The 132,987-nt window shown below is 39.5% G+C and overlaps 1 protein-coding gene across 3 annotated transcripts; it reads right to left on the bottom strand.

Moving 5' to 3' along the window:
• Window positions 1-33,305: 33,305 nt before the first annotated feature.
• ADGRL4 (adhesion G protein-coupled receptor L4) lies at window positions 33,306-109,892 on the bottom strand. 3 transcript variants are annotated; one of them, XM_050900955.1, is made up of 17 exons: window positions 109,851-109,892; window positions 109,268-109,328; window positions 107,602-107,751; window positions 69,963-70,115; window positions 63,480-63,635; window positions 62,884-62,954; window positions 60,989-61,162; window positions 60,712-60,895; window positions 58,351-58,467; window positions 57,043-57,236; window positions 55,599-55,769; window positions 53,892-54,095; window positions 52,638-52,858; window positions 52,477-52,543; window positions 37,053-37,144; window positions 35,309-35,477; window positions 33,306-34,781 (listed from the first exon to the last, which is right to left on the bottom strand). In XM_050900955.1, exons 1-17 carry the CDS (start codon window positions 109,890-109,892, stop codon window positions 34,719-34,721), a joined length of 2,289 nt encoding a protein of 762 aa, XP_050756912.1. In that variant the 3' UTR covers window positions 33,306-34,718. The 3 variants fall into 3 exon arrangements, with proteins under 3 accessions (XP_050756912.1, XP_050756914.1, XP_050756915.1); XM_050900957.1 differs by lacking the exon at window positions 109,851-109,892 and having other exon boundaries at window positions 109,268-109,593; XM_050900958.1 differs by lacking the exons at window positions 63,480-63,635; window positions 109,851-109,892 and having other exon boundaries at window positions 109,268-109,593.
• Window positions 109,893-132,987: the final 23,095 nt, after the last annotated feature.

Raw genomic sequence — 132,987 nt, 5'->3', positions numbered from 1 at the left:
ACTAAGTCAGGAGGGAGTTTGCTTCCTAACCTTAGTTATACATATTTTTTGCAAGTGTTTAACATTGACTTTGAATTTAAGCTTGTCTTTTGGTCAAATAGTAAATTAAATATCACATAAAAAAACACCTGGGTACAAGGGTTACTGAGGGGGCAAGAAGGAGAGCTCAGGAATGTATATCTGGTATTTTCTTGAGGCTGTGAAAGGTACAACATACTTGCAAATAACGCACATATAGTCAGGCAGCTAGACTCTGTCCTCCAGGAGGAGGCCAAGGCTTTCTCAGGTGTTGCTATTCACCAGGGAGGAGAAGGGTGAAACCTGAGCATGGGTCCTAAGGCCTCCACCACCGGGCCTGAGAATATATTTACTGCAGGCCCCATCAAACAGTCCCTTTACACAATTACTTCATTTACTTGGAGTGATGCCACCTGACGGAGGAATAATGAAGTTTATTATTGTGGTGCCAGTGCACCTGAGCTGGAGTCAGGGATGCAGCCGCGTGGCCCCTCCGCTCTGCCACTGCTCCCCGCAGCTGGGCCGGCCAGACAAACAGGGGAAAGCCAGAAGTCAAATGAGGGCTGTCTTGTTTGGGCACCTTCGCTACCGATACCTCCAGAAATCTTGAGAATTTTAATATCTCAGCTTTCTTTCATAAAGGGCACTTGCACCATAAATGAAACATGAATACAGCCTAATTAACCTGATTAGAGCTATTGCTTCTACACTGCAATTGTCCTTACATAACACATTCTGCTTGAGTAACAGAGTCTTATTATCTGCTGTTGTACTGCCGCCGATAGCTCTGCACTCTCCTTGTTCTGTATTCACTTTGCTGAATTATGGTGCAGTGATGCCATTTCCATCCTGCTAATATATAGCCTAACGACAAAGCAGGGATTAGCAAAACAGCTCCCAAGCAACCGTAGCAGGTTAAAATAGATATAATCAGTTGGCTAAGCTAAGTGATTTTTAGCCTTCAGTTTTCCTCATTTCTAAAGATGAAGAAACCTTACTTAAAAAATTGTAAAAAAAAAATTCACACCGATTTCATATTTAATATTCACTCCTTGAATTTTTTTCTCAAAATATTCAGCATTTGCTATTGTAGCATAGCCTCCAAGATAATGTTTGATATTCTCTCCAGAGACTCTGGACATTGTCTAATGAATAAGAATGTGTTCTGGATTGGGCTAAATTGCCATATGCTGATTCTAGTACATTCACAAAGGGATTTTGTTACATTAGCTTGCTTTAAAAGGTGCTTTTTGTTTTTTTGACTTCCATTCCTTTTACTAGAAAGAAACCAACAGGCCCAATTCCCTGTTGTTATCCCAGTTTGATGCTGGCACACCACCAGTGGAGTGATAACTGTGGGAATTGCATACAAGGTTTGCAAAATGAGAGAGATAGAAATGCTATGTGTATTTTGTCTAGCTTTTGGAGCATGCATGGTTTGAAAGATGCTGTTGGTCTAGATTTATAGTATAGCTGTAGAGTTTTGTTTTGATAAATTTATTTTTTGTTAATATATGCTGTTAAGCCAAAGCCACGTCTCTGTGCATTTCAATGAAGTAGTCAGTGGGACTGTTCCTGACGCCTAGCATGGATTTGCCTGTCTTTTCCAGAGAAAAGAATGAAATTAAGAAAAAGAAGAGTGTGGAATCCAACTCTGACATTCTCAGTCTGAAAACATATTGTTTTGATACAACTTAGCTTTACTAAGATGTTCAAAGGGTTTTATTTTCATTCAGATATGGAAAACACAGTAGCCTAACAGTCCACCATCGTCGCTATCATCATTGGCTCATCAGCCAGCATACTGATTAAGTGGCTTCAGGATTTTCCCCTCTTTTCAGTGTATACTATTTCCCAAGTCATTCAGTAGGGTTAAATGTTAGACAACTTGCCATCTGAGATATGCCATATTTGAGGACTGGTGTTTGCTATGTAATTCTATTGCACTAGAAGATAACTTCTGCAAGTTTATCTTAACCCTAACTTAGACTTCATGGTCACAGAGTGATTAGCTGCTGTGGCATTGGTACCGACGGGAAATCAGGTAGCCCTGAAATTTAGTCTTGTCATGTCTCCACCTCAGTCACTTTGGGGATGAAATGGTGACTGCACATATAGGACAACAGAGAGCTCTGTGTGCTGTATTAAATGTTGTTCTCCTATAGGTTGAAGTACTGCTTGTAATTGCATGCTTGGTTAGAGCTATCATGGCTAGTAACTTATCCAGAGGGAAAAATACGTGTAATGTTTATTCCGATGTACTCTGACTGTATAAAATGTGGGCGCTGCAGCAGGGAGGTGAGGAGATCCCAGGCCATCCCATGTGCCTTAGGATGGACAGCAGGAAGAGGGACCATACCTGGTTTAGCAGACTCAGCATCAACAACCCTTTTGCAGGAGGCGCTGTGAGCACATAAAAAAAGTTGCCACTTCAGAAAAAGACCCATGATCCTCTGTAATGCTGTGTGAGGATACTTTTCTATTCTCAGAGGAACAGGACCTGAGTCATTGGTGGGAGAATGTTAGAAAGAAGAAAATTCTCAAGTCTTTCTTTTTCTTTACATCAGGCCAAGTGTATTAAGGCTGCAAAACTTCAGACTCTCCTAAGAAAGGAGCTGGGCTTATTTTTATTTTTTTAAAGTGTGGAGTTGTACAAATATATAATGAATTCTCAAAATTGCTACTTATTTTGTGGTTCCACCCACAATGTGCAAGATTCTTTATGAATGAAGGGGAAAGCACTGACTTTTTTCCCCAGAAGCCAATATTCTCAGGTATAATGATGATTCTTTTTCTGTTTCATGCACCTTCACCTTAGTGACCTACTCCCTTATACCACAGAACCACTGCAAGAACATGATGGATCTGGATCATCACTGTCTAGTGTCAGAGTATCAGATAAGTTTATGGTATCAGGAAGAAGCTCAGTATGAACTTACTCTCGGTACAGAATATATGAGGTGTGTGATACCTTAGTTTCACAGCACTGGGTCACTGTGACATTAGGTCATGGGTCAGATAAGATAAGCAGTGTATTATTACTAAGGAAGGAGCAGATAATACTCTGCCAGTTCAAACAACAGGCATTGACTTTACCCTCAAAAAAAAAAAAAAAAAAAAAAGGCGAAATCACCTACCAGTATTTAATCAATGACTACGACTTCCAAAGATTAAAAGGTCTAATCATATAAAAATAAGAACACAATTTTGTTTTTAAGTTACTGTGAAAGTTAGTTCAGTAATAAATTGAGCACCATATGTTTTATTACTTTGAAAGAAAGTTGCTACATGATTATTCCCACTACAGCATGTATTAATCATAATCCCATTTTCTGTATAAGGCAATTACAGTTTAAAATATTAAATGGAGCACTGATGTTCATATCTGCTTATCAAGGACTACAGTGCTATGATTCCACATTGCCCGTAAACATCAGAGGACAAACTAACTCTTGAACACACCTTTGGCTAAGACTATGAAGAATTAATTTCTTCCCCCTAATATAAAGAATGAAGGCTGAACAAACTTGTATATCCAGGAGATGTGGGATCTGGATGCAGATCCAGGCTTGCAATTTTCAGCTGACTGGTGTGTCACACTCTTACACAACTGTATTTTCTCCCATCTTGCAGAAAATTTCTTAGCCTTTTGACTGGGAACAATTCTAACAGTCTTATGATAAAGAGTGTCTTTTGCTGCAGAAACATGGCCAGAACACTACAAATGCTGTTCCCCAGCGTGGTATCTGCAGCCTTAATGTTTAACTGCTCAAATTGTATTTTCAAGGCTTTTTAGTATGAATATAGGCAGAAGTTAAAGGCAGACTCTGGCTCACTACACTCTCTACCCTGCACTGAAGTTGATGGTATCTGTTCACGGAGTTTAACTGGAGCTATATCTACTATATACTGACACTAATTTGCTCTTTGAGTAATCACTGTAACTTCAGTGCAAACACTCAAGGAATAAAATAGTTCTCAATATGAATAGGGCTTTAAAATCTGCTCTATCATAGGTACCTCTCAGAACATTTAAAAAAGTTCTTTAAGACTTTATTTCAGAAACCATCCGGTTTCTTAACTGTTCATTTATTTATTTTTTTAATAGCAATATCTATATTAATTTCCTTTTGCTCATCTCTGGAGAAAACACTAGGAAGATTGTTATTTTCTTGGTGTTCAAAGGCAAATGACTGGGAAAGCAAATTCTGAATTTAATTTTCAAGGAACTCCTGCACTGATCAACAAAAAATGTTGGTCTCAAAACTGAAATTGGACATAATTATCCATTTTTTTAATTCTTCAGGGAAGGCAATGGAATGAAGCCAGAGAGATTCCATGGACATTTTCTACAGTTTTGTCTTGTTGGCTTTTCTTTCTCCTCTGACAATTTAGTTCATTCACAGGCTGAATTTCTTCTGGGATAAGCTGATGTAGCTCAGTCAAATTACATGGAATTGGGTCAGTTTACCCCAGCTGTGTATCTAACCCAATATTTTAAAATTTTTGACGTAGGAAGATGTTGGTTGATGCTATCTCCTTATTTTTCTAGAGGCTTTCTAACAACTAAATTCCTTTGAACTGATTATTAGTGCATGAACCCCGTAATTGAGTACTTATGCTGCAAAACACAAAGAAAAATAAGTATTATCTAGTACATAATTCTAACATTCTTATTAATTTTCCCAGAATTTCTGGACACTGTGATGCTTAAAATGAAGAGTGGAAGAAGTAAAAGTAAATGGAAATTTGGCATCCTCTTCATTTAAAGATTGATTTAAGACCTTTCCTACAGCTAATAAAGCTATTTGGATTCATACATCTGTGAGTTTTCTGAAGTGAACGTCAACTTTACCACTCCATTCTGTACTTGTGCACTTATAAATACATGGAGCATATAACCCTATAAGGTATAATAAATATATGCATTTAAACATATATATTTATTTTAACTCCTAACTAGTTATACAAACATTCTATACCACTTGCGTTCTTGGTCTAGCCGCCATGGGCATCTACTCTTCAGCACAGGTGCCCGTGGTGGCCATCTCACACAGAGTTACAGCAGAACTGCCTATTAACACAGCCAAGAGTTTTAACACAAGATTTTTGTGTTTATGAAGCTCAAATCTCTTTTTCAGTGTAACTACTGTTCAAAAGCATTAAAGATTTTTTGAAATCTGTCCATGTTTAGGCTCTTCAGACAGCTCCTGGGCTTTCTGTAGCAGCAGTGTGCTCGAGCCATTGTTCTAATAGATGACGGCAGTGCCATTGTTGAACTTGGAGTCAAAAGATGCTATCATTTTCGGTAGAAGTGTTGATACTAAATAATTCAGTGTCTTTCTGGAAGGTAGCAGCCCTATAACCTTTCAGTTCTCCTCACCAACCAATCTACAAAGAAATGTTGCTAGGAGAAGCTATAGAGGAGTGTGGGAACAGCTCATCTTCCAGGCATAAAAGTAACTGCTGGTAACAACAAAGGGAAATTAAAATATGAGACATACAGCTGTACCAGAAAATATGCTCTACATGAAAGCACATCAGCAGCTCCATGTGTAAATTTCCACTCACCCAACATGTTGGGAAATGTATAGAAAAAGATAAAAGGGAGTGACAGCAGTGCATGTACCAAGACTTAGGCAATGTCTGAAGAGAGGGTAACAAATGCTCTGTCTTAATGAAGCATGGAAAGAAACCGATCTCACAGTACAGTTTGAAAAGCCAGGCCAGTCACCTGGGAAACAAGAAAAACGGAAAAACAAGCAAATAACCTATCAGCTCAAGCCTCACAAAGCATTCACAAAATAGAACTACCATAGACTTGTAAGTTAGTGGTTAATAGGCTCTAAAATTATAGAACAGTCTACACTACACGTGGAACCACAGGTATGTGAGCCAGCCTTAGCACTGAAGAAGATAATTACTGAAGCAGCAGGTTCAAAGTGTATTGAAATGAAGACCATTAAAGGTATTTCTAGAGACATTTCTCTGACTCCAAGGAGCAGTTTAGTGATGGGCTTGAAACAGTTTGCCTTTTCATCCTGAAGTTACAGCAAATGGGAGTTTGTTGCCATTTAATGGGTAAATTGCCTCTTTCTTGCAGGAAGGGGGAGATGTCTGGACCTGTGGACAGATCTTCAAAATGGACCTGGACTGAGCCCATGGACCTCCGGCTGTGAGAAATAAGATGCCAAGGACCACAACCAAAGGCAAAATGAGGCAGTGTGCTTCTTCAGAAACAGTGGGAAGAATAGTCACTGAGGTGGGCTTGAGCTACCTGCAATGAAAGGTGGTACAAGGGGTGAGGAGAAGAATTTCAGCAACCGTATGAAAGGGCAGGTTCAGGGAAGCAGCCAGGCTTTTCACAAGGGTATTCCCCGACCCTGAGAGATAAGGAGATCATGTTTTGCTAAAGAGCATGACACACAAGAAGCCGACAACAGCTTCAGATTGATCTGGAGAGAGGGAAGAGATGCCAGATTTCCCAGTGAGGGAGCCATTCAATTTCTCGTCATAGCACTTTGCCCCCACTGTCAGTCATTTTGCTCTGGAGTCTTATAAGATCTTTGACCCAAAACAGGTGTTTTTGTCCCACTAATGATACTTAATTGGAAAGCTACTGTTTTTACAGAGACACTCTTAGTTCTCCTCAATAGGCAGATTGAAATAACATGAGGGAAAAGGGATTTAAACTGAAACACACAGGTGATATTTTGTCCATTTGATTACCTCAGCATTAAGTAGTTTGTTTTTGGCTCTCTGTCTTGGGGAAAAATGTTTTGGATTTGCCCTTGTAAACAAAAGAAGATAGAGAGGTTTTAAACAGTTTAAATAAATACACACCAAAAACTACTCTGGAAACAAATGAGAATAATTTGAAGCTACACAATAAAAAATATAGATACATATAGAAAATTCTACTTTTCCATTTTGAAGCCCATTTAAAATTCTTCAGATGAGAAGGCTAGAAAAAGCTGTCTACTTCAGTCTCTTATCTGAAGCCAGGAGCAAGTGTACAATGCAGAAAAAAAGGAACAAAAAATAAACTTTTTTTTTTTCCTCTTTGATCCCTCCCCAGATCCTTCAGAATAATATAGGAGAGCTTCAGGTATTTTCTTTTTCTTAGTCTTGCACTTCTGGAAGACCCTTGAATTTCATATATTCTGTTTTTCCCAGTTGGCTTTTCTTTCTTATCTAGAAAAGTTATTCTAACATCTCTCACCATTTTCAGCCTGTCTCTCGCTTTGTGGCACTATAGACACAGTGACTCTGTCCCAAACTCGAAGCCAAATGAGAAGCACAGTGCAACAATACCCCTCAGAAGGTTCCTTGATCTCTTAAACAGCCCATGCTGCAGTTCTCTAAACCTCTCACTAATTTACTTTGCTTCATGGGGACTTAAACTGTACTAACTACGAAGAAGACTGAATAAAACCAGAGAGAGATGAATACTCCTCTTAGCTGCCCAGAGAACGGAAAGGGAGCTCCATTTAAACCATCCTTTAGGTGCCGCTGCCTCCTCCTGTGGTGCCCTGACTATGCCACTGTGACAGCAAGTTAGACACTAACCTTGCCCCTTCCCTTCCTTCCTTTGTGCACTCACACAAAGATGTGGGAGGCACTGTCTTCCCAAACAGCTCACAAAACTGGTCTTGTGTTTACCATAGGCATTGCTAATAAACAAATAAACAACGCTCCCCACCAAAAAAAAACCAGCCCCAACCAAACAACCCCCAAAAGACCAAAGCAGTGTTGTTTGTATAAAAAGTTCTCTGTCTTTCTTGCGTGTATGCTATGCTGATTACCATGTATGTTAATGGCTGCCATAGGGATGCTAAAAGGGAAAAAAGCCCAGATTCACCTCAGCATTACAGCACAAGGGATAAAGAGAAAGGGAGAAACAGCCAATATGTAAGAAGACAGTCCAAGGACCTGATTCACTTGCAGCAACTTACTTTGCTGGCAGTAATTCATGTGCTGTGGTGGGAGGAAGGTGCTCCAAGCAGGGATGTAAGGGGAGAGAAAGAATGCTGACTTAAGAGCTCCACTCGTGCAAATAAATGTTACTATTTGCTTGTGAACTACAAGAGACAACACTTAAGGTATATCTGCTTGAAGGAGGTTAACAGGGATTCCATCTCTCTCCACATTTCTGTTTCTTACTCCATTTCATTAGGTAAGAACTCTCCAGCAACAATCTATCTTAACCTCATTAACAATCTCTGACAACTGCTTTCTCTCCAGCTTTGCTTCCCCCAAATTCTCATGATCAAGAAAGACACAGTTCACAGTTTTCTCTTCCCCGATTTTATTCAGTTGTTTTTTTTTTGTTTTTTTTTTTTATGAAAGCCTGCAGTATATAATGAACGATTGCTGCCAGGAGCACACTGCAAAGTGTCTATGTGACGATTATGTGAGAGGTTCATAGTCTTTCACGTTCCATAGTATAGAAGTGAGCCTTTGGGGCACCTCAAAAAGTTTTAAAACACTTGATTTCATTCAGGGAAGAATCAAAGAGTTTCACTAGAAGAAATTGTCTTTACACACATAAAAAATGAAGGTTTCTAAAGGGATCTTTTAGTTAGATGACAGAAAACCTGCATTTTGCAGTACCGCAGGGGTTCTTTTAATAAGTCACTGAAAAGTTCCATTTGACAAGTTAAACCTTGAATTTTTTTTCATACTTATTATAACCAAGGAGGTGCTAACCTAATACAATGGGCAAAGGAGTGTTATCACAATACAATAGACCAGACAGAGTTAGTACAATACTGGGCAATAAGGGATCTCACTATAATGAGTGAGAGAAGCAGTGTCTGCAACATAAGAAGCATGCTTCAGAAAAGAGAAAAGAAATGTGTTTGGTTTGTTACTGGTCATTTTATAGCTGCAATTGTAACCCAAGGCAATGACCTCAAGATGCTTAAGAGTCTTCTTTAAAAAGTAGAATGATCATTTCAAAGGTTCACAGGCCAAAAGAGACCATTATGGTACCTAAACTAGGGGCCTCAGTAACACAGGCTATAGATTTTTGCACAATGTTGCCTCTATCTAACCTGATAATTTGGAGTTACATCAGTGGTGGTAGGTTGGGGCTTAGTTTGGCCCTCTATATTGCTCACATCGATGCGCTGTGAGAACTGTGGAAGTATTTAGAGGACGAGATGAGAGAGTTACTCCTGGCTTCCATTTAACTGTATTTGACAAAAAGCTATATAAATTAAGTCTGAAATCACTTCTTTTTCTGTACATTTTGGTATCTGTTTCCATGATCGTTATTATATTCTTGGCCCTCAAGTCACTTTCTTCCATTTATACTCACTTCCCAGCTCATGCTCAAATTTCAAGGAGCGCTAGCTCCGGCATCAGGATAGTCCTATAGAAAGTACGAAGTGTGTTTTGCTAGAACATTCCCATCCACCACATCATTCTAAAACACAACATGGGCAAAGGATGCTCAGAAGAAATCCATACGATGCGCTATATGTAAATCTCCACAGGTATTCAGCAAATTACACTCTGCAAATTTATGTGACCTACTTTTTCAGATTGTTTAGCACCTAATAATATCCTTGCTGCCAATCAAATGGCAACTGCAAATACAATATATGCCCTTGATCTGGGAAGAATAGAACGATCTATGGGTAACTTGAATAAAACTTGGGCGAGGTGTAAGAGAAAATGACATTGGTATGAGTTTGAATTTACAGCACAGCTGTATGAATGCTTGGCTGGGGAAAAAATGCTGCTCATTCACTTGGTAAGTGGCCAGAATGAAATATGTGGGGTAGAATGGTGACATTAAGCATAATTGTAATATACAGAGATACAATTTGGATCACTTAGATATGCATAGGACAGGCATCTGAAAGTCCAAGTAGCACCTTTCCTGATTATCAAGAAGCTCCAGTACAAAGCTTCATACAAAACAATGACATGCTTGAAAATACCTGTCAGCAATCATAATGTATGATGCACTAACTTTTCTGATGTAGGTATGAAAAGGAGGCAAGCAAAGTATGTTGGAGTTACTTGGTGCAGTAAAGTTTAAGGAGGAGTGCACTTACTTCTGGACCTGATTTTTTAAACATTTTAAATAGTTTAGTACTGAGGAAAAAGGGCATTCTTATCTAGCACAGAAAAGCTGTAGTGGTATATAAGCTTGAATTCAAACATGACAAAACACAGCAAAGTTACAAACATCACTGGAATGAAACAACACTTTTGGCTTCAGTGAGACCCAATTTACAGGTACTAAGAAAAAGAGACTGTGAAATATTTCTGAGTTCCAATTGCTAAATAGCCTGCAGGAGTCAGAAAACTTGGTTTTGTGGTTGAGGCAGTGGATACAGCCTGAGAAGAACTGGTTTCAATTTATGGTTCCATGTTGCTCTTGGAGCAAATCACACTTAATACAAAATGTGGATAGTATGTCATGCCTATTGGACTATAAAAGTTTTAAGGCAGGGAAAATCTCTCACTAGGTGAAGACTTGGCATCTACCTCAAAGAAATATCTGTCTTGACTGAGAGGCTGAGGTATCCCTGTATTAGAAATACTGATCAATAACAAAAACAAATATTGCTGTCTCTTCCCAGCCTCCCCTGGTTGCTGGAGCTTATCTCAGATGTGAGATTGGGTACACAGATTTTCTTCTGCACTTAGCTTTGTTGTGATGCTGGAGGCAGACAGCTCTGGCTTGCTGAAGATCAGGAAGGCTGGCAAAGAAGAAAATGAACCAGAGAGGTGAGGGAAAACAGAAAGAAGGAGGAACTGATGGAAGAAAATGAGCTGGTGAAGATATTCTGGTGGGCAGATGGTGAAGAGCAGTTGCTCCTGAAGACCACTGTTAACACCAGGGAAGATCTTTGGGCGAGTGATGGTTGAACTAATGCTATTGAAATGGAAGACAGGGTGCTGGCAAAATAGAGGCAAAGGCTCATGTGAATCACACATGCTGTATGAAAGGCATTTCCTTGTCCACGTTTACTAGCCAGTAACAAGGGCTTTCCAGGTCTTTTTTGCTTAGTGTCAGTAAGGATCAGTGCTCATCGCAAGCGATTTCCACTTTGCAGTCTGGAACTACAGCAGAAAGTTCTCAGGAAATTAGAAAATGTTATTTTCACCTCAAAAATAACCCAAATATAGAGGTAATGACTAAGGGGAAAAACCTGATTATATAGTCAAGTATCCACAGTTCAGAAAGCAGGTACAAAGCATAAGAAACAGCAAAGATGAGAGCTTTAAGTCTTTTTTTCTAGCCAACACCCAGTGCAAAAACTAACCCTTGCTCTGAATTCTCTTCTCCTTGTTCCTGTGTTTGATGCTTCATGCAGTCCTCACCATCCTACTTCTCTCATCCTTTTCTTTCACAAATCCCTGCATCTGCAATACTGCTGCGCCTTGCTTTAGGACATAACCTGGCACATGGGATGAGGGCTAATGGTTTCAACAGATGTATAGGCTTTTTGTTCAGAATGGAGAGGGTATAGGTTAGAAAATGAACTGCCTTCTATCAGCCTTATACTCTCCCTTCTCTAAGGGACGTTTGGGGTATAATGTGGTGGGAAGACATGTTACGGATGGATAAAGCATGGTGAGAAGCTGGTTTTATCTGCCTCAAATTAGACATGGAGATAGAAAGGACAGCAGTTTCTGGACATTAGGAGGAAGGTTTGTTTGGCAGGGGTTCTGAAACTCGGTCACATATTTTTTGCTTAACAGCTTACAAGATAGTGTATTATAAGATTGAGTGAGTGTTTATAATCTGTGTTGGAAAAGGATTATGGGATGAAAGTTGCTGGTGAAAGTGGTTTCAGCTTATGTCTGAAAAGGCTGGCAAGGATGAAGGAGGCACTGTTTAGCTTGGCCCTTAACCCTGGAGAACTGGACACTGACCACCCTACATCTGCTCCATGGCTCCTCCTGGGGCAGAACAATAGTTGCTACCATTTCACCGCGGGAATTCAGCACACAGTAATTACTTCACTCCTGTGCTTTTGGAGGAGGATGGCAACTTCCTTCAGTTTATACAGGCATGTGCATTTATTGCTAAGGGAATCTAGCTTCCCATTAAGTGCCTCTCAACTCAAATAGCTCTGATTGTTCTGTCTTAAAGATGTGAGATGTGCTTTTTTTGTGAAAGCATGTAGAAAAAGACCTATACTACCAAAGACAACTTGTCTTTCTTCTTATCCTTTAAAGGCTTTGCAAAATGTTCCTATTTAATAACAGTTATCTTTATGTAGTAGCTGAATCTTTTCCTAAGCTAATAGTTGTAAAGCGCTGTCTACTTTGCTTAATGATACTATTTTCCCAATATAAAACAGGGCTAATGGGTGTCAAATGTGAAAGCAATATTCCTGCAATTTATCACTTAAGCCTTCTTTCACTCTTTTGGGGTGAATTGTTGTATTTTTAAAGGGAAATTGATTGCCTTGAGTGAATTCTTTTATTCTTCTACATTAACAATTCATGAATGAAGCCAATAGCTGCAACACAATATTCAGTTCCTTGTCCCACCAATAACCCCAGCTGTATTCTGGAGAGTAAACTCACACTGCATCAATCAACTGTCTTCGTGGTCTGTAGCATAGCCATGTGAACTGTGGCTTACACTATGTTCTCGTTTGCTCCCTTGACTTCTGGCAGTTGGGAACAGCACAAAAATGAATTAACTGTTACAAAGTTTCCTGGCATGCTGTACTTTACATGATTGGAAAGTTACATTACTAGAAAGAACAAAGAATATAGACATTTACTCTGAGGTTTGGAACCAAATGCCAATGGTCAAATGATCCTTGTGCACCTTTCTTTGCTCTCCCCCTCTTCCTGCCATTGTTAAGCATTGGGCAAGTCCAGTTAAAAAGATTCTGGGAGATTAAAGAGATCTCAGTGAAGGGACATTTTGGACTACTTATTTAAAAAAAAGCAACACAAAAAACCCAACCCCAAAACAGCACTACAACACTGAGCTGAGAAAGACAGAGAGGCCAGCAGTTTAAGAATACATTAAGATTGCACCTGCAAATGAGTTCACTCACTTCTTTCCATGAGCAAACCCGGTGCTTCTGTTCCCAAATGAGAAATAAACACACAACATTGGGCAGGCAGACATCCAAATGCCCAGACTTAGTGTAACTGTGTGCCTTCAAAACTCATGTAGAAAATGGAAGCTGTGAATGTGGACTTCAGCCTAACTTGTGAAGCCAGAGCTGTTGTGGAGGTAAACTAATCAAAGTGTGGTGTAATGGCTGGCTTTGAATCACTGGTAAAACTTATCTCTGGCATGTCCCTCTCCTCACCGCTGCTGACTCCGCTCTTTAAAGCCACCTGTCCTTGAGCACATTTTCCTCCTTTACCAGCTTTTTTTGGCTCAGAGTCTCCACATAAGTGTGTGTATACATGTGCCTTTTGCTGTTGTGGCTCTTTTCCAGTCAAATTTGTTATCTCTGTATGCTGCAACCCATACCCACACACCCACATACAGGTCCTACACTGGGGTGTTGCTGGACTGCACACCCCAGGCTGTGCTAGAGTAAGCTTCACCCAGGAGTAACCCCTCTGACTTTATGGACACTTGAGCACATTTACATACTCGACAAAACATCACTAGTGTCACCACGTAAGAGGTCACTTCTAAAATCTGGGGCTGATTTGCAGCTCATTTCTACTAGATCTGTACTAATTTAAGCCTGTGAATTAGTGCATGTCTTAAAAAAGAGACACACATATATACACACACAAGCTGTCTATTTATGATTTTTCATAATAATTTTCATTATTTTTCTGTATTTCCCTATATATGCTGCTAAGTTTTCATCAGACACTTTTCTAGCTCAGTTTCATCATGGCACTTGGTATGGCTGGTTATATCACTCTGTACAGCAAAAAAAAATAACTGCTGGTTTACAGAAAAATAAAGATAAGAATCTGAATGTCTTTCATTAGAAAAACCATTTTTTTTGGTGACCAAAACACAATAAAATTAATGAGCTGTTACTTTATTTTCTCAGGAAAACAACAAATGAAGACACAAATAAATAGCCCACCCTTGTCATTGAAACTATATTTAAGAGAAGCTGCTGTGGCTTCAGTTCTGTAGCATTTGACCTCTTTGGGATAGAGGAGACGATACAAAAGATTTTTATTTGTTTGCAGATTGTAAGATAACAAGCAGTACATCTGAAAATACAAACCTGAGATGACTCTTGTTACAAATGATCTCGGGAGAAGAGGAACAGGTACAAGAAAAGAAAAAAATGAAAGAGGCAGAGAAAGGAATGACAGACGTGCAGGTTGTATGAATAAAGAGCTAAGAAAAGACCTGTGGAAATAAATTGATTTTTCTGATTCACCACTGACATTTCTTAAAAATCCCCAAGTAATTTGATGTCCACCTGAACCTAATCTTCCCGCCCCCCCCCCCCCCCCCCCCCCCCCCCCCCCCCCGAATTATCCACAATTGAAACAAAAATTGCTTGGGGTTAAATAAAAATGTTTAATTTTATCTGAATTGTTTTTTAACTTTGATTTGAGGTATTTTCTGAGACTTTAAAAAAATAAAATAAGAAGAACTTGAAAACAAAGGATTTGATTCACAGGGACTTAAGCAGCTCTGCTAAAATTGAATAAAGAGAACAAGTAATGATGGTGCCTTTCACAAAACGGAGCAGGAACAAAGTCTGGGATGTGGAAAACCCAGGCTCAGATTTCTCCTCTACTGAAGCTGCAGCACAGACATTAATCTAGCTTTCCTTTCCTATAGCCATGTAATTTATTCAGACAAACATTCAATAAGATTTTGACTACATGTTCATTATTCAACACATTACAAAATAATGTCTATAGACCCCAGCTGAGATCAGGGTCCTGTGTACACCAGGTAGCGTTAAAGAGATGATCTTACTCCACATAATGGAGAGAGAAGATCTGCATTCTGTTCTTAAGCTGTGGCCATACACAGAAAGGCTAAAGGTTTCTTGTTTGTCCAAAGCAAGCCCTGGAAACTGAGGTCAGAAATCCCAAGTCCTGGTTCAGTGGCTTTTCTGAAAAATATTCCACAAGACATGCTATAAAGACTCTCTCTGATGTCCCTCTACCCCTTTGCTCCGTGAACTGGTAGTGCTGAGACTCCAGGAAAGCTCTGACTAGATAACCTCGATCAACGAAACATTTTACATGGACAAGGGCAAGGTAAACTTCCCCAGACTAGTCTGCAGTGTCATAAATGTTTGCAGGATTGACTGTTCCCTTCAGAGGCAGCCTCATGCTTCACCATCCTTGCTGCATACAAATGAAGTCACTCCACAGCACAATTGAGTGCATATGCTGTGGTGTGACCTCCTGTTTGGTGACATCCATCAGTGAAATGTTCTGTGGTAGCGGCTGTCTAAAAATCATCTGGTACATGAATTTTTACTCTGATTTCACTAAAACCCAATCAATAAGGGCACATAGCTTTAGTGTTCTCATATACCTGCTCTGTGAATAAAGTAAATGAAATATTTGCGCAGACTTTTGTAATTCGTTTTGAAGGGCCTGGCCAGAAATTGGAATATGTCAGGAGCTGGAAGGAAGGGACTACTGACAAGCAGCATTGCATGTACACGAACTGCAAAGTCCTCCCTTCTGGGTACAGGACAAGGAAAATCAACCCAAATATGAATGAACACTTAGAAAAAATCTTGAAAGATTCATTTGCTGTAAGTTAGTATTGCACTCTGTGATGGTAGACCCTAGTGAGCATGTAATTCTGATTAAATTAAAAGAGCATTACAGACAGGTGTTCAAATATAAGTATATATCCCAGCTATACCTATATTTGCATAGGAACCTGTGAAAAAAGTTCTCCGGGCAAAATACTTGTAAGTATATTATGGGGGAATTTTGTTTTTCCTATAAAAACATATACCATACATATACCTACATAAAAACATATACCTAACCATAAACTAGTCCGATTACTTCTTAATTATGGAAAGATTAGGTAGCAAGTAGAAACAATTGCTCACTTATTATTCTAATAAGAAAATTGGGGCAAATCAGATGAAAAAGCAAGTGGCAGTTTCAAAACAAAAGGAGATTCCTCTTTACTGAATGTGTCGTTAAGCACAAAGTGCCCCGGCTATTAAAAAATAATTGGAAAGCTTCTGAAACAAATAGCCATTAAGCCTAATACAGAGCTATCACATTTGGATCAAAAAAGACCCAATGCCCCTGGTGGCAACACTGAGAAAATATCGTATATGATTGTTGTTTTCTGAAGCTCATTCTTAGGTATTGTCTTTTAATTACTCTCACAGACAGGATGTGTGGCTTTGTGAGTAAGAATAGTAGTGCCAACATGAGGCAGTAGGGTTATTATTCCTAAATGTTATGTTATTGTTCTTAAAACATTCTTCTGCTAAAAAACGATGCAACAAGATAAAAACAATAGTAGTATACTCAGAGGAAAAAACCAGGGGCTTTAAAAAAAAACGACTCTGGGAAATGGAGAGGAGATTTTGCAAAAGAGCTCTTGTTCATTTTAAAAATCAGGCAGGGTATTATATTTTGCTTTGCAAGGGTTTACATGGGACTGAACACACAAAATGGCTAAAAGCAGAGACTAGAGCATTTTAAATGAACTATTCAGATTTTTACTAAATAGATACATGTCTTACATCAGGGACAGATGATAGTAACTCTTTCCCTCCTCCAAGTTTTCCATTCTGATAAAAGTGTGGGTAAAAGATAAACATACCTGCTCATGTTTATTACTGTTCCAGTGAGAGAAAGACATTTGACTAAAACAGTAATTTATTTTCCAGCTACAGAAGTTATGTGGTAGTATTCCATGTTCAATAAGAGATTGTTATGGGATCTCAAGCATTACAACTGGTTGGTGCCCTGTCTTAAAATCCTTCATCTTCTCTCCAGTTCTCTTAATTTTTGCTCCTATCTTATTCCCTAACTCCTTTTCGAGCTATCCACAATTATAAAAGTAAATGATTTCAATATGATGCAAAAGAGTAAACAAACCCTTACCCTGCAATTGTTCTAGGCACTGTGAAAGAACAAATAATCATTTTGACAGCTAGACAGGAGACAGGTCAAAGTGATCTGCTGAAAGTCTGCCTTCAAGAAAGGTCAGCAATGTAAAGCTTCTTTCTCCTTTCTTTTCTTCTGCCTCTTTGTTTTCTTTCCTCCCCTCCCTGCCCCGCTCCCCCCCCCGGCCCCGATTTCAGGGTGACCCAACAGCATTCACAGATATTGAGCTAAAATAATCACTGACTTTGTTCATAGCAAACCACTTCATTACTAAGGCAGGTGTTGCAGAAGTATATGATCTTTTCTGTATTTTTAAAGTAGTAGTATGAGATCCCCTTGTTTTTGCATAATGATATAAAAAGCCATTGCCATTGTATTAAAAAATTACAATAAAATACACTCTGAACAGTAACTTCTTAGAGATATGGTAATAAGTAACTTTCCTCTAGGATGAAAAGTTTGGACATTGGAATGGGAGAAGTCCAGCTCACCAACTTTTTCTTTCTGCTTCTCGCTATTGCAAGAAGAGATCCCGTGCTGTTAAAACAAGGTACGTGGTTTGAAATAATAATCCCAGGCCCTAAAATATGGAGGGTAGCTTAAAAAAATCATGCAAATACTGCAATATATTTATAGAGACATCTAAATATATTACATATATATCTTTATATGAGTAATACATTTTTTATTCTTTTTAAGTACCTCCTGTCTCTTTTTCTGAAAATTCATTCATGTTCTCAGGCTTTTGCCCTCCCCCAGGCTACGAAGATGAGACTTTTCTCCCCTCTAATGGCAGCTGGCACCATGCGGCAATCATTGCTTTCCAGCAGCTGGCCTTTTTTAGCTGGTATGCGGACAGCCTTATCTTGATCTGGGGACAAGGGGCAGTTGGGATACCTGTTGTGGCACTCATGGCCTCGTGTGATTCATGGGGGATTGCAGCGGGAGCTGGGCAGGGAAGAGGCAGTTCCTGGCCCCAGCGTCCTGGGAGCAGGGTGGTGGCTGGAGATCCTGCTGCCCCTCCGACCAGGGCTGCTATGTGGGGAGTGGAGGTGTCAGGGCACACTGATGGCCCAGTGCTGGCCACAAACGTGACACAGACTTGGTCCGTTTCTGCATGTGTATGGAGATGGGTTCCAGCAAGCACCACCAACCCACATGAAAGACCTTTGTGTTCTGGTAGCTCTCAACTATACATTTGCTTGTGTTATTATTTCTCATGTTAGCTGGCTTAAACTACCAAGGGTAATTCTAGGACAAGCTACAATTACAGTTTCTTTATGCTGTGTAGACATGACCTTTGACTATTTGATTGCAACTGGCTTTGGATCAGGGCCCGTAGCCAAAGCTGTGTCGCTAGCATAACATGCAACACTCTCTGCAGAGCCTCCAAGTATAAGCCATCACCTCTCTGATCTAAAACACACATAACTGCAATGAGCTGGGAGATCCTCCAGCATTTCACAGCGTACAGAAGAGATTTATTAACAAAGATTTTCTGTTTGCAGATACAGACATACACACACAGAAGGCCAAATTCTTAGCTTGCATGAAGCAGTGAAGCTTAATGTATGAAGAAGAGAGGAACTCTGGTGTGTGTGCACACGCATGGGGACACACCGTTTCCACGTACCACTTGGTAGTTCTATGAAGACAGATCTGTGAAGGAGCTGGAAAAACCTGGCAAAATGGTTGTGGCTTTACAGTCCAGTTTAGGCTAAAACACAACTATTAGAAAAGGTGATTTGGGCATTCCACATTCTGTTGCTAGATAAATTTGGGTCCTGCCTTTTACATACACTGTGATGGCAAATTCTTATTAGTAATTCATATATACAACAGAATTGCAGTTCTGAGTTCGTGGAAGAATTGTGGCTAAGACTAGTTCAGCAATCAGAAAAATACGAGGGGTATGTCAGCATCTCAGCTCTAGGCACAACATAGGGCTGTCTGGATCGGTGAGACTCTGCCTTCAGCTCTTCTATGCTGTGCAAGCCAGGGACCAGCCTACTCTGACTCTAACGACATAGTCTGTCAGACGAGCACTGCAGCTACCAGTGCATTGAATATCATCAAAGCTATCATCAGCATCAAAAAAGCAAGCCCAAAAATCTCTCTCAAAAATAACTGCCCTGTATCCTCTACATAATCTGATTTATCTGTCACACATGCTTTTGTAAAAGCATCAACCTATTAATTTCAACAGGGTCAACTTCACACTCACTAAAAAGGGAATGGGACACAATGAATGGGTTTTGGTCAGGCACAGTACAATATTTATGACCTTTTTTCCCCACTGCAGTTATGCTACAAATGCATTTTATGTGAGTAGATCTCGTTAGACAAGCAGGCGTTTGCAAAACATTACAAATGCAACAGAGTATAATAAGTACACTTCCAGAGAGGATATTCTAGTACCCTCCAGGCCTTGATTGGGCAGCTCATTTAAACATCAGGTTAAATTCTGTTTAAGTGAAGTGCCTTATAGAAGTTTTTCAGCAGTGCTCTTAATGGCTGCGAAAAAAATGACAGGAAACAGAATGAAGTCAGTTCTCATTTTCTTGCCCTTTTCCAGCTAACCACCCTAAGAAACTTTACTCTCCTTTTTTTTCAGACACATAAATTCTGCGTGGACTTAGAGGGAAATATTTGTTTCCCTCTCCCTCTCCCAGCAAGTGTCACATCCCCCGATGCTACACCACCACCATTTACTTGTACAGCCTTTTGTGCCTCCGGCTGCATCGGGCCCAAACCTTATGCCCCCTCCGCCCCCCCGTTCCCCTTGGGCTGGGGTTTTCCGCCGGGACCCTCTGTGTCCAGCTGTTTCCAGCGGTGCCAGCCGCTTCCCCTCCGCCGGGGCCGGCTCTGCGGGCCCCGGGAGCGGGCGTCCCCCGGCAGGTGGCACTCGGGCTCCGTCGCCGGCCCCGCCGCTCCGGCCCGGCAGGCAGCAGGGCGCCGGGCCGGCAGGCAGCAAGGAAGGGGCGTTCGCCAGCACGGCTCTCGTCCCTGGGACAGAGGCAAAGGGGCTCTTTCTGTGCTTAAATTATTAGCCGCACCTGTTGGGAGCGCACTGTGGCGTGGGCGCGTTCGTGTCGTTCAGGGGAAGTCACGCCGCGCTGCCAGGGACAGCCCGAGGTGGGTGTGTGGCCGGGGGGGGCTACAAGGTGCACCCCTCCTGGAAGGAGTTGGGGCGTATGTCTGAGCATATTTAATATCACAGCAAACCGCCATGGAAGGAGAATTTAAAACGTAGTTATTATCCTCCGGGGGAAATCTCTGCATCAAGAGGGGAATATACGTGCACATTGTAACTCCTATTAGTGTTAATGGGAATTATGTGTGTAAATCCCCAAATCCCAGTGTACAAAGATGAGAGTGTCCCCGCAAGGGTCTGAAATACGCATTTGAATTAAGCCTGACTGTTGGGAAACTCATAATGCTGTGGCTGTTATTATAAATTTATACTTACTAGGACTAAGTTTCACCTGAAACAACAGAGCCTGAAGTGTTATTTGTTCCAGCAAATTATTTTGTTAGATGTGATAATCAGTTCACAGCAGGACTGCGAGAGGCTACTCAGATTGTTGACAATTCTGGGTCCTATCCAGCTTCAAGCAGCTTCTGAAGCGGCTCCAAACGCCACAGAGGGGATTCCCAAACCCAGCTCCTCAGGGAGACGTGGCCAGGGCAAGGCTGACTGTCCACAGCCACTTCCCAGGACAACCCTTTCCCAGGGGCAGAGTTACCTGTTCTGCCAAGTGCACCCCCATCTCAAAGCACAAATGATAGGCAAGACTCAGCAGAGGTGCTGCTGTTCCCAGCCCCCTGTATTTTGCCAGGTGGATGAGATTTTTTTCTTATGAGCTAAGTGCCTAAGACACAGTCTGAAGTGGAGGAGGAGCTGCAAATCAGTTCTCCTCGACTTACTGGGCTACTCTGTAGTGTATTTCAGGAATTATGTGACCTAAGGGTATGCCTTCCATTAGCATCACCTTTGAATTAGGAAGATGCCTTTCACAGGAGCTTTTGTCCCATGTTTATCATCTCAACCTCAGATCAGATTTAATCTCAGGGTATCCCTCCTCTCAAGGCTGCACATTTTCCTTCAGGGCTGGGAGGAAGGAAACCCTGTCCTGACCTTCATGTGTCAGCAGCTGTGTCGGGTGAGTAGCCATAGCACTGCAGGAGGGATGCCATGGGGTTAGGGGGCTCCTAATGGGGAAACATGTCTAAAGAAGCCATGGCCGTGGCTTCAGCCTGCCCTATGTCACCTTCATCACCTTATTATATGGCCCAACACCTAAAGGGACATGAAAGCATAGAGGAGAGGTGTGGAGGGCCTGAGCCAGCAGTGTGTGCATGGCAGGGAGGGGTCCCCTTTCCAGGGGTGTCCAGCTTACATGCCGCAGGGATGCAATGGTGCTGGGTGCCAGCATGAGTCTCAGGGCCACTGTGTATAGCGTCTGCCACAACCATAGTGGGAAACTCCTGCCAAACAGCCCCTCACCCCCTCCTACTCTGTCATATTTTCTCCTCCTTCCTGTCTCTTTTCATATCAGTGTCCAGACTCTTTGTTCCCCTTGATTAGCCCACTCAAGAGCAGCCATGTATGCCCTTTAATCCTGTGCAGTCCCAAGGTTAGGCTGAAGAAGACCTGCATGTAACACCACCCTGGATTTAAATACCGTTCATAGAGACAGGGAGTTGCTTTATTCTGAACGATTCCTTAATCTATTGAGTTATTTGGAATAGCACAGTTAATTATTTTTAAACCCCACTCTCCTACTTTAAGCCTGGGTGTGACTCCAACAAATTCACTTTTGAATCTTGTAATGGACTAGAAGTATTGCCAGTCCTCATTAAAAACACCGCAAAGCCACAGCAGCAGAGCTGCATTCCATGTAATGATTTGTTTCACTGATAGATCAAACGGCCTGTTGACAATGGTTGACTGCAACTGACAGCCTCTTCTAATAAGATAAAGAAGTTGTACTTTTTATTGATTATAAAGCAAATTGGGTTTTTGTCCCTTTAAATTTTTTATTGGCTACAAAATGGAGGACTTATGCTTTTGAAATTGCAGCTTGCCACGACATTACAATGAATTATAATCCTAACCTATTCATGCTTCCTCAAAGGCCTAACCCATTTGCCTGCCTCGCAAGCATGTTGTAAAATGCCCCACATTTACATACATATTTTCAGGAGCTTTTTATTCAAGAACTGCGGCGGACTTGAGAAAGGGAAAGGGGCTGAATGGGCAAGAATTCTCAAGATCCTGCAATATCTCATCACAAGCTACAAGCTCGAGGCAGATATTTTTGGATAAGGTTCTTAGTTTTTCGTTACACAGGAGGTGAAGTTTTTAATCCCTTCTGGCTCTGAATATCTATGTTCCTGAACATCCTGGGAATGGAGCTCATATTGCCAAAATAAATCTAATACTTTCTAGATCAATATTTAGGGTCAGACCGTATAGAAGCACAAGGCACATCAAGAGCTCTTTAAAGGCCAACCACCAAAATCAGGACCCCCAAATTTGCTTTCAGCATCTCTCTTGCAACCCCAGATATCTCCCTGCCTGACCCCAAGCTCTGCCTGTGCCTTTGCACAGAGTGGAGCAGGTACATGGGGATCTGCGGCGATACAGTGCCCGAGTGGTACCCAAGCCCTCTGCGTGGCATCGTTCAAAGGGGGAGGCCAGTGAACACCTATGACCATCAGGGCAGAGTGCCTCAAAAACACCATAGTGTCAACTTTACCCTCCTAACATAATGAGAGAGGGAAAGAGAAGAGTTGCTTGTCCCTTCCCTGACACATCTTTGTGAATAAGAAAGCTGGAGCACTTGACTCTGGCAGTAAAGTCGCACAGTTGAGACAGTGGCAGGGAGGAGTCCTGACTTCTGGTCTCTAGTCTCAGGGCTATTTCTGTTTTCTTGCTCTTCCTGCTCTTTTCCTGCTCATCCCTAGCAGCTGGACAATATAAATGGAGGGGGGAAGAAAAAAAGTCTTGGAAGGAGCTGTCAGAGCACAGGCTTCCACCTCCTGGCTCAGTGCACTTCCAAAGGGAGAGATCTTCAGGCCCCTCTTGGCCCCATGATTTTTTGCTTTCAGTAGCTGAGATTTGTCAGAAAAATATGCCCCTACTCTGCTGAGTCCCAGCTCATGGGCAGGTGTCTGGCAAACGCTCCCGACAAGCAAGAGATGTAGATCTGAACCTTTACAGGAGCTGGAGCATGTCCTACCCAGATCCACTGCTCCCAGCTACTAGGCACTTAGGTATAAGTGAATCAGCGTTGCCATTGCTGTTGGCTATGAATTAAGAGGGGAAAAAACAACCCTTGCTCTGTTATTAAGCAACTGGATGTAGGTTACATCTCCCAGAAACGCTGGATTCAGCACATATGATGGCAGTTGCCTTCCTAGCAATCACCTCTGTGTTGAGAGGACAGACTATCCCCATGCTCCTCCTTTTTCAAGTTTGTTCTTATATATGAGAAAATAGTACAAAATGTCAGATACCACACTACCCTGAAAAACATCAGTCTGGACTGAGCATTTTATCCATATGACCCTTTGCACATTCTCGTCTTCAGCCTCTTTCAGTAAGGAGAAAAGCATACACACGCACTCAGATACACACAGAGTCCACAGCAGGTGACAAGGAAAACTCTGTATCGGAAACTCAGTTTCCAGCTGCTTTAGGGTGGGCAATTCATGAGCTGCTGCCCGCAAAGTGATGAGGCACCACAAATGGATGCTACTGGCCTGCAACAACTGTGGAGCTTTCACCTCCCAGGGACCTCCGTCCCTACGTGGAGACCAGCTCCCAGATCAGCACGTCCAGTATATCGGTCTGGAAACTGGATCTGAAACACAGGTCTTCAAACTGGCAGTATTTCCATGAATGGTGATCAACTGATTAAACCCATAGTTTGGCACTTATATACCTTATTCTATTTTAAAATTAGTGTCTGAAGTGGCTTAGTAACTCCACCACTGATTTCAGTGCCAGTGTTTGAGCTTAGGAGACTGGTTTGAAAATTCTGGCCCAAGTACATAGGTTATTACCAGGTAACAGCCATTCACTCACAAAGAGGATCAGTTAAGAGAAGCTTGCAGTGCAACAGTTCATGCTATCTCTGTCCTACAGGGACTGAAAGTCCTTTGTTTTCCTGTTTGTTGATTGGGTGCTTTCACCAGTGCTCAAGTCAGTCAAAGGGAGGAAAAAAAAAAAATTAACAGAGCTTCATAGAAATATTGCATTCTTTCCTAGAGTGGAGGCAAAACAAACAGAAGTTTAAAGTAAACAGTCTCTACCAGCAGATCTTTTCCCCTTTTATTGCATGAATTACAATGCCCTTCAGCCAGCAGAAGGCAGAGAAAGTTCTGCCAGGAAAAAGTTATTTGAAAAAGTTTACTTTAAGCTTTTGTTTGCTTTGCTGCACACACACACACAGAGAAGAAAAAAAAAAAAAGAAGAGAGAACCTTTCTTCTTCCACTTTAGTGCTAGAAAGAAAATAGATTTCTCTTTATCGACTGGTATACGGCTGGCAGAAGTAAAGGCAAGTTTCCTTATGGTCATGCCACTGTGCTCAACCATGATCTGGAAGAACATTGTGACAGATAAAGCAGGACTGTCCTGTTCACCTAGGACATGCAGACCAGTGGAAAAAACAAATACGAGCGTCTCTGATCATTCCACTGTGTCGTGGTTTAACCCCAGCCAGCAACTCAGCACCACGCAGCCGCTTCCCCCTCCCCCCTCCCAGTGGGAGCGGGAGGAGGAAAAAAAAAAAGGTAAAACTCGTGGGTTGAGATAAGAACAGTTTAATAACTAAACTAAAATAAAATACACTACTAACTAATAATAATAAGATAATAATAATTGTAATGAAAGGGGATATAACAAAACAACAACAAAAAAAGAAATAACACCCAAGAAAAGACAAGTGATGCACAATGCAATTGCTCACCACCCGCTGACCGATGCCTGAGCAGCGATCCGCCTCTCCCAGCCAACTCCCCCCCATTTATATACTAGGCATGATGTTCTATGGTATGGAATATCCCTTTGGCTAGTTCGGGTCAGCTGCCCTGGCTCTGCTCCCTCCCAGCTTCTTGCACACCTGCTTGCTGGCAGAGCATGGGAAACGGGAAAGTCCTTAACTTAAGATAAGCGCTACTTAGCAACAGCTAAAACATCAGAGTGTTATCAACATTATTCTCACACTAAATCCAAAACACAGCACTGTACCAGCCACTAAGAAGAAAATTAACTCTATCCCAGCTGAAACCAGGACACACTGATATAAACAAGCACAAAGCTACCAAAGCCAAACTCCATCATTTTATTCTAATAAAACTGCTCAATGAATCTTTTTCTTCTAAATCTCTGTCCCTATTGTAATGAAGACAAAAGTTGCAGTCTGTTTTCATTCACACTCCTGTAAATCTGGAGTAACTGAAAGAGAGCTAAAAAAGCCCTGTGGTTGGTTAGGACAGAAATTCTGACTAAAAAGTAAAGCAGTCTCAAAACAACAACCATCACCTTTTGTGAAAAATGTTCCCATTTCTGATCAGTTCTAATGTTTCCGTTTGAAACAGACTCCTTGATCAGAAGTTAATAAAAGCATGTCATGTGAAATACACAGAGCACTTTATAAAATGCGTAAGAAAAATAAGGCTGTGTCCTGAAGACTTTATAACAGGCAGAATAAGAAAAAGAGACAAAGGAAGATAAAAAGAGATTTCTAGCAATGTATAAGCAAAGCGGGATAAAGCTGAATAGCAGCTGGATTAGTGCAGCATGAGTTTGTTTTTAAAGTACATCCCTTTTCTGCACTTCCACCCTCTCCCGTCTGCCCCACGGCCCTGACCTTGTTCCTCCCCATTTCAAAAGAGCCGTCCCTCCTCATTTCCCTTCTGACCTGCATTCCTCACCGCTGGCTGTAATGTGGCGATAAAGGCACCAGTAAACCCAGCCAGCTTGCCTAAGATCAGAAGATACAGAGGGTGATGTTAGCAAATTAACTGATTGGTATAAAACAAAAGGGGAAAAAAAAGTTGTCAGGAAGCTGAGAACTTTTGAACCCATTTAAACAAATAAGCGGCAGAGGAGCAGGCTTGTCTGTCACAGGAATATCATCTGCAAGAGCCAAGCCAGAGCTTGGAAGCTACAATCAGATGCAGCCTCCGAGAGCAGCCCCTGGGAGGGGAACAGAGCTGTTTAAGAAAAGGGAGTTCCTGCCTTTCAAAAGGCAGGACACAACCGGACGCTCCCCGCTGCCATTTCCACCCCTCCCGGACCTGTACTTGATACCCTCAGGTTGCTCCAGTCCGCAACACGTGCAAAGAGACAATATGAAGCCTCTTTGTGTGCTCCCCTTATGATGATGCTTTCAAGGGCCCCGGGCTGGTAAAGAAAGTGTGCTGTACTGAAAATAATTGCAGTAAGGCTTTGAGGTACACACAGACTCATTTATTTAGTAATATTAACTGGCTTTCTTGCTTTTCTACCAGCACTAAGAGGGTTAATACCTTCCTCCTGGACTGGCCTCCAGAGATTTTGCTCTCTGTGGCTCCAGATGGCTTTCAGAAATCTCTAAAGTTTTGCTGCCCTCATTAGTGACAGATGTGGGAGTTAGTATTTGAAATTTAGGTTCGCTAAAGTAAAGCATTGTGAAATCCCAGGAACCCGCAGAAGCACTCTTAAATGCGCCAGTGGTACAGGTCACAGAAAACATTCTCTCACGTAATGCTGAACAAGAGACTTTATTACCAACAATATCACCTTCCTTTTCCCCCTCCACTTTATCTCATCTCAGACTTCCAGTGCAGCCTTCCCTGGAAGCCTCCCTCTTGGCTTTTTCTGCTCCCCTAAAGCAGCAGCCCCCAGAGTCTCGCAGCTTGGTGGCTCACCGCGGTGGGCACACCGGTAACAGGCCTGGCAGCACTTTCTCCTGGGCTGAGTCTTGCATGCCTCCCACCATCCCCGACGGCACAACGCCGGCCTCCTGCCTCAGATGCTCATACAGCCGGAGCCATGAACTAATTCTATACTGGTATCAGCCCTGCTATTTCAGTACATTTATTTCAACCGGCACCTAAAGTAACCTGAACCAGGATCCATCTCAACCACTGCTTTTGTCACGAAAGCAGACAGGTTTTTTCATTACCTCCATGCAGCGTGCTCGAGAACCACATCCAGAGCATGCTTTCGTTATACATTCCCTTCCTTTCTTCCTGCTATAGAAAGGGGAGATCCGAAATGTGGCTACGCTCCTGGAGAGGATGTTTGCTTTGGCAACCAGCCCGTAACACTCATTTGTAGAACCTGACAGGTAAAGCCTCCGAGGTCAGCCTGCATTGGCACTGTACAAGGCCTGGAGAAGATACTATTGCTTCATTGTCTTTACATACAGCCCTTCACCAGCAGCTCTTACACGCAGAAGAGACACAGTACAACTGTCACTTGTAACATCCTCCGTTAGTATTACTTGAATTTTGATCTGGGGGAGGAGGCCTAAGATAGCCATGCAACGTGTGATCATTTCTGAATGGGCTTGAAGTAGATGGTACATAGTAGAGAGAATCTAACTTTTTGGTCATTCAAGTAGTTAAGATAACATTGACCACTTGGAAGGACAGCTTACTTCAAAAAATGATTTTATGTAACTATTGTACACTTTGTATAAGTAGAGTATATTTCTGTTCATCCTTCTCAGCACAGACATACATGTGCAGAGAAGAATATTTCTGAGATGGATGCACCCTAAGGTTATCAGATCCAGAAGGATGCTACTCATTTGTAGCTTACGGCGTACATATTCCATGCACACAATGTCTTTCTGAAGAAAGCAATAGTTTTAAAGGAGAAAAAACAAACAAACAAGACCATTCAAGCCATGTGACAGCATAAGCAGATCTCATAGGCTTACATGTTTTCATGGAAGCTGAGCAGAACCATAGGATCTTTCCCTTTTCCTCACTTACTGTAAACTTTTTCCTGCTGTTTCTGCAGGATTATGCTGTCTGATTCACTAGCCTGTGATATTTTTAGCCTAGAAATGTTGCATACAAATAGTTCATTAAAAAGGTAGCATATAAGATATCATTGGGTGTTGCTTTAAGATTCAGCTGATTTTTTTCACTTTTCTTTAGCTTCAGGGGAGACATCCTTGCAAACTGTTACCAATTGATGCTTTTCTCATTTTCCCAATAATCCATAAACCTGGTTGTTCCCCCCCACCTTTAAATGCTACCACCTCCTCTTCCCCATCACTATTCCCCTTTTCTTTTGTCAAGTTCAGTTATTCAGACAGGGAAGCATGCGGTTCTCTAGATAATAGCTGTCAACTATCCATTTTGTCCCAGAGTTTATTCTTTTTTTTTTTTCCCCCCTCTTTGAAAACTTTACATATGTGGGTTAGGACACACTCATACCTTTGTTTTGTTACCCACCAAGTATCCTTTGGTTTTTTACCTTTTGTAAACCACCGTTTTTACCTTTGTACCCCAGTTCCCTCTCTTTCTGCCTCCCTATTGCAGCACTGAGATCCCTTACTCACTGTAAAGCCAAATGTTGCACTCCAGCCTCCTCAGTTGTGCAGTTAGACCTGGGGCTGGAAGGCAACCACAGGTAGGCTGTGGGTGTTGGGTACACGGCAGAAGGAAGGGTCTCTGGATAGGTACGTCCTCATTAGTACCTGCCAGAGGAGGGTGGATCCATGGCTCTGCCCCACCCATTTAGAGAGGGACTGTATGCACCACTGCTTCTGAGAACAAGGAGTCAAACCCCGAAGTCTTTAGGAGTTATATTATAGGCATTAAGTGCTGATCATAACAAAGACTAACCAGAGCTGAGCATAAGAAGGAAGATTATCCTTCACTAGGACGTGCACTATAATGTCTGTGGGGATATACTTTGCTTTTCTCTGCTTCCATGTGACTCACCTGCCAAAGAGGTGTCCAAGCTGCCTCTCCCTTAGCTGGCATCTATACTAAATGGGTTACAGCTGCTACTAATTTCATTTAGGGCCTAACCCCTTGATGAGAGAAACCATGACTTGTGCACAGGAGTTTGATGAGTCCTAGCTGGGTATTTGCACATGGTATTTCTGCAGCGCTCTTACACAGCAAGGAACATATTTTCAGCTTAAGAAGTGTGACCCGATCTTTCATCACTAACATAAATGAGCTGATACTAACATGGTTAAGGTGGACATTTATAAGTGTGGCAACAGGGGGAAGAACCCCACATAAGTTAAGAAAGACAGAGATGAAATCAACAATGGCTCAGGAGTGGCAAGAAAAGCAACTTTAAGTTCACTTTAAAAAAAAAGAAAAAAGCTCCTAACATCAGTGAATTAAAAACAGCTAAACGAATTTCACTATTGATAATGAGCAGGAAAACCAGTGCTTGGGATCATGAGTTTATGCAAATCTGTTATTACTGCAAATTGGCATCCCAAGACCCTGATCCAACACTTGCACGTGTGCTTAACTTTATGCACATGAGCAGTCTCGTTAACGCCAAAGACTTAGTCGTGCATGAAACTGAGCAAATGCATGAGTGTTTGTAAGACCGGGATTTAAACACAAGGGATAGGAAACAAATTTACTGTATCATCAACAATTATTTATGAAACCCATCAGAAGCCAAGGTGGTGCCAGAAGTCTGTTTAGTGTAGAAACATTCAAAGAGAGAGAGGAGTGGGATTTTGAAGATTGCTGCCTTTAACTCAATCCATTAGGCCCAATAATGGTGAGCCAAACACAGGAGGAAAACATCCCTGCCCAGATTAAAATATAACTGATTATGGGTATTGTAGACATAGTATTTCCCGTTGCATTTTACAGGATAAACTGAATTGCCTCTTAAAAACACAGATTTCAAACTTAGTTATTGTAAAGAACTGTTTATAATCAACTTGGATTTGACTAAATTATTCAGCAGTGTCTCACAAAAGTCTTACAAAATTAATTTAAATGGTGTTAGGTTTATGTGGATTCAGAGCTGACTGCAGCATTTATATAAATAGTTACAATAAATACGAAGGCTTACATTGGAGGGAGGTGCCTATTGTGCTGCAGTGAAGACTGATGGCTAGTCTTAGAGCTAGGTTTAATTAGAATATTCGGCAATGCTTCAGAAAACAGAAGAGCTCCCTTATGTTATGAAACCTGATGAAAATATGCTATTTCCTTGGGAATCCAAAAGAGTAAATACAATAAAATTTGAGTACTTACCAGCAAGACAAGAAAAAACAAAGAGCTGTAAAACAACATCTGTAGAAGTAAAGCTTCTGCCAGGTTTAAAAGGATAGCTCTGGAAAAGGAATTCTGGGAAAAGTGCAACCCTGCATTGGGAAGATGTAAAAATAAGGCCTCTACAAAAAGTAAGGTCTTGTTATCATAAATAGAATCAGTCAAAAGTCATGTTTCTGTTTCATGATAATTTCTGTATGCTTTTTAAGCTTTTTTTTTGTTCCAGTTTGAAAAAAATCAGTACATTCTCAGCAGTCAGTTTTACTGCTACTTTTTGTTGTGTGGGTTTTTTTTTTCCATACTTTCTGTTATTTTCACCCAGTAGGATTGCTGCTGTCAATTTTCCTGTGTAACAGTAAAGTTGATGGAATTATGGTACTTTCCATTAGTCACATCTTGCAGCTTGTTTCGAAGTAGCAGTTCCAGGACCTCCAGGTCCCATGCGTGGCCATGTATCTGACTCCTGGCAAAGTCTGGATATTGCAAGGGCTCTTGGTTCTCCGTAGGGTTTGTTCGGGAGAGTTGTCATGGAGATACAGAGTCTGAAAAAGGCAGTACAGTCTTTCACCGGCTGCAGTCTATATGGACAGGCTGCCCACAGCAATGGCCGTGAGAGCTGAGCTGGCAGGGAGCCAGGCACCTTGTGAAAATGCTTTAGCACATTTGCACTTGACATTTTGGTTGTGGTTAAATGGAGTATTGGTGCATTGATGGCCAGCTGTTTTCAAGTCTGCATCCATCTTAAAGGCTTAATTTTATACAAAAATAGCTTTGGGGGATGACTTTGGTGAGGTAGCACCTTCACTTCTGTAATCTCACAGCACAGTAACGCTGCGTGTCCTGAACGTATGAGAACAAAGTGAAAAGAGTAACACAGGCTGGAGCAGGTTGTTGGCCAGGAGCAGTCCTCCCACTAGCTCTTTTCCCAAAGGAAAGAAAGCTTTAAGTTTTGGTTAAGTTTTGGCTTTTTTATCTCATCTATACAGGTTTCAAAGAAGGAGGAAGGACTTCTGTGACTAACTGGCATCTGGCAAGAGTGTGATTCTGAACTGGGCTTTAAGGGAATATCATGACAAAGATACAAAAAGTGGTATTATTGGTGAGAAAAGTGATGCTGGAGGTGTAGCAGCTGGAGGAATCAGCCCTGCAAATATTTGTTCATTCTGCCTTGTTCATTCTGCACAAGTTTGCAAATTCCTGGCTTCAGGGTACCACCATGTTCTGAGTTGAAGGACTGTGACAACTGGAGAGTGGAGGAAAGTCTGAAATAAATTTGAACAGTATTTATGGTGTTTTCCATGCCTACCTGCTTCATTCCAGTAGGTAAAGAGTGCAGACAATCTGTTCATCAGCATAGCTCTGGCAGACTGAACCTCCCAAAGGCTGTGATGATAATTAACTCCTAAATGTTGCAGTTTCTTTGAAATACACTTCCAATTCTTTGAGGAAATAATTATTTCAGAGTAAACCAGTCTTTCTTAATCCAGACCTTATTTATTATATTCTGAAGCACACCTTGAAATGCAACACTGAACACAAATTTCTCTTTGATTGGTTTAATGGAAACAATTTCTCTCTTCAGCAAGCACTTGCTTTCAGAGTGAAACCTTAACATTTTACTTTTTATCTGTCTTGTCAATCATTGATTTATTTTTTTTTTTTCCTGTTGGCCCTACCTGGAGACGTCACAGACCTCTCAAAAGCACGTAATTTGAAAAGATGCCGAACAAAGTTTTTATTTTTCAAACCAGTCAACTAGTTACCTGTTGATCTGACAAATACGTCACACATTTATTTTTGGAAAAACAGTTTGTTCAGCTGATGCACAGCACTTGAGTGCAAGTTTGCTTAACAAGATCATAACTAATGCCCAACTGTGATTTTTCTGATTTGATATTTCATATCATAGACTCATAGAAAAATTCAGGCTGGAAGGGACCTCAGAGGGTTGTCATAGCCACCTTCCTGCTCAAAGCAGGGTCAGGTATGAGATCAGGTTCTGAGGCCTTTATCCAGTCTTAAAAACCTCCAAAGATTTTAACACAACCGCACAACCTCTCTGGGCAACCGTTTCCAATGCCTGACTATCCTCATGGTGAAAAGGTTTTTCCTCATATCTTGCTGAAACCTCTCTTTTTTCAGTTTATGTCCATTGTCTCTCCTCCTCTCTCTGTGCTGGGTTGGGGCTCATGTTACTAAGGGCTGTGACAAATAAACCCTTTTATTTCTCATCAGTATTTCTGCATGCATGAGGGAGGACAATTACAATATCCTTCAGGCTGTAAGGCAATGAATCTAAACAAAATTTTTCTGCTCCTTATGTGCTGTATTAAAAGATGAAAACTCATCCTTGCATGCAAGGAAAACAGAGTTTCAATGAAGATCTGACCCAGAGACTGGAGAGCAGAGTTTTCCTATAAAAGATGTTCTTTCATTAAAAAGACTATTGTAATCTAAACACTTTATGATATATTTTCTTTCCAAGGAACTTTTCCAATCTCACTGAGCATGCTGAAGTCATTATATAGTTACTAGAGATGCTTCTTTGTCCAGACAGACTTACTCTAGGTTACATTTCTGCAGGAGATTAAAAATGATGTATTACTAGATATCCTTCTAAAAATACTCTTTTAAGTAATATGTATCTGCATCTTCCCAAACCTGGAAGAACATGTGCAACAGCAAAGGAAATACAGCAAATAATTCAGGGCAAATAATATATAACCATGGTAACTTTTACCACTGTATTTGTTTAAGTGAAGGGAGATGTTGAAATGTGAAAGCTAAGCACTTCAGTTTATTCACATATTTTACATTCAAAGGACCAACAGATTTCCCCCCCCCCCCCGAAAAAAAGACTCCTCTTGTGGTTTCCAAAATTTTGACAGAGACATGGAATATACTTAATGAAGCATGTCACTGCAGCGCATACAATGAAAGCCTTGTGTATATGGAAAAAAAATAAAAACGAAACAAATTTGACCATTACCATAAAAAGGTTTCCTTTAATATAAATAAAATTCAGAGTGGTGCTTTATTTTAACAGACAACACAACAGTGGGATTTATTAACAACTACATATTTACAGTGCCTCACGGGTAAAAATACTGGGCTTCATCTGAGATCCTAGACACTTCCTGAGAAGGCAACATGGACTGAGGATTGCTCAGCACTTCACATAAGCTGGGTGCTAAAAGGGTGAAATTAAAGCATACTTTTAAAATAAGTAAGATGGCAAAGGTGGAACTGCTGATGCATTGTGTTTATGCCCTGATCCGGCAAAACTTGCACCTCAAGTACTCCCTTTGATTTCAGTAGATCTATGTATGCTCCTAAGGTTAAATGCAGGATAAGTGTTTCAAAACCAGCAGCATCAGAGGAAAACAACTGCTTGACTCAAAGATGCTATGAGTAGAGAAAACTGCTGTAATTACAATTTTACATGGTATGGAGGCACACGACCTTGAATTTAAATCCGTATTCTTCTGCATGGGTGATTTCTACCACGTTACTTTTGATTTGATCCTACAAGGTCTGGATTCCAAATATCTCTATCAAGTGCCAAACTTGTGAAAGCATCTTCTTCCCACAGCCTCCAAAATCATAGTGCCAGTTTAGCAGATCTCAGTCTTTTTGGCAATTAAATAAAACAAGAACCAGGTCTTTTTCAAAGTATTCACAAAATAATCCTTCACTTATAAAATGGCTGTCCCACCATTCTTGTATCAGATCTGACCTCAGCTCTTTAGATCTAAACAGTTCTTTAGAAGTTATAAAAATAAAGAATTGATTAATATACAAACATATATTTCAGAGTGATAAGAGAATAATATTAAACAAATTCCTTTTTTAATCTACTTTAAATTAAAAGAAATGTTTTCAAAAGCCTGGGCTGAAGCAGATCTTTATCTATTGACTCTTTAATGGAACCCATTCCCTGCAGATGGCCACATACAACTTAGTGTAAGAAGCTCATTACTACAAAAGGATAGTGAACATGTTTCCACTAGCAAAGCAATTCATAAAATCTGCTGTGCCAGTTGGTTTTTGGCATCTTGCTTTCAAGAACTGCAGATATTTCTAATATTAGAAACAAAACCTAAGCCATGAAAAGTCTTGAGCTTCTTCAGAAATTTTCTTCTTTCCCTGGTCTTCATTAAAATTTGTTTTGCAGTAATCCAGTTTGTTTTGTATACTGTTTGTATACAGCATGAGATAAATGCTCTGCATGAATGCACACGTATGTACAGAACCAGTCAGTAATTCAGTTAAGAGATATGCTTGCTCACTCGGTCATTTCATACTTTCACAATACCATATTTTTCTGTAATATCCATAACAACATCATCTAGGTTGCTCCCTTCTTCCACTGAGATGCTCATGCATGTTTTCCTTCCATTTATCTCAAGCAGCCGAAACAGCAAGGAACATTTTTGAACAACCTATAATACTCTTCCTGAATCTGAAATAAAAATATTGAATTCAAATATGAAATAGATTTATTAATAGGTCTATATGTCTTTAAACTAATTTATACTGCTCCAATCACTAGATGTTTTAAGATGGGGCTGCTTTTGACTTCAGGACAGAATACTGAAGAAAGTATCATCTCAGGACAGTGTGGATGAATCCTGCTGCTAACTGGAAAGACTGGAAGTGACTTTTATTGCACACATTGCATTATTTCATCGGGTTAATGGCACTATAACCAGTTTTACAATTTTAAAAAATGTTTTTCCACGTTCCGTACATTGGTTTTAAAACTGGGAGGAAATATGTGAGAAGGTAAAAATTGGACAGAGGTTGTCTCCACTGAAGGCAGGAGCAAAATTTCTCCTCTTCCTTCCTCTCCCCCATCAATGGCACAAGGATTTCCTCCCTTGCTTTGATAAAACATTTGCACCACAACTCCACTTCAGGGCTGGGCACCTGCCTGTGTAGGTACACGAGACTGCCTGAGCCACTTCCCGCAAGGAATGGGACGCTTACCTTCCTAGACAACACGCAAAGAAATATGAAGATGAACATCCCCTGGAATGCGTTGAAGATTGTAAAAAGATACGCGGTAACCACGGATCCCTGGATGACATGGAGGACCCCGAAGATCCAGGTAGCCCCAAGGAGGAACAGGAGAGCAAGAGCACCTCGGGCACAGGATCTAGACAGGAAGGAAGCATTGTGAACAACAGGCGGGCACGTGCTATTTTCCTTCCTTCACCACTTTGGATGGTGAATGCTGCCTAGGTAATTTTTTTCACAGCTGCAAAGGCCTGCGAAGTGCGAATGCATGGTCTGCTCTTTAGGGTGTGCTGTAGCACTGTGGCACAAAGAGGCTCACATAATCACTGCAGAAGAGCAAAGGAGTAAAACTGGAGGGCCTTGAAACACTGACTTCTTTAATCTTCAGATATGTTTTCTCTGGTGTACTGCAGCACCATATGATTTAATTTAAATCTACTGTTAGTGTAATTCCCCAAGGAAAAACATATGTCTGTTATGAAGCATTCCCCCACTTTTCCTCCTCCCCCTTATCTTCCTCAAAAAATAACCCAGAAAAATGTACAGTATGCTCTTAGGTCAGTACATGTGCATGACATCAAAGGGTTCCCAGGCTGCCTCTCAGGTTCACTGCAGAAGACGGTGCCAGCTGTAAAACTAGACTTTCTTTCTTTCATTCTTTCTCTTTTAAAAAAATTATTTTTGTTTTTAGAACACAAATACTCTCAAATAGTTCCTGCGTCAGCATATTGATGCTTTAAAATTATAGGAACTGATTGGCTATGATTTTTTTTTCCAACATGCTGTAGAGCCCTGCTCACAGACTTGAGCAAATTACAGCATGTTGTCTTGGAAATGAAGCCACTGATTACTTTCTTATTCATTCTCAGCCCAGTCATTGCAGGACTTCCTTTGAACAACAGACATTTTTAGCACTGTTCCTCTGAAAATGAATAATTTTCAACTTCATTAAAACCAGCTCACCACATGAAGCTATGAAGGGTGAGGAATAAGAGAAAGTAATCAATCAAACAATTGCTAAATCCTAACTATAAATCTAGTGCAATGCATTGAAACTGCAGGAGTGTTCCTAAGCAACACAAACAGTAAGTTGTTTTCAATGTTCCCTGTAGTACACTTCAGCTTTTCCTGCACAAACGGTTTTCAAGGTCCCTATAAATCAGTTTTAAAGAGAGTGAGTTGATGGAAAAATCATAGCAGCATGCAAAGTAAAAATCCTGGAGAGAATCTCCCCCATCCCCCTCAATGCCACAGAAGCACAATGTCCTACTGTAGACTTTTTACGAATAACATGAATGGCTTGATTCTCTTATCACTGAACTACTTGTTACTTTAAGGCAAATATTTTGGTCCCAATTCAGGCATAAGTTTTGAAATCTGGTTTGGCTTGCATAGGGGCTGTGGAAAGTACTTAAGAAAAAAGGACAATTATTTCTTTAACCTTGCCATCAGCCTTTACCTTCTGGTTGATATGAGCCACTCGTATTTCTCATACACCTCTTACACAACCCCAGTGTTACTGTACAAGGTATTGCTCAATGGGAATAAAGATTGCAAAATCTACCTCCAAATCGATATGAGGGGATAACAGAAAAAAAAATCTTTTTCTACAAATCTTCCAGAAGATTAAACTGTTAATTTTGAATACTCACTTTCCTCTCTGGCTGTATTTAAACTTACAAAAGGTAGAATTTGTATTAAATGGCAAACTTACCTTATATTTTCATAACAACTAACTTCTGGCTTTAACATTGCAGTGTGTCGAAATACTTTATAAATAATCACTCCAAAAGCCAACAAATTAACCTGGGGGAGTGAAGAAAGGAACTTTTAGTTCAAACCAGGATACTTTTGAATTTCAGTAACTGTTACACATTTAAATGAAACAAGTCAGATAAAGTTTCTGTGATTTGAAACCTACAGAATCCAGTGCCGGGAGGGGAAAAAACCCACCCTTTTTTGAAGCACTTCTATTAAAAAAATATGAGCCCTGTAATAAACATTGATCAAACAGGGCTGTAACTCTACCTTATCTCAACAATATCACTACCAACAGTCTGCAAATGTTTATTGATTTTATTGGTAAATCTCTTTGATTTCCTGCTGAGGTTTTTTTTCTCTAAGTAGTGATGTTTAAGAAGAGAAGAGAAGAGAAGAAGGAAAAAAGAAAAGAAAAGAAAAGAAAAGAAAAGAAAAGAAAAGAAAAGAAAAGAAAAGAAAAGAAAAGAAAAGAAAAAGAAAAGAAAAGAAAAGAAAAGAGAAAGGAAAAGAAAAGAGAAGAAAAGAAAAGAGAAGAAAAGAAAAGAAAAAAAGAAAAGAAAGGAAAAGAAAGGAAAAGAAAGGAAAAGAAAAGAAAAGAAAAGAAAGAAAAGAAAAGAAAGAAAAGAAAGAAAAGAAGAGAAAAGAAAAGAAGAGAAAAGAAGAGAAAAGAAGAGAAAAGAAAAGAAAAGAAAAGAAAAGAAAAGAAAAGAAAAGAAAAGAAAAGAAAAGAAAAGAAAAGAAAAGAAAAGAAAAGAAAAGAAAAGAAAAGAAAAGAAAACCAAAAAAGCCCCTCCCTGCCATGGATTTTCTATTGTACTGTATCATGTAGATCTTGACAAAATGTAGGTCTTTTGTTGCTGAATAACTTTAATAACATCATATGTTCTGAGGTCTTTGGGGTGTGAAAACTTTCAAGTGGCACAAAAAAACTTTGAGGTTTACACAAAAAATTTTTAAAAAACTAACTTTGGTTGAAAGGCTCCTTACTGTGTATTCTCTCATATTTTATGTTTGTTTCACAGGTGAATAATTTCAGTATGGTTTTTTTCCTGCCTTCTTTATAATGGCATCACTTTATTTGAGTTTGAAACAGAAAAAAGCAACTAAAAGAAGCAGTTTTGCAAATGATGCTCAATTATGGTTCTGAACCTCTCTTTGCTTGGCTAGGCTTCACTGATCTTTCATTTAAATTTATACTACGTTCCTTTAACAATGTGGATGGATTTGCTTTCTTGCTTTTTTAAAAAATTCTTATTTTGCTTTGCAGCATTTAACATCAGAATCTATTAAAAATGTTAGTAAATGAACCAAACTTTAGCTGGATGTCATCCAGATACTATTTGTAGAACCTTGGTTGTAATCCCTTGGTTGATTCCTGTGGGCTTCCAGCTGTAGACTGAATAGAATTAATGTCTTCCCCAACTTATTTCTCCAGAAAGACTGTGTGGTTTTCCTCCCTCTTTCTTTTTCTTTAAAAAAAAATCATTCAAAATGAAAACAAAAGGCTGCCGTAGGAGCACAGCATCACTTTAAAAAGAATCACTTTCATTTGTTAACACTTGTTATGTATGTCCTTAGAACATTTTTGTTATGTCAAGGGGGGAGTATCTGATATTAAATGCAGGCTCTGCTTTAATTAGCTGCACGCTCATACTTTAATACAGCATAATGTATTTACAATTTGATAAGACAGGAGATAGAGCTGATTAGCAGTTTAGGGAATTAATCCTTCACTGAATACCTTGTACTTGCGCTGATCGTGAGAGCTGTTCTGAAGCTCCTTATATTTAAAATTGTAATCTATAATATCTCCTAAACCAGCAATTTTTCAAAGTTAATTATAAGTCAGTCACCAGTTGTGAGTAATTATATGCAGACTTACTTTTTATCTTATATTTGTTGGTGAATAATATATCAAATAACTTAGTGCACACACTGTAATCTGCATAACCCACCTAATGTACTTATTAATCTGAAAAAGGTTGGGTGAAATGTAATCAAAGTACCGTGAGCACGGAGAATACAAACCGCTACTTCTTCAGAAACTGGTATCAAGATTGCAGCACAAACCACGCGACCAACCTTCCTCTCTGCCGGCCTGTCACCAAGATCACTAATGTCAATGAGAGCCTTCCTATTGCCATTAACAGGCTCTGTAAGAAGCTCTGCGGGCTAACCCCCCTTATCCTTCAGCCACATAAACCAGCTGCAGAACTGGAGAGGTTTTGCTGCGGCAGTGGACTCCATTTCTCTTTGTCCCAGCAGGGCTCCTTTACACAAATACTATTTACACTGTTCGTTGCACAGGATAATAGGATTTGGCCCTCTGCATTAAAGTAATACACATTAACTATGATCTTTTCATTCATCAATCCATTCTAATGGGAATAATCTGTATGTATTGGGGGAACGGGAGAGGTTAACATCGGCTTCTCCGAGTTAGCTGCCAGAACACAATTATTGTACAATACGTCTCAGGTAGCCTCGCAGGAGGTAGTGTTACAGGGTAATGAGGGTGAGCTTAACTTCTGAAATACACGGTCATTTCCAAGATTTATTAAAGTCTTAAGTCTGTTTTTGCCCCATTTTGAAGCACTTCATTAATAAAAAATATCTATAGCAAAGTCCATAGACTGCCTTTGCACAATGTTCAGTGTCTCAAAACAGTAGCTTTTAGGCAACATATAGCTTTTTTTTTTTTTCTTTTCAGCCTAAGCTAGAGGCCTCTGGAACTGCATTTTGTCCTTTGGGGGACAAAACAGGTAACAACAAAGTAGTTGTAACTGTCCTGTGACACAGAAATGCAGCAAAACTTGAGGGAAAACAATAACATGAACTCATGGGTAAATCCAGGAGAAAAAACTAGCTAATGTTAATAATATGTCAAGTGTAGCCTTTAGAGAAAACTGGTAATCCAACAGGAATCCTAAACTTCACATATCCTGCTTTAACATAATACTCTGCATGTTCTTTGCCATGAACATACCAGTAGCCTCAGCTATTTCTGGGAAATGTAAAGCAACAAGTTCATGTTGGACGGCTGGACTGAGTAGGAATACTGAGAAGTTAAACTGAGTAGGACTAAAGGAGAAATGGCTTTTATATAACTGATATCCCCAAAGAGCCATATGTATTTCAACAAATGGGACGGGAAGTCAAATCACCCAAAATGCCTGGCCAAAGGTACAACCACTTAAGACATTTGAATTTGTATCCAAAACCGAGCTTCACATGAGCAGAAATGGAGGCAGTAGGCTGTAAAAGTCATGCAAAATATAGATAGGCACAAGGAAAGGAATCCTGGTTCCCCAAATCTTCCAGCTGGGGCAAACTGAGGGACTTCTGGATGAGAGACACTGAAACCTCTAAAAAGGCTTCAGCTGCTACTTATAGCCAAATATTGTGTTTTTTACTTACTCTGGTTGTAATCGTGTGTTTTCGTTTTTGTAATTAAAGCACAATCTTCAGATCTTGTTGAATAAACCTTCGATGACGTTATAATTAAGGCTGCCTTAAGGTGACAGGCAAGGTGAATGAGAATGAAATGGCAAACATAAGGCACGCTGTCTCCAGAGAGGCAGGAAGCTGGCGTACAGCAAGATGGGCAGGCAGCTGCCAAACGGAGCTCAGGACAGGCTTTGCGCGGGCCTGGAGAGGGCCGGCCTGGGGGCCGCTGCCGCCACAGGCCGGCTTTGGGGAGAAGTTACCTGTATAATGAGCAGAGCTACTCCGCAGCTTTGGGCAAAGCCAAAGCACGAAATGTTGTGGCACGGCCACGGTTTTATCAAGTGAATAACGACGTTACAGTGTGACACGGCAAGTTCTTGTGCCTTTGTTTTCAGTGTTATTACATGGCTGAGCAGTCAGAGAAACTGCTGCATGTCCTGAGAGGGGCTTCTCAGCAAGTCTAATAGGCTAAAGGGGAATTGCATTGATTCCAAGCCCAGAGCTGAATTCCTTTTTTTTTTTTTTTTAATTTAACAAGCCACCCCAAACTGCTATTGGGCAAACAGTGCACTCAGTCCTTACTATTTCACAAAGGAAACCTCTGACTTTCTCCCTGCAAGCCCAATTCTGTGAGGTGTTGAGCATCCTTAGCCCTCCCTCCCCCCCGAGTTTCAGTGGGAATCAGGTTTCATTCAGTGTGCTCAGGTGCACTACAGGACTAATTTTAATAATTAATCTATTCCTTTTTTTTTTTTTTAAGTGGTTAATCAAAGACAAGGGCTGATATAGGAACAGCCTCCACTCATAGCATCTTCAGGGAATTATTTCTCCTTAAAGATATTTGTAAAAGTATTTTTAGCTTTCTTAAATTCTAGAAACGTTGTGGTATATTTATGAACAAATGGCAGGAAACTTAAAATATATTTATGTGAAATAGACATTAAATAAGGGCAATTATTAGGATCCCATGAAATCAGGATTCTGTAGATATGGGCAACTACATTTATGTATCTGCATAACCCAGGATAATCTCCAAGGAGCCACAAATCTGGATGAGCTAGGTTTTATTGCACACCAGTGACTGAGTTTAAAGGGATGATGGTAAGTGTTTGGTACATCTCTCTCAGGGAGATCACCTGTGTGAAGGGTCATGAGGATTTAGGACTTTGGAGTGACTTCTGGCCCCATTAAACCAATGGCAGAACTCCTGTTAAATGGTAAAACTCCCATTGCCTCCAGCGTTGTCAAGGCTTTACCTCTACACATCATAGAGAGTGGCAGTCTCAAGGGATTCATGAGCAACAGTGGCCACTGCTGTGGGTTTCACTCTGAAGATTAGCACTTGCATTTATCATGGATGCACACTGTGGTATAGAGCAGGATAGTGAAATTTTCCTGCAGCTGTGTTTTGGGTATCTCCATGGTACAGTTCCCATGTTCACACTGTGATGTTGGTGGGAAAGATACAGCAGGCACGAAAGGAAGAGTTCAGAGCTGTCTGGAGTGGTACAAGTCCTAGGATCAGATCTGACCCACAGCCACAGCATCGGTCTGGATAATTTCCTCTTGTAAAGCAATTCACAGGAGAGAAAAAGCAATTGCAAATTCAAAGAAATTTCCTGGTGCTTTCCTAATCATCTTGTCAACAATAAGGAGGTTTTGCCAAAGGAATTAGCCTGGGGAGCTCTGTTAAATCAATCACATGTATTTTAGGATAGGACAGGAAAAACTGTGTGTGGTGTTAACCTGCCTCCACCTAGAGCTAGGATGGTCTGTAAATCTGTTTGCAGATTTGCATCCCTCCCTCTGTCTCAATACTACCATGGCTAACTGAACAGAGTACTTTGCATAGGCTTCTGTAATGAAGGAAAACTGCCCAATGGTGGGCATGGGTAGAGCAAGATACTGCCGCTTTTGCTTCTACTCCTAGCAGTTCTGGGACCACTGCAGCAGAATTTCACCCATCTGCAGTTTGTAGAAGAAATTAATAGAGTTGTATGCATATCAAGACATAATAATATTTACTTGGTTCTTTTTCCTAAGATGAGGATCCAGAAGAGCACTGAGAAACATTCTCATCTATTGTCTAAGCAAATTATAAACTTCTGTGTTGATTACTAACTGTATTTTGCAAACTAAGTAATAATATAAAAATGAGCACGTAGGTCCTAAAATGCTAAATGTTCCAAGCTGTTGGAGTTCTGCTAATAGCACATTGCTTAGCAACTGCTACATTTAAAATAGGTCCTTAATTCCACTGTTAAATGTACATATTTTACATACTGGAAGAGTAACATAATGTTCTGTCCTCAAGTAAATATGATGTTAGTGCTTCACACTGCATGAAACTCTCTCTGTGTAGGTGCAGAATGATAGTTATTTTTAGTTGAGCACTGAATGGTATGAAACTCACAAAATTTAATAAAGCATGCAAAACATCTGCCTGCAAATAAAAATATTTGCACTCATGTTGAAGAGTTGTAGTTTCTTTCATAATTAATTACGATTAAATTGTAAGATACCGAGTGAAGTGATATATCATCATTTTGCCCCATCAAGGTAGCTGACAGCTGTCAAATTTGGCAACTAAGAAATCTTTTTTTCCTTCCTCCCTCCCTCCTTTTTTTTAAGCAAGACAAAAGAGCACTTGAAAGCTCAGAGGGAAATGGTCCATCTTTCATGGCAGTAGCTCAGTTAGCACCTGGACATCTGGTAAAATGAAACAGATCAGGACGAGAGGCATTCAAGAAAATTTTGTCCAACATTTTTTTGTTGAAAGAAGTCAGTTCATTAATACTAAAAGACATTTACTGTTTTAGACTATACTTTCACCAGGAAAGGCTTCCTGTCTAGGATAGCTTTTCTGATTAAAACCAGAAAGGACACTCCTGAACAATGAAAATCCCTGTGGACAGGGCATTTATCCAGGATGTTGGAGACATGGGCACAATTTTCTGTTGTACTTAATATTCAGACTAGGCTATGACCCTTAGTTTCTCCAGGCTCTGTACCAGCTATTCACTGCTATTGCTCCATCAGCCCTGCTGGATCCATTCCATGCCATATAAATAATTAAATATTCACTGGAGCAGGGAGACCTGGATCTCCCTCATCCCCCAGTTCCTCATCCAAGACTATCTAAAGACAGTTCTTTTTTTAAGAGTGGAGTAATTGTTTAATATAAGACTGAGTTTTTGAGGCTATTTCCTATATACACGTATTTATAGAATGAAAAAGGAATTGGTGATTTCATATATGATATCCTTGTGTAAAAGATACACTCCAGCCTTCCAAAAGTTATTAAAACACTTTAAATACCAGCCTTTTAAGGCTATCTAGTGTTACAAAGAAGAGAAGGTATAAGAAAGAGGCAGCTAATTCTAAAGATTCAGACATACTAGTTCTGATTCAGTCTGAGCACTTTACATTCAAACTTCAAAAACGAAACCCCCAAATCATTCCCTTTTCCTTAGTCTCTGTCTCAATAATTGATGAAACCATCTATATGCTGATGTCAGATCTCACAAAAAAGAATGAGAAAATTTCTCCTGCTGCTCTCTTAGGCATATACTTGAATTTTTTACATATATCATATTGAATTTGGCTCTTTCAAAAAATGTCTGAAGTTCAGAGCAGCTGTATCTGTATCAGTCTTTACAATGACCCTCATTATGAGTGTTTGAATCAATGAGCTTGTGATGGTCTGAATTCTGCCACAGAGAGCAATACGTTTCTGTCTTTCTGGCTGTATGGCTAATGGCTGGGTAAAATGACAACATTCAGTGGGTCATCGTTATTTTAGTCAGGGGAGAACGGAATTAAGCTATTAACAATACAACAGTTTAAGCTTCAAAATGAAAATGTATGCCATATTAATTGCATAAAATTGGACACAAGCTGGCAGTCAAACAGTCTGGGCTTGTCTCCTGACTGATTTATCTCATTATCATGTCCTCAGTGAATATACCTTCTCAAATGCTTTAGGTATACAACAGCAGTCTTATCTGGGAGTAGAAAATGTAACAAAAATGTTAACAAGCCCCCTTTAGGCTATATTTTGGGGAAATATTTTCAATAATGCAGGATTAGAATTTTATGATTCTAAGATTTTAATCCTTTCACTTGTTTTAAAAGTTAAAACATAGCTAAATGAGTTTATTTCAAACCCTGTCTCAGGAAATACTTAATTTTCACACAGGGTTGCTCTTTATATATGAATACTTCGAAGCTGTTCTTTTACATACTTCAAGCTGTAGATTGAGACTCAATTAAATGTTTCATTTATATTTTTAGAACACTTATAGCAAGCTGTAAATAAATAAATAAATGGAGTTTCAATATTTTTCATCAGAGTAAACAGCTTCTCAGACTTCTGGATTCAAGGTTGTTTCCTATTGGATTGCAAAGCTAAACACATACTGACCTGAATATTTTTATTTAACCTCAGTTCTGCAACCAAGGACAGGAGGGATGAACAATAGAGCTGTATCTGTCCTCAGCCATAAACGTTAGCCCAACTAGATCCAGTGGTAGGACTGGGATCTATCTTGCTTGCAGTGTGATTAATTACTAGACTTATTCTTCTCCTTTTCCAAGAAGCTTTTGAGAAGGTGTATTTACTTGGGAGTTGGTAATGACATAAATCAGGCTGTTTAATGAACTGATTCCAGGTGCATCAAAGACTTTAGACTACATGTTACACCTCTCCTATGGTTTCTTTGCATAATGCAAAGCTGTCTTAGGCTGCATCTGGAGCCTGATGCAGGAGCCCTGCAGAAGTGTTTTTACCTGGCAAAGAGGAGTGAAATAGTTGTATATTATCTTTTAGCACAACTAGCTTCAGTGAATGGATGAGCTACCAGGAGGGAGGCACCATCAGGAGCACAATTGAGATGTCGAATCTGACAACAGGTTATATTTGCCATTTTGGAGGCGTGAATAGTTGGCAGAAAGCTGTCAATGCCTTTCATAGTATGCTAAAACCTCTAAAGGATTTGGCCCTTTGCTTTTTAGAAATATTGATGATTCTGCTGTGGATGTGGTCACAAAATCCCATGCTGTGGCCTACAATCTTACTCAAAGCCACAAAAAGCTCTTTCAATGACCAAGTGAGATTTCCAAACAGAGTATTCACATGCAATTACTACGGTGAGTTTAAATTTGCTTCTCTACATGCCTGCGAGCGATGAATCAAAGGGGCAGTAGAATAGTGGAAGAAAATATGATTTGAGTGAGCAAATATGTAGTGTGGATGCAGTCATTATGTAATTACTAAGTAAGTCCAAAACACATCATCAGTCTATGTTAACTATCTAAAGCAAACCTACAGTGTCCTTTCAATGAACAATTTAGGGTAAACATATGTGTTTATAATAATTGTGCTTATAGCAAGGCAATGTGAAGAAACACCTAGAAAATATTAAGCAATTAAAAAAACCCCAAAAAACTGATTCAGACAGTTGTGTGGCTTTCCTGAAAAAAAAAAATCCACTGAAGCTTACTATACATGGATCCATTAAAATCGTGGGCACAGTTTATCTTGCTAGAAAAGAAGGATGCCTGGGACATTAACTTGCACCAAGCTGTGGGACATCTCAGGAAATCTACACAGCCAGCTGGCACCTGCGGGTGCTCTTGCTCTTCCCCTTCCCCTTGGCATGCACCTGTACTCCTTCACCTGCTGTTTCTGCTTGCTTCACTCTTGATGACAGAGGACATGCTTGACTTTTCAAGTCTAATGTCCTTTCAGTGAATCTGATGAAGAACTTCTTCATATGCTTTTTCTTATAACACTACTAGCTAAGTTGATTTTTTTAAAAAAACCTTTTATATGGAACATCCTTCAAGGATCCTTGAGCCTTATGTGATTACTTGCCTATGTAACAACATAAAAGCAAGTAATTTTCATGTTGTAGACTAATGGCCACAGCCTCTTTTTCCAAGTATTTCCAAGGACTTTAGAACAGGAGCTTTAATGACAGGAGGAATGAAGGCAGGAAATAATGAAGGAAGGAAAAACTTTAATTTCACGTGAAAGCCCTGGTTGTGCTGAGAAACTGCATCCATTGGGTATGGCAGTATGGAAGCTGTGGCTTTGAGATTAAAGCTGGTCCTGTCCACTGAACAGGGCAAGTACTTTCCGACTCAGTGATTATTTAGCACAGCAGGTATTGTTGTTGCTGAGCAACATTACAGTTTGAACTAATCTGTTTCAACCAAAGTTGCAGACTCAGTCTTTAATGCCACTATATAATTAATTATCTCCACTTTATCCACAATGGCATAAGAAATGCAACGGAGACACCTTTAACTGAAGCCACAGAGGGGCTAATGAAAAGGGGACTATTATTCTTTCATAAAGAATAATAAAGCCATTGCTAGTCCCTGTAGGAAATTTATTTCCACTAAAAAGGCAGACTGAAGAACAAGAGTACATATAAAAAAATGTTTAAACCAGCTATTTTCTGAAAAACTTACAGTAAACGGTACAGAGTATACTTTTCTCATCTATCTAAGAAACATAACGAGGCATTTATCACAAATAACCATTTGGAAAAAAAGCCACAGAATTTTCCAAAGCATAAATATTCACCAAAAATGTGAGTTGGTGATACAGTTTGTTGTGATGGAGGCCAGAGGTCAAACAACTTTTTCGATAGTAATCCTTAGAATATCAAGAAATATCAAGAGTAACGAACACGAGCTGCTTCATTGAAGAACAGGAATAATAATATGAAGAAGTCCGAAGAGGCAGTGCACTTGATTACACCAATGTGGTGTGATTGACCTCAGAAGGGCCGCCTTTTTTTTTTTTAAGTGGCGGCAATGGACTGTCAGATCATGCTCAATATTGAAGCCTGGGAAAAATTAAAACTTTAAACTCTTTGAGTATTTACTTTTCTGCAAGAAAGATGTTCAGTTTGAATGGCCTAGATTAAGTACATGAAATTTGTGAGTATACGAGAAAACAGCAGAGTAATGGATTTGCCAGGAAATTTTTCTGCATTGATTGCAGCAGTATTACTAATCCTGAATCAACCTAAATGTGCAGAACTGAATAAGTATTAGAGCTGTCCAATAAGATTTGATGAATGCACTATTCCATTAATTTTACCTTTTTTGTTGAATAAATTATTTGACAAATAATGGTAAAATTCATCAAATAAATTATCTGATGAATGTATTTTTTAAGTAATCGACTAGCTCTAATGAATATGCAGGCAGTTTCTTAATGAAAAGCATTACTCTACTGTTAGCCTACTTTCATCACTCATATGTCACTTTTTTGTATTTTGCAACTGCAATCTGTATATTTTATTCATTTACCCATTCATTTATACATGGGAAGTTCAAAACAGTATGGTTAATCAATCACTGCAATTCTTAGAATATTTTTGCTTTACAGTTGATTATTCATTACATTTATTGCATACAGGAATGCTTAATAAAAAGAACTTGGCTTTTCTGAGGACACCTCTCCCAAGAACTATTCTTGGCTTGTATGTTCCAAGTCAAGTTTACAAGAATGCTCTGAAAATTGCAGGGTCAATTTATAAGCCATTTTTGTAGATGCAAACACTACAATTACCAATTGTTTCAAGAAACTGGAGCTTGAAGCCAAGCCAGACACCTTCAAGGTCCCTGAAAATGCACATTAGAGGAGTAAAACAAGGAAGAGCTTACAGGAGCCACCTCCTCACTGCACAGCACTAGGATATTTGGATAAAAGCCACAGAGAGGATTATTTGGATGATGTTCAATTTTGGAAATGTTCCAATGTTAAAGAGCAAGTCTGTATTTTGTTATTACAGAGGTGATCTCAACAAATGATACTGATAGATTTATACTGTTAAATGGCAAATTGCACCTGTTAATGTTACAACATGTCACACTTCTGAGTCCTGGTTCCTCACAGAGGTATGCCAATTTATTGTGGCAGTGAGAGGGAGTACAATAGACAAGCCTGCATGACTGACTGTCAATACTGCAAAGGTGCAGATCATGTTATCATGGGTGACTTTGAACTTGCTGCACGAAGCTCAACTGAACAGATTCAATGGGAGAAGGTTGTGGGAGAGGGGTGTTTTAGAAGGGTTGCCTATAGCTGCACTTGGAGCAGCAGCAATTCTCTTCCAAATTTTCCTTTTAATGGCTTGTAGACTTTCATAAGTACAGCATTAATAGTCTTTGCCCAGCCCTTCCAAACAACATCATTTCTACTGCCAGTTGGACAACAACTAATATATAGCTGTCCCTCACAATAGGTACAAGCGGAGGGACTTATCCTGTGTCCACAGAGTTTAAAAGATGAAATTTCCAAAAACATCAGTGATGCAGAAGAAAGCCCTTACATAGGTCTGCTCCCACTCAACACAGAGCGAGCTGTCATGCCAGAGGTGGGGAAAGCCATGGAGAAGTCCTCCACAATGGGAAGGAGTTTGTTATTGGCTGACATTACATGCTCATCAAAACTGCAGCCACATTACCCTGCAGACAAACGGTTATTTCCATTCCACACGCTTCTTATTACAGGGAGATTATTATTGTAAGAGTGTATTACAAAAGAAAAGAAAATGTTCTAGGGATTTTTTTTTCATTTTCAGACCTTTTATCTCTGGAGCTTATATTTGTATTTGCCTCAATCAGGCATGGGTTGTGATGTGTGTGAATGTTTGTCCCTTAAAGCTTGTGATAAACTCACTTTTCTATTAAAAAGTTTAAATACTTGTTATAAAAAATTTCTCCATACTTGTATGCTTTGATCTAATCTACTGCATAGTTTTAGCTAAAATGGTTGTGGTTCTAAAGATTACAAGTATTATGGGGAAGAAATAAGTTGTAGAAATTATCTTCAGTTTGCAGCTTGCTTTACAAAGGTTTAAAATGCCCTTTCTTTGCTAACTCCATCTAAAGAGCTTCTGACCCACTCCTTTTCATGTACAGTCACCAATCTAATAATAATAATAATAATAATAATTTTTAGATGGGATCAATAAGACCATTACTTTGCACTTCAGAATTCTAATAGAACCTTAATATTAATAAGCAAACACCTTCACAAGTAGTGTGTCTGCTTAGGCAATCAGAGAACTTAGTTTGTACTCCTGATAAACACTTGAGCTCCCTATGCTTCACTGTTACTGCAGATGTAAAGTCCAAGGATGTGTTTGAAACAACGTTCCCTGAGATAGAAAATCCATTGGTACAGAACTGGTTCTGTTCCTCAACATTTACATGCTCTCTCAAAGGCATATTACATTATAATCCAAACCACAAATCTCCTGGTCCCCGTTCACAGAAACTGAAAGCACCGTTTGGGTACACGGGCATTTGTGCTGACAATGAGTTTAATGTTTTTGTGCAAGAATCAGATTTGTGGTGGGGAGCTTTCCAGAGATTTGATATCCAAACTCTCCAGGCTATCTTGGAAAACCTGCAAACTCAATGCTATTAGTAGACAAAGCTCAGGATTAAAGGTAAGCTTGAAGCTGCCAGATTTTGCAGCTTTCTATGTGAGGGTTGCGGTGCCCTATCTAGTTATCCCAGAACGAAATAACATTTCCTTTTCAGAGTTCTTAATTAGTAAATTTTTTTTTTTTTTTTTTTTTTGCTTTGATTAGTTGTGGGCAGAATGGAAATCTTGGAAAGAGATCAGCTTCTGTAATTAAAAGGAATTCCTGAGTGGCACTACTTTGGAAAGAGTTTAATCTTTGTTATGGTGGTGCCCATGCAGTATGCTCAACAGGAAGACTGGAAAACGGAGACAGAATTACCACCACCAACGTGCCTTCCGCAGAGCAGACATCTAACACCAACTTCATCTTCTAGATTCAGTGCCTATTTTCATAAGGTTTTCCATATTTTCCTTAGACAATAACCTGGATAGAGTGTGAGCAAATTACCTAGCTCCCTGCACTCTTTGAAAACATCCCTCTTGCAGTTCAGGCTCCAATTTGCTATCACCCCATCAAAACAAGCTGTCCAAGCGCTCAAAAAAATCACAGCTGCAGACGAAGCAGCTTGCTGAAAGCGAGTTGCTTTTCCTCCCAGGTCTAGCAGTGTATGATTATGAAGAGACAATAATAAAGGTATGTGAATACTGTGAAAACAAGTTATCACAAAATACTTCCATAACACACACACACAAAAGCAAAACAACCACAGGGCTATTTGCTGTCCAGCTACAGCTCCTTTGTGTGGCTTCACTTAGGCAAAAGAGTGGTGCATCGGGCCCGTATCAACTTCTATCACCTCCTCTTTTTCTTTTAATTTGCAGGGATTGCTGGAAGATCTGGAGTGCTCAAAGAACGGCTACAGGCCTCAGAGCCCAGCTTGCAGGATTTGCCTCTGCGGCCACCCAGATTTATATTAACGCCACTGCAGACCCGCTCTGCCTCTGTACTGTGTGCCTAAGATCCTGTATCAGGCACAGCTCAGCTGGAGCTGAAAACAAGGTTACAGATGCATAAATTTGGGGCATTTTGTGTATTTTGGTAACGTAGTTTTCCTGTGCTAACAGTGCAGTGATACATCACTGCCCATAAATCTTCACCTGAAGGCAGATGAGGAACAGAAATGAGAGCAACAACAAAAAAATCCCAACCCTGCTGCCTTCATGGAAGAAAGAGATAAGGTCCAAAGAGGAAATAGGAAATTGTTAATTTAAACTTAAGAATTGTAAGAATTTCCTAGTAAAGGATGGTCTCTCCCCATGATTTTGTTTTGCCGTAGTAAATTGTCGGCCATCAGGGCCATCTGACCCCAGAAGCACTGAGCCACGGGAGGTTACGGTGCCTTGCCTCTCTTGAAGCCTGCTGTGCTCACCAGGAGGGTGAGATGGGGAGGCATCACCCTGCAGCTGCATCTGGCAGGTTGCTCCCAGCCTGTCCCCAATCTACAGTAGGAATTTGGGGTGGAATTTGACCAGAATTATACCTGATATTTTATTCAGCTTTGAAATGGCTAATGCATTGAAATAAAACTCTTTTACTATCATCTTGTGTGTTAGGCACTGCCACTTCTTCTTTCTTATAAATCCTCACGTTGATCATCAAATAGCTTAAAAAGCAACGAAGGGTTATAACTGACTTGACCATAGATGTCACAAGGCCTCACCATTGTACCTTCTCCTCCTGTTAGCTCCAGCTATTGCCAGATCACTGTCGACCCAGTCTTACACAATAATGCCCCGTTACAGTTGGAATGGTTTGTTAAACTTTATAGCACTTGAAATGCTCCTGAGGCACCAAAAATGTCTCGATTCAGAATTGAACATATAATACCTGCCAAATTTGCAGGTTTGAAACCACTTCCAATAAGAATTAAAAAGGCCCTCTTCACAGCTGAAATAGGGCTATCAATACTTGACTTGTCTGCCCATGTGAAATAGCGGGTTCTTTTCTCTGACGTCGCAATTTAGTTTAAAATAGCTTTGATGATGACAGGGTACATGCGAGTGATAAAACCATAAAGATGACAGTCTAATCTTACAAAGATGACCGATCACTGATAAGAGATTAAGTCACACAACATTTGAAAAACCAGATTATCTGTCTGCTAGGGCAGTGTCTGTGTACACCTCCTGCTGAGCCATGCTGAGATGCCAACGACATACAAAGATGCTACTTCTTAAAAACCAGAAATGCTTCACAGAATCTCTCAAACCATTGGGATAAAAGAAAGAAAGCAACTAAGAAAAAAAGCTCTGATCTTATACTGAGCTTTTTTTGTCAAACATTCGTTTTTCAGGCTAGTAAAGTATTTAGATGTACAGCATATAAATAATTTAGAGACACTATAAAAAGGTCTAAATTAGCCAATTCTGCCCTATAATTAGCACTCACAGCTATGCTGGCAATGGGTGGGTGATTATTAAACACCTTTTATTATCGGTTTTATGTACTACAATAAAAAATGAAAATTATACTTACAAGAATTATTAGACATGCTGGTCCTATAAAACTCCATATAAAATTATTCTTTGTGCTGAGCCAACATCTGAAAAGTAAACAGCAGAAAATGCCTTGAAATGTGCTATTGTGACTACTGCATCCTCATGTATATTGATTTGGACACAGAAACAGCGACTTACACTTCTGTGGTGCCATAGTACTTGTATCCCAGTGCGGCGGAGATTCCAACAACCACAGCTGGACTGACATAGCCAAAGACATAGAAATTCTTGTGCAAGAAACCCTTGTTGTAGATGACTCCCACAACTATAAGGTAGAGGTGAATACCTTCAATGCACATCCACGCAAAAGCAGCTAGAAGGAAATAATGGAGTAATCCAGCAGTAATTGAACAGAAGAGCTAGAAATTCAATCAGAGAAAGCAAGAGTCATAATTCTATTAATATGTCTCTGTTAATATAACAGCATATGCACAGCAACCTAGTGACTCTAAAGTAGTGGTCCAGCAGCCCAGATGTAATGCTGATTGACAAGAACTTGGCCTACACCCACGAGCACAGTTGTTCATTAGTGTTTTCTGTAGCAACTGGTAAAATAAAGAGACTACCTTCAACTTTTAAAATTGGTGCATGTCTTCCCAGAAAAACTGTATAAACAAATTGACGAGGTTGATCCCATAGTTACAGCTCAGTAGTCTATATACTTCCTGATCTAGATAACGTTCACTTTTATGATTTTGATAACAATGTAATTAGGCATCACAAGGAATTATTTCCAAAATCACTTTTGTTACTACAAAGTGTTTGTAAAATGATATTTCTCAATCAATACTGGAGTGCTACCTCATGGATAGCACTCATATTTTTTCAAGTAATTTTAAATCCTATCCAGCTACTTATAGTAGGGATATTTTGATAATTTATGCATAATTTAATTTCCTAAAACTAATCTCAGATGCAGAAATCAACAGCCCAACTTGTATGAAAAACAACAGGGACAGGTCGAGCCCTCACATGTAGAAAGGAAAGGGGTCCTCCAGCCAACAGCGCAGTATCTTAAATGCCAGCTTGGGACTGCAGCTCTGGCCTGGCTTTTAGGGAAAATTGTCACCCAGAGAGCCACCAATGTGGCTTTGTACAGCATCCAAATGGATGTGAAAAGTGAAAATGCTAAACACATTGAGACTGCAGTCTTGGTTAAGGTGACAAAGTTTAAATGAAAGCCGTGGAGCAAAGTCAATATACGCCAGCTGAGATGAAGGCCCTACTTCTTTCAACGACCATTTTATATTTTCTGTTACTTGACTGGGAAGTCAATGTCACTAGAATATTCATACTGATTCTAGGAAATACTGGAAGTGGATGGAAGATCGTATCTTATACTGTGTATTTACTTTACAACACAAAATCAAGATACAAGTGAAAACTACCCACCTTATTATTGTTCATATTAATTCCAATCAGAAAAATAAGTTCCGCCAGGAAAAGGCTGCAGCAGAGGTTTTTGTGAATTGTTGTTCTAGTGCTTTGAATTTCACTGAAGAACCAGAATGTAAAAATGCACATGGAGAGGCAAATCAACGAAATAATTATTCCTAGCTGAGTGATTCTTGTAAGAATGTTATAATTTGTAACACCCTGGGGAAAAATTATAATACAATATTTAAAAGAATAGCTTTGTACCTTCTCAAGAAAGACCTCATTCTATAATACAGTTCTTTTCTTCTTTTCTACAAAATATTAATCAAAATTGTTTGTAGAGTTTCACTGCAAATGTACACTTTGGATAATCTAAAAAGTATTGTTTTTTTGTGAGACAGATATAATTCTAGGGGAAATTAGTAATGAACTGTATATATTCCTGCTCTTGCATTTTCTGATATTTCTTAACAAAACTTTTTATTAACAACAGTATCTCCCAATATGATTTTAAAAATCAGATCATTTTAGTGAATGACAAATACACTGGCAGTAGGACATATATTAATATGACATGAACATTTTCTAATATAAAAGGACTTATCACAGCAGTGACTTAGATAAGCAAAATTAAATAACTGTCTTACTGACTTTGCAACATGATCAAAACAAGACTCTGAAACACTTCAAACAAATGCTATTCCAGATATGTAACATGACTGTTCTCCAAAGAAACACAGGCTATTTTAATATTGGATGTGAATATTTTCTGTATAGGAATACAGTTGCATCTGCTGCTTGGTATTTGCACAAAGAATCTCTGAAATACATGACTGCGCATCAGCATAAGGGTAGTATGCAGCTGACCATAAAATGTATCTAAGTAATTTTTTTTTTCTAAAGGACCAGAGATTATTCTCCTCCCAGCCTTCCTTTTCAAAATAACTATATAAGTACCTGCAAAGGTTTTAAATTTGAACTGAAGACTTAGGATGCTATTTAGCAACCAGGAAACAGCCTCTATCAGCATGAAATTCACAGTGTGAGAGAACTGTCTCAATACAGTATATTCATGCTAATATTCTGCTTGCTGTCAGTTCTGATACCTTATAAAGCTGCCTCCTGAGGCAGGACCTGAGCTCCTGCAGATCCCCACGTAGACCCTGGAAATCTATGGGGCCTCTTAATATAAGAAAGACATAAACTGAGTGGTCATTCTCACAATTTTGTGCTGGTCATGAGTGTCCATGTTTAATAGTCATAAACTTCAAATTATGCTGTTGCAAGTTCTCAAGAGAGAATTTGGAGCAGATTTCTAGATGCCAAGGTCAGACAAATGGGTGGCAAAGTTTTGTGAGAGAGAAATTCAGGGCCATATGGTTACTGACCACCAATGAATGCCAGTTAAATCCCACAGCAGTCTTAAAATGGGATTTAAAATTAAAAGCAATGCACCAAAAATAAGCACAACAGACTGTGTATTTGGAACAAGATACTTTGCTGCATCACTGTTCTGTAATACTGCGGAAAGGACATAAGGAAATTCAAACACATATGGGAGGAATTTTGTTTGCTCTGTGCACAATAAATTGTGTGTTTGCTGAACAAAAACAAGATACAACCTAAAGAGGGAAAAGTACATAAGTTGCACTGAAATAAAAACATAAGGAATGAAGACAGGAGAAAGTATCAGGTAAAACACTAAATTAAAATAGCACTTACAACAGAGCCACCTGAGGACATCAAAACAGCAAAATGAGTCAGATGATTACATTTGCATGAGATATGAGTGGAGTTGGAATGTGTCAGCTCACAGCCTTCTGTAGCCCAGTTGCCATTCATTGTGTCTGCTGAGTAGTTCCAAAATGCACATTTAATATCTTTATCCGCAGTCTGGAACAGAAACAAGCTGTTTTACTGATGGCAAAAGGCAGGATATTTCCCATCAAGAGACCTTTCTTACTTTAGCCAGCACAATTCATTAAAAATTGCTTGTTACCATTGGAAGGTTGGGAAACAAAAAGCACATTCTGCAAGGCCTATTCTAAGCAATTAAAACATGGCTGGGGATGGGAGCATTTTATCCACACAGCTAACACCGCACCAAACACGTAGGCTAGTCCGATTACTGAACCCTTCTGGCACTTGCAAAGGTGTTGGAATTTTTACCTACTGAAAACATTGTTATATATACACCTGCACCTGCTGAACATGGACTAAACCCCAAGGTTACAGCCACATTGCTTGTCCTGCTTATAGTCCCTTCCAAACGAGCAGTTCAAAAACTGAGACTTACTCTGTGCGCTTTACAAAGTAATCTGGGATAAAGCCAGGGTCATATCACACCCGCTATATCAGGATGAATAAGGACAGCGATGAATAAGACCATTAGTATTACTCATTACAGTTAGTGCTTACTAACACTAGTCAAAGTCCCCACTGTACTATAGGCTGTATAAATATATGAAATTTATATAAAGGTGATCTCTAGCTCAAATATTAGAAGGCAAGTATCAAATTTAAAAACTGCATAACCAAGGTTAACACCTTATCCCACTGCCCACCTCCCTACAGAGTCACTTTCTGGTTATGTATCTCATAATTCTTTGTGCCATGTAAGGTGATTCTTCACATACAAGTGAAGTCAGTAAAATCTATATATACTGGAAGTAAAACTCTCAGTTTTAAATAAATGTGTTCAGATTTCAGAAATAACAAAGTTGCAATACTATAGGTTCTGCTATACCTAGCTCCAGGTTAACTTTTTGTGTTAACTTTGAAGCATTTCTTCACTTTTTTTAGTATGCATGCTTAACCATCTGATAAACTTTCAGGAAAAAACCCACCTAAATACTGAATAGTCAAGATCCTGTAATATTCTCTGGTTCAGGCATCTACATTTTATTCATACTACAACCCAGCAAAGATGGCATTGTTGCCCTTGCTTTAGTCCCATAGCAATTTTCAGCTGTATCATATTTAGTATATTGCACTTAGGACGTCACATTTGAGATTAATCTTATTAGAGAAACAAATGACAAACTCACATCAGCAAACAACAGAATTATGTCTCAATATATCATACACTGCAGGTATGGTTACATCACATAAAATGATTAGCTATTGTTTTGTTTTATTTGAAGTTGATAATAAAAAACCCCCTTACCTTGGCATACTTTAAGGTAAATGTTATTTTCTCGAGCTCATAGAGTGTAGGTGGATTTGAGCTAATTGCAACAGCTATAACTGATGAGCTTACTGTCTGTCTCTGCTCTGAAGTATCTTTCGAGGAGCGGTTTTTAGGCGATGAAAGCAAAGAACCAATATTGCTATACCGCAGAAAGACAACTGCAACGGTGCCTATCAATCAAACAGACCATGTTTAGTAGTTTGTGGGTTTTTTATAGAAGAACAAAATTGAAGACATTAAGGAAACAATAAACAATAGACATTATTACTGCTATTGCATAAAATATGCAAAACAGATGGAATCTTTGTGGAATACTTATAAAAATGTTTTAGAGACAATGAAATATAGCTTTATTTAAAACAATGTAACTGCCATTGGAAATAAAAATGTGTGTTCGCATTGGAAATTCTAATTAGATATATGCATATATATTTTTTCTAGAGTAATATATGCTTGCTGCTGTTCTGCAGTTGGCTACACATGTGGTGTCAGGCCTCATAAAATAAAATGGCTTAGACCTAAGGTAAATACTGGGCCTCTCTGAAGTACCTGGCTTGCTTTGACTTCCATTACAGCGCAGCCAGGATGGAAGACACATAGGGAAAAAGAAAGCAAAAGGTATTTTAAGATGCAGTGCTGATCTGAAAAAATGTCATCATTTTTTTCTCTGGTACCAAGATAAACCACATTTTTACATACTGATAGGTGGTGAGATTCAGATTAGCTGGAAGATTAAGATTTAAAAAAACTTTTCTATGTTTATTAGGTTAGGTGGTTTAATTCCGGAGCCGTTTAAACACATTTATTTATTTTTAGTGACGACAGTAGTTGTAAGCCATTTCTATAGCACTCTAAGGTCCAAGCCAAGATCTGGGCCCTGCTGGTTTTGGTACTGAAGAATACATGTTCTTGCCCCAGTGAGCTACTCTAAATAGAAAAGATGCACCAATTTTTGGAGGACGAGTAACACAGAGAGTTGAAGGGGTCAGTCCAAAGTCACACAGCAGATCTATGGCTGAGAAAAGGATAAAGCTCAGGTCTCTAGTACCAACATGCAGTGTTAAAACTCACTGGATACTCACTGTACCACTGGAAATGTTAGAAATATCAGTCTTGAGACAATAAAGGGGTAGGCGAGATGGTGATAAAAATACCTTGACTCCTCTGTAGTTAGCTGGGCTGAAGCTCAGTCTTGGTAAACCACACATTTGGTTATTTACTAGTGGGTACAAGTCTTTCCATGGTGTTTATTAACCCACCTACTTTCTAACCTTTGTTTCTTACCATTAGGATGAGATTTCTCTCTCTTCTTTGGAGAGATCTTTATGTAATCTCCCCCCGTGTATACATGAGGGTGAATGTGTTTCATGTGGTGTGAATCAAAAGCAAAAACCTTCAGTGCTGCAAAAGAAGAAAAATACTGTACAAATCACACCTCCATTACGGTCTACCATAATTTACAGTTGGGTTAATAAATGTGCTATTGGATTGCATAATTACTGTGAATTTTAAGAATATATCATTGTGCCAAATATTTCAAGAAAAATGCTATTAATATAGCATGTTTGCTTAAACCTCTATGTTTTGTTATTTTCATGCATACATTTTGCTCTCATACTTTTTACTCTTTCCATGAAAAATATAGTCTTTTATTTACCTTGCATTAAATTAGGCACTAGAAAGAACAATGTAGGTTACTTTAGGAAGAGCTATTGCTTCATTAAAAATGCATTTCTGAAAGGGACCACAAATCACAATTATAAAAAGCAAAGCATAAAATTCTCTACTGAATAGTAACATTTGATAAAAGCCAATTTTTGAAAAGTATATATTTTATAGTTATCTATCCATGCTACCAAAAGCACATTGCACTATGAAATAATGATGTGTCTTGTCAAAAAGCAAACAAGCAAGCATCACCCCTCAGGACAAAAACTACATTAGAGGACATTGAGCTCTTTACTTGGTTCATTATAGTGCTGACTTTCAATCACCCAGGATGGGAACAAAAAAAAGTCAATCAGGCCTTTTTTTAAAAACAAAACTAAACAACAACAAACAAATCTAAAACTTGACTGATGGAGGAATATCACTAAGCTAGACCATCTGCATTGCTTATAGCACAGCACACAGAAATAATATGAGCTATTCAATAGACCAGCTGTCAGAAAATGTTTGTCAGGACGTAAGAAATCGTTTTGTGTGGCTGGAGTTTTGAAAAGCTTGTAGTTCAAGAGCTTGCACAATAAAAAGCCATGGAGAGAGAGGGGTAATGTTGTAGGTCTTGTCCCAAAATAGAAGTGTGGGGCACATATGAGCCCTGTGGAAAATAGATTCATGCTGAAAAATAATAACAAAAAATTTTAGTGTTTGGGGCCAATTTGGAAAAGAGCTCGTACAGTTTCCCATTTTAGAACAAAAGCAAGCCAAAAAAGTAATCGATGTTTCAACATGGAAATTCCTCCCCATTCTCTTTATCAGCTTTTTTTGTCGCCTTGGTCTGACTGACATCTACACTGCCACTGGAGGCTGCTCCTGAATCCTCTCTTCTCAACCTTCATGGCCTCAGCTCTGTGGCTGTGAGAGCCTCTGCTTTCAGCCAGGGTGGCGGGGGAACAGGGGCTTTACAACCAGCTCCTGGCACCACGCTGGATCTGCTGCAGACCCAGAGGTGCTCTGCACTAACATAAATCTGCTTCTACAGAGTTTACGTCATGGAATAAATCCCTCTCTATTTTTTCATTGCGCTTGCTAATTTAGTTTCTGAAAGGTGAGGGAAGAACAGGTGGTTTCACCTGCCTCGGGACCAAAGGAAGAATCTTTCTCATCAAGTCATCTTATAAAATGGCAAACCAGTAAGAGGCACTGAAGGACTGTACTGAATCTAAAATAAGAAATCAGGTCACACAGAGCTTGGGTACATTCAGAAAAATAAAGATGAAAGAGTGGCCGTTGCCAAAGGAATCAGCAATGCTTTATCAGGATTTTCAAAAGTGGCTGGTATTAGCCTTACTCTGCTCCCGTTGAAGGAATGGGAAAACTATTATTACCACAGGAAAATCAGCAGGAGGTGGTGTGAGGACACCAGCGCACAGGGAGAAGGTAGGAGAGCAAAATGGTGCAGTTGAGACTAACCAATTCTCCTCCTCTAAAATTCCTCTTAAAATGAGAAATTTCTCTGAAAATAAAGCCACTCAAGATTGAACTCACTGGGTACAATCCTTATTCCAAGTTCATTTACAATACCTTCACTGAACCAAAAAGAGTAAAAAATCTGTATAGAGCAAATCCAAATTTCATTCCACTGGTGTTTTTTATGCATATAAGGTGCATAGGATAATTTTGTGCATATAAAATGAATCCAGATTCACTGTGACAGTGTGACTATAATTAGATGTTGAGAGAGAATCTGAAAGGACAACTTCCCACAGCCTCTCAAGTTTTTTCTGGGCTCTGGGCTCAAATGTTCAATCTTTGAAAATTATGATACCTACACTGAAAGTCAGGTGTTAGTTATGAAACTCATACAAATTAACACCTGTGTGTTTCACATAACACCATTTCTAATCTTCATAATTGTGCTGAAAAACTCCTCAGTGTAATCCATGTCTAAAGTATACCTTAGATTAATTTCCTTTATCTTACCTATGTCACTTGCATTAGCATCTAGCTGTGTTGTCTTTTTGAAGTTCTGTGACATGAGAAGTGTTGCTTGTTCTGCAGTATGCAGCAGCTTAGTCAGGCTCCGTCTTTGGTTATCTACAGGAAGAGCTTCCCAGACTGTAATTTTGTCTTGTTGTAAAAAATTGTTCACAGTGTTAACCAAAACCTGTAAATAAAAGAATATTTTTAAGCAGAAGAGTCATATGCTATTTGTAAAATAAGAAAAAAACCCACAACTTTTAAGGCTTGATCCACTCACATTAATGGTTGTATTACAAAGTGCTTCGTTGTCAGAAACGGAGTAATGCATGGTATTCAATGATGAATAAGATAGTGCTTCAACATATGAAATCACGTCTACAGGTAAAAGTGGTCCCAAAGTATTTTTATTAATTTCTTGCAGCATCTCCAGGGGTGTTTTTAAATGACTAATCTGAAAAATAAAAGAACTCGCATCTTAATGAAACAAGTAAAGTCACATTTCTGCAAGTGAAAGTAAACCCAATGCAAATGACTAATTTCTGTGAATTAACATACTGGCTTTTAACATGCTTGTGCATAAAAAGAGGCGCTATTTAAATCAACAGGTTGACCTATAAAGTAATGGTGTTACACATGTCTGGTATAACCCTAACAAGCAACTATGATTAAAAAAAAAGTCATGTGCTATCATTACACTTTTTTTTTTTTTTACTACTGCAGCTCAGTTTTATTTATCCTAATGCTCCAGAATGAACTAGTAAATGTTCTGCAAAAATAATTAAATATCAGTGATATGGTTACTCCGTCGATTCTTTGCTGTTAAATTTTAGCTGAAGAGGTGGGAGCAGATGGGCAGTATTTGTATATTTTGTGGTTGTTTTTTTTTTCAAATGCAGATTATAAAGCATGTAGTTTAGTGAAACTGTACTGCCTATTTCACCTTCACTGCTTCAGTTTATGAACTGCTAAATGCACTTACATAAAACAATTAGTTTAAAAAGTAATAGGCTAGAAAGCATGAGATGAAGATTAAGATTGCAAGTTTCAGTCTCATGGCTGAATGAGAAAAGAATTCTTACTTCACAATGCTGACATCTCCATCAAAAAAACCCCCAACACCTGATGTTGTAAGATCTGCTGCTGAACAGCTTTTACTGGTCTTGCTTCGTCTTTGACTGCAGCTGAATAGAACTAGAACACAGGCTAAAAACTAGGCTAAAATCTGACACACTGTTATTTACATAAAATTGAAGTATTTTGACTTATTACTCTGACTGAAGTTTAGTTTGACTACGTATTAAAAAAACCCTCACTCTAAGATCCTGCTGTGGCATTTACCATGTCTTCGCACGTAAATGTGGTAAGCATGTATTACATTTAATACAATGCATTACATTGCAGGTTAACATAGAAAGCACGTTAATACAATGTATATCTTACACTAGGTTAATAAAAGCCTTTAAATTAATATCTCTCTGAATCTCGTAACTTTGGCAAACTGCTTAATATAAAACGCAAACATATACAATTGGTTTTAATTTATTTATGCTTATGTTTCATTTATCCTTTTAAATTAGACAATATTATAGCTGTCGACTGATGAATAGGGAATTCGTTAATATTTTTTAAATTTTCTTCAGGAATCTCTGCTTCTGGTGAAAAAAAAATCTTGAGTCCAGAGCCTTTGAGTTTATAAATTCTGTACCACTTTACATACTATGCTCTGAGGAGTAAATATACTAGCATACCAGGATATTATTGCTCCATTTTCTATTTTGTCACTTGTTGACATTACTTTTGTAAGCTATCTTGCTGCCTTTCACTCTGAACAAGCAAATAATTGCACATCAGCAAATGCAGCAGTGTGTAACTTCAGAAATTACAGAAACAGTTGAGTGATTACCACACTTCTGAATTTTTCATGCATCATGACTCACTTTGCTGGAAACAGAACACACAGATTCCCAGCAAGTTATTATCATGATTTGAACATACAACCCAGTTCAAATAATTTGAAATTATTAAAAAGACTTCTGTAAACATGCTTAAGTTCAATTGTATGCTCCAAGCATTTGTTAAAAGCTCCTTAAGAACTATTATAATTGAAATAACAGTTTCAAACAGAAACAATTAAAGGATTTGGAAATTAATCTATAAACCAATGCTACTTACTCCAGCTAAAGTTCTATTAATATGTTCAGTTATACAGTCTTTGTATAACTCACACTTGGCCTTCGGATTTTCTGTAGAAATTAAAAAGAAACTAATTATATATTGCAGTTTAATCAATATTCAATATATATTCATTGTAAGAGCTCTCGTCTAAGTAATTCCCCAAAGCACTAGCATTCTGAATTTATGCACATAAGACGCAGCACTCCATTCTCAAACTTCAACTACTAAGACTTTATCTTGGCCAAAGTTACAGCACTGGATTGGACTCTGAGCTTTTGTTTTACTCAGGTAGAGGGTTTGGCCCCTTTCGTTGGGACTTCCACAGGTGAAGTTAAGAGACAGCTCAGATTTACAGAGAGGACTACAGATCTGACAACTATGAGGAGGTAACCATTATTTCAAATGGATTTCATCACACTGTTTAGCAAAAATACATTTACGAAATGATTGTATTCTCCGGAAATGTAGATGCCACTGCCTTGCCTCTTTTTGATGTCTTGCTGGTTAATCTAACTGAAGATAAAGAGGCACTGGTGGGTTTCTTAGAAGATGTAGCTCTATAATAACACATAAACCTTTATAATATCATGTACCTTGGCAGGAAGTGCCATCATTTGGCTTAAACTGCAATTTTCCTGTGGATGGTTGATAACCTTCCTTACAGAAGCAGTTAAACCCTCCATCCACGTTTTCACATTTTGCATGATCTCCACAGGCAACAGTTCCTTCATTTTTGCACTCATCTACATCTGCAAATATCGTGAGAAATTGAATTTTTTATTAAGTATTTACAGACTAACACCTTACTGCTTTGTTGATAATAGCCCTGCACACTGCAAGCAGTTTCATAATAAAATTTCAGGGAATAAAAAAAAGCAAAAACTAAAAAGGCAAACTTAATGGCAAAACACCTGCCAATTACAATACTTAGGGATTAGAAGGATAAATCATAATTGATCATATTTTTATACCACCACTTTTATTACTACATAATACTGCATTGTTCGTGTTTTAAAACCATGAGTGTAAATATTAATTCTATCATAACAAAATGCTCGGCATGATGCAAATCATCTGAAATCCATTTTCCAGAGATTAGACTAAATAGATTTTCTCAGCCTTATGATTCAGTTAGAAAAGAGAAAGAAAACTGCAGCCTTTTCTTTTAAGTCACGGCTTTAAAAAGATGCTACAAAAGATCACTCTATACATCTCATTAATATAAGATTTAAGCTCTGTGCCCTTTAAAGTGCTTGGCATGTCTTTTTTTTAATCCACATTTAAATTACATTTGCCTAAAATGGCTTTTGTGCTTCTAAATAATTTGCCATTAGGTAGACAGGTTCAGTAACTGGGTGGGGCACAGTCCAAGAGTAAAACTGATGAATTCCGGTAAGGGAATCCATGAACTGATCAATTTAGGAGAGCTGGGTACTAAGTCTCTGGCTGGAGTAGGGATTATTTTGCATTACTTGGTTGGCTGAGGATAAAGATCAAGTAACTCAACAGAGAAAGTAAACTGGGAACAATACCAAATAATTCTGAAGAATGAAGTAATGGACTGTGAAGTGCTGTGCTGGAAAGGAGAAAAAAGTGAACAGCTTTGGGACAGGTATGTCTGATGAAAAGAGTTGAAAAATGAAGAAGTGATACATGAGCAGATTTAAAGGAACAGCCTGAGAACTGAACTGAAGGAAAGTAAAGGTAGAGAGGGGAATGGATGAACCAGAGAGGAAAACAACCTAAGTTAAGAACTGGCATGACACTGAATTTGGGAAAGAAATTGGTGAAAAAGGAGAACCGATTAACTGATTAGTGGAGGAGAATAGCTACCTGAATTGATAGGAGGCCTTTGTGCAGCCAGATGGGGGTTAAGAACAGACAGACAGAAAGGAGATATAGGGGGCTGGAAATGCACTGTTAGCATATAGGAACTATTTTTGCACTTTTATTTCGATACAAGATTGTTGGTGGTTTTCAAAACAGAGTAGAACAAAAATGAGCAATAATGTATGTGAAATAAGATTGCTAGAGAAAGGGAAATTGTGGAAAAATGGAAAAAGGTACTGCATGTCTGTGGATATATCTAGGGAATGCAGAAAGATGTCTGAAGGATACCTGGGGGCCATCTGCCTATTTGGACAACATTTTTTGTAACTTCGTAGAACGTTCTTTTCTAATGGCAAGAGAGCCTCCATAAATAATCAGATGAATGCTTTTTATTTTTTTTTTTTGTATATGGGGCAACTGTAAAATGCATTTAAACTTTTAATGGAGTATCCCAACAGTTTCTGCATCCACAGAATTTTTGCTGTTTTGTGCTTAATTCCCCAGCTCCCTTTCTTCATAATCCTAGAGGTCTTCCTGGGGTTCAAGGAGATGGTTGAGGACCCACCTCACTTTCATATCCCTATTTTCCTCACTGAGCAGTGGCTCTGATTTGCACCTGAAATGCTGTGTTCTAAGCCTGAGCTTCAGAAGCTCCCATCGAAAAGCCGTTCAGACTCCTGCATGGCACAGACAGGAGGGAGAAGTGGGGCTGGAGGCACATTTGCCCTCCCCAGCACAACCACCTCTGCTCTTCAGGGAGAGCTGCCAAGGAGGCTGTGTGTTTGAATGGATTGGTGCAAGCACTGAAGTTTAAAGTATGAGGTTAAATTATAATTATCTGCATTAGGGCAATAGTTTGTTTCCATATTTAATGCCCCAAACTGCAAATGTTTCTCTTTAATGAGCCGAGTTTTGCATTATCCATATTTGTATGGTTTCTGTGACCTCAGTATTCATAGTCATGGAGCCAACCACATTATAGATCAATGAATCTGGCAAAAGTGAAGAAAAGGGGGGAAAAAAGCGTGATATAGTGCTACATGCAGGCTACCTCATAATTAAATGCTGTCATTTAAAGACATAAGGCTAAAGTTCTTACTCTTGGCATTTAAATAACCTCTCACATCAGTAAATTATAAAGCTCTTTTTGAAACAAGTGGGCGCCTGTCAGTGCCCTGTTGCGTGGCTGTGTAAGACAGACAAACTTTGAATGAATTGAAGTGGCAAGGGTGAAAACCATGACAATACCAGTTTGTATAACAAGAACACACATCAGCCTTATACCAAAGATTTCTTTGGCCTTGTCGGCTACACGGAGAAGGACATGTACATCTTAACAAGATATTCAGCATGTAATGCAGTGCTAAAGACCAGCAAATGACAACAAGCTTTGCTAAAACTTACAATGGCTTATAAATAAATAAATATTTGAATACTTTCCAGACTACCACTGCTAAGTATCAGCTTTCCATGTGATTTACTGATGCAAATATTTCAAAATTATTATGATATTTTGCTTTTCATGAACCTTTAGCTTGGTAAATCATTTATTTGTCATTATTGGGCAGTTACACAAATTACCCTTCCTTTTGTAATTATGTCAGATATTAAGTGTAATGGAGATTTTAATGAGAAGTCAGGATGATCCAAAACAACAGCAGAAACTTAAGCACAAAGGCACATCTCTGGCAACAGGATGGCTATTTAAGTCTGATAGAGACACCCTGTCGAGTATATGCAAATAGACTTTCTGCAGTTGAGTTGTCCATATGGAATGAGTCCATATCACACCTATCTAATTTACTGTTCCTGGAGAAAAAAAATCTCCTGGATGACAAAATTAAAAGGCAATATGCCTGATCTTGCAAGGTACTAATCAGCTTTGTATCCGCTTTAAATCAATGACATTGTCACGGGCAGCCAACAATTTGTGACAGTTGCAAGAATGCTGCTTTTAAGTTCCTGCTTTGAAATACTGTGTGCAGTAGCTGTAGGTTTTTGTTTCTTTATATTTTGTAGTTATGCCTTTTTAACTGAATATGCAATTGTTGGACTATGCAGAAACAACAGCTTGTCAGTGCTTTCAGCAATCCAATTTTACTGGAGCTTTGGGACGAGGATCTCAAACCGTCCTCCTTGATCTACTATGGGAACGGGACTGGGCTGCCAAGGCTTGTGTGAGCAGTCTTCACAGACAACATTCCTGAGCAAAGGTTGAAGAACAGCAGCTTTTTAAACAGAAGAGCATTTGCCACAGCTCTGCAAAAAGCCCTGGCCTTTTAGTAAATATTCAAAACAAATCCTGGAGCTGAACTTTGAAGCTTTTATAATAGCTCCGATCAGAAAAATATCATCACCAACACCACTTAGGCTAGTGTGAAAATAGATTTATAACCTTTTATTTTATTTCTGTGCTTTGTCACTCCTCATTTACTGCAGCAGGCAAGGAAATTCCAATTAAATTAAAAGTACTGAGAACAGTTATTATGCTCAGTCTTGCCAATTACTGGATTGTACCTACATCGCTTTGATTCTTCACCAGTCAGTCAAGACAGCTTGATGTCTACATTATACCTTCTGCTTATTAGTAGCTTGCAAGTGATTGAAAAGTCCAATTTTAAAGGACTGGATGTTCCCTCCCCGTGTCTCCATACTGTGGAAGGCAGCAGCACACACAAAGTAGAAATGAAAAAGCCTACAAACAGCACGGGTAAAAGAAAGTTAGCAATGTGGCATAATGCCACATCCTGTCCACTGTAAAACTCCCCTGTTACAGAAAAGGACGTGATGGAGAATGGGTGCCTTCCCAGTGCTCTCAGAAATACCTGAAGAAAACTAATAGTGTGTTCCTGGAAAAGGCAGAGTGGCATGGATGTAACTTTCATTTTACAGATGGCCATTTTCACGTTTTTACTCTGTTGACCGGGGTGAAAAAAGTAGGTTTATATTTCACCTTTTTATCTGCAGCTGAACGTTCAATAAAATGTGAAGTCTAAGGAAAAAGCATGGCTTTTACACAGTAAATAGATTTTAGTAGCTCACATTCAGGACAGCAGAAAAATGTCATCTTCAGAAATATCACATCTTTGCATTTGTCTTTTTTTCTTCTCCATTTCCTTTCTCCTTCTCTTTTTCTCTCTCTTCCTACCCTCCAGTTCCTCCTCTATCTGCATGTTTCATTGTCATCTCTTCACCAATTCTGCCTGATAACATGGACGAAATACTGCTGACCCTCAAACTCAAAACTCAGCATTGTGGTTGGATTAAGGGTGAACTGACATTTCCCAAAGCCGTTGTCCCAAGTTTTCTTTTGATCCACTACCTTGAGAGTTATAATCACTTTGTATTCGGAAGTTTAGTATAGTATCCAAAGAGAAGAGGAACACGCATGCATACGCACATGGACTTTGAAATGGACTCACACACACACAGTGATGTACCACACTTGCACCACTGGGAACTCCAGATAGGTTTGATGGCATAAACAAATAGGTTGCATAATGGCATACTCTCCAAAATTCAGCCACTGTATTTTTAAAGTTACTGCCATATACATTATACACATATATTAAAAAGAAAACCTAAGACTTTGCAGAATCTGAAAATATTTTGGAGCCCTAAAAACTTGGGTAGGATGGATACTCTGTAGCTCTGTCCTCCAATTTGTACTGGATAACTTGCACTGTATTTACAATGACAACTTTGGTGGTTGCTTCAGGTGTGTGTAGGACACCCTGAATACACTACTGTTAGCTGCTTGTGTGCAAGCCATAACTACTACCTGTAGCAGCAGATCCATTGGGTACAAAATATCCTATTATGGTTTTCCTGACAGATAAAGTAGAAAATTAATTGTGGATCAAAAGGTTGTCTTTAGGACTCTCTGCTTGGTAAAGTAATTGGTACACTTGTTTAATGAGAAAAGGTGCCCACAGGTAATTTTTTATTTCAGTGTGAGTTTTGGAAGCTCTCAGCTCCTCCCATATGGATTTGCAAAAAGGAGAAGAAAAGTAGTAAACTAACCCCCAGTAGAGGATAAAAAAAGATCAGTCTGCCCAGTAAAGAAAAGAGAGCAAAAAAAAAAAAAGAAATTAGCAAGCTAATGGTAAAAAGCTAAAGTGACACAAGAACAGTCAGAGAAATAACTTTGAAGACAAAACTTCTGAAGCTGAGGGAATGTCTTAATGTAAAAATCAAAGCCTGGACCAGAAACGGCAAGAATATTTACAGCTCAGTGTGCTAACCATCTCAATCCCAGCTAATTTAAGAACGATTCATAGCGGCTGCATAAAGCAGAGCTCTTTTAGATGGATGTGAGCAATGGGCAAGAAAAGTTGATTAGATCACTTTCTGGCTTAATATGCAGCCATTCTGCTGATATTAAGAGCAGTAAGAAGAGAGGTTGTCAGCACTTACAAGCTCACAGGAGACATATCTAGAATGAGAGACAGTCAGCATAAAGGTGTAAAGGGCAATAGATTTATTTCTCATTTTCCCATTCCCTGAGGACTGTTGCAACATACAGAGAAAATTACCAGGAGTTTGAAAAAAGAGAAATAGTTACAGTTCTTCCATTCAAAGGAAATCCTAAAGGATTGCATAGTTGTTCAGAAATAACATTTTTCCAGAGAACTTTTCCTCCCCTGTAATCTTGAACATGTTCCATCCAACTGCTACAGAAACAGAGGCTGATGGATGGCACAGGAGGTAGGATAACTACTGATCTTGCTCATTGCTTTTGATCAGACTTGAGAAATTACCAAAAATATCACAACCAAAGCCCCCAAACAAAAGATATTTGGAGCATAGTAGGTCAAATGTACAGGGAATTTTGTTGCTCCAGAGAGACGTGTATGCAGAATATTTTGTCACTCTACTTTGTTTTAAGAATATGACTACCTTGCTCACAGATCAGTGAAACAGTGGCATAAATAGGTGGATTGGGGATTTCTGTGTTACCTTAACTATGTATTCATTGTCTAAAACTGCGACATGTGGATTAAAAATATTGCAAGCAGGGTCAAGATTGAAGTGTTACTGAAAGCAATGGCAGCTGCTGTGTTACCAGTGAGAAGTGTGGGCCTGAACTGGAATATTAAGTCTGTACCAGTCCAAATTGTGGGAATTTTATATCCAGACTCCAAACTTCACAAATCTGAAAGCATGTTGCTAGATTTCTATAATTAACAGAAGCAGTAAGAGAAGAGTGACAATGTAAAGCTAGCTGGCAGACATTAATAACTTACCCACGCAGGTGGTTCCATCATTAGGTACAAAAGTTTGTTGACCATTGCTGGATTTGAAACCAGGCACACACATGCAGAAATAACTTCCTACCGTGTTTGTGCAATTGGCATGCTCTCCACAAGGCTGAGTAGCATTTTCACATTCATTATCATCTGTCAAGACATAAATTATGGAGAAATATATTTGCATTTGCCGATTGAAGAAAACAGTAAAATAAAAGCTTAATTTGGCCTCTGGTATTTTATTTATATAAGTTTTGAATGCTGAGCTGGCACTCTTGGTGTTTGTCTATATAGTTTTCCCATTGCCAAGGATGTAATCAGGTGTTCAGCAGCACTCTTTTGCCCTCATCCTGCGTGAGTCAACAAATGAGAAAACCAGCGGGATACTGAAGTGAATGGTTTAATTGGATATTCACTTAGAATAAAGGATTGAGACAAGTACTTGTTCTGCCATGTCTGTATTTGATAACATTTTTTGCTACCCAAAAATCTACAGGTAGAGAGTCACCCTGAGGATGCATGTGGGAATTTAGAATCATAGAAAACAGAGCTCAAAAGGATATCAAGAAGTCACCCTCTTTGTTCCCTAACACCAAAGCAGGATCAATATAGCTAAACTGACAAGTTTTTTCTGGCCTGTTTTTGAAGACCTTCTGTGGTATTTCTCAGCAGTCCCAGACAACAAACTTACAAAGTTTGTCCTACTGACTGACCTGAGTCTTTAAGTATATTGTTTTTTCTTAGTTATCCCAAAGATCTTAACAAACAGATGAGCAAGATTCATGGCTTTATCTTCAGCTCTTAGCAACTGTTGTGCAAGTAATCATTTTTGTACCTGTAAATTTACATGATCTATTTTACAGAGCTAATCCCCTGCCTCCAATGATACATCAAAAAGGAACTATATACACAAGTTTTAAGACTACTTCATGTCTGCAGAGCCTCTGCATGTGCTATCATTGTGAGCACGGGCATCCAGCTAGCTTGATCAAAGATCAAATGAAATCATAAACTCATGCTTTGAACTGTGTAGTTGATCTTCTGCAGTGACTCAATAAAACTGTTTCGTCTCCAGAATCTTCCAAGGTCCCTGTTGTCTATTAAATAATTTTCAGACTAAACTTGAGAAAAATTTCAAAAGCTTCCTTATCCAGACGCTCTTACTAAACTGAGAGTAACACTCACAATACTGATAATTCCATATTTCCAAATAGCCCATTTCTCCCAAAGCATGCCAAAACTCTGAAACAAACAAATCAATGAAACTCTCCCAAAGAAGACAACATTCTGAGTGGAGTTCTCTATTTTCTACATTGTGAGAAAGGAAAAGAGTTAAAAGCTTCCTGAAGTCTACTGGGATTTTGTTCCTGTTCTCAAGCAAAAGGTACTCATAACATGATGAATGACAGGAAAGAATTCTAACAGGGAGAGAAATAACAATTTATTGCAGAAGAGGAACGATTAAGGAGCATGACAGGGAGAAGAAATATGATTTCAGAAAAGACGCACAGGGATGAGTTTCAGAAAGGTGCTTCTGCTTCCTGATGGTCAGTGTTCTCATAAGGTGTTTACAAAGATAGGGTACAGATAAGTAAAGTGTCACATAAGCTAGGGAAGTGGCAAGATTAAAGTACACCAAGAGCTGTAAAGGAATACATTTCAGCAATATAACTTAGTCACAACCCCTAGAATAACGTTGGAAAAGGACATTTTTCAGATTTGAAGTCTGACGTGATTTTGAATGTTACTTAGTTGACTCAGAGATACAAATACCAATTCAGAACTGCAGCTTTCCTCAGGGGAATTTGGGTCAACAGTATCAAATGGATTATGCTCATTATAACTAAAATTGAATGTAATTTAATGAGGAATCCAAGTATAAAAGCACTTTGCCAACACACATCAACAATATTTATTCTACAGCTTTGGTATTCATGAGAATACAGCAGAGAAGGTGTATGATTTGGATCTTACTTAAAGAATGCCAAAGTAAAACCAAATTAGTTTAAGTGAGATTATGATAGGGAGAAAAAAATGTGGTGTTAATTCAAATTCAAAAGCTAAGCATGAGAATATGAAAAATCCGATTTGGCACATGGCATCACAGAGACCAGGCCCCAGAACACTTTACAAATCTTGGTAGCTAGGTCCACTTGTTCGAATATCATTTGTGTGTGTCTGTGTGTTTGGCTCTTTTGCAATTCCAGTTTGCTCCTGGACCCTGGCATTTCCTGACAAAAAGAAGCGGACTACCCTATTTTAGTTACCAAGTAAACTTGGTCTTGGGAAAGTGTTGTAGATCCTAGAAGACAATGTGTGTTGCCTTTGGAAAGTTCATGGGATAGTAGTCATGGAAGATGAGAAGTAGAAGGACACTGATAACTGCAGGACTTCATTCAAAGTAGAGGAATAACAGAGCTGAGGAGAGAAGAGCTGCAGGCTACATGCAAGAACTTTTCTTTTGGATTTGTTTTCTGGGAGCTCAACTATAGTCCTCAAAATCCAGCAATATTACCTTTTTCAGGTGGTCCAAAGAGTTTATAAGCAATATTAAAATGACTCATGCAGTGGTCATCAATAAATTCTTTACAATTACGCCTAATTAACTTACTGGATTATTGGTGTTTTTCCTCAGTATTTAGGATGTCTGCAAGGGGTTTAATGGTAACTATATTGCCTTAGGAGGCTTGGCTATTGAGAGCACCTTTCAGATAATTTGAGAAACCTTTAGAACATCAAAGAATAGCAGCAACTTACATTGCAAACACATGAATGAGTATTTTAAAGAGTTAAATTCATAAGGAGCTTTCTTTTCACTGTTCCCATGGTCTAATGTAATACTAGGCAGACCATGCTGGGGGATAATTTACTGGACCACATCCTGCTTCCATTGAAATTAATGGCATAAAAGTCACTGACGTAAGTAGGCCCAGAGAGGTGCTCGCTATGGAAAACTACTGGGTTAATGAGAAAGGCAAGTGAGGAAGAAGTTTTCAAGAAAAAAAGGAGTTTCATATACAGTTTGACTAGATGTGTTTAATCTGCCTAATTTCACACAAAATATTTTACAAGCTCAACAATGATGGCAAAAATATCTGCTGGTTCTCTGTATAAACAACTTGAATTTTTTCTTCAGTCAGCAGTTCAATGTGAAGCCTAAAGTCATTTTGGCCTTAAGTAATTTTCCAAATTTTACATGATTTATAATATTATTGGATTTGTGATTTAAAGGATGTCAGGAAAAAACAACAGGATTTATAGATGGAAAAATATTTTGGTTTTTTTTGTTGTTTGTTTTTTAAGAAAATTTTCTGTCTGTACAGAGAGGATACTTTAAATGACAGCAAGCGTATAAACCACCTGCCTTGTTGCTACTTAATTTAATTATGGCATGTGCATTCACTGCTGGCACAGATACCCATTGAACACTGCAGGCAGTATTTCAGGAATGCACACTCCTTTAAAGACTTTTTTCTTTTTTTCCAGTAACTGATGAAAAATTTGGAGACTTTTAGAGACAAGACTGGCCAAATGACAAGGTTAATTATTGTGGCTAAATGGTAATGCTGCATTCAAGTCTGTCTGATACACAAGACATTTCCCAAATAGCTGAACTGTCTTGAGAAATAAGTTGGGGAAGGTGGGGAGCAGGTTGTTGGGGGTTTTTTTGTTGGTTTGTTTGGGTTTTTTGTTTGGTTTTTTTTCCACGGCAGTTCTATGATATTTAGATTGCTCTAAAATCTCATAATTAAAAATATCAACATAAGGAAGGTTATAAATAGTTTCCTAGGAAATTTGTGTTAAATAACCCAAAGATGGGTGGATACAGGAATGTGTATGTATGTGTACCTGAATATTGGTAGGATGCTTACATGATATAGGTGTAAAATAAAACTGATTCTCCATTTTCACCTTAAAAACGCAGCTAGTATGTATTTTACTGTACATAAATGTAATTATGGTTAGATGGAATCAGCTGCTAGCTGCATGTAATCATATCTCTACTAGTCTCTTGAAAATGTATAAGGATCTTCAAAAGCAAAAAAAATCTGAAAAGCTGATATACCCCTTTCTAACTCCATTTTGATTTGAGGATGGTAATTCTGTATTAAAACTGCTTGTGTTCATTAATATGAGAACATCATTGGTTTAGGATTGAGTAGCCCCACTAAGAAGTTTGGGCATTGATGGAAGTCTTCCCCTGTCACAGAGGGCTATAAATTGGATTCAGTGTTTGAACAATCAGTCTTTTACATCAGGTAACATTGTTCATTGTTAAGTAAAGTGCGTATGAATTTTGTTTAGCATTGATATAATACGTTTTTTTATGAAAAGCATTCAATTCTTTTAGAAACTTTAAAACATATGAATACAAAAAAGAACAATAATTTGTGGATTTTAGGGCCATGATGCATTTGGAAGCTAGAGGAATCTGATAAAATTTTAGGAAAAAAGGATAGAGGAAATTTCTTCTATCGTATTCCATATCCTTTCTAAAGTGCAAGTTTTACCCTGTCATATATCCTGTTTTAATACTGTGTGGTTATAAAATTATAACCTACAATAGGAAAACGCTGGGGCAACTACAGCTACAAAATGATGTAATTTGTTATTATTGTGACAAACATGAGAAAATGCTTTGAATTATCAATTTTAGATATAAGATTTTTGTAATGCTGTTTACATATTTTACATGAAAAATGTCATGAGGGAAAGTCTTATGGCAGCAGATTTATCAAAACAGCTTGAAGGATTTCCACTGCACTGGGCACATCTCCATAATAGACTTTTTGATAATATGATGACATATAATATGAAGAGTTAGTTTTGGGTTGAAACTTGTCATATTGATTCACAATCACACAATTTCCTTTTTGTAAATTTTGAAGTAAACTGTTTCTCCCTTCACTTCAAGTAACAAACAAACAAGGTTGAAATCACCCAAGTTAAACAGAATGATTTGTGCATTTTCAGTCCTCACCAATCCATGCAAAATGAGATTTTTGTAGAAGTGAAACTTTGTATTATAGAATATATTCTGGGCTCTCTGGCATTGATTTAAATTGATATCAGTCAGGCTGATGGCCTTTATTAATTGGTAAGTGACCTGATTGGAAAACTAGCAATGTTGAACTTGGAGTTTGGTCACTGGTGATAGCCACCTGTGGTAAGATGGCCCATGGCTGCAGGAGCTTACCAGCTGGGAGCCCACCACAAGGAAAGGCTGCCCTGGAGCTGCACAGCCTGTGAGCTCAGCCTTGACTTCCATACTCCCGGCTCTTCTGCAGAAAAGCTGGAATTCCCAAAGTCTTGGATCAAAATCTGCCAGTTAGACCTATATCTCCCAAGGCTTTCTACTGGGACCCTGCTACAGACAGAGCACTCGAGAATCTTGTTCCTCTGCTGCTTTGGCAGGGGCCACCATCCTGGCCCCCCCCCCACAGGGTAATCTGTGCTGTGGCTAGGGTGCTTTGCGGGCTCTGACCTGGATAACCAGCCAGGCTGGCCAGAGAGGCATCAGGCTTCCCAGAGCAGCAGAAATCTGGCTGTTGCAGGTGAACTCTTTTGACACCTTGACATTCCAGAGAAGGATTTTAATGAATTAAGAACTCCTGACCAGAGCTTGAGTTTGATAACCTGAGTTTTCCCAAAGCCACGCCTGAACAAGCATAGGCATGATGGTGTGATTTTCATAAGTTTAATGAACGCTTGATGTTACTAAGGACCATAAGCAGCTCATACTGAGGCCGTTACTGTATACTACAATACATTCACATTCTATTCAGTGCATTGCCCAGATGACATAAAAAGAAGCAATTAAAACATCAACAATTAATTTTTTCCTAATCCAGGCCTTTTGAAACCAAGGTTGGAGGCCTCTGGGGCATACCCATCTATCAAGAACAGCAGTGGTAGCACAGGGCTTGGGACCAGTATTGGACACAGTAGTTTGAGAAGTGGACAGCACTGGGTAGGAAGGAAACGCAGCTGGAGCGGTTGGGGAATACATTGATTCATTGCATCCGGCTGTTCTCTTTCGACAGCAGCCTCTGCTGCCAAAGCTGCTATGGAGCCCCTGGGGGAAACTAAAACTACCCTTCCCTAGTGTAACCCTCATGGGAGAAGGTACTTGAAGTGCCTCACTTAACCCCTCAAAAGCAAGGAAATGAAAGGCTTCCTGTAAAACAAATTCCAGTGCTACTCACCCTGCTGTGCTTAGCTTGTCTGGAGGTCTCAGAACAGTGGGTGATCTTACATACATTACTTCTGTGCTGCAGGACTGTGCCTCTACAGCCATCACAGCCTGAGTTAAGAACAGCAATACCATTAACAAGCTTGCCTTTCCTTCCTTGTGATGTGTTTCCATTAATGGTAATTTAACACAATTTGTTTATGATTCTCCAAAGATTCAGCATTCAAGTTTGGTCTAAATCAGCATGAAAGAGCAGATGCTTAGAAAAACCACTTGAGACTGCAGAACTGGGCTGGAAATCTCATTTAAATATGAATTGCTTTCATAATGGGCCCGATTCATCTTTGTCCTACACTGGGGCAGGGGACCATGCAGTTGCTGCATGGGAAATCTTACCACTGCAAGCTCCGTCTTGCTAAAATTTTGTAACTCTCTACCTCCTTGCCAGAGCTTTTCACAATGCCTTCTCGGGATGTTTTTACAGCTTGGCAGGAGTTTTTAAGTGGTTTGAACTTGATGGCTCTGCAGCTAGCTGGCCTCCTAAAAGTCCTTAGTTCAACAAACAAATATTTTCTCCCACATTCTTCACAGGCTATGTGTATACGCAGAGATGATTTTGGATCAGCAGTTCTTTCATGTTTGGCTGAACTTAAGGGCCTCACAACAAAAAATTCCCTTAGTCCCAGCTTAAGGAACAGGGCAGAACAGTCTAAAAGAAGGAGTAAAGGCATATTTCTACATATTCAAAACACACTCATGTTGACTTTCAGAGAATGAACAAGGTTCGGAGAGGTTAATATATTATCTAAACTGCTTCCCTCATCTATTGCCGGTATTTTCAGACATTACAAATTAAACATGAAAAGCATTTATTATTGGGTAAGTGCCAGTGATGAAATTGTCATTTGTTTAGCCACACAGAACAACCTGCCTTTTCAACACTTGTGAAATATCAAAAAAAGAAAATCTATAATTTGTGATCACTCATATGTGAAGAATGGGGAGGGGGGTGGGAATCTTTAAAAGTGCTAGTCCTTGACTGGAAACAAACCATTTACCCAGACAAGCATCTGCAGGAATTTGAGAATAAAAAGGAACAGGGTGCACAAATTAGTGAAACGGAGGGAAAGGGGGGAATAAATAGCTGTTGAGTGGCCCTGTCCCACCTTTTTGCCAGCACAGCCTCCCGTCCTCCTCTAGAGAGCAGGGGTCTATGTGCGCTGCAGACAGCAGCAACGTGCCCTCACTGCTCCACCCAGAGGAGACCTTAGAGCTGCACTGACCAGCAGAGACTCAGCAAGAAAGCTTCAGAGCTGTGCAGCTGCAAGTGGGGAGCTTCAGTTTGGGTGTCCAAACCCCAAATTAGTTATTTGTCATCTGGCTGACGCCCCTTCCCTGACCAGGTCATGAGGGGAAGACCTGTGAGTGCTATGAAGATTCACCCCTTCTATTAGGGGCAAAACTCAGAGCTGGTCAGGCATCCCCTGCTGATGTGGTGAGTGGAGTCTCAAGGTACCTGTCAGGGGTGTGGGTGAAGAGTGCAACCCACATTACAGCTCAGGCACAAGGGAACGGGGGCTGCCATTCACTCTTCGGGGAAGCAGACCGTGACCTCCTTGCACCTGGAGCCCTCCAGGCTCCCCTTCTGCCTTCCTCCCAGGAAGGTGGCATTAATTCACCAGCTGAGCACCTGGCCTGATGAGCTGTTAAAATGCAAAGCTAAAGAAGAGAGGCTGTAGCAGAGTAATGTGAGAGACAGTGAAATGGAAAAAATCCAGGATGAAGATGGCCTGCTCACATTCTCAGACTAGCTTTGGAGATGAGGAGTGATGACCGGATGAATTCTCTGGAAAACTGGATTATAGACGCTGAATAGGAGGGGATAAAACAATAATCCCATTTTCAGTTCCAGTCACACACAGCTCCCATTTAGCCATACCGTGAACTCAAAGAACCCAAGGCTCCCGTCTGACAGGATATGAACGAATGAGACGTCACCGCTCAAATCTAAACATTTTGGTCCCAAGCAAGAGATAAGACAGAAGGAAAACAGCTTAGCAAACAGTTCGATTAAGGGGGAAGAAAAACTTCCAGGCAGCACTTTCCCAAACTTCGAAACAAAAAAAGAAAGATATTTATTCAGAAAACGCAGCCGGGAAATGCATCACGACTTTACAGCTTATATATGAAAACCACTGTGGCGCCATCGTAGTACGGGTAAGTAAGATTTGAAAAAGGGAGTAAGTGAGAGGCAACACGCCTTGAATGAGGCAGAGGAACATTAAGCATTATCTGATGAGATTTATCGAACTCGCTACAAGCATGCAGCGAAGGCTGTGATAAGAAATAGCGCTGTTGTCTGTCAGGATACGGACTTATCCTTCAGTCACACAGGACTAAGTCCTGGGGTCTTGAATGCCGTGTGGCAACAGTAGCATCGCATTCCCACCATGCCGGGGAGCCGGGGCTGGAAGCACCCAGATGCTCGTGGAGGATCGTCACTGTGCTGCTCTGGGAGCCCTCCGCAGAGCGCAATGAGCAGTTGCAAATATTTAATGCCAGTGACACTGTGAGGCATGCGAGTTCATTGCACAGATGGCACGTGGCGGTGGACACAAATGAGAAAGTACATGGAGCTCTGTAATGATTTATAAAGTAACTATCAAGGCACAGAGCTAGTTGTATGCTAAAGGTACTTTTAATTGGAATTGATGGGAATCATTGACTGTCATTTGGTTTGGTGTGGTCCATATTATACATTTGGGAGCCAGAAATTAAGATGCAGTTCCTGAATTCCTCTCTAGAGTGGGCAGACGGGTGTGTTTGAACTAAAGGGCAAGCCCAGGCTCATCTCTAACTAATTCTGAAGGCGGCTTTCCCCTAGCTGACCTGCTCCTTCTTGTGGCAGGCTCTGAAATAGCAGGACTGTTTCTGCGTTTACTTCCGAGTGAACAGAACAACATACTCATGTTTGGTTTAAGTGTGTGAAAAGTCTGTTTCCATAACAGGGCCTGACCTCAAACTCACTAATGTCCAAGGAGTGGCTCCATTAACCTACATCTTTGCTTTATAGAAGCAAAGGGGCAAAACCTGCCAAGAGCAGGAGTCAAGAATGAAGGCCACATTGCTCTTCCTTTCCTCACCCCACGCAGATCTAATTACCAAGACCCAAGCCCAACATCCTGGCAGACACCCTGTGTCAAGCTTACTACTCAAGGATTAGACAGAATGTAATTGAAACGCATCGTCAGTTTCTTGGTTTGCCGCCTTCAAAAACACAGAATTAAAACAAGGTGAAGTGCAACTGAATGGGAATATGCTGGATTCAAACTGCCAGCAGCGTGCAGGCGTCAATGTTTTTCTGAATGCTACCAGCAGAAAGGTTTTAGAAACTTCCCTGTTATTAAATTACATCATTCCCAATCCAGCTTTCTCTTTTGTTGCTAACTTACTTGTTTTCACTGAAACTCATCCTTTAACTGAAACGTAAAACAGCACATGCACAATCAGAATATTTTTGCTTAAAGGAAAGCAAGCAGCCCAGTGGTCCCTTACTGAGAAGGATTTGGCAGTGGATAACAATGGCCCCTGCAGAACTGAATGGGCAGCCCAAGTAGAAGTTCTGTTTCTGCACTGCAAGTAGAACTGTATTTAAAAAACAAAACAAAACCCAAACAAAAACCAACTTATAGCCGGACAGCATCTGCATTGTAATTTCTTGCAGACTTCCCATTGCATTTTGCATTTACCATAATGCTGGCATAAAATCGGCACCATGAAAGTAGATGTATCAGAATTTGAGGCTGAAGTCTTGATTACATTGTTTAACCCTTTCTTCAGTTTATATAAATAAATGCCATGACTAACTTCCTGGCCCTGGGGAGATAAACTCTGTCAGTTTACATTTACCACTTTAGCAGCATTTTTGGAAGGGAAAAGAAGAACTGAACTCTACCAAAAAGGTTTTTGCTAAACGATGATATAACATGATTTAAGAGCTTTAGTAGGAAGTCTTTATTTGGGCAACAAGGACAGATCCATATGTAGAAAGAGCAACTGGGCTCATCAATGTTTAACTAGAAGTCCCTCTTCATGCTTTTGAATCTACTACTTAAAAATAGGTGGTACATTATGAAGTGCAGGTGCCATTGTAATACATTATCTTCAATGAATTTTATCCTTTGAAAAATAATTTGCTGTAACATATCTGAAACAGTATTAAAAACATTTCTGGCTTTTAGCTTTGAGATCTGTATTATGTTCCATTTTGGATTTAAAAAGCAGAATAGAATAAAAGATGTGGTAAAATTTCTTTGAGAGAAGTAATAGCTCAAATAACATGGAAGGCCATAAAACAGTGACTACAGAAGCTATTTTTTTCCATTGTGGAACAGTATTCACTGATTTCTGAAACCACAGGCTAATTATGCTCTGAGTGGACAAAGTACTTTAAGGAGTCTAGTCTGGGCATCAGAGACATTGAGATCACGATGTGCTTTTGTCAAACCCAAGTTACAGTACTCAAGACAAGAGTAGCTTGATTGCTAGTACTATTCAGGAGGTTAGATGAGGTGATCTAATGCTAGTCTATGAGATGCATGGACCTATATTGCTCTAAGTTAATACTAAGGTCAGGTCATTAGAAGAAGATAACACCAATAGCAAATAATAGAATTTTTTTTTATTTTTTTTTTTTTTTAAAGTCAATACTGTTTCATTCTTGTCAAAAATTACATGTGAACTAAACATCTTCTACAGTGGCCCACATAGGTTTCATATGGCTTGGCGACAGTGTGTTTTTTATATTAGCTCTATTTGTAAGTTATCCCATTTAAATGCTCTGGAATTCAATAGCTTCACTACTGGATAATAGACTAATCCACAAAAGGAAATAATTTCAATCTGTAACTGAGAAAAGCCATTAATTACTGGAAAACATCCAGTCTCCAAACGTGAAGATATCAAATATGGCAAGGAGGAGACAATTAGACTGAGGAATTCTACCCAGAGAGAAAACATGCCAGCATTACTTCAGCTAGACTAATGACTTCAACAATAACCACTGAAGTATTTCCAGCTACTGTCAATGCTGTAAGTATTTAACTCTATGGTGAAAATGTCTTAACCACTGACAGTGATATTCTTAGAGATCGACCCCAGCAGTTCATGTCTGATAACAAAAGTCACTATAAAAACATACAGGGTTTGATGTCCGTCTGTGCGTCATCCCCCTCCTTTCTTCTGATGTGAATTAAAGCTAAATGCGATGATGCAAGTGGAATTAGAGGTTATAAAACTCAGGAGAAGTTAGGTCTATGGTACTGCTCAGGCTCAGTTAAAGGGTTGCAGATTTGGGGGTAATCATAGTCATTTTCCCATATAATAGCCAAATATCATCTCAGTGGAATTTGGTCATTTGAAAAGTATATAGCCCTCCTCCTTTCTGGAGCAACCTCTTCCAAAAACCAGACTGCTCTAAAGGCCAGATTTCCTCTTTCATCTCTGCCTCCTGAACCCTACAGCTTTGAAGTGATGGAGCCCGTGGTCTCCTCATGCCAAATGGTCTTGATAGTTCTTTCTGGACCTTTCTTTCTAAGGCATACAATCTGGAAAACTTTAGCTCCATGTCAAATGGCAGAATGAGTTAACCCACTCAGGTCCCTTAATGAATTTTGAATGTGAGGGGAGTATATAGCATCCTAATTCAATCTAAAGTGACTTTTCCCTTGCTGACTACACCAACAAATCTGCTCTTCAATAGTTATTACATACTAGGTTGAAATATTCTGTTTATTCATAATCACTGTTGTCTACATAACTTCGTCATTTTCTAGTGAGGGTGTTTATCCTTAGATACAGGGGCTAAGGACTTTATTATCCCAAAGATACAAAACACACTTAGTAGGCAAAAATATAAAAGTTCCATTAAAAACATATCTACAGTTTGGACAGAAGTAATACTTATAACATGGAATAATGTTGAAACGTGGCAGAAGTCAGAACTGAAAACACTTTCAATTTTGCCTACCATAATACAGCCTGCCACATAAAGTGTTATTATGTGTATTTTATGCCTGGGAGTACTGACAGGCAGGAAAGTGTAGATATGTTGTATAAATGCTATGTATCTTTCAGCAACCGAAGATGTGCCTGTACATCACAGTGGAGGGCTGCGCAGGCTCAGAGGCAGGTCGTACCATAAGCAGCGATGCTATGTTAGTGCCGCTCTCTAGCCAGGCTAATTAGCCCTTTAAACACAGTTTCTATTAGCCTGGACATAGCACTGTGCTGCACAGCCACGCTGCTTGCTATTGCTTGACTTGGTTTATCCAGTACTGCACTGTGTCAGCTCAGCAGACAGTTGGAGACAAAGTCCCAGTTACAAAATACAGAGAAAACACTGCTGCCGCTGATTAAAGTGAGGGGTATAATTTAAATACTAAGAAGGCAGAAGCCATAGAAAAGGAGGATTGTCATAAAGTACTGAATGAACCCGTGTAAAACATAACAGATTTCTGCAAACTGCCATGCTGGGGATCTGTCAGAGGGAGGCACTGCAGAAACCTTCACTAGTATTTTTTTTTTTTTTAAGTATTACTCAGCTGCAAAGTTCTCAGTTGGAAATGCTAAAATCTTGTTTCCCAAGCAAATCACTCAAAAAAAAAAAAAAAAAAAAGTAGCTTCCCTTCATTTATTGAAATAAACCTCTCAAAGTAAGTGCCTACATCTAAGTTCAAGCAAATATAATCAAGATAAACATCTTGATTATCAAATAGACTGAACTTGCAGATGCATTGGGTAGATTTCTACCGCATGTTAAGTATCCCTGAAAATCCAACCATTTATTAGATATGTGGAGAAGTGCTGCAAGCTTCATTTTTGAAAGTGTTGGACAAGAAACTGGTTTAGCAAAAAGCAACAGTAAAGACTGTTACTTTATTTTTAATCCAGGAAAACTGTTACATCATGTATCAAATGTTTTGTTCATTAAAAAAAGTCATAGCCTTTTGTCCTCTGCGCCCGTCTCTGGATGTACCAGGACAGGCAGTTCTATAGGATATCCTTAGTTTTGCTCCAAAAGTCCCAGCTCAGTCAAGATACTGAAGATCCCAGAATAGTTTGTTGGGAAAGGTTCTCTGTGCTTGGATTTGTTGCGAACTTTACGTTCTAGTAAGCATTAAACATTTCTTTTGTTTATTCAGTCGAGTGGAGCAGGTTTACATCTCAAATCTAAATACAGACTATGCACAGAGAAAAGTAGTGTTTAAAAGACATTTATTTTCAAATGGTCAAGCTGTTAAGTATGAAAATACTGGATTAGAGCTTAAATTCTTACTCCGTCTGCCTTGGCTCCAGATCAGACACTGTAAAGTCAACCTCCAGGATCTCCTCCAGAGAGCCACTGAAAGATCCGGGATAGGGGACAGCTGGAGCCAGGGAAAAGGGCACATTGGGGATAGGACAGCAGCACACACTGTTGCAAAAAGGGTAATGCTGCTTTGGAAAGGCTGACGTTTTACAGAGGGCTGACTATTGTTCAGAGGAGAGCTTTACCAGTCCTCAAATCCACCCAGGAATTTGAGTAAGGAAAGGGCATTCCTTTCCTCTTAACTGGTGACATCCATGTTACATCTGTTAGAGGCAAGTGGCAGAGTCACCCTGTGAATTAAGGCCCACAAAAGGAGGATAAATTGTTTTCTAAGCAGGTCCACTTTTAGGCCATTAAACTGAAAGATAATGATGGGTTCCTTGAGGAGCAAAAAATTTCTTTAGAACTTCATTTGATGCCTGTTTTAGCCAAAGGCTGCACTGTTGTGTTATTTTATGTTTAAACATACCCTACTCTGACAAGCCACTGAAGTCTTTAAAGTCTTCTCATCTTTATTGCAGACAGTACTTTGATCTCAATGCCAGAAAAGGTCAACACAAGAACTTCAGAATTAGACTTGTTTACATCCAACATACAATACAAATAAATGAATGTGGCAAGGACATCCCAGGCAGATTAAATAAGGCCACATTTTCCTAGTTCTACTTAAAATGTTTTTGGTTTTGCCAACCATTGTGTGAGTGATGTCATCATTGAATCCAATGAAATTCACTTATTGAAGCGCTTTCCCCCTCAATATGTTTCATCAATCATAGCCCAGAAGGGCTCTGTCATAGGATAATTGCAACTTGGCGTACCAACAAAAGGCATCCAAACGTCCTCAGCTTCCTTATCTATACAATGGGCAGGGATGACAGCCATTTTATTAGCTGAGATATTGTTACTCCCATCAGATAAAATAGTGTGTTTTGTTGCTTTGATGTTTTCTGTCACCATAGCAGAGCTGTCGTTTTCAACTGCATGTTTAAAGAACGGCTGTGGTGGCAGCTTATGTTCCTTCACAATAACACTGCCTACAAACATCTCACAGAAAGAGGCAAGGGGTGTACTAATGGCACTTTATCAGAAAGAGTTGGGAAGAGCAAACTGAGTTTCTGCCGCAGTTATTTCTAGTCAAGGCATAATTGTGGAGTCATCTCCTGTCTACATTTGTTTCCTTGAGGAAGAAAGGATCACCGGAAAGTGAATTCCCTCTGAATGGACAGCCAATTGAGAAGCCACTCAAAAATGATTTCAGCCATCCCTGTTCTCCTGCCTCCACATACGGTATTATTAATCCACAGAATATTTAGTGGATTAAAATAACGTTGGGGGTAACTGCTTATATTTAATGCTTCTCCACAATAACTACAACTATTATAGCACTCAGAAATATGTATCTTACTTCCACATGCTTGGTTAGATCACGCAGACTTTGAAGGCTAACAAAAAAACTGTCATGCAGAGCAATATGCAAACCCATTTAATTTTCTATTTAAATCCTTCCTGACAGTGGACTTTTCCTGAATTTCAAAACAGCAAGCCTGTTAACAAAACTCCGAAGGTGGAAAAGTCTGCTTGTCGACACCAGGCTTATCTCACTGTACTATCACTTGGGCAATAATTATATGAAGTGCTGTAGACACAATTTAATAATTCAACATTTGCCAGCTGCTACTGAAGTCTTCCCATCTATACTAAGCACAGGGAAGGGCTGTGGACTCTCCAATGGACTGCATGACAAATACTGTCCACATCTTTTATGTCAGCAGTGCTCTAACACACTGTTTTCTGCTGAGGGGTGTTGTTGGGATGATAATGGCAACAGCACAATTAGAAGTCATGACCCCAGCAGGAAATCTCATCTTTGGTGGCTACTCAGCAAGAGGTCGCCCCTGACAATAAATGGCAAAGTAGGCAAGTGTAAATGGTTCTGGCAAATACAGGCATCTCTGTTGACCTTCATAGTTCTACACATACAATATGCCTCTAGAGAGTCGAGGCATTTTCAATGGTGCCGAATCCAACAGCCCTGACATAATCACACCCCCCCCCCCCCCCCCCCCCCCCCCCCCCCCCCCCCCCCCCCCCCCAAGTAATTCCCAGATACAAAAGGTGGGTTCTGCCACATTTTTCCAGGTCTACGTTGCTCTTTCTTCTCCTGGAAGGCAGATCCTGCTCCTTCCTTTACACAGTAGTCTCCTTTCCTGATTTTCCACCTCCATCCATGCTCCTGAAGCCACCTCCACAACTGGAGGTTGTGAGCTGGATGCACCCTTGAAGATGTGACCTTGAGAGACTTACAGGTTTCATTTTCATTTATTGACTTTGCCATAGACTGTGGGTGGAAGACTGGGGAATCACTTGACTTGCCTTTGTCTGAGTTCCCCATCTACAAAATCCTTTCTTCTACCTTGTCTGTTTTGATTTAAACAAAACAGACTCAAACTCCTAAAGGTCACATGTGCTTCGATAGCAAGATGAACTCATTCGGCACCTTGATCTTGTTTGGGTAAGTGTAAACCAAATAATGAATCCTAAGAAATGAAACAAACTGAAACTTCCTTTCAAGCACTGCTATCCAGAATGTTTTTACTTGGAGTGAAGGATGGTGCAAGAATAAGTTGCATAGTTAGAAAGGTATCTTGTTTCCCCACTAACAAGCAGAGCTCAAAAGGAAATTCTGTGTCCTGGTTTCAGCTGGGATAGAGTTAATTTTCTTCTTAGTAGCTGGTACAGTGCTGGGTTTTGGATTTAGTGTGAGAATAATGTTCCTAATACACTGATGTTTTAGCTGTTGCTAAGTAGCGCTTGTTCTAAGTTCAGGACTTTTCGGTTTCCCATGCTCTGCCAGCAAGCAGGTGTGCAAGAAGCTGGGAGGGAGCAGAGCCAGGACAGCCATACCATAGAATGTCATGCCCAGTATATAAACTGGGGGGAGTCAGCTGGGAGGGGTGGATCACTGCTTGGGCATCGGTCAGTGAGTAACTGCATTGTGCATCACTTGTCTTGGGTGTTATTTCTCTCTTTTTTGTTATATTCTTTTTCATTACAATTATTATTACTACACTATTATTATTCTTAGTTAGTAGTGTATTTTATTTTACTTTAGTTATTAAACTGTTCTTATCTCAAGCCATGAGTTTTACTTTTTTTTCCTGATCCTCCTCCCGCTCCCACTGGGAGGGGGGAGTGGGAAGCGGCTGCATGGTGCTTAGTTGCTGGCTGGGGTTAAACCACGACATTCTGTCATGGATTCAAGCAGTTGGGAGATTTAACCTTGAATACTCTTTTGATATCGCAGAGAAGTTACACATTGCATGTACTTGTTTCTAAGCCCTGTGCTGTTGTTCCCATTGCTGAGCACTGGAGACACAGAGGGGAGGTACTCCAGCCCAGGCAGCGGATACCCTCCTTGCAGTAACTGAGCAATGCATCTTTCTCAAGCAGACCAAACCCATCCCTAAAGCAAAGTTTCTTCTGTGGAAAAAATTTCTAGCATGGAATTTAAGATAAAAATTGTGGCCAAAAAAGAGGGTTGTGATAGTCTATTTTGAGCAGAATTGCTTGTTATTTTTAAGCATCAGTGGGCACCTCAAGGCTACAGTGCTCTAGAAATGCCTTCAGTATATGAAACTAATACTTTCACAATATTCAGTATTTTTTTTACTTAAAGCTTTAACCCCTGAAGTCACATTAACAACTCTAATACTCAAAGCTTATACAAGACAAAAAAACTCAAACCCCAAGTATCAAACTCATAGTTACAGAAAACATCCATTTTAAATAAAAGAAAATCACATATTTTCATGTTTCCAGTTTCCTGGTTTGCAGGGTATGTGCATACATGAGATCTGATTCACAGATATGTAACTTGGCAACAAAGCTTCTGCAAATCCAGCGGTCCTACCACTTCTCTCATGAAATTCTTCATTTTCCAATTTTGCATACACACCCTGGGCATACCACATATCAGACCTCTTAAAGATTAATAAAATGTTAAGAATTACATAGTTGTGCTACCTCGTTTTGTTGACACATTTTTAAAATACTCCTCATAAGAATTTGACAGATGATAAACTAACAATAAAGAGAACAGAGACTAGCAAATAACTATTGGGAAAGTTAAGGGCAGAGAATTACTCATTTAATTATCTGTACATGTTCCTTCAAATAATGGCTGCTGCCACACTTCAGACTTACAGCTCTGACTAACACCTATTGACAGACTTAGCTCATGCCTGCCTACCTGCTTCACATAGAAAGTAACTACGTAAGGGTCCCACCTTGCTAGCTACATTTAAAAACATGGAAGCATTTACCCTTACCTGCTTTTTTTTTTTCCTTCTGCTGCTCATTGCCATGATGTCTGCCTATAACCTGAAGCAGACTGTCAGTGGAAATCTCAGTGCTGTTTCCACTTCCTTCCCTTTTGCTAGCTAGTTCAAGAAAGAGGTAGTAAATTGGCATCTGGAGTGCTGGGGCCCAAGAAACTACTCAGCCGCAATTGAAATCTGGTGTGTGTCAGGTGTGACGAGTTCTGGGAAAAAATCAGAAACATCCACAAACAAACTGCAACTGCCAGAATCACAGCACGGTGATGAAAGGGGCTCTTCAATGAACAGAGTGCTCCTTGGTCACTTATAAAGGATTATTCAATTATCGAATAATTAAACCTTTAGATAATGAATTATTTTTTAAAAGGAGGAGGGGAAAAACTAGCAACAAGGACTTTGCTTGAGCAGATGTAAAACTGACACATCTGCCTCCCTCGATACTAGCAAATTGGCTCTTTCAATATGTTTCATTTGTTCTCCTGCCAATTGCTGATCTCTTGTCAATTTACTCTCAAACTTGGAAGAAAATTAAATGGTTTGATGACATATTGGTTTCTGTATTTTATCTTTGAAATGCAAAATATATATTTCAATGATCTTAGAAATGTTTCACATCTTTGAAATCTTTGCAATTGTAAGATGTTGGGCTTGATCCCCATCTGGAACATGAGGGCATAACTCCATCTAACTAAATTAAGCTAGGCAGTTTATCACAGCTGGTGATCTTGTCTATAGTTTTTCCACAGATTAACACAGAACATGTCATATACTTATTTAGAAACATGCAGTGTGAAAGGGCGTGACTCCCTATGTGCTTTAGGCATGCTTGAAAATACCTATACTAGATGATTGCCTAAAACTGCTTCCTAATAGCCTTAAATACTCAAAATGAAATGATGGAACTGTCATCACAGCAAATCACACAAGGAAAGAAAAATGATAGTAGCATTAACTGCATCAGCCACCTGCTCTATAAAGGTTATTAAAATGATGGAAACAGTATGTTGGCTATGCCATACATGCAGGCTAAAACCCCTAGCAGGTCCAACATCCCATGCTACAAGTTGTAATTTATATGCCTATAATTTATACTATACTATAATTTAGACAACATTTATCAAAATGCCGGCTGGAAAAGACTGGCTACTGACTGGGGTACTCTAATTCCTTGCTCTGTGGCTACTTACTTCTTTAGTCACAACTTGACAAAAGGATTTTGGCACCAAAAGGAGGACTTTGACAAATGCCTGTGTTGTGCTCCTTGATATGCTTGGGACTGCCTTGACCCTGCCAGCAATAAGCAGCCCAGTCTCTATCATTTTAGCGATGACTCAATTCCACTGGGAACTCTTTGCCAAGGGGATGGGGTCCTATAAACATAATATGCCTAACACACCTTTGGGAACCTGTGCTATGCTCAACGCAGCTGCAGTCACTTTTATTCAAACACAGGAAGAAGAAAAGGAGAAAGAGAAGGAGGTAGTGGCAATGTCATAAGCAGTGTTTTAGCATGCAGGAGTTTAAAGGCAGTGCTAAACAAACCTGCTCCCCCCTGGTCCTGAAAAGCACCCTAATCACCCAGCTGCAGGCAGGACCTGAGCAGAAATGCACCCCATCCCTCCTACTGAAGCTACTCCAGTTGGCAAAAGCAATTCAATCATCCCGAGCCCATGAGCACATCTCTCCAGCCGGGCAGGCAGTGTCTTCGTGCGGGAGTCTCGATTTCAAGTTCCTGCCCTAGGGATGCCTAATGTATTTTATCCAAGAATTGTTTAAAGTAAAATAATCTGTCACATAAACGAATGGAAAGAGGCTGATTTTCAGAGCCACTGCCACTATGGATGGCCAATATAGATGAAAGTGCTTACATTCAGGCATTCTTGACTGAAAACAATGGCTTCCCTCTCTTTATGCTAAGTTTACCCATCTGTAAAGCAGACACATTACAGTTTACCTAACTCAGAGAAATGGGATAATACAACTTTGGCAAAAGAAAGGCTCCATCACATTCCTTTACTAGACATAAAAAGGTAATATGAATATATGATTTTAAATCAACATTAAGATAGTGTAGACTCTGGGACATTTCTGATATTGCTTTGGCTGGGTAATGTAATTCATTTTCTAACAGGTCTCTTGCCGTGCTTGATATTCCACAGAGCCAGTGTGTGTTACAAGATGTACATAGCTAATCTGCTGAGAAAAGAAATCATAAACAACACTTTATCCTGTATTATTTTATTCATGAGAGCATTATTCCAGTCGGTGCAATCTTGAAGTATGGGTTGGATCCTGGGATCATGTAGCCATGCTGAAATACCCCAAGTTAGTCTGCTTTAAACATTCTTTAATTCCAGAGAAGGAAGGTGGTGCAAAATCTTTAAGGCTGTCATATCTGGTTTAAAACTTCCTTATAATTTTTTTCCTTTTTTTTTTCTTTCTTCTTTTGCTTCTGCATAGTTGTATAAGGAAAAATCTTGTTACACTGTTACCCATACTTTCCTAAGTGAGTAGTCTGAGCAGGGTGTTAACCGCATTGGCAGTAAGTTTCCAGGGTGGAAGTGACAGCATGTGCCCCTGTCATTGTCCCCAGCACAGGAAGTTTGGCTTTCGGGAGCTCTCAGAGCAGGTACTCAGCACCACAAGAAACAGGAATCTCTTGAGCAAGTTTATGTTGGTTTTCTTCCAGGAGCTGGACTGAAATTTTTGTAGTATGTACGAAGTGTCCACACATTCCTTACAAGTCAGCCATCACATATTTTCAGTAGCATTGTTTTCACAGGATAATCCTTAGTCATATACAAAATGATACCTGTTAGCTCTTTGATGAATGCATTTTAAAGTCCAAGGACAAGCATGGATAAGTGACACAAGGAAGACAGGGAAGATTTGCAGAGCAGTGACAAGAGCTGTCAGAAAGGAAAACTAGTTTCTTTAGAAGTGGCTTCTCACGGGTCATCTCCCAATATAATTTAACTGTAAGAATCCACACTTGTGCAGTATATATAAACTAGTACTAAAACTTTATTAGACACCATCCCTAGAAATTATTTTGGAGAGGTGGATCCCAAGGTCATGCAGACATTGACCAGAAGATCTTGCTAGATCAGATGCTGAGAGCTGTCTCCCATGACAGTCCTGGATACTAAGCCACTGTTAAATGTCTGTCTTGTCACAGATTTATTCTGTATGTGCTTGAAACTGAACCATGTCACATATTTGGCAGGAAATGTAATCCCTCCACAAAGAGGATTTGATCCTTGGTGTGATCCTGCCGTTCTCAGGCAAAAATAGCTCTTGGTAAAGCCAATGCAAGGTCTGTCCGTCTATTTCCATTCTGAGTAAGGGACAAGCCCCAAACATGGGGTTATGAGAGCAAAAGCTCCTGTCCCCAATAATCCACATGGCCCAGATGGCATGAGAAGAGATGGGCTACAGATACAAACTGCACAGTGCACAAACATGATGCCTGCATCTGAATTCATACAGAGAAACTGGATCATTTTTTTAATTGTTTTCCAAAGCCCCAAGTGGCATGTGATGCAAACAGCAGCACAAGAATTACTATGAAAGAAAGCAAGGCATGGCTCCTGGTTGGAACAGCACCAGAAAAAAATCACTGAATGTATGACAGCTTAGGGATCCTCCCCTAGAGCCGACAGCTCCAGAATTCCCCCATCAAATCGACTCCCAGTTTTGACACTCTCTTTGACTTCCCCTGCTCCTTTCTTCTCTTCAGACCATCATGGCAGTCCTCCTCCTCCTCCTAACAGCCATGCCATGCCTTTCTGTCCTTTCTCTCTGACTGTATCATCTAGATTATAGCTAGTCCCATCTCTCTGCCATTGCTTGTGCTCTGGCGGTACTCCTCACATGTGACGCCCCATTGCTAAAGGGTATGCATTTGGGATATAGTGCCCCCTTTGCCTTAAAACCTTAGGTGTGAATCTCAGCAACTGCTGAAAGTCTTCCAAGAAAAAGAGGATGAGAGGGAGAGTGAACCTGCAGTTATCTTCTGGTATGATTGCTCTCAGTCTCTTCTAAAATAATGGAATAAATATTATGAGCGTAAAAATCATCTGGAACAACAGGCAAACCATGACCAATAAATAGTTTGTATTTTCAAAGAACAGATCATGCCAGACAAATGTTATTGCTTCTTCACCATTTTCTGGGCTAGCGTACGGAAGGAACAGAGTGGCTGCAATATATCTGGGCTGTAGTATAGCATTTGATACAGTGGCTCACAAAATCTTATTAGAAAAATACTTTATAATGTCTTGGATAAGAGTGCTGTCATGTGGATTGAAAACTGGCTGAAGGAATGTAAACAAAGGATAATGAGTCATGACAAACAGCACTGTGCTGAGCTGTGAAGAGGTATCCAGTTGGGTTGCCACAGGAGCTGGTGTTAAGCCCAGTTTTATTTTACATATTTATTAATGCTCTGGAAAAAGAGATGAACAGCCTGAGAATTAAATTCACAGATGATACTAAATTACTAGATGTTGTTAACACCAATCAGGACAGAGATATTATAGAGGGAAAGCAGAGAGGATGGGAATGGGAAGAGTCAGTGACCAGATTTACCTCTACAAATATGTGAGGGAGGGTTTTATGTCCCAGCTGATAATAATGGGAGCCCACAGACAGACCAGCCAAAAGCAGTTTACATCTGGTCTGTCAAAGGCTGGAGCAGAGAAATAACAACAAAACCAGCTAAGAGATAATTATTAATTACAACACGTCCCCAAAAGATCCCAGAAAAGGCTTCACTCTAATTTTCTAGTCTCAATAAATTTCGACATTTGGGATTTTCTACGATTTTGTCTGGTTGTAGAGTAGCATATCGTAATGTAATACAAAGTCATCTGCCTTCACATCACTACAGTATGTCACTTTTCTGAGGAGAAATCAGTGGTAAAAATCTTGCCATTTTCTTTGTATACCTTGTTTACTTATACTATTAACATGAAGACAACGGAAGTAGTAAAAACTGACACAGAGGTAATAAACTCTTTCAGGAATTTCACTCTCCAGGAGCAACTCAACCCCCTCCAATTCAATCTGCTTAGAGGTGTAAAAGCAAAAATAAATTCCCTAGCTATTTACAGCAGCTGCCTAATAGATCACACATTACAGAATGAAAAAAAGAAGTTTTTTTCCAAGCACTATGCTCCGTGTGCTATGGAAAAACCTGTGAAAGTATTCCATTGTCCTAATCTATTTTAGTGAAACTATGTGCAGAGTGCTTAACTACAGCACATTTTTATTTATTTCTTATCCATTTATAGAGCATATTTGTATGATGAATTGGATATGGATCTAAATTTTGTGAATTAAGGTTTTGGACCTTTTATACAGATTAAAGGATTTTAGATAGTTTCAATGCATTTTTAATGTACAAAGACAGTATAGTCTATATATGTGTGTGTATTTATAAAAAATCTTTCCCTACTACTTTATAGCCCAAGGAGTAGAAAAATCTAAATAAACTGTAGGTCTAACCAGACTCTTCAGTTCAAATAAAATTTTGCTTCTTAAGATAACATTATATTCCTCAAAATGAAGCCAAGCAAAATAGATAGGAACATCTCACATAAAAATGCTTCTGAATAGTTGCAGCAAACAAAACATTCCACAAGACCTGCAACTGTTGAGACCTGGCTTCCTACCATTTTATGTCTTGAGTTTGCTTGACTTTGGTGGGTAGGGAAATGCAAGCTCAAAGTCAAATTATTTTCACGGCTCAGTCCAAAGTAAAAGTACCCTTCCATGTGGATTCTTCAGTATATCTGAGTTTACAGTATAACTTTTTGCATCAGGTTATTTATGCAAAACTTTCAACTTTTTAAAAAAACTTCTTTTTTTTTTTTAAATTTAGTGGAAGACAACTGAGTTCAAAAGGTACTGAGGATGATTACACTTCAATGTCACTCCCACAGAAAACCTTAACGCATCAGTGAAAATAAAGCCACCTGTTAAAGGTTTCATTATTCCCTACTTTCCTTCCTGGCTGGAAAAAATTGATATGGAAAACTGGAGAAAAATCAACCTGAGAAGGTGTAAGTAATGCACATGGAGGTGCCTTCAAGTTGCTTCAAGTTATGACAGAGGACAACTTCAGCAAAGGAGTGAAAACCATGTCTGGCTCCAAATACAAATCCTGAATGCTTGAGGATCTGATTTCAGACACAGCATGGCACAGAGCAGAGTCTGTCAATGACTGCTGTAAGAGATTAAATGAATCAGCCTTTTGAAATACCTGTCACTGCCAGTGGCCACTGTTTTTTCGTGTAAGTATCCCCAAAGAGACTACTAAGGGAGCAAAGTTAAAATTTTCCAGGAGGAGTTTAGTTGTAGTAGTATCCAAGTAAATATAAATTTTGGTTTTGTACAATGTCATTACTTCCATGACATAAAACAGTAGTGTGTGGATGCTTTATTTTTTAAGGGAATGTTACATCTCATAAAATTCTTAGGGCTGGCAAGGGAAAAATCCCTGGGCCTGAATCTCATTTGATGGAAACTGATGTAGTTACTTTGAATTTAGACAATGCCTTTCAAAGATGATAAAAAGTCATTTCAATGGGTTCTGTTATATTATAATTTTCTCTTTTGTCTCAAGAATTGAACACATCTTTTCTGTGGAATATTTGCAGAGACTTCCTTCCACCAAAATTTGTACAGGAGTTAAACCCAAATTTGCCTAGAAAAGTTATATTGAGCTTGCTTCTGGCAGCAGTTGGGTGGCATCTTTATATCTGCACAGAATTGTGATTATCTCACAGATTCACAATAATTCTGAAGCATACTATTTTCCATAGAGGCAATATCCTCAGTGCTAGACTGAATGCTTTGAATGTTAAGTGTCTGGCTCTGGCTGGATTCTCTACATTTTCTGTCCGTGAACACGTAGCACATGGCCCTTGATTACTACTTTTAAATTGATCTGTGTCTGCTATGAAAATATATTGCTTCATAAAAGTCTTTCAGAGTATCAGCTTCCAAATTAATGATTTTTCTCTCAAGCTCTGACTTTGAGAGCTTACAGTACAGAATCGTGCAGTCCAGCTACTTGAATCAAATTGAAATCCATCCATCTGCAATTCAGATCCAAATTCTTTCAGTGCTGTTGGCTCATCTCTAGGTAAAGAGCAGCTGTTGTCCTGTTAAAGTGACTGTAAATAATTATAACTTCAAGCTTCAAGAGTGAAATTCACCCTGCTTCACTGGGGACTACTTAATCCCCAGGATGTTCCTGGGTTTGGTCTTCAGCTGGTGGGAGCTGCATAGCTCTGCTGTAATCGATAGAGCTGTGCTGCTTTACACCAGGTGAAGATCTGGCCCTGGCAGAGTCAGTGCACAGAAGTGCGGTGCTGCATGCTAGCTCTGCAGCCAACAGGGCAGCATGCACTCGCTGGGTACAGAGGGATGTGGGGTCGTTACGCTGAGCCAGAAACCCTGACTTGTTAAGCTAATTGCACAAGGCGCTTGCACCCATATACTCCAGGTGAGGAGGTGAAAAAGGCTAGGGTTTCTTTCTCGTGCTGTGATCATCTCTCATTTTTCATCCCCAATGAGCCTGTTACTGTGCTTTTTCTGGGGTTACATGCATTCTGTACCACAAACAGTACCACACCAGAGAAAGACTTGTTTACAGCAGAGATTCAATAAAATGTCTAAAGGAAGAATTTTCCAATGAAAAGAGATGGGCCCTAACCAAGAAGGAAGGTGCTTGTTGTTAAAGCAACTGTATCAGAATAGCAGATGAATCACGATGTGATAGCACTATTTGAAAGGATGTTTTGAATGGAGCTGTCAGCAAGTATTTTAATAGCAAGTCTTCAATTTCTGCTTTATGGGGTTTTTAACCACCAAGAAGAAAACATAAGTAACAAGGAGGGATTTAGGAATTGTTTAGTGTTTGGCTGTTCAAAGAAAGAAAAAGAGCCCTCCACATGCATTGCAGCTAATGAAAATTGCCATTATGGTTTTTTTTCCTCCATTTGCGGATGTTAAACACTGTAATAATGCAAAGTCCTTATGATTTTCTGAATATTCTCAATAAGGAGGATATTATCTACTTATTTAATTACTGAGTCTCCGATGGCAAGGAGCTGCTACCACCAGCAGCTCCAGCTCATTCACATAGTTCCCCTCCCTAATTAAAGGGTCTTTGCAGTTAAAAATAAAGTAACAAATCAATCAAAAGCCCAAACTGCCAACAGATGATTGGAAAAAAAAAAGCACTTCAGGGACAGATTTTGAATTGCTCAGCACCCACAACTGGGATTATTCTTTTGAAACAACTCAATCTTCCTTTAGGCACCTAGGATAGAGCCAGACAGTTCAAAAGTGCTCAACAAATATTTCTTAGGAAAATCCACCCCTAACTGTGGCTTTGTGTCCTACAGCCATTGTGACTTGCAACAGTCAATCGCAAGTCACCTCCCTGTTGGAGGAAAGTCATCAGCATCACCCCTTCTGCAGGAAACTATAACAAAATACATTACTGTAGTCATCTGTGCTCTTGCCATTGCTTACTGCAACACGGACAGAGGCAGCAGGTGTATCAAGAGACTATTCTTACCACATTGCCAGTGAAAGCAGCAACAGCGCTGCACTTGGATTTCTGTTGCAGCACTCAAAACCAGATGTCCGTATTGCAGCACAGACCCCTTACTAGTTTGAGTATCAAGCTCAAACTTGAATGCTGCTGTCTGCATGGCATTCCTTGAGGATAATGTGCCATTGTCAGGTTAAAAGTTTTCCCAATATGTTCATCAGTCTAAGCCCAAAACTTGAGTAATAATTCAAGAGCACTTTACAGCTAATAAAAGCTGCAATAGCTTTCTCTGAGAGCAGAGAATACAGCCCAGAGGCCTTTTAGCACATACCTCCCCTCCAACAAGAAGCATTTGGCGGTATTTGCATGCTACCTGTCTATTCAAAAGGATGTACAAAAAGTTCACTTAATAGTTCTTTTCTTTGCAGCCCACAGCTGTGTAAATATTATCCCAGCCTCTCTTTTGACATCTGTCTAAGCCTCAGACCTCATGTGCAACATGATACGAATGGAGCTCAACACTTCTGTAGCCCACCACTGTGTCCCAACACACCTAGGACTGAATATCTAGCTGCTTCTGAGAGTGCAGTGATGCTGTATGATGCACACCTGAAGCGACCTCATTTCCTAAAGACAGCTTTACTAAGAATTTCCTAGATTTTAACCATGGAGCTGAGTATGATGAAAGCTTTGTGGAATCAACATACCAAGATTTGCATGACAACCTTAAAAAAGCAGCCAAATCACAGCTCTGCGTCATTTACAACTGCTACCCCGCATAGTTTCTATTTTGATTGGCCCAGATGAAAAGCTGTGTTAAGTTTTAGAAACTTCTCCCCATCTCTGCTTTCAAGTCAATACACTTTTGAAGGCTATTTGCCTTTCCCATTTTCTCTGTGGTAGTTAAGGAGATGAAATTCTTTCTGTATGCACCAGATACCCCTTACACAATGGGACAGAAATATTGATATTTTTATATTGCACAGTGGGTCATATTTGTGAATTGATGCATGCTTCATCATAGCTCTAAATAATGAAACACTTTGGATAGGTACAAAGGGCCTGAACCTGTTCGCCTGAGTACCTCCAGCTTCCATAGATCTCCCTTCTGAACTTCTTACAGGCTGATTTTGAAAAGGTAGAGCTTCCTCAGGGTCAATGCTACCCACTAAAGTGATTTATTCAAGACAAAGAGTAAGGCAAAGCCTCCACTGTAATATGATTTTTCACCTACTCCTTTCCCATCACCACAAAGAACTAATGCAAGGCTCAGAGCTCCTATTTAGGCCTGCAGAGCTTAGCTGAACTTCTCTTTCAGTTCATGCCAACATCCTGAGGAATTTCTCTGGCGATTTTTTAGGGCCTCTGATGTTACAGAGATCAGTGATGAAGACCTTCATGTGGTGCAGAGATCACTGCTGAAATAACTCCCCGCCCCCCATGACACTCCTGACGCAAGCTGTGAGCCAGGGCTGTGCTGCCCTCAGCCCATTTGAACTTTGGGGATACCCAAAACCGATTATAACATTAGAAGGGCAGTGAGGATCACTGGACTCTCTCCTAACCTGGGACAGAATATGAGAAGATAGTGCAATGGTCATGGGAACGGACCTGCAGCTCCTCTGTGTGGATGGGGCAGGAGAGAAGCAGTGGTCTCCTGGTGTAGGACGAATTCACCTTTTCTCTTAGTCTTCCTTTGGTAACTTTCTGGGAATGAAAACTGCAATACCTCAGCCTAATTTCACATTCTTTAAGACTGAGATCCAGACACTTTGCCACAAATAAATATTAAAAATATAAACATGCAAGTCACCATCTATGCTTATGTTTTCCCTCAATGTAACTTATGTAGATTGCTGCCTATGTGCATAGTTTTCATTACAAATAAAACATAAAAGCCAATGCATATCCTGAAGAGCTATTTTTCTTTATTGCAACACCATTACATGAAGTCTACTAACATAAACAAAGATTGGACTCAGCTGTTTTTGAACAAATAACCATTTATCGTCAAGGCTTTTCAGGAGCTTTCATTTTCCTTTTCAAAAAACATGATCCTGTGCCAACCTAACAAATGTGTAACATTAAGTAATAAGCAAAATAATGTGACACCCTGCCACACTAGTTTATAGATAACTTTAGACTGTCACAGTTGTACAAGTCTAAGCTAAGACAGAAACTCAGCTAAATAAAGCAGACATATTAAATCAAAAACCCACCAGCGGAGTCCCTTGGGGCAGAGCTGCTGTTCCTAAATGCTACAACTGGCCTTTCAAGCGGGAGGATGCACAGGAGTAACAGTCCAAAGGCAGAGCAGCCCATGTGCTGCTCTCTCCTCCCCGCCACTGGAAGAGCATGCAGGACAGCACAACCAGAGAGCGTTTTCCCTGTATCATCCCCTGGCACAGTGGCAGAGAGCACAGGACAGAGCCATCTCAGCCCTAAATGAGCACCCACGCTTGCAGTGGGCAGATCGAAGGAGAAGCCCCCGCGCCTCTGCTGTGCAGACCTGCCCGCTCGCTCCATCCGCTGCACGGCTGCAGGTGAAGCTCTGGCCCCCGGTGCTCACTGAATGTTAATTCCACCAGAAGTCTCCATTTTGAAGTTATCGTGAATCTCTTAAACTTAGCCCGAAGTAATCACACAACAACCTATCCATTAGACAATGAACAGAGATTATTCAGCTTCCTTGTACCACAGCAAAACGGCAGCTTCCTTCCTGCCAGTGATTGTGGTTGTGATTAACTGCGCCGCTCAAGGTGAAAGAAGAATGCAGTTCCAGACATATATGGCTTCCTTTAACCTCAGCAAAACACAGTGCCAGATATTTCAATTAGTGTGTACCAAGGTCACAAAATCAATTTCTTATCGCCGAAAAACACACATACTGTAAATTTCTTTTTCAAGCCATAATCTCTAAATTAAATCTGTGTACCTAAAAAATATACAGTGCAAAATTGCAGTCCTTCAGCCCCCTCCTCCTCCTGCAGCCGAGCAGCATTTTCACAAACATCACCTGGCTTTGTGCTCTATATTTAGAGCACAATGTTTGGTTAGATTCTAATCTTGGAGAACGTCATTATCTCTTTCTTTGGCACACGGAGGCCCAAAGTGTCAATTACCTTCTTAAACTCTTTCATACACACAGGGCTGAGCGGGGTTTGATATTCTGTCTGCCAACAGCTCAGTCGGCAATTTTTCACAGTCATACACAGAAAAATTGTGCACCAGCATATCATCCTAGATAAATTACACATTTCAAATGAGGTTACAGACAACTTCACCACTCCTGGCCAGTTTGTTCTGGAAGAGGAAAACAAACAAGCAAACAAAAAAGCAAAAACAATCCTAAAGAGAACACTTTCCTACTATTGAACTCTATGAGTTATTGAACAGAGACAAAAGTAAAATGACTATGCCAGATTGGTGGGATATTATAAGTAAATCAATGTAGCTGCGCAGAAATGACATCATTGTCTCTTATGTATGTAATTCCTTATGATATTTACCTTGTTACGTGGGTAATACTAACTTCATAGCCCCAAAGGCAGCTGCAGAATTTGATAGCTGTAGCAGGCTCTACTGTGTGCAAACCCAGGTACAGAAGATGTCTCAAGGAAGTGGAATTTATGGAAGCAATTTCTTTCCAATAAATCCCGGTATTTCCTTAACAAAAGCTAATTTCAACTATACAACCACAGAATGAGTAAAACTGACAACTTTGAGATTGCTTTACATTTTTTCATAAAAAGGTTGCTCTTTGTTCACACACCTACTTATACATAGGTCCCTGTGTACACAATTGTGTACATTTAATATACATGTATGGGTATACATGTTCTGGAAATATCTTCCATCTTTTTACTTCAAACCAGCAAGTGAGAAGAAGCTATTGTTACTGTTGGACCTTTTGGGACCGCTTCAGATGCTAGAGATACAGGAAGTGAATCATATCTCTGGTAGACACAAAGTAAGCAGACTCTGAGATAAGTTTAAAGCTCCTTAAATGAATTTGCCCACATCCTCTAAACATGTAACATATTGATTGATTCTTAGTACCATAAAGCAGGATGAAAAGAGTATTTTCTCAATAAAGGAATTAAGCATTATTTGGCAAGGGTTAAAACACATTTTGAATTAAACAAATAAGAAACTATCCATGTGCAGCTGATCAACTTGAAAGTTTGGGTACATTTTTGAGAAAGACAAATGACTCTTCTACCACATCATCTACACACATTTTTGAAACTCTTTTTAGATGCAAACAGGACTAATTTAAAAGAGAGACTGGATACGATTAAAGACGTAACAAGAGGAAGTTTTGTTTCTTCCTGTCCCACTCAAAAAATGCATTACTGTATTTCAGTCATGCTCAGAGTACCGTTTCAAGAAAATGTAAACAAAAATCATAGGAAAAAAGATAAAGCTGCCTTCCCCGCCCCCCCCCCCCCAAATCTGTGAATGTAATGAGTCTATCATGGGCTTGATCCAAGGCTTATTAAAGTCAGGGTCAATCTTACAAATGGTTATAGTGGGCTGTATCTCTGGCCTAGGCTAACTGTGTTTTCTGGCAGTAGGAAGGAGAGCTAACCCTCTGAAGATTTCTCTCTATCTCATTCCAGTGAGAAACTGGGAGGGATTTTTTCATATGAGTGAGAAAACTGGATTTGGCACTTTGGATGCATAAAATGCATTGAGTCAGAATTTTATGGACTCAGCCATTTACAGAGGTGAGACAATTGGAGTAAGACAGCCTCCACTGTGTCTTATTCAGCAGGATCATATTGTTACTTCAAACATCCTGCACTGCTTTCCATCTGACTAATGTTCTCATGCATCACCAGGCACTGTTGTAACACACTCTCCCCTTTCAAATTCCCGATCTGCTCTTAAAAGCTTCAGCTAAAATACACTTTCAATAGTAGCTAGTTACAGTAAGCAATTTCAGTTATAAAAAGTAAAGTCAACTCTACAAAAACTGTTTTGACTAACAACGTTAGCCAAGAGTATGGCTGTTTTCAGGAACATAAACATAGCTCCGTTCTTTGCGACTGGAAGGCAACCGTGCAACAGCTGGTTAGTCCCCAGCAGTCTACATACATCATAGCCATGAAACCCTTCCCAAATTCACAGAAAAGTGTAACATCTTGCACATGAGAAGGCAAAAGCCACACGTAAAGCTGTAGGTCCCCAAGTGGCCAGGAACCTGCTATGTTAATCTGTACATTAACACCAGCACTTTCCCAGGCAAGTGGACTGTCATGCACCAGAATATCAAATCCTCCTGGCTACTTTGTCCAGGTTTTTTAATTCCATGACCTGCCTACAGGTTTAATCCAGAATGTGGGATCAAGATACCTCAGCTGGGTAACATTGCACAGCTCAGTGGTCAATCTCTGCACTTCAAGAAAAGGAGAAAAACATTCGCCTACATTATGAGCGATGAAGACATGGAAGGGAAGAAAACTTTCTGTCACCTGGAGAGGAACCCTGAAGGCATGGGCTTAATTAAATATAATACCTACATATGCAACAAACAGCATGGTGCCTCCTAACACTTCCTGGTATCACTAAAAAGCCAGACACCTAAATGTGGAGTAGGAATTCTAAATTCAAAGATGATTTCTGTCCTTTCATAGAGCCTGCACTCTGGTTTTACCACACTCCACCCTGAAACTGTGTAAAAGATCCAGCAGAATTTGGAGGCAAAGCAGCAGAGATTGGGAGACACAGGAGGAGTGGGGAAAAGGAAAAAGGGTAAGGAAGAGTGAGAGACGAGCCCAGAGGCTATGAGGAACATGTCAAAAGGGCTGGGAATTGGTGGCCTGCTTTGGCCTCCTGCGTAGCACATCCCACGTTTTCCAAGCTGTCACCCCTTGTGTTGAGCCCTGTTATTTGTGTTTGGCTAAGGCATATCTTTCTCCTGCTGTGCTATGCTAGAGCAGCTGCAATTTGCCTTTTTATAGCTTGTGGTAACTGATAGCAGTGAAGCGAATTTAGGAAGCGTGTGGATTGGATCTTCCGTATCAGTGATTTCAGACTGTTTGGTAAACACAGAAGTGACATCCAGTGATGTATACCTGCTGGTAACAACAAAAAAAAATTCTCCTCTGGTGAACCAGCATTTGGATTAGATTGTTTTCTATTGAAGGACACTTCTGGATAGAATGAAATGATTATACACTGTGGTTTTACAGGGTCATGTTAATTTGAAAGGTAAAAATTCCCTCCAAACTATACACCGACTGGGTGCTGCAGAATGGCAATGGTGACACTAGTGAATCAAAACAAATTCAGTGACTGCAATAAAAGTTGATGGTGGGATACAACGACATCACCTTAGAGCAAGGAGCTGATGTCTCACAGGAAAGCTCTTTTTTACAGCTGGCAAAAGCCAGAGAGTTGGTCCTATGACCCTCAGTAAAACAAGAAAATATGTTTGTGTTCAGATATTGAGTAGGCTTTCAATTTGATTCAGCTGAGTTTACACAAATTGCCCTGTGTTCTAACAGGGACTCTGTATTTTGATATAAAATACCACTTTGCACTGATGTGTTTTTTGCCTCTGGAAAATGATAAATCCTCCTACACTGCACTTCAGAAAGAGAATCAGTGCCTTGCTTCAGTACAAAGTTTCCCTGATAGCCTAAGTCCCTGGAAGACTATTTCTGGAAGAGCTGTAACTATTTTACAAGTAAGACTGATTAATTTTGCAGTATAATTTGCAAGTGACATTTACAAGGGAATATTGTGTGGGGATATCTGGGAGGGATATTGTGTTCAGACTTTTCCTGCTTGCCTGCCTACCCTCCTGGAACAAACAGCACGGCTTCATTTTCCTTCCGTATTTTACAAAGTTAAAGTAAACACTGTGATCACACTGTTTACTTTAATTTCCTGCAGTGTGCCAGCAAAGCAGCAAATTGGCAGTCAGCAATCAAGAAGCAGCCAGTATTGAAACAGCAGAGCTGCTTAGGAAAGCATCAGTGATGCCAACTCATTTTTCCCTCTGTTTTAAAAATAAAATACTGGCTTCTATGAAGTGTTACTTCCACCCCAATCTTCTCTAAAAGATCTGAAATTTTGTTTATTTCCTTTAATTTTCTTTTGGAAGAAAGCTGGGATTATGAGCAACACCTAATTTATATGGCTGACTGTTTTTATATAAAGAAATGGATTTACAAAAGTGGCAAATATACGCTATTTATCTGTAAAAAATCCATGGCATTTTTGCGCAAGAGGAAGTTAACTTGTCTATAAATCAGTCTTATCTGGATATATTTTTATTTTTATGCCAAGAGCTCTAGCTGTGCTACTTCAATTAGGTGTATGATAATGTGAAGCTAAAGCCTCATGCATTACATTCAGAATACACATCTGCCCAAGAACGGAGTCCTAAAAGGCAAACAGTTATATTTTCAGAGGCCGTTCTCTCTCATCTAATACTACATAAAGCAAGGAATATAAGTACGAAAGAAGTAAGAAGAATGAGATAGTATTTTGTACCTCAGAGGTGTAAAGCTTGACAAGGTGACTCATTTATGGCTTTCTGGAAGATACTGTACAGAAGGAATTTATTGCTATGTAAGTTATAATTCCAATATATAAAAGAGGCCAGATCCTATAATCAGTTATTCTCCTGACTATGTGCATTCCTGCACACATTCTTACTGAAGACAATGAGATTATGAAGAGGATTAGCTTTTTGTTAGACTGGCCAAAGTATGCCTTTGGAAAGTCCAAAACATGACCTAATTTGAAGTGGTTGAAATCTTGTGGGAAAGATTGTAAGAGGATAATTATTTTAAAAGCCATGACTCTGACACCAGGAAATTAAATTCATATCTATATGTCTTTATCTATACACAGCAAATCCAATAATCTTGAGCTCTCTGCAGTCACTTAGCCAGCTGGCAAAGGAAGCAAAGTAAAAACTAACAAGCCCCATTCCTGAGGTATGCTGACATCAGTGATTCATGATTCATCAATAATGGTGCTAGGAAATATATGTAACAGGGCATTATTGCCTTTTGTAGCACAGTAAACTCAAGGGAAAATGTCTAAGTATATTACATTGAAAAGACAGAACTAGCAAAGAAATAACTTTTACAAGTATTTAAGAGGTGTTACAAGCAAGTGAAAGCAGAGAAACAAATGTAAACCTTTTAAAAACAGTGAGAATGTACCTATAAATAAAAAGGGACAGTTCTCCAGCTTTACAAGCTTAAGTGGACTAACCTGAAAACTAGCATTTTTTGTTGTTTAACATTTTTACAAGGAGAAAGAATTTGAATTGCTTGTTCCAGAATAAACCCTCAAAACAACGACTGTTCTGGTTCAATTGTCTACCAAGATAAGCACAATGAAGAAGTTGGTTCTACGCTATGCAAAATTACTAATGTTGACAGTAATTACGACTCTCACAACCTATCTAAATAACTAAAAGGGCAAATATGTAAACACAATGTACCGTATATACTCTTTAGAAAATGCCTGTATTAGCACATAATTGATGATCTCCTTTGAAGGTGACTGGACTATCATTGTAAAAGCCTAAGATTATTAACTGCAGAAAAATGGGTAGCTATCTCTAGAACAGCAGATACACCTGCCGCTTTCGCCACAGAGAACAGCAAGATCTAATACATCATTAAACAACTGAGGCTTTGCTTTACATTTTTGTAGCTTTAAACTATTTATGATAGGGTTTAGCCTATATTTCTAATCCTTTTTAGAGCCTACTCAATTAAAATTCAGGTTATTTGTTTATGCTATTAGAGGACTACTGCACAATATTAATAATGCACTGTGTAACGTGCTGCCCTAGAGAAATGTCGCCTCTCTTTCAGGGGCAACAGCCACACAGCTGTGATACAAGCTTTGCTGCTTAGCTGGAGGGCAAGTGATTTTGGTGGTTGTTGAGGTATTTTACCAGAGAAAACGTTGGTCTCCTGACATGAGGCTTGCTTCAAACCATTGCCACTTAACTGCAAAGCACCACAAATACGTCTAGTAGCTGGTTTGCCTGGACTGACATTGGAAATTTTATTTTAAAGATTGAGTTTCCAAACACTTAGTATAATTCTTAATAAACAATTAATTGATTCACAAGATTTGTGAATGTATATTTCACTGTACTGAATTTTCTTTAAATGATCAATAAATGTTTTTATGAATTTTGAATGTAGATTTCCCTAAGAAAATACAGGCAAAAGAGAAAGTAAGAAAAAGACACTGTATGAGAAAAAAGAACATGGAAGGTAAGATAAATCCATCCTCACACAAATGGATTTAATAATGCCGTAATAGGTACATATATAATGGATGGATTTAAGAACATCAGTAATGTCAGAGAAGAACAACAGGTATTTTACTGTAAATTTAATTGATGATTCATAATCACAACTTTCTAGAAAAGTACAGACAATGTAGTGGATACCAGATCATGGTAGATAAGTAAATACTGGTTTTATTTGTTCCCGGTAGTATTGCTCAAAATTGACTTGGTTTTCTTCTTTCTCTGCATTATTCACAAGCATAGGCCCTTGACTCTGCAAACGTAATGTGCACTTAACTTTCAAATCAACCAGCTTACTCATGGTAGTAAAATTGAATTAGTGCAAATACAATACTAGTGTGGTGAAGGCCATTTCTTCTTATTTTCTTTTGACCAGCTCGATAGACAAATAATGACTGACCTATATTTAGAGCAAGGTTAGCATTAAATTCCAGAAATATGTTTAGTGACTACATGACACGTGATGCAAAGAAGAGGCTGAGAGAACAGTGTTTGTTCAGGCTTAAGAAGAGAAGGCAAAGGGGAAATCATATTGCTGTCTACAGCTACCTAATGGGGGGTCACGGGGGTTTATAGAGGAGATGAAGCTAAACTATTATTAGAAATGTACAGTGGTAAGTGCACATGAGAGGGAAAAGTTACAAGCTGCAGCAAGAGAAACTGCAGCTAGATATCAGAAAAAAGTTTTCAAAATTCTGGTAGTCAGACACTGGAACAGGGGCCCAGAGAGGTGTGCAGTCTTCATCCTTGGAGATGCTCAAAACTCGGCTGGACAACACCCTGAGCAAACTTCTCTAAGTTAGACCTGCTCAGAGTGGGGAGCTGGACCAGATGACCTCCAGAGGTCTCCTCCACACTAAATTAATCTATGATTTTTGTGATTCCTTATTGTGTATTATTTTAGCCAGCTATATTTCTCTCTATAAAAGGGTAGCCAGCTTTCTTAGGAAAAAGGTCTTTGCATTCTAAATTTTCCTAAAACAAGCACACTTCCAAGTACACCATGGTAAATGAGCTATAAAAATCCAAACTAAAGGGGGGCCACTTACCTATGCTCATACCAAATCGAAGTGCCTCTATTACTGCTAAATTTCCCAAGATGCATGAAACACAAAACCTGATTAAATAGATGGTTAATGTTCATAACTACTTCTCAGGACACTGAAAACTGACAAGATTCATAGGAATTTCAGCCCGCCTGCAGCTGGGCATAGCTATATCTAACAGTGGAAGTAAGTACTAGAGCTACTCATAGTGGAGGACAACTCAAAAATGAAGGCAAGGAAAATATCCTTTTCTTTGGATGGAAGGTAGAGGCATCCAGAGGCAGACCCCTCCATAGCATTTCTGGCATATTTCCCTTGCAAGCAGCTGTAGTGGAAAAATTAACATTGGCCTGACATGAGGGGATGTATCTGTGGCACACACACCTCCTCAGTCTTCTAGAGTAGCCCAGGAGCTGTATTACTTGATCATGATCAGCTGCCGGGAAGAGTGGCCTAGCGCTATGTGTGTGTGGATGAGATGTGAGGGCTGTAAAGTAGCAGTCACGCCAAATCCAAGCTTCAGAAGTCCTGAGTCACAAGGGAAATTGCTGAAGCTAAATCAGGGAAGATACATCAGCATCTTTCATGGAAAAGAAAAGCTGGAAAACAGGTCATACTCAACTGAGATGCATGGTATGCTATATTAAAATACTAGGCTGAGAGTAAGTTGTAGAATTTCTCAGAAACTGTTAAAGTTTTTGGCTTTGAGAACATGTTAGTGTAAGGTGTTGTGACATGAAGTTTAATCCTTGAGCTAATGGGCTCTTGAGTAAGTTTTTCAAGGAAGCACGTAACAGAAATGCATATAGGTAAAATCTGTTTACCGTAACAGAACGTTATGCCATTTCCTGTATATCCTTGGGAGCAATAGCAGCCTGTTGTCCCACCCTGAACTTCACACCTGGCGTCTTTGTGGCATGTCATGTTGCAACTTGCAGAAGTACAGCCATAGTCCAGCAGACTGGAAATCAGAACTGGAACAAAGGAAAATCAGACTTGTTTCTTTATCTAAAAACTTCATTCCAAGCTCTAAAACCAGATCTGGGCAAAATGTATCCACAAAATTGGTGTATTCCAGTAAACGTAACATCATCACAGACTCAGCTATATCGCAGGATTGGGCAAGGGACACCAGCTACAGGGACTTCTTTGGTAAAACCACCGAGGGGCTAGAAACAGCAGACACTGTAAATTAAGAACTTGTGTATGATGTGCTAAACCAGTATAAAGTTGGTAAACAACATAGAAGTTACTCAGTGACCTGTGAAAAACATTTGAAAGGCTTTCAAAGCTCTCTAGTACTTTCCAGTAAAGCACAGACATTTATTTGCACTCTGAATTATGTATTCAGTGTAATCCAAACTGCCCTACACATATCAAGTGAAAAATACCAGAGGGTTCCCCTGATTAGAGCTTTTATTTTTATAAGCACTTCCATACTTGTGCAGCCAACACATATGCATGGTCCGAGAGATCAAAATGACATATCACAGTATTTACAGCATTATGACATTAGAGGTTAAAAACTTATCCAAATTATTTAAGGTTAATCTCTTAAAATACCATTTCCATGTTACGAAAGTATTGTCTTCTTTTTTCCATCCACTGGATGATTACTAAATGGTATAACTACTTTCGCACTGTATGAATGCATATGGTTTTCAACACAAAGAAAAAAGGAATCTCTCCCTTTGAGAAAACTAACAGTTTACTGAATAATTACACATACCCTGTAATAGGTTAGAAATGGAGCAGTTAACTCTGAAGCGAAAGTAAGTTTTTTACTTTGTACTTTATAAATTGTTAGCAGGACATAAAGAAAGTTGCAGAACACAAAGACCCTTTCAGATGCTGTCTTCCCCTGCAGTTCTACTTTTCCCTACCCAAATATTATTCTGGATATTTGCTAGCGTAGTGTTACAATTACGGGTTTCATTGCTTCAGGAAATCTCACTGAGGGGTTGTTTTCTTGGACAAATTAAAATTTCATGAAAAATTCAAAAGACTAAAAATTACACACAACTTTTTAACAATTATATATAATCCAAATCAATTTAGGTATCACCAAGTTTCATCTTTTCCCTCTGTTTTTGAGAGGGGAGATCATCTTCCAGAGATTAAAACAGAAACCTGTGGGATTCTGTTGTCATTTTGCTGTTCATAACATGTGAAATCTAAAAATCTCCCAAGCAGACAGAGAGAGAGGAAAAAAAAAAACCACAACAAACCCATGGAAACCCACAATGTTTCTGTTTTTTACAGAACAAAACCCACAGTGAGATAAAGACTGGCATTTGTGGGATTTGGTTTTGGGATGATCCTAACCATACGATTACCGAATCTGGTAGCAGCACTGATCAAAGCTATGGGGACTTTCAGTCCCGTGTACCCAGCAGCTTTCCACCATCTCCAACACACTCATTTCTCCTTGCCAGACCCCACTCCATTCCCATCTGCCACTCGCTCCCCCGGGAAGGCGATTTCACCTACCTAGAAATGGAAGCAGTTTCATTGGTGATGCTGTTGCTGCGCGGTGCCTGGTGCAGAGCTCCTGTGTCACAGAAGAAAACTCCCTGCCTTAAAATGTATGACCATGTGCCAAATATGCACACTTGCCTATCAGGAAAGCGATGTTCTGGTGCAGGCGCAGCCCTCACACTGCCCGTTGTTCCAAGCTTCACGTTTCCAAAAGCTTCTGGGACTCACAGGCAGGACAGGAAGGGTCAGGAGGGGCTGAGGACCTGGTCTTCTGGCAAGTAGGGAATAAATGAGAAGGGAATAAAAGAGAAAGTAAAAGACAAGCAGGAGCCTGGGTCTTGCAGGGGATATCAGAGAAGATTCAGGGTTTAGTGGGTTAGAGGAGCGTGGGTTAAAGGAGCTGCTTGGGAGAGTGCCTAGGGCAGGGAGAGGATGAAGATGGAAGGGGTGAGCCGCAGCCTGCTGGCAGAAGGAGTAAATGAGCAGCAGAAGAATGGTGGAGCAGATCAGGGAGGGTGAGGAAGAGGTGGAGGAGATTAGTAACTAGCTCAGGGTTTATGAGCTCGGAGGTAGCAGTCTACATGCTTCCTTCCACCTTTTCCTGGTGAGCTGAGTATATGTGAGCCCCAAGACCCATTTTTTTGGAGACAATCTTGGCTGACTGCAATCGTTCTTCCTACTGCTTTCTTTGGTTTTGAGATAGATCCTTACTGCAGCCAAGCAATGTTGCTTTAAGGGTAATGGCCTGTGAGGAGGAACAGGAAATCCACTGAACTCTGCTTTGTGAGGAAAACAAAGATGTATAGGCAGGGAGGAAAGAGGCAGGAAGGCAATTGTATGGCTGGGAATCTCAGGAGCCGAAGGAGCCGAAGTTTCTATGGGTTCGTGGGACAGAAACAGGGTGTTGTGTAATAGGACATATTCAATATAGCCAATTTGGTAAAGCGTTTGGCCTGTCTTTGTGTTAAATGTGAGAGCAGTTCTATCCTCATTACATCATCCTAATCGACGAGACTTCAGCATGCACTTATATTATGCATGGACATGGCAATATTTTCTCTAATCTTGTTATGGATGATGTGCATACCGTCATTTCCCAGCTTCCTGGAGATGACGACTCACATATTGAAGCATTGTAAAACTGAAGCATTGATGTATGCCTGTCTTTATAGATGGAAGCAGAGGGACATGTACAAACGGGGATGCTGCTAGAAGAGTGGAGAATCTCTCTAAACTAAATAAAACAGACATGAGGCTGTGGAATGTCATGTCATTGTGACAAAATATCTCATGTCTGACTAGAAAGTTTTGAGGTTGGGACTTTGGTAGGGAACTGATGGGAAAGCATCAGCCTGCTCTTAGGAATTACCTGTGGATGTGGCAACATTTTTTCTAAACTTGTTAGGAACTATTTGCTCACCATCATTTTCCAGCTTCATGATTGCTGCTGGCTGGAGTTCAAGGGGTTAAACTCTACTCAGGCCAGGGAGGTGTGAGGCATGTAGAAATAGCACGTAGGTCTCCGGTTGGCACAAAGTACTTCTGTAGCACCTTGGCAAAGAGAGAGGAAGCTCCAGTAAGCGGATGTTAATTTTCGATGAACCGCAGAATAATGAACAAAGGGTCCAGGTGTAGGAAGACTGTTTTTCTCCTGTTTGATTTTCTGGGGGGGGGGGGGGAGGAGGACTTAAAGGGGAAGAGAGGAAGGGCCTAGGAGTTAGTTTGTTTTGTTAAGTTTTCCCGTAATCTAATGCACGGAGACACAGAGGAACAGAAAGTCAGATGAACTGAGGGGAGCTTTGATCTGCATGTCCTGTCCTTCATGCTGACAGGTGCTGTATTGTAAGCTTGGCTTGTCTGAACTAACTTACAGATCCTGCTGCTAAGTTTCAGTGGACTAATAAGGGCTGGGTTTGGAAAGCCTATAGTGCAGAAATTATATCTTATTGCCCTGTGTCTTTTTACTTCCCAAAATCAAGCTAAGAGATGTTCAATAGTAAGCAAGTGGAGAGAGCTAGAAGTTAAAACCTAAAATTCAGGTCTTAAGACCTGGAAACATATTTTTCAAAAGTCAGAGATGTACATTTCAATTTCATCTAGACATCAGCTTTCTGCAAGGGGTGTTTGGATAGATGGGTTGGAGAGCAATTTCATGAATCATAGTGGTAGTAAATTTATAGTAAAAACTTTAATTCCTTTTCTGATTCAAGGCCTAAGGACACAGGAGAAATTGTGGATGACTCAGAAAAAAAACATAATCTCACTATAAGAAGACAAATAACTCCTTTCCTTTTTGCTAGAAAAGCACATGATAACTTGCTTTTTAGTAGTCAATGGTTCAAACTTATCAATGGGACTATGCCAATCACATCAGGATACTTTCCATCTGGAATAGTATTGCTGAACTACTTACTCCACTCACAGGTATAGTGGACAACATCAAAGGCAGTGCATAGGTCTCATTGGCAAATGGTTTACATTGTGACTGGCAATGGGTAAGGAGGGAGCTCTTAAAGAAGAAAGATGTGGAAGAACAGAGCAAGGACAGAAGAAGGAAGGTTAGGTCAAGAGGAACTCTGGGTGATAAAAGGAGCTTCGATCAGATTTAGAAGGCAATAGGGAGACAGTGAAGAAGAGGGATTTAGGAATATCTTAATGAGATCTCAATACTGGGAGCAGTGGATTACTTTTGCATTAGACTACTTTAAAAACTGGCTAATGTGAGTGTCATTTAGAGGCTGAAGACAGCAAGGTCGCATTAGGCATAGATGTGGAGAAGGATGGACTTGACAAAGATTTTATGGGGAGAATGAAGAGGAAAGGGGAGATTTCTGAGACATTTTGGAGATTAAACCAGGAGGATTTACTGATAATATCTATTGGCATATACGGATAAAGAGTTAAACAAGTGGAGATGAGCAGGTGAACACATGAGAAAGCAGACACTTTCAAATTTATGCTGTCAAAATTTTCAAAATATGCTGAGAAAAAAATATTGAGGTATCATAAAACTGAAGTATTGATGGGTGCCTGTCTTTATAGGCAGGGAGGAGAGACATGCACAAACATGCATATTCCTGGAAGACTGGAGAATATGTGTAAACTAAATAAAAAGGGTGCAAGAATGTGGAATGTCAGTACTGCAGAATCCATCCCTGCTTGCCTCAAAATAAAGAAGCTTTAAAAATAAATGGTTTGTGGAAACACTCCAAAAGACAGCCTTTTCATTCTTACACATGGGAAGCAAAGCCCCAATTCTGTACTTAAATGTGTTGTTCATTTTATAAATGGGCTCATTTATCTTTGCAAGACTGAGTTAGGAGGGCATAAGTAAATGAATATACACAGGTTAACATGCTTGACTTCAAACCACACATTTTTGATTACTGATCACTGTGGTTACAATATCTTATGTGTGACTGTAGAATTTTAAAGTTGTTTTTTTTTGCTGGTGAACTGATAGGAAGACATCAGCCTGCTCTTAGAAATTACTGGATATTTTCCAAGCTTTGCACCATGAAGAAAAGTATTTATTCACAGTGGTTTTAAAGGTAATTGGGATGCTGATTGTGCAGACAATGCTATGAAAGTAACACCCACGGCTGATGAGGGAGGGAAGTTAACGCTTCCTGGAGCTCAGTCTTAGGTAGCTTTCAAACGATAAATATAGATAAATATAGAGCAACTGCTTTCATTCCAGAAACTGCCTATCGTACCAACAAAGGAGCAAAAACTGAACAGAGCTAGTATTAGGTATGTTTCTTTTAAATGAACATAAGCATGATCTACTGTATTAAAGATATTTATTCCTTTGGTGTGACCAAATTTAGACTGCTAGCTGGATATATACTGAAGAGTCTCACCACATTTGCAGTTTTATATTACAGTGGGGAAAAAAAAGTGTGATCTATCTGGATATATATTTCTTTCTCAAATTACAAGTTAAGTATGCCAGTAGATACTTAGCAAGAGCCAAAAGATGTCATCTGATGGGCATTTTAGGAATATATCTGCCATAGGTTGTGGACCCCACTTTCCGACCACTATGGATCATCCTGAGAGGGCATGGTGAGAGTGTGTATCAGACTGAGAGATCCTGAATGCTCCAGGTAGGGTTCATATATCTTCAGCCTCCTTGCTGTTGAGTTCCTCATATATTCAGCACCCTCAGACTCCGGTATCTAACCCATCCACAGTGTGCTCCAATATAATCCACTCTGTATATGCAGAACAGCCACATGCACGTGCATGCACACACTCCCACATTTATCTCTATCATGTAAGCACATATATGTATCTGTTATTGAATTGGGCTGATAAATATTTAATGCCAATAATAAAAAGATGACCATGATCTTTCCTTTCAGCCTTTGCTTTTTTTGACAAATGACTGTTCACTTGAATCACCAAGTTTGCTGCCAAAAGGAAAATAGGATGTAAAACAGACTGAGGAAGAACGAATGCCTTGGATAAAGCTTTTTCTCTGATGCTTGCTGGTTTTTTTAAATATCAAATTAATTTACTGGTTTCAAACCAAATCCTATCACTTCAAGAATTTAGATGGTCTTTATACTACTTCAGAAATGTTTCATTTATCCTAGTCACTAGAGCAATTATAGTTTTTTCTTCTAGTCAATAAAATCTGGATACAATTGAGAATGTACTTAAATGTCAGATCAAAATAATGAATTTCCATGGTAGGTTAAAATTATTTTCAAATAAAAAATTCAGGGAAAACATTTTTCGAACACAGACTAGTCTATCATAGAGCAGCCTACCTCAGAGGACTCCAGCCCAAAAGTAGTGCTAGCATCTGTTTTATAACTGCCTCACCTCACCTTCCTGTCTGAGTGCCTCACGAATCCTTATCATTTTATGTGCAAACATCATATTCCATCTGAGCATACAGGGCTGAATATATCTCCTGGGATGATGTAACTCTAGGCAATTCTGAAGCAATAAACACACAAACACACATAAACATATGCATGCACACATCCTACTAAATCTGCGTAGCTATGTCCATCTGAAAGAAATTGCACATTTCAGTGTTCAGAGCCAGTTTCTTTCTGCTTTTTGCTTTACCTTGGATGAAGTCATGAAATGAGGGAATTTAAACTGAATGCAATGTTTCTGAAAGCCAGATTAACTGCCCTGAAATTGGGCTTTGTTTCCGCATCTGCTATGATACAGAAGAGATGTACAGACTGAGTAAAAAGATCCTCACAGCTAAAAGGGATAAAGTAATTCAGTTTCCATGTCTGTTTATGTTCTCCTGGGACTGGTCATGCTACGGTAGTTGTAATGATAGTCACACCTCTGCAGGAGGAATAGAGTGAACCCCATGAATAATTACACCAATGAAATGCCAGATTACCAGTTGCTTTTAATCTACACTCGTTTTATACCAGAGCATTAGAAGTGAAGAGCTCTTACAGTGCAGTGCTAATATGTTAACCACCAGATAACCAGACTAGCTCCTAGAAGACCACAATTACCTCTTCTTTGTTTTGCTTACATGGGAGAAGAGTTCTGACACTTCTCGTTCATCTATCATGCAGCCTTAGACTTGAAGTAGTGGCAGTCACTGTCCTAACCTGTCCAGGTGTTTACCCTCACAACACTCCAGTCAATATTCCAGCAGGCCAATATCCCTCAAAGCCATCCTGGATTTTTTCTCCTCAGGTAATAGGCTGAAAAATGGTTAAATTATGACATAGATTTGGGTCCTTATTGAATTAACTTCCATGTCTGTTGAGGAATGACTAGATCCTCAGCAAGGATCTTGGGATTTGGTCCTACACTTCCCAGGAACCTCCAGCTGCCATGGGGTTGTATCTTGCAGAGATGCAGGCCCAAAGGGAGCAGAGGAGGAGGTGTGACCAACTAGATGTGGCCACAGGGATGGACAGGACTGTGGTCAGATGAGGTATACAGAATACTGGAATAGAAGATGCTCTCAGTCCTCCCTCACAGTTACAAATGTCCTGGCTCCTAGAAGCGCCGGCTCTCTGCTGCTTTTGTGCTCTGCCCCCTTCTCACTGTCCTGCCATGGCCAGAGCCCTCTTCCCCCTGCCCCCATTCCTTCCTCACCACCTCCCCCCAGCTGCATCCCTCCCTCCTTTCTCCCAGTGACTCCTCAGGAATTTGTGCATTTCCTATCTGAGAAATCTTGCAGAAGGAAAAATGCTTGAGGACCGTGGCAGGGAACAAGATAATACTCAGAAGAGGAAAATATTGGAAGATCTTTTAGGACTTAGAGTGGAAAGTTCATCCTATGAACTGCCAAGAGTGCTATAAGTCAAAACAAAACACCTGCATTAAAAACAACAATTGTATCATCACTGACTTTTTGCATTATCCCTTCCTAGGCAGAAGGTTCTCTGTGACGCATGGGCCAAGAAACCAATTATTCTGTAATATTCTTTCTCTGTGATATCATCTCCTTCATTCAAGGTTTCAGGAACATGGTAGTTCACCGGGGAGATGTAAAGTTTGGAGAAAAGTTCGCAGTAGCCCACAGAGCGTAAGTGAAATCCCTCCACTCAATGACAGCATGGACAATGCTTTGACAGAGAGAAGAGGAGAAGGAACGGGAGGGACAGGTCCTCAGGCATCCCTGCTATTATCTGATTGCTTTTCTAGCATCCCAGTCCCTTGGCAAACCACATTGTTCATGTGGACTGACTCCAGAAAGAGCTTCCTCTGGACCCCAGTACTACACAGCAGAGAGTTCGTAGCAGCTACAGAAAAGTTCAGGCTTTGTTGCTGCCTGAGACAGTGACTTAGAGCCATATTCTCACTCACTTCTTCATGCTAGAGGCTCATGTTCCTGTGGTGCTAGGGCACTGATGGCTGAGCTCTGGCAATTCTTGTTGAAGCAGTTTAAAATTAAAGCCTGTAGTATGCTGTTTTGACCCTCTGCTAGAGACCACCACTACAACAATTTATCTCAGTTGCTTCACTGAAAAGACTAGCATCTGAATTTAAACCTAATTACTCATTGCTAAACCTTTCTGTTTGTTCTCTAATACTAGCTGCTGGATGGTGGCATGTCTTGAAAAAGCTCAAAATATGCTCATCACAGAGTTGCATATTATTTTGTGTGATGTTGATGCTCTTTCGAGTCTGAAAGCAAACTGTTTGTTTAACTTGCATCCTTCAGACCACTTTTCACATGTGTCTGCCCTTTCCTCTGGAGTTGTTTATTTTGACTATGTCCTTTCAGAGTTGCCTTTTAGCTTAAATCGGTGTAATTCCATCCCTGATATAAGAAATTCACAAACCAGTGATTTTTTCCCCAGCTTGGACTCCTGCACAGAGGTCTAGAGGTCACTATTTCTATCTTACATTAGCCCTGCTTATGGTTGAAGTAGGACTGAAGAGATCCTTCTGATCTGGACTCACCCTTCCCCAGGAGTGGATTGCAGCCTTTTCCTTTCCTCACTGCCGCTGGACTGTATGTCCATCCTAACCCAGAGAGCTTAGAGCTAATTTACGCCCCACTAATACGTACAAGTAGTTCAAATTATTTCTTCCAATGTTCATTATCTTGTACTTGTCTGCATTGAACTTCATCTGGTATCTTATTATTCAGTTACTCAGGTTTTATTAGCTCCTCCTGAAATTCCTTACTTTGCTCCTTGGTTTATATTAACTTAAATAATTGTGTATTGTCAGCAAATTTCAGTACCTTGTTATTCATCCCGTTTCCCATATCATTAAATATGAGTGGTGAGCAAATAGCAGAGGAAATTATTCATGAATATTAATTTGAAGTTAAAAGCAAATTCCATTTTGACAGCATTCGTGACTAGTCCTTGTTCACTTTCTGCAGACAATTGAGTGCTAAAGATTTACTAGTGCAAATGCATGCAGGAAATCCACATTTTACTCCCATATACAAATAATCCCTCCAAACAAAATTCAACCTGCATGTTTCTAGGCAAATCTCACATTTCAGGGGTAGAAGGGGTATTTCTAGAGAGGGGACAGAGTCCCAGAAGCTAAGAGTATGTTTTGGAAGACCTCTCCCTTTCTCATGCAGAGACAATCTGACACAAGACAAGTAAGGAGAGAACTGCATTTCTGACACATCCCATTTGCCATCTGTATCAGCACCCACCCAATGCCAAGCAAAGACTTGCAGTCCCAACCAGCCCTCCGTTGCCATCTGCACTGGCTCCTGAGCAATCCCATATTTCCAACTGTTTTGGCTTATGGATTGGCTGTTCCATGCATCCTGGCATTCTGGTTCAGTCCCATCTGGCAGGGGATTATGGACTCCCAGCAGGTTTGGCTGTACAGGTGCTACCTGGTATCGGTCAGCTGAGCCATTCGCAGCTCCTGCTAACAGGCTGCCGGCCACGACATCTCTGCTCTCCTCTGCAGCTACACACCCAGACAAAGCCCCAGACAGATAACCGGGCTTCACGGGACTCTGCTGACCTTAGCCATTTCAAGAAGTAACAGTCTCCCTCACCCACACAGCAGAGATTGCACTGCTTACATGAGGCACAACTTCTTTTTAAAAGTTACCCTGTGTGTTTCGAAAACAACATCATGAAATATGTCACAAATCAAGATCATAAAAGACGGAGATATTTTGTAATAGCAGTTAAGAACCCATCCAGTCTGTTACCACTTCTGTTACGCGTTGCACAGCAGCGCTAACCTAGATCGAGGTTATCTTTGAAATCCATGTAGATGCTAGAAAGGGAAAACAGAGAAGCAAAGCCTGTGAATGAGGCAGGGAATTTGCAATATTGTGACACAATGCATGAGAAACATTGCTGTAGCAGAGAGATTAAATTGATTTGACTTCAGTATGCCAGGAAGAGGTTGAATGGAGGTAGCGGGTGAGCAGTTTAATTTGATTCTCCCCATCCTTTATTCCTTATTATTTTTAAGTAGCATTGATACTATGTTAAGTGCGCATATAAGGACAAGAGCCTCTTCAGTCGCTTCAGTAAATTCAAATCTATGCTCCACATTAAGCTCCACATGAACACAATGTTAAAGTTCTCACACACACACTCACAGAGGACTATTTGGCCTTTTGGGTGATTAACCTAAATTGTTTTAAGGTCTGTTCTGCACATTAATATAATGACGAAAACAGAATGGATTATAGTCTGCAATGCTCAAAAAGCAGCAAGAAATATGTATTTGCCTTAGTCATGTATAGTTCAGTATGTGAACACCCAGGTATGGCAGGCAGTTCCTGAATAAATTCCTGCCTGCAAGCTAAAGTTAGTAGAAATTTTGCTTATGCATGGCTATAGGACTTGTTCTTTAAAAGAACTGAAATACAATGAGTCTATTCATGTACTGCTTGAACTGATACACTGAAGTCTTCACTTACTAATTCAGATGTTTTCAGATTAACTATTTTAAATATTTTCAAAATACACTGCTGCTGTATGTATGTGGCATAGTCAGTGCTGACTATGCCATATGATACAGCTTTTTTCATAAGGTTGCAGGAAAGGAGACGTGCAGATATTCATATGCAACTTCCTTCACAGAAATGACTATGTAAAGTGAAAGGAAATTAAAATAAGATTCCATTGTTTCGATGAGAAAGTGCAAAGGTTCATGAGTAAATTAATGTAATTCTGATTTTGACCTTTAGACAAAGCATTTAAGAGCTTTCCAATAATGACATCATATTTACTTGGTGCCTATGCCTTAGTTTGCATTGTTTTAATTACTTAAAGAATAAAACAACAATAGATTTATAGTATATGCATGATATACTACATACGTTATAACCCTAACACTCATCACAGTTGCTTTAATTCAAATGATGATATGCTGGACTTCAGCTCACAAATCCCTTCCTACAGCCTTAAAGCCATGATCCTAGAAACATCTGGGCACACAAATGGATGTGTGTGAGAAGTTCCAGTGTGTTTTAGGGAACTACAGGGATGTGGAAGATGCACTTGCACATTTGCTATTCTATATTTCACGTTGTTTGCCAATCTCCAGTCTTTAAAATTCTCCCCTAGGTATCTCGAATTATCTTTTATTTCAGTATTTTCAAAGCCTCCCTATCAAGAAGAGGGTTTCCTTGGAGATTTTGAGAAGATTTTGAGCTCACTGAAGTCAAGGGAACTATGCTGCTTTATGCAAGCTGAGGATCTAGTTTGATAGTCTCATCTTTGTGAATACAGAGCAGAATGAATTTATTCAAACTTATGAAAGCCACATGAATAACTTTGTTTGAACAATTCTGCTGTATCCCCTCTGCATTTACAGTGTAGTTTAGCAGACTGAAATTAATTTTTCTTCCCTGATTATGTTTTCTACAGACACTGGAAAGGTTGATGAGTACAATATAGTTTTAAATGATGTGCCTTGTTTATGCTTTTTTCTTTATGGTCCATTACTGTAGGATTTGAGTAGAACCATATGATTATAGTCTTAGGTTGTCATGCAAATGGACTCATTTTGTTCCATTTCCCATTCCCCTTACCGTCCTTGTCAATGCAATGGATAAATCTTGCTCTGTGTTCTGTTCCTCATAGACTTGCAAGGCTGTCATCAGAGTGGATTAATCTTCTGCCTGTGTTATCACAAAATTCTCTGTCCTAACAATGACTTATCACTGAATTTAAAGCCTGATATACTTTATACTCGATCTGTAGACTTAGTCTTGCAACAAAAATTGTAATGAGAGCTAAAAATGGTACAAAACTAATCCATTCTTATCACAGTCTTTGAATTGTAATTTCATGGATTTCCTTGAATACAGCATTTTACTGAACAATACCAAGAGAGAACATGGTAGAATAATGTACTTGAGATTTCGATTTTAAATGTCACCTAAAGTAAACTTCCAAATTGTTTAATTAAGTGACCATAACTGTATTAGAGGTTATTGCCAGCACAACTGCTGCACAAGCAGTTCCTTCGATAAAAGCCAGGATGTGGACAAACTATTACTCAACAGCATATAAAAACACCTTTAAAAATAATGATAATGGTGGGACTTAAACCTAGAATAATACAAATTTTAGAGTTACTGCTTCCACATATAATCCCTTAACTCTCCCCTTCATGCTTAGCTATTGCACGTTTTTTAAACTGATGTGTGGTTGTTATGCATGCTTGTAATTTATTCTTTTCTCAGGGTTCTCACACTGGTCTACATTATAAGAAAAAGATGTTTTAAACATTTATTTAAAATATATATTATGCGTGTGCTCAAGATGCTAGATGAAATAAGAAATGTTTAATATTTCTTGCTCTCTGATGTAAGGTATAAAAGGCCAAAAGAAGCTGATTTAAGCTACTCTTGATAAAAATAAAGTCTTCTAAACTTTAAGCTATCTTGATATTTTATTAGCATATTAGGTTTGTCTACATGGAGATTTTAAAATGAGGAAAAGAAGTCAGTGCTAGACTATGTTAAACGGAAGCAGGGGCTTCCACACCACTTCCTAAAGCTGATTTACAGAAATTCCCATGTTAACCATTTCATTTACAGATTCCGTTTGTTTGACTTCATAGTTGGCAATGTTGGCAAGGAACCCAGTGCAAACTTTTGCATGTCAGCTCTGTGATTTTCCTCACCGTGCTTTGAGATGCCTCCTAGAACTGGCAGGAGGCCTGAGACTTGCCGTGTTAAACTGCCATGATGCTTCTCCCATAACTCAGCTGTGTTTTGCCAGCTCCATTTCTAAACTGCCATGAGAGCAGCCTGGAAGACACACTGCTCACTTACAGCAGTCTTTAATATAAACAGGATAATGTCTTGTATTGGCACTCACACAGTCAGATGGATTTGGCTTTGTAGCTTTGGAGGAGTAGCATTACGGTTTCAGGAGAAGGAAATCTGGAGGATGAAGTAAAAAGCGGTTTGGGTTTTTTTTTTCCCTTGGAGGCATTTCTCTGCAAATGCTTTCACAAAGTGCAACATTGCTGCTTTACTTGGTGAGCTGTGAATGCCTGGTAGGATGCAAACCTAGGAGGAAAGGCAGTGCTGAAGAATTTTGTGCTGGAGAAGGTGATGATCTTACTAAGCTGTTTGGTGCTCATTTGAAGTGACAGAATATCCACATGAAAACCCTTTTACTCCCCAAAATTTAAAGCAGTGGGATACCTTTGTTGCCTACAATACCGAAGAAGGAAAAACTTGAAAGGCAGCAGCAACAAGCAGGGAATGTACTGGATAGTTTTGATGTTCCCTACAGGCATTAAGCAAATTCAGCTAGGCCTGTAATATACAGTGCTGCCACTGGGTGAGAAATGACTGCCTCCGAAATGGAAGAAGACCTGGTTAGAAGGACAATTCTAAGGATAAAACCTGTCTTGAAATGAGCATGCTAAAACAAACCATCTGTTTTGCCATGAGCTGTCCTTTATGACACCCACACATCTCACTTTGCACCCACAGTACAAAAAATGTTTTAAAAATTATTACAATTTCTTAAGAAGTCTTCCTAGTTCAAACATTAGCCCATCAATGCCCACATCTATGCATTCTGATTTGTGGATGCCACACAGCGTTTCAGCCCCGATGCTCTCTGCACTGTAGCACTGACATACAGCTCAGTCTTGGGACCCAACTTCCATTCCTGGCTTTTACAATCTCCACAGCACAGACTCAGAAATGACGGCGCACGAAGAGCTCTCACTTGTCTGCCAGGCCATATAATTTATGATCGCTGTTAAGTCTTCTCCTGATCAGACCTCAGCATGTATGTAGAAAGGGTGGATTTTTTTCCCTTTATGGTATCTTGGGAGCCTGTCACCTTTTCTTGGGTGTTTGTCAGGTTACAGCAATTTGTGAGAAACTTTCCAATGTGTTGGTTAACACACTGTATGTGTGCATTGGTAGAACAGCTTGCCAAAGTACTCTCTGTTTCCCAAGAAAATGAGCAGGTGTTGGGAGCACTGACTGAGGCTTGGTCCTGTCCTGTCTTCAGTCACTATCACAGAGCATTTTTCCTTTGACTTGGCACTGGTAGTAGGAGCAGGAATTACTGTCTCGGTTTTATTTACTCCAACAACATCTTGTAGACGTTTGCTTTTGTGACACTGCTCCAGATGGGACTGAGCATGCAGCTCTTTGAGTCCCAGAGCTCTACAGATGTCCAGATGGAAGACTAGGGAGCACAGCAATCAATGTGTAATTGGGTAAGTGATAGACCTGCTGCAAAGCAGCATTACCTCAGCGTTAAGGAGGATTAATTACAAAAGACCTATGATGCCAATTAATTCTCTTTAAAAAGTTGTGTGTGGATTCAAGGCACTTTAAGTCAAAGAAGCTGTAGTTAATTCAACATCATGTGCCTACATAAATAAGCAAGTGTTGCAAGATATTAAATACTTTATATATCACAGAAGTGGAAATATCCGAGTTTTTTTTTTGTAAACGTATTCTGTAAACAGTAAGAAACTGATCCTCCCTGCCACCAGAGATGCTCTTCCTAAAGGAGACTGTAACCTCTAGTTTTGTCTCACATACAGCACCCAGTACTGAATACTGAATGTGAAGTTTGATCCCAAAGTGCTGATAAAATACAACTGATTTCTCAGCTTAGGCTGACAAGATTTGTTCGTGCTTAAAAAAATAACACCTCAAGTGACAAGCCCTCAAGATTTCAAAGGAAGCCTAAGAGAGTTTTGTTCAATCAGAAGGTAACAGAGATGCTCTTCCTGACACATCGCTGCAGTCTCAGTGGAATAAGACAGACACCGAGGAGGGAGAAATACTACTGATCAGGTTAACATGAAAACTTTCTTTGCGAGTGCTAATTGGAATGCAAATCTTTGTACCATAAAAAACCTGAGCTATGAATAGAGCATTGGAGTTTAATTGATTAAATCTGACAGTTTCTAAAAAAACAGGAGATACATGCTCTGATATACTTGACTCTCAACAGTTTTATTAATAGGTATATGGTGCTTCAGCTTCCTTAGAGATGCAGGTATAATACACTGTATATTTTTACACTTAAGTGGATTTCCTGTGAAAGGCACACCAGAAAGAGTCTGATTCATAAGGTGAGCGGGAACGTGCCTGGCAATGGGGCGCTGGCACTGCTGTCACCAGCTGAACTGTTGAGGCAGCAGAGGTGTACAACAGCAAGAGGTGGGGCTGGCAGCGACTGAATATCATTCAAGTACAGAGGTTTGCCATTGTTCCATGAAAGAAATTACAGTAAAACGTATTATACATAAGCTTGTGAAATACCAGGAAATCAAAGAGAAAGAAAAAAAAAAAAAAGCATTACCTTAGGCTAATTGTTGTTTTAATTTCAATGCCAAATAAGTTTTAGCACTAATATGATGATATTTTTGCAAGTTTTCTGCTCTAAGAAGCTAACAAATTTATGAATCACGTACTGAGTGATACACTTACCTTTGGATGGGTATGACAGAGTGTATGGGTGCATGTGTGCAAGGAGAACATTGGCCCATCTGCACAATGCTTATCGGTATGCAATGTGACGACTTCCCCCACAGCTGCTTTCTCATTATAACTCAGGTGGGTTAGTTTCAAAAATCATATATCCAGTAAGTCACTCCACAGATGTTCACTTCCACGCTATGAATCCTCTCCCTTATTTCCTCAAAGTGAATTATATTTTTCTCAAATCCTGGACCAACATTTATCAGAGCATGAATCGGAACTTTTCAAAATTACTGTAATTAATGGAAAGCCTACAAAATCCTTACCTATCCAAGGGCAAGTGTGAAATCCTGCAATGAAGTATCATTAAAAATTATGGTATAAATTAAAGCTGAACTAGAATGCATTTTTTAATCTTCCCTCCAACCCCCAACTAAAAAAAAAAACAAAACCAAAACATTGCATGATCTTGTAATCCACAATAACAAAACTCAGGTATATAGCATGATGTATGGTATCATGCTGTTTCATTAATATGACTGCTATATGTCTTGTGTTTTATTACTGGAATAATATTTAATAGATCATGCTTGCATTTTATGTTGCATACCTGGTCTCACATTATAGCTCAGAGATTTATTCTTTAAAGAAGAATATATGAAAAAAGGAAATAAAAAAGGTAAATCAATAGGCTTATGTTTGTACTCTGTGTATAACCACATGAAGCTTTTCTGATTTTCCAGCAATTCCAAAAAGCCTGAAACAGTTCCAAAAAACCTGAATCAAAATGAGAAAGCATGAACTGCCTGAAAACATATCATTTTAAAAATTAAAATAGTAAAGAAAAAAATCTTCAAATAGAAAAATCCTTTCAATTTAAAATACTGAAATATCAAGATATTGAATCAGAGCAAAGCATTTTGACTTCTGTTTCAGTTTTTATTTAAATTTCCATCTATCTCTTCTTGACATAAACAATTCACAGAAATTGAAATGGAACCAAGGAAAAATTCATTGCCACTCAATCAGTGTTTCCCAACAAAATTTGACCTACCTCTAGCTTTCTCCTGATACTTGGCAAGGAGATTAATATATTTATGAATTTTTCAAGTTTATTTTTTATGTTTTTCTAGAAAAAAACAACCGTGATTGGGGAAGAAGTGCCAGCATAAATATATTTGACAGCTCATGGAGAGATAACTTGCTGCTATTAATCCTGCTGGCTAATACCAGCATAAATTTACCCTGCACAGAGTCCTCCTTCTGAGGGTATGAACAGTTAGGTTTGGAGAGATTAAGTAAAAAGTGAGTGACTTGTTACCACGCAGGTGCATTGAGGCTTTGTGGGAGTGGGGAAGGTGTGGGCAGCGTCTTGGGGCCCAAAGCCCAAAGCCGTGGTGGGGCTGTGGCGCCTGAGGGTGGGTGACGAGGGGCTGGCCCCAGCCAGCATTTCATGGCCAAAGCAACTGCAGCAACACGAAATTCCTGAACGGCCACTCACCCAACACTGACATCACCCAAATGAACCCTTCGTGGTCAGGGAAAATGAGTCCCACGGGGAGCTGGTCAGCAGCAAACCTGGCTGCCTACCCATCCTCACAGGGCAACGCACGCTCGGCGGGGACAGAGAAACCAGAAGTGTGAAATGTAAGCCATCCCTCCCTGTTTAGGGGAATCTGGGCCTGAAACTTGTATAGTGTGACTTTGTTCAAAATGTCACAGCAGCCAGTTTCAGGGCTCAGAGCATTTCAGTAGAGGAGCAGAGAGTATAAATATTGCCATTTAATTAACATTATACAATATGTTTCCTATACAAGCTGACATAAATGTCTATATTTCAAGCGGTAGGTTTATACAGCAATGGTTGGAAATGAGCAGATTTACTGCAAATACTACCATAAATAAACTTGCCCAAACCAACATCGGTAACACAAACAAATGATTATGTCTGTTGTCTGAAATGCAGCAAAAAGCAAAATTGTGGCAGGTGTGACACCTGATAGCTAAATTGAAATTTATAGAATGCATATGGCAGAATTTCATTTTTCTTTTTCATTTAGTGATCAAAAACCAGATGACAGACAGTGTAAATGAAAACAGATGAAATGAATTTCCACATGGATCCTGCCAAGTTTCATTTTCTCCAAAAGTTCTTGGAAAGCCCAGAACCTATTCCCACGTGCACGGCCAGAATTTGCAGATTCTGTGCTCTACCTCTTCATCCTGCCATCTGACAGTTTGCCAAGTCCTGTGTGCTGCAGAGTGATTGTGAAGACAAGCCTGTTTATTATGGTACCAAGATCTTTCTGTCAGACTTGATAGCCTAATTTTTATATGGAGTATAAATAAAATATAATAATATATATATACACACGCACACATTAGTTATAAAACTTTTCAAAGTCACAGTCATTATAATGCTTTCTCTGATGAAAGTAGAAAGACTGGATAACAAATGAAGTGTAATGGAAATTTGATATCAGTTTTTAAATGTGTGCTGAGGTAAAAGGTGAACCTAGTTAACTAAGCAACAGATCCTTTTATTCGTCCGATATGAAACAAGATTCTCTGCGGAATAAGTTTCAGACAGGCATGGAGAATTTATTTTTAATCAGCTTTAAAATACAGTCTATAATAAGCATACCCTTAGGCAGTTATACTGTGCATGCCATCATAAAAGGAAAAAAAAAAACGCTTACAATGAGGCTTAAGAAAAATGGTCAACTGGATGCTAGTTTTTTTAATCCGTGGTTGTCTTTGCCCCTGCTGAGGATTCCTATATCATCTTTTCATCAGGAGAGTTTGGCAAAGCCACTTAGCGGGTGCTGTACATTGGGACCCACAAAAATCAATATAGGGAATATGAAGGCAATTTTTAAAAGCTAATGTGTGAAACATTAAAAATCCATGCAGTATAAACCATGTATAATCTTACCAACTCCACAGCTCAAATGGATCAAACACAGCAGAAATTGTGGTATATTGCACACTAAAGTGAAATAACCTTTAAGGCTGAAGATTGATTCTTTTGGGAAAGTTTTTACAATATGGTATATTAAGCGCTTCAGATAAAAAAAACGTATCTTCTCATAACAGGGAAATACACTCTTGAAAGAAAACAACTGGGCAGTGATCTTATGGGCTAAATGAAGGGAATTAAGCTTACAGGGGGAAAAGTTCAAAATTTATGCCTTTGGTACAAAGTACAAGAAAATTGTCAGATAGTTTTCTTTTCAGAGCATAATGTCATTCAATTCCAGCTTTGTAATTAGGACATACTAGTTAGAAAAATGTTTAGTGCTTTCTTGAAGACAACATAATTCATATAGCATTAAAATTATTTTGGTTAAAGCTTTATATACCTCTTAAACAGCTGATGAGCTCTAGTGCTAGAAAAAAATTGCTTTTGACAGAGTTTTCATGCACTGAAGTTATCCCACTAAAATCAAGGTGACTGTTCTGGGAAAAAATCAAGCAAAACACATAAGCATGCTACAATCTACCCCAAAAAGACGAAAGACGGAGAGTATTTCTGTCTTGGCTGGGTAGCTGGGAACCTGAAGAACAGAGAGATGAGGGGACATGCCAAGGTTATATAGGAAGTCTTTGTCAAAGTGGGATCTAAATATACATCTTAGGAGTCCTAGAGGGCACAATATCGTCTCATTTTGAATATAAGTACTCTGTCTAATTCAGTGCAATCTTCCAAAACAATTATAGCCTACAGCGTATGCACAATATCCTTGAAAAAAATTAACATGTATTTTGTATACAATTTCCAACACAATTATCCTCGTACACTAGCATGAAATCAATAGTACATAAAGTGGTAGGTAAAAGGAATCAGCAATAGGCAGGAAACATTAAAAATGGAAAATCTTCACCAAACCCCAATCAGAGAATTAAAGCAGCCATTCCTGCACTCAACCCTACCAACTTGTCCCTGTACTGGCCGACTGGATTAACGGGGCAAAAGAATCAAAATATAAGCCTACTTGGAAGTGATCTCAGTTCCTGTACAAATACACACACAATGCCTCAAAAGAGATGTACTTTGTAAGTTTGCCATAGGAATAATATATTTCACAGTTCCTTTCTTAATTATTTCATTAAGACCTATGGAAGTCCCCTGTTAAAACTTTTGCTCTGATGTGAAGTCACACTTTTCATTATTTAACGTTTTAGTATTGTGGATTTTGTACCTGAAGAATTTCAACTAAAACATTAAAACCCTTCTTCAGAACAGAAGTGTATTAAGTACAGAACAGATTTGCATAAGACTTCTTAAGAGAGAGAGTGTGATTAAAAATGCCCCAACACACCTGAAATACATGCTAGCAGTCAAGAACTGAAGGAGGAAAATGAGATGCTTAAAAATATATTGAATTCCTGTGTGTTGTAGTGATAAAGAAAAAGAACAGAATTTTCAAAAATGTCCAGGGGAAAGAAAAACAAAAGACTAAGTAAGACTTCTGAATAACAGAGAAGGGGAAACAACCACCAAGGACGTAGACATGGCAAAATTCCCGTGTAAATACTTCTCTTCATACTTTTAATAGGAAAGAATCACAAGCAGAGATGTATTGGGAGCAAAATCCAAGAAACCAAAGGGAAAATGTAAAACTGATCTTCAGTAAAGGGAAGGTAAACATATACTTAAGAAGTTAACCAAAGAAGACTTCAGGATCCGAAGGGCTTTGCTCCTTGGGGACAAGGAACTAGCAGAGACATTAGCAGGGGGCATCTGACAGATTTTGCAGACTAGGCTCCACTACCCAAATGTTGAACAAAATGTAGCGCTCGAGTTTAAACAGAGAGGAAAGCATGAGTGACCGGGACATGTAAACTTTTAACCTGGCTTTTGTTCCAGGTGAAGAACCTGGAAGGATCACAGAGGAATTAATTTATGAAAACTGATGGAGTGGAAAGCATCTCAGCAGAGTCGGCCTGGGTTTGCTGAACTCAGGCTAATATTACCGATCGACTTTTTCCACATACTAAATTGGGCAAAAAAGGATGAGGTAAAATTCATCTGAACTTCAGCAAGATGTTCTGATCTAGTTGCAATCAGAAGAGCCACTGAGATAATGGAGATGAATTGCCAGCTCAAGATGATGATATGGTGGATGGTGATTAGTTTTCAGATAGAGTATTATCGGGCTGAGTCATGGTTCAGCTCAGCCAGCACTGTACTACATAATCTCTAATGATTTTAAGGCAGTGATTAATTTGGTCTTGATCAGATCTGTTGTTGGAATTGGGAGCAGCAATAAATAATTATTTCCTTAGAGTTGATGTTATATACATTAAATGCGTCTGAGGAGGATTCTGGGTCTTGACGGAGCAGCAGTTATGAGCTCTTATGTCAAGGAATGGAAAAGGTGGTGAGTCACAACTTATAAATCCATTTTTTAAGTGTTATTTAGAAAATGATTACAAAAAAAGTGATGGGGGAAAAGCAGTGGATAAAGTAGGGGAAGAATACACATAAAAAGGCCATTGAAAAGCCAGTTTTCTCCTGGGATGAATACATGGGGACATAAGCTGTGCTTATTGCATAGTAATGTGTACCTGCGCGAGCTGAGTACAAAATGCTACCAAGCAGGAGTGCCTGCAGTTTCTCACCACCTTCAGGAGTGTGACAGACTGCTTGTGATACCGAGTGGGGAATTCAGGTCAGCAACATTCCTGATCCAGAGAGAAGCTTCAAAGCAATTCTAAATTGCCTCATTTATATTTAGAATACCATAAACTATGCATTTTATGTCCAAGTGGATTTTTTTGTAAATGACATCACAAAGGCAGAAGCAGTTCATGAAATGGAAATTTAACATGAAATGTGGATTTCCCTAGTTGAGATGGAATTGAGCCTTCCTTCTCCACAACAGCCCTACAAAAGCTCTACTCTGCCTGCCAATAACACCATTCCACATAGCCCCATCCTTTATCCTCCACTATAATGCCCAGGCTGGGATTTAGAGAAGAACAAAGTGTATTACTACTTGGAGAGTGAAATAATTAATTTGCACTTGTGTAGGGGGAGGGTTCAACAATGCCTCTTGCAACACCCTGACGTTGTTACTGCCGCGGTGGGCTTCAGATGCTTCTCCGCAGGTAGGGAACGGCCTTCTGAGCTGTTGGTCTTATTTTTTCCCACACTGGTCACCTTTCTGGTGTGCAGGGTGCCCCCAGAAGAGCAGGTAACAGCTCATAGGAGACACTGATCACCATATGAATACTCTGAACCAGCCCTGCTTTCTTACAACTGGATCAGTTTGATGGGGGAAAAAAACTTTCAAAACCAGAAATACTGGCAGTAGCAAAGTTACGATGATTTGCCTCAATATGCTCATTCAGAAATCAGTCATTATGGTTCCAGTCCAGATCTGCTGGAACTGGAATACTAAAGTTTGTCATCCGATGTTGTCTTGATTTTTCCGTTGTGTATACAAAATTTTGTATTCCCATCCCTTTAACAGGATGTGTTTTTACTTTTTCCAGTCTCCTCTGCCTGGCAGGAAACCACATCAATGTCTCTGTATTTAGTGTAAAAAGAGATTAAAGAGTAAAGACTGTGGCTTTGGCCAATATTTTGTCATGACTTACATTCTCAGAGGTGGCTACTCGACAGTAGGTACCATTTCCAGAGTATTTCTCCCTGCTTTTTTAGTGTCTTTTCTCCAGAAAAATGAAGAACAGCAACGTTTGCTTTTGGAGTGTCTGCCATCCTGACAACAAAAGAGAAAGAAACCAAGCTGGCTTTATTTTAGCAAATGAACCGTATGTCTGACATCAGTGGGAGATGTGCCCCGTTGAGAGAAAAGAATAGCCCCTGATTTTACGGAGATCTTTGCCAGGCTATGGGCTTGGCTTCTGATCTGCACATGGAACTTTTATTGATGCTTACAGGTTTGTCAGAACTTTTCCTCTATGCTTATGCTGATAAATACCAAAGCAGATGAGAAAAAGAAGAAACACTGCTTTAGCCTTACCTCCATAGAAGGGACCTATAACATAATAAAAATGGAATAACATAATATAAACATAATATTATAAGATTATGGTCCAAAACATGGTGATGTTCCACATTTCTTGATACAGTTGAAAGACAGAAACATCTCCTTTTCCTACCCATTAGAATAGACAATCCAAAGATTCTGACCCCAGAAGCATTTGTGCACATTTAACTACTAAGAGTAATCAATCCTTTCCACTGGCCTCATCATATATTTAAAGTTGAGTACAAGACCAAAGAATTCACAAGGCCAGAAACATAAGTCAGGGTTTACGCGGAGAGAACTCAGGTCCAGAGGGATTAAGTGAGTTGCCAGGAAATGACTATATATCAGAAGTAAAATTGAATTCAGACCTCTGAGACCCAGTCATCTAGCTAAATCACAAGAGCACATTTCCTCTATTTAATCATTAGATAAAAAGTGAGATTGAAGAAAAACTTAACTTCAATTTGTTTGGAAACATTTTTGCCTCCATTTTTGGGCCAGACTTCAAAAGCAGTATCTTTTTTCTATACCTAGACCTATCAAATTCAGAAGGGTAAATGCCCATGGAAAGTGCTAATGGAAGACTGTGATTTTCTGCTTGCTTGTTTTGTTTTTTTTTTTTCCCTCCCCTAAAAATAATTCCTAAAATAATCTAAAATATCTGTTGTTTATATCTCAAGCAGACAACAATTTGAAATAGGCATACCTGTTTCTAGTGAGTTGGAATCACAATGTAACTATGATTTTATTACCATATCTTTTGTTCTCTGGGTTTCTATTTCAAGGGGTTGATCAAAATTAATGTGGTCTCTCTACCCAATGGCATTTATTTTGGTTATAAGATTAGAAATGTAAATTTGCAATAAAAGAAGAAAATAGGAAGCTGTTTTTAATGAATATTTTACACATGACTAATTAACAGAATCCCCTACAGGAATTTGAAAGTAATAAGGAATTGACTGAAAATAAATTAAAAATTAATAAAGGGGTCTCCAAACAACTTTGTTTATGAGCATTACCAGTTGCATTCTTAGTTATGAATATTTCAAGCTGCTTTGCTATTCAGGATGTTTTATTCTTGGAGTGTTCATAATTTTAGAGGTGATTAGACAAAAAAATAGAAGAACAACACAAAACAAAATGTCTTGAAATGATAAAACCTACCTGGGGAAAACTTGCTAATATACAAATAATGGCTTAATATCCATTGTTTTTGTCTAATAATACCTGCAGTATGATGTTCCTCTTAATCTTCAGCTTCTAAATGGAGTGAACAGAAATGCTCACTAATTCATTGAGAAAAATGAAAAACTTTTCCAAGATATTATCTTAAGACAAGAACTGCAGACACGCAGCTGAGCATAGTCATTAATAATTGTTAGCTGAGCCTGGAGAGGGGCTTTGGTGTATGCACAGACTGTTGCAGCAATCAGAGCTGGTCCAGCAGCAGTTTGTGGATGGGGGTGCAGCATCAGAGCTGGGATGCCAGGCAGTCATGGACGAAACCTGCACAAATATACTTTGCTAATGGTAGAAAGCATGGCTACCGCTTAGCTATTCTGTTCCCATTTTCTCTACTAAATCTATACATCAAAGTGCATTGCAAGACAATGGGACAAAAAAATATCTTCCCTTGTTTACAGTATGTCTTCATTTATATCAGTATAGCAGAAATGTTACAGAGGGGGAAAAAACACATGAATGCCAAGTGTTCTCATACATCTGTAATATTTTAGCTTGATAGAAATCTTTGAAATAAAAGTGAAATGATTTGAATTCTCTAGTATTGCGTCTGATACAAAACCTGATATTAAAACTTCCTCAGAGAACTTAAGCTAAACCATCCAGCACCTTTAGCTGTGGAAGGTCAGAACACAAACCTGAAGAATGGAAAAGAAAATAAAATAAATGACCACTTCAAAATAAATAAATAGATCCACTTCACTGTTAGATGATCTGAGATGCTCTGATTGATCTAGGTATCCTAATACCAAAGACAAATTACAGCAAAACTAGAATAAAATAATAAACATTGAGTGAAGTTTGTTTTCTTTTTTTTAAATTTGAACCAAAATGAAACCATAGCAGATTTTGCACAGCTGGTCAGTTCTTTATCTCTGAATTTTAAGGACTGAAACCTCTTCTTGGGTCATATGCTATCACTGGGAACAGAGTTCCAAAAAAATGACACAGACAATTTTTTTTTTTTTAAAAGCAATGGTGCTTCCTGAAGATATCAAATGTTCATAGAGAAAATACTTGGGGATGTATCTTAAGAAGTAAAGAATGAACACATTTAGTGTAATCTGTGAAGACTGCTTGAAGTTCCCTTAATGAAAGCTTGAAGATCATTGCCCAGAATAAAA

This window comes from Gymnogyps californianus, chromosome 8, assembly GCF_018139145.2.
Source record: "Gymnogyps californianus isolate 813 chromosome 8, ASM1813914v2, whole genome shotgun sequence".
NCBI classification, from domain to species: domain Eukaryota; kingdom Metazoa; phylum Chordata; class Aves; order Accipitriformes; family Cathartidae; genus Gymnogyps; species Gymnogyps californianus.
This window is presented reverse-complemented; position numbering and strand designations above follow the sequence as displayed.

What these genes read in the sequence shown, in the direction of transcription:
- ADGRL4 (XM_050900955.1), bottom strand. Translation starts at nt 109,892, where the DNA reads ATGGGTCTTGGGGCTCACATATACTCAGCTCACCAGGAAAAG. An exon ending in TGGCATAACGTTCTGTTACG is followed by an intron (nt 70,116 to 107,601) that starts GTAAACAGATTT and finishes ATGTCTTGACAG; the next exon opens with ATGATAATGAATGTGAAAAT. An exon ending in CAGCATGTCTAATAATTCTT is followed by an intron (nt 37,145 to 52,476) that starts GTAAGTATAATT and finishes TCACTCCCCCAG; the next exon opens with GTTAATTTGTTGGCTTTTGG.